Source organism: Mauremys mutica, chromosome 14 (genome assembly GCF_020497125.1).
Source record: "Mauremys mutica isolate MM-2020 ecotype Southern chromosome 14, ASM2049712v1, whole genome shotgun sequence".
NCBI lineage: Eukaryota > Metazoa > Chordata > Testudines > Geoemydidae > Mauremys > Mauremys mutica.
In genome coordinates this window covers 24,187,258-24,331,436 of record NC_059085.1, presented here as the reverse complement: position 1 = coordinate 24,331,436, position 144,179 = coordinate 24,187,258, and the positions used below count along the sequence as shown (strand labels likewise).

At 42.5% G+C, this 144,179-nt stretch overlaps 1 protein-coding gene, 1 long non-coding RNA gene and 1 pseudogene across 2 annotated transcripts; all 3 read right to left on the bottom strand.

Annotated features, from left to right (window-relative positions):
• Window positions 1-24,325: 24,325 nt before the first annotated feature.
• Window positions 24,326-58,457, bottom strand: VSTM2B (V-set and transmembrane domain containing 2B). Its single transcript, XM_044987121.1, has 6 exons — window positions 58,233-58,457; window positions 56,907-57,616; window positions 55,913-56,097; window positions 54,239-54,268; window positions 48,797-49,193; window positions 24,326-24,984 (listed from the first exon to the last, which is right to left on the bottom strand). Exons 2-6 carry the CDS (start codon window positions 56,977-56,979, stop codon window positions 24,896-24,898), a joined length of 774 nt encoding a protein of 257 aa, XP_044843056.1. The 5' UTR covers window positions 56,980-57,616; window positions 58,233-58,457; the 3' UTR covers window positions 24,326-24,895.
• Window positions 58,458-60,944: 2,487 nt separating this feature from the next.
• On the bottom strand, window positions 60,945-115,529 carry LOC123349531 (annotated as a pseudogene).
• Window positions 115,530-123,884: 8,355 nt separating this feature from the next.
• Window positions 123,885-129,409, bottom strand: LOC123349229. The gene is made up of 3 exons (XR_006573423.1): window positions 129,307-129,409; window positions 127,253-127,465; window positions 123,885-124,635 (listed from the first exon to the last, which is right to left on the bottom strand). It is a non-coding gene; the product is annotated as an uncharacterized LOC123349229 (long non-coding RNA).
• Window positions 129,410-144,179: the final 14,770 nt, after the last annotated feature.

The following is a 144,179-nucleotide window of genomic DNA, read 5'->3' as shown; positions in this document are numbered from 1 at the left end:
ACAATAGCTATAATGTCATTTTTTTGTATAATTCACCGGTAGTGGGCCAGGCTCTGCCTTTGACCCTAATATCCTATTAGTATTTCTTACCAATTTGGTTTCAGATTGTCTCATTTTGCCTTTAAAGCACAGTCTATTAAACAGGAATACACATGGTTAAAAAAAACAACAATGTTGCTATCTCACCCCATTTAGTGTGACACTTACAATTTGATTGGTTTCTTAAAACCCCAAGTCCTGGAATCCTGTGAATACATCAGAATCTAAACTTTCATTCAAAAGAAAAAGTAAGTTACTGGCCCTCATGGTTTTGGAGAAAAGTTTGAACACATGACTCAAGTGCAACCTAGAGGAAGAAAAGATAAGGCAAATAAGGCAAATACCCAAAGTGCATTTTTTTAAAAAAATTGCTAGATTTTAAAGCCAATATGATTATTTGCAGGGTCTGACTCATGAGATTTGAAAGCTTGTGGTTGGAAATACTGAAAAAATAAACTCAGCATGAGCCAAATGCACAGTGTAACGAGTACCTTTTTCACTAGATGGCAGCCTAAGATAAGAATTAAAATGAAAAAGTCTCAGATACCAATTACTGTGGGTCTACCAAAGAGCGTCTTTTTATCATGTCTTGCAGGCACCTTTGTTCAAGTCTTGCAGCAGTACCTGCCAGCTATTTGAAACATATAGTGAACCTCATTAAAAGGATTTTGCATATTACACATTTTCAGCTTCTCTCAACACAGAGGAGCCAGATTCTCATTTACACTAAGGCCCCTTTGCACCACTCCAGCTGTGTAAAGGGACAGTAATGAATAACTCACCCAGAGCAGTGTAAAGATGCCTTAGTATAAATGGAAATTGAGCCCATAAAAAGCATTTAATTAGTAACAGCTAAGGACCAATAAAATTCCCATCAAATATCTTAAAGTAGGTTTTAATAAAATATAGACAGAAAAAAAAAATCAGATGTTTATCATATTTACAGTGTTGACAATTGTTTGTGTGGAGACGTGTGCTGGACATTCATCTTTGGGCAAAAGGGGTTTTGGAGGGAGATACCTTTGCCTATTTTTCAAGGAAACCAATCATGAGAGCAGTGTTGCGATTGTGAACCCCAATATCCTGTCCCAATTCCAGTGTGAATAATTGGATTTCGCCCACTTGAATTCTTCCTGCACTTTCATTCAGAAAAGATCATCTTCATTTTCTGTGCCAAACTGTTGTGTAGCATTTCTGTTTGCTGTTAAACAGTCATTCGTGGAGAGCGGATTAGGTTTTGAGATCATCTTTACTATATACAAGAACATCACTGCCACACTAGTTTGGTTTTTCACTCAGCGTTTGATGCTATAGAATGGCAACTTCTCAGCTGCCTCCTTTGCTATCAGTGGTGATTTGTTCTGTACATGGCTATTTCCATTCGTTCTCTTGATGAATAACCTGACATGCTGTGACTGCTATAGACTGGTAGTCTAAGAACCAATAATTAGGGTGGTGGTTACCTGCAGGCACACGAAGAATCAGAATTGTGGTCACCTCTGTGTCTTTTGGGGCATTCTCTGTTGATATTACAGGTTTACAAAGATGGTGTACAATCAATGCTGCTCTGTAGAATCTCATTCTACACAGCTCACTTCCAACCAGGAGTTAATGTTATTTGGCCACCTTTTGTTCTAGCATTACAGGTTTCCTATAGATCTTGATAGTGATCATTAACCTAAGCCTAACAGCAGCACAGTACCTTCCACATGAATAGCAGAAATTGGGACAAGAAAAGGAGAATTAAAAGCAGTTCTGTGTTACTAGGATGACCTAATTCCAAAGTGAGAAATAGGGCCATGTGTTGTAGGTGATGGTGGTAGGGGTGGAGTTCATGGAATAGTTTTGGTCAGGGTTGAGATGTGTGTACAGAAGGGCCCTGATAGGTGAGGGAGGAAGGAAAAAGCACGTCCAGGTCTCCCTATCCCACTCTTCAGTTAAGATAAACACCCTTCCCCTTCTCCCTTTTTGGAATAAAACCCTAGACATGCCATAGTAAAGGGCAGAATAGGGGCAAATAGTATTTACACTTGTGTTCCCTTTCCTCTGAGGTCCAGCCCCTTTACTCTATTTTACCTTGTGTCTGCAGGCACAATCTTTCCCCCTTCCCCAATTTCTCTTTCTCTTGTTATCTCTTTATTCTTCTGCTCCTCCTGGCTTTTTCCCCTCTGCTCATTCCTTTTTTCTTCCTCCCTTCCCATGTTTTAATCTACTCCCCTTTATTCTTTCCTCCCTATCTCTCTGCTGAACTCCTCCTGTTTCCTTTTCTCTTTCTCTCCCAGATTCATTTTGTCAGTCTATTGTCTTCTTTCTATTACTCCCTAGAATCAGATACCTTTATCACTTCGTACCCTGCCACAATCCAGGGCAGGGCTGATGAATAGGAGGGCAGATATCAACCAGGCTGTATCAGTAGCCACTTGTAATTGGTGGTTGCATGCCTGAGTTCCCTGGAGCCTTGTTAGTTCCAAAGTTGCCCAGTCACAGTGAGTCTGACTCTCAAGGACTCATGAAAAGTGAAGACTTACCAAGAGGTCTGTTGTGTGGGGGGTGCCAGGGCAGCAACAAGAAACAAGCCTGGTGGGTCCTGTTGGTCCTTGAGCACACATGCTGTCAATGAGCATGCTGTCAGTTTAACCAGCTCAGCTGGCCCCTTGCTTCTGAGGTTACAAAAAATGGAACCAGGTGCCAGTTTTATAAACTCATAGATACTAGGAGAGTTCCTGAAAACAGGGAAAGTCCCATTTGCCAGACACACATGGTCACTTGTGTGTCAGTGTATTTAGATAAGTGAGCATAAATAGTCCCTCTGTAGGAAGTGTATCTCTCCATGTAATTCTCTGTGTAGGCAACTCTGCACAGTCATTGTAACAAGTTTGAGGTATTCCCATAAAGATAGGTTACAGAGGGATTTTATGTTTGGGATGGATGCATCTTTCCCTGCTAGACAATGTAGACTGCTTTCAGAGACCAAGGGCCAGATTTTTAAAGGGCTCAAAGCATCTAAATACCTTTCAAAATCTGGCCCCTAGTCTCTAAGCACTGTGCCTCTAACAAACAAACTCACCTGCAGCCTTCCAAGGTAGCAAGACATGGCAGTTTGGCACAGATCTTCAAAAGGTCTTCAGGTTCCTAACGTCGATTGATTTCAATGAAAGGTAGGAACCTAAATACCTTTGAGAATTTGGGCCTTGGTGCTTGGGTTAGAGAGAGAGAGCAGGGCTGAGGCACATCCATTTACCTTCTGCTGAGTTTCCCTGAAACTGCCTTCCAGTTAACAGAATCCAGTGAGAAAAACCTCCAGCCTAGAGCTGATCACCACAAGCTCCCATGCCTTCCTCTTGAGACCAAGTGCAGTGTACCTGGATAGAGGTAGTCTCAGTCATTCTCATACCTCACAGGTCTTCTGGAAAGGGAAATGGGAGAGGTGAGGAGCTGTCTGGCTTTTGGAGATGAGGGGAATGGCAGATTTGGGTTTTATTTTTTTTTAGATGGATGCTCATTATCTACCTCAAAAAAAGTCTGCATTGGCTACATCCATAAAATTCAGAATGACTGTGAAACAGATTTTTATTTTAATGGATCAGTGTGTGTTACCAACATCATTTAAAGGGCATTCATAAGTTTATATATAATGTTGCTACACAGATATCATTATTGTTCAGTGATCAAATGATACGTGACAAGGCACATTTTGTACAAAAATTATTACAATAGTGTGTAGTGTGTGAAGACAGAGATGTATTCGGTCACAAACCCCTTTACAGTTTTGTGCAACAATAGTATGTACAATATCCCTTGTATTCTCACAGCATTTTTCCAGGGCCCAAAAGAAGAAGAGGTTTCCCGTTCCAGAGACCTTTCTGACTCAGCTAGGCCTGCTCCTCAATCTTGCATGTCCTCTTCCTGTGCCTTTCTTATAATTCTGGAGCCAATGGGCTAATTTGCTCTTTAGCTCACCCAGCTCACCCCCCCACCCACCTGATTAGATAATTAACTCATTACCCCAGTCAGCCTTGTCTGGGGAACGAATTGATGTGAGAGTGATCAGAGTGCAGGATTATCTGTTAACTCCCTGCACTTTGTCACAGGTTAATAAATTATTAGTAGATGGCATAATTAATTGTTATAGATCTCTAGAGAGCCCAATAGATTGCTTATAACCATCTGCAATACTTTCTACTGATGGGAGTATAATAACTATGTTACACTCATACTCATGTCTGCAACATGTTTGTAGCAGCAATTAATCATGTATTAACCCTTTATAAATGGACCCTTAATAACATGAAGTGCGACATAAAACTTCAAGAGAAGTCCAGGTAGACTCCAATAATAGAAATTAAAATGGGCCCACTTGTCCATGCACTGAAGGACTCTATTGCACTGAGATTTTCCCATGAGATTGTCATACATAAGGAAAGGAAAACAACTGAGAAGATCTAAGTTTTGATTCCTGCACTGTAGTCAATGGGAGCTGAGAGTGCTCATCTCATCATTTTATCAGAGGTGCTCAGGTAAAGACATGTAACCGATTAAAGGCATTTGATTAGACTATACACAATATAGTTTCTCATGAGCTGCAGACTTCTGGCTGAGGTCAATGCTATTTTATTGCATTTTAAATAAAAACTCCGTTGTAATACATTTAAAAAAACCTGCCCAAGATATTCCTTCAATCTCTGCAACAAAAAGGTGATAAAATATAAAGAGACTCATGTCTAAAGAGATCAAAAGTAATAAGTAGAGCTGCAGCTCTGGAGTGAGCTAGCTTGTCAGGTTGTTAATTAAATGAACCCTAATCTCGAGAAATGCCGGAAGCTGATAGATGAATGTGGCGACGCTAGTTCATTTGCCTCATCACTATGTTAATTTTATCATGAGATTAATTTATACATTTTGTAATGGAACAAGGAGAGAAAACCTTTCAGCCTGCCAAGGATTACTCCAGGAGAGAGTGACATTTCAGTTCTTTACACTTGTTAAAATAAAAGTGTAGCAGATTTTGGGCTCCTGTAATTGTGCACATCTTAAAATACTTAATTTGAACAATCCTGCAAACAGAGTTAACCATTCACTGACTTGTGGCTGGAGCTGAACTGTGTTTGCAGACAGCTGCCTAGGGACCACGTTGCTCTTCTGCAGGGGAGTAAGCATAGAGCTCTATTTAACAAACATCTTGAATTGGCTTTGTTGCCTGATTTAGGAGGTTAATATTATTAATTTGGATAGTATGGGTTATAGGCTCACCAGTTGATCTGATCAGAAGATAAGGTTCTTGCCCCAGAATCAGGCTAAACAGAATGTGCACGGGACCCTGGGAGGTATGACAGGACGCTCACACTGAGACCAAAATAGTCTTAAAGACTTTTAATGAGATAAAAAGAAATTATAATCAAATGGTAAAATAATCAGAGTTACAAATGAAATACTATTATTTTAAAGATACAGATGATATTATATACTATAAAGCTTTTGATTAATAGACTCACACTCTTCCTTGATGACCTAGTTATAAGAGACCAAGGACCAGCCTCGCCTCGGTTTCCTTAATTCTCGAGTAGGAGGTGCAGAGCTTAGAAGAAGCTAGAGCTAAGAGCTATTGAAGCTGACTTAGAATTTCACTTAACTGACTTAAAACTTAAAATTAAACTAACAGTAACAAACTAAGAAAGATGCTTGGAGCACAGCTGCTTAGATTAGATTTCTTGGCATGGTGGGTCACCTCTCTTATAGGGCATGGGTGCTTCAGCCCTCCTTCTCTGTCTAGACGTAGTTTCCTCACTCACCAGACTGTTAGGGCACACTTACTCCATAAGCTTGTATGTTTGTACGTATGGATGACATTTACATACATATTAATGACATTAGATCATTCACACATTTATTATTTTTGTTCTCCCGGTTATTTTGGTTCTTTTCTTGTGGTGTACCTGTTTACAGAGGGCATGAACTTTGGAAAGCCTCTATGCCCCCTGCTTCAATGCAGCCTTTATCTATCTAAGTTAAAGGTCGCTGCCATATATGGACCTTATGCTTTTAACTTATGACTAGCTAGCTAGGTAAAAGGTCCCAGACATATGTATGCTAACTTTGCCTTAGCTAAACATACAGAATGTGGCCTGTAGGTCTCTTGCGTTACAGCCAAACTATTTTAATATAAATTTATAAACCTATTATAATAAAACAAACAATCAAAACCATAAAAAATAAGTTTCAGAGTAGCAGCCGTGTTAGTCTGTATCCACAAAAAGAACAGGCGTACTTGTGGCACCTTAGAGACTAACAAATTTATTTGGGCATAAGCTTTTGTGGGCTACAACCCACTTCATCAGATGCATAGAATGGAACATATAGTAAGAAGATATCTATACATACAGGGAACATGAAAAGGTGGAAGTTGCCATATCAACTCTAAGAGGCTAATTAATTAAGATGAGCTATTATCAGCAGGAGAAAAAAACCTTTTGTAGTGATAATCAAGATGGCCCATTCCTCTTGATTATCACGACAAAAGTTTTTAGAATTCATTTGAAAACTAGATACAATTAACTTGGGCTTAAATAGAGACTGGAAGTGGCTGGGTCATTACACAAATTGAATCTACTTCCCCATGTTAAGTATCCTCACACCTTCTTGTCAACTGAAGGAATGGGCCATCTTGATTATCACTACAAAAGTTTTTTTTCTCCTGCTGATAATAGCTCATCTTAATTAATTAGCCTCTTAGAGTTGGTATGGCAACTTCCACCTTTTCATGTTCTCTGTATGTATATATATCTCCTCACTATATGTTCCATTCTATGCATCTGATGAAGTGGGCTGTAGCCCACGAAAGCTTATGCTCAAATAAATTTGTTAGTCTCTAAGGTGCCATAAAAATAAGAAACCTATAAGAAAAAATATATAGGCAAGCAAGCAAGCTAGCCTTATAGGCTACAGATTCACCACTGTTACACTCCAGTTTTATGAGGTTCTATGGGTGTTACATCAGCATACAGTTGGGAATACCCCACTGGTGAATCAGGGCCACTATTACTAGAAAGACAGCTATTATTAGAGACATAGTATCTGTGAGATTAATGATCCTCTGATCAATCTCTATCACAACCATCTGTTCATAAGAGCTATCACAAAGAATTTACTTGTACTTCAAATGATACTTTTAAGCAATAATCAGGTAGATATAATTTCATGTACTATACGTTCCCTCATGAGGACTGCTTGATGTTCATATTTTGGGAGCATGTCTGTTTTAGCAATTTGCCATTTATTTTATGGAGCTGTCATGCTTTTGGTTTGGGTGTGTTCCATTTTGGAAAATAATTTGTTATTGAAAATTTTCAAAGTCAAACTCAGGCCAAGATTTTTTTTAAATGGGTGCCTATTGCTAGGGTCCTCAGTCCATGGTTCATCCCCTAAATAGGGAGTCCAGTTTTCAACAGTGCAGAGAACCAAGCAGTTGCAGCGATGCCAAGGGATGCTGCCAGCTGCTCAGCTCTCTTGAAAATTAGGCCTCTTATTTAGGTGTCTAAATATGAATATGCAAGCCTAATTATAGGTACTTAAAATAAAAACACTGGCAATTACACTTCAGTATGGCAGGTTTCTTTTAAAAAAAGGCCACTGATCTGTGAAAGTAGCGGTGGTAAGGCAGCAGAAGAAAAAGCAGTTGTTTCATTTTTATTTTTTCCACCTTTGAGGTAGAATATTCACTTGTCCTTCAGCTTGATTACATCCATTTGCTAATACTTCTTTTTGAATTTCTGACCTAGATTTGCTACAGCCGTGGCAAGAAGTGTTTTTTCTTAGTGCCTGGAGCAGTCAGTTCAAAAATAAACTTTATTTAATAAAACAATTAGTTCCAGCTGAATTCACTTTGTAGAATAATGGATCCATTTGAAGCAAAATGGAAATGGTGGCAGGTTAAGGTCAAGAAAGAAGATAATGACGTCTGTTTCAAAGTGCATCCAACAAAACATCTTAAAAATTTAATGTTTCCACAAGGGCATTTTCCTTTTTTTAGTATAATTTCTCCCCACCATGTTACACAAATGAATAAAGCCAAAACAATGTACCATAATAAAGGTAAGCTTGAGGCTTACTTAGGCATAGTATATATGTATAGTCAAAGGAAAAATACTACAGTATCTATCCTGAAATGTAATTGGTTTCACAATTATTGCTGAATTTAGCTACCCATTCAGCTGAGGTCAAGGTTATGGGCCCCCATCCTTCTTTCAGAATTATTGTGGAATCTATTCTGTCTATGGCATGAGGAGGTTTACTTTTGTAACTCCCATTAGTGTTTCTCATTGCACTGATGGTCAAAGAGTCCCTCCCCCTATGAGTCATCCTTTGCCCCCACCCAGTACACTGCAGGATCAGGACTTTAGCCAATAGAAATTGTTTTAAACACATTTTCTGTCAACCTGTAAATTAGCATAATATGTGGGCCTAACAGCAAACAATGCTGCTCTTGGTTTCTCATCAATGCACCTTGAATACAATTTGTTATCTCAAATCTGCCTGAAGAGGCTTCTTTCCCCGCACCCCCACTCCTGTCCCCACCACCTCAGTGTTTTTATTATCCATGTATACTGGAAGAAGCAAACCACATTAATGTTCAGGCTCATTGTTGCTGCTGCATAGTTTAATCCCACCTAACAGGAGCTGGGGTATGGTGTAAGTACAGCCATATGGGGAACTTTTCTAGGAACTCCTGAAAACTTTTCTTGGTTTTAATCAGTATTATTATACCAGTACAGCCATGAGGATTAAACAACGATACTCAACCTCTACTAAAAATGCCTTTCCCACAAACTAGAGAGCAGCTTCTACTTCCAGTTACACCAGCGCCCATCTGTCATAACTCCATTGATGCAAGGTTGTATCAGGGCTAATTCCATTGATGCCAAGGGCAAACGATTCCAGATGGGCACTGGTGCAACGAGAACAGAATCTGACCTTACATTTTCATGGAGGCCCTACATGTGAACAAGCATTTTAACTACAGCTGCACTGACTTCCATAAACTACCCTCAGGAGAAGGAAATACAGCTCAAGTGCTAGCTCTTGTAGGTGCCAATATGTGAGACTTAAGAATATCTGAGCCTTTCACAGTGCAATACGATTTACTAAACCACCAAGGCACTGGGACAAGCTTATAAATCATTTTAATTATTTCACTTAAATAGACTGTGGTAACAGATCAATAGAAATTACAGCATTTAGTCTCACAATACTGTGCATTCACTATGGGAAAGAAATATTAACTGATTTAGGAGCTGCTAATAAATGAAAACAACAATTTAATGGACTCTTTCCAATTCTGAAGTTTCCTTGTGAGAAAAGAAAGGCTACAGGTGTACAAAGCCAATTTTTGACCTTAAAAGAAAGTAACATCTAGGTAAGACACTTATGACTTAAAAACTTTCAGCATTCCATACATTACATTTTTAAAAAGCCCAACAACCCATCCCTAAATAAATTAAGGGTAAGGTCATTATCAGGGCCCCATTGTAAATCAGCTGATATTACTGAATTGAGCTACCCTTATACAAATGTTAATTTTAGTAAGAAAACACATAATAGCACTGTATATAATACAGTCAGGTAAGAATAATATTTCTAAGAACAGCCTCCTAATTTGTGACTGCAATTTTGCAAGTTTAAATGTACCTGTGTGACAAATGTGTGTGCAAATGGGGCCACTATCTACTTTGCACAAGCAATTTCCATGAGAAAATTCTGGGGTTTGTGCTGGCAAATTTGGAAGCTGTTCAGAACCCCTTCAAAAAATTGGCCCTCTGGTCTCAAATTCATGTAATTAAAAAAAAAATCAGTGTAAGTTAAACAGAGAGAGTGAAAATCTGATCTCATTTAAACTGTAAGTGTAAACTGAGGGTGAGGACACTGAATGCATGAATTCAATATCATTGTTGCAAAGGAAAATTTAGCTCAGTGTCCTGCGTTTTTCGCATGTGTTATGTTAATCCATATTATTAAAAGTATTATCCCCTGACCTAAGCTGTTATGTTTTAAATACTTAATGTATTGATAAAATAATACTGTACATTTGACTACTGTGAGTGTCACAGGTATAACTGGGCAAGAATTTGCCCGCAATATAAACCATCATGTATGACACCAATGCTGTACCTATGCTATGTACTCTTTTAAGAACCTGAAATTCTATTGATAGCTAGTGTGACAACTGCCTGCTAGCTCAGTTAAACCTCTCTTTAGGCCCTCAAGCTCCATGGCATTTGAATTACGCACTTCATTACACCCCAATTAGGTAGAGCTGCACAGTGAAAATGATTATCAGTGAGATTCATTTATGAAAACGCCACATTATTATATATGGTTCAGTGCATATGAAAATATAAATATTTGTAACATTTTTATTATTGAAGTATCTGTTTCAGAGCAGGTGAGATGTTCAGACTCCTCAAGCCTGCCAAGTTTCAAGCTCAATTTTTCAGATACACCTCTACCTCGATATAACGCTGTCCTCGGGAGCCAAAAAATCTTACCAGGTTATAGGTGAAACCGCGTTATATTGAACTTGATTTGATCCGCCAGAGTGCACAGCCCCCACCCCCTGAGTGCTGCTTTACCGCGTTATATCCGAACTTGTGCTATATCGGGTGGCGTTATATTGGTGTAGAGGTGTAGCTCCTTGACCTTTCAGATACTGTACTTTGGAATTATTGTTCAAATGAAAATAAATGGATTGAATTTAATCACATAACTAATTTCAAGTGCAGAATTATATATATTATTGGTTTCTTCCAATTTATAAAAACACCAGCTAGCAAATTTTAGGTAAACACCATCCTGAAGCTTTCAAACTCCCCTTTCCATAAATTTATTGGACTTTCAGTTATAGGCAATAAATCAGACTAATGTTTTCCTCCAATCCTTTATATACCAACAGCAATAGATGAACACTGAATCAAGTGAAATACGTAGTGTTAAACACATGGTGTTTTCATGGGCAATGAACATGAGCAGTGCTTTTTCTGGCACTGCTCTCCTAGAAAAGGCTGCAGTGGCAGGGTTTAAATTACCACTGGGTAATGATCCTAACCTTGGTTGACTTTTTCCATGTACACTTATGACCATGTTGACAGATACTTTCCTGTGACTGGGAAAACTCTAGATATTCTCTTCATAGATGCTTTGCTTTCTGAAATAGAGTAGTCTGGCTCTAACACAAGATGTCCTACCAAAATAGGGCTCATAATAAAATCATTAATTTCTTGCATGCATGAAATCACAGATAAATTTTAGTTCCCCGCTCTTGTATTTTGTAGCAACTTGGAATTTTTTTCATTTATGCAGTCATACATTTTGTTTGTTATTTTAATGTGGTAATAAATGCAGACTTTGACACATACTCATCATGCATTTTTATATTACTGCCTGATTTTGACAGGTGCTGAGCACACAAAATTCCAGAAGCAAAAAGATGGCTCATTGTTCTCTGATTCCATGCCTTTCTGAGAAATATGACCAGGCAAAACCAATGAAACTGAAAAACTCCATTTTGGCTTATGCCTTATGTACCAACGTATACCAGATTTTATTTTTCTGTCTTGCGTATCCCTACCCATTACCCCGTAGATTGCAGTACTGTGTATTATTATTATTGCTATAAACCATTTAAGAGATTCTACTGTACAAGGAGTTTTGGCATTGACTTCAATGGCACTGGAATCTGGCTCAGAATGAAATTGTTCAACCAGCAACTTAACTGAGAGTCACTAAAACTAGAGTTGTAATTAGCACCTTGTAGACCATTTAACCAACTGAAGACTTTCAGTTCACTACTATAAGTTTAACTTGTACCCAAGTCACTATAAATGGATTACACTGTATGCAGCATTATTTGTATACCAAATTATTATTTTTTTACTATATTATATCGAACTGCATAAATGCCTTGCAGATGTGAAATTTGGTAAAGATTGCAGAGTATTTGATGTTTCCTTAATCAAATTATAAATTTTCATTGTCTTATTTGATTTTGTTGTCTTTAACTTGCATTGCGCATTTTCTTGAGAGCTGCAGTTCCAAGCTAGTGATAAATATCACCGACAGACACAGCTCAATCTGGATCATCACTCAGTACAGTTATTCCTCTGCCTGACTCAGATTTAGACATGCACACTATGTCGCAATCCTTATCCAATGATTTATCAGCATTCCCAAGGGAACACAACTCCCATGTGCACACACTGTTCGGCTCATTCACAGCATGACACATTGACTATATATTTCTAGCTCTCCAAACCTCGGAGCAATATATGTTGATGTGCAATAAAATGACAATTTGGAATGTTTCAGTTTACAGCCTATTATGGACAAAGTCCTAATACTTGTCAGAGATACAAAATTACTTACAGTGTAACTGGAAAGCAGTATTTTAAGTTGTGAACAACTTATGGAACTCTTCAAAAACACTGAAGGATGTAACTTTTCTTTGAGTTCCCTAGATCCAATCCAGCTGGCCTTGCTCAGGCAAAACTCTCATTAAAGCCACTGACATCTCTACATGAGTAAAGATTGCAAGATTGGGCTCTGTATAGGGTATGCTGTAGAATACTACTGATTTCCTGTTCAATTTCATAAACTCATCTCTGGGGTGATTTCACACACTCACCACTGAATCTAATTTACCCTACAGCTGTGTGCACACAATTAAGAAAGGTTCCAGCTTGTCTCCTTCCAGCCTGTCCCCATCAGTGCAACTGCATATATTCAGTGTGTTTAAGCACCTTTCATAAGGCTGAGCCTGTGAATCCCTTGCAGTGGTGAGCAGTTACTTACAGGACTAACCTATGAGTGACTAAAGAGTTAATTATCTGGCCCTTCATGTGGCTTTAATTTTAGTGCCACGGTATCAGAGAAAGCAGAGAAGAGAATAAACCCCTACTAGTCCATTCCCTGGAGGCCGCAGTAGGATTGCTCCTCACAGAGTTTTTTCCTAATGCTTCATTGAGTCTATTGTAGCCTTAAATATCTTGGGTGATAGGGCTTCCACCAATAGCTTTGGAAGGCTATTCCACACTCTAATGGGGTATCCCCATGAGGATCTGTTCCCTGATAGCCTAAATTTACTTTTTTCATAATTTTATCCACTTACTCTTTATTCTGCACCCTGAATCAAAAATCATCACTTTGGGGCTTGGTTTGGACTTTCAGCACAGCCCTGAAAAAAGGGTGGTGCATAAGCTACATCACCCCAGAAGCAAGCCCAGGAACGTCCATGACACACCCATGAGTCACAAAGCTCACTCTTGCTCCCTCATTGCTTAGGGCAATGGTAATTTGCTGTAGGTCTACACAGGTATAAATTACAAGCCCAGTGCTGACAAGTGAGTAAGGGGTTAAGCTGGTTCCCCACTGCTCTCCACCCAGGGAAAGAGTAAGCAGTCATATAGCTCTGCTTACACCTGTACACTGGGGGCGGGGGGGGGAAGGGATTCATATTCCCCCTCTTACTTTGTTGTGTTGGTGCACAATCCAAGTAATAATCTAGCCCAGAGAATTTCCATCATGTTGAGTGCCTCCCCTTAGCCTTAGCCAAGATATTCATGTTTGGTGCATCATTTACCTGAGGGGGAGGTCAAAGGGAGTACATATAAGAGTAACAAAACAATTACAGATAGTACAACCAAATGGAAGTACAAATTACCTTTCTGCAGAGCAGATGACACATATTTAAAGATGCAAAAGCTGCTTGGTTAATGGCACACTGACAGATATCCATCACTCAGAGCAATTCTGACAACCCAGGAAGTACTGAAATGGAACTATCCAGTGCAAACCAAAAGTGAATGAATACATTACATACATTAAGAAATTCAAAATGCAACTCTACATCCAGCACTTTATACACACTGTGTAAATATAAGTTCTCTGTGGCTTATAATATTCTCTTTGAATAAGAACATTTACAAAAAGATATTGAGTGTATGGAACTCAGAATTAGGATTTTGCCAAAGCAGCTGTGGATTTAGTTGAGAGATCCAACATCAGCAGTCAGCTCCAGACACAATGCATATGGCCCCTGAAGACCCAGAAGTGGAAATTAGTGACCATACTCCCACTGACTGTCAGAACTACTATAACCCTTATGAAATTGAATAAGAAATATATATGATGTTTTTAAAAAAACAATAAAGTTTAATTTCATTTGAAATGACACGGATTCAAAGATTTTAGGGCCAGAAAGGAGCATGTTCTATGGTCATCTAGTCTGACTTGTATAACTCAGGCCTTAAAATTTCACCAGTGATTCCTGCATCAAGCCCATTCACATGAAGTTAAACTAAAGCATCTTCCTTTAGAAAGACCTGGCTATAAAACTGAAGATAATAGTTAACAAAAAAATCCTCTATACATGCATCTATATATTATTATACATTTTGAGTAATTTCCATATAACCCTATTAGTTTCACCCCTATTCAATTGTAGGGGACTTTTCCATTAGCGATGTAGGAAAATAATTTAAGGGAGACACATTTACAACATTACACAGAGATCTATTAATTAATCTGCTGCACGTTCCTTTTCAATTTTATTCTTAATTTTCATTTGGAGGTTTAGAACTCTCACAAATTGCTATAATGTAAGGGCTGGATGTCACTGAGGTTAGGATACTAGCTTCCTGCCATTAAAGAACAGATTAAATGTGCTCTTTTAAAGCATATTTTTTTAAATATTGTATGTTTGATTCTCTATGGTCCAGATCTGATAGAAAGGTAATTTTTTTTTCAGCTTTACTTATTTTAAAATTGGTCTCAATGATCTCAAAGTGTCAGTGGTGGCCCTTCAAACTATGTCACCTATAAACCACATGGGACTCAACATCACAAGCACAGCCTCTGTTCACAGCACCATCCCTGATCCTGTCCCTCTGTGACACTGGTGTCAGAGGGCCATGGCAAAATGCAAATTCCTTAAATGCTTCTTTCACTTTCTACTTGGCTTAGCAGGTGGTGTCACGTGAAGCTGCAGAGACCCTCACAGTTGAGGGAGAAATCAGGGGATAGCAACATGAATACCAATTTGGTCATTGAGTTCATTCCAGGTCTAGTCTATTCCAAGAAGAGAAGGGAGTTGAACTGGAATCCCAACAACCTACCTTCCATAAAAGACCCTTAAACCCAGAGCCAACTCTGTAAAGTGTATTAGTAAGCATCTTAACAAGAATAAACCATTTTAATCAAATAGGCCAACAAAGGAATTTCTGTTCCAAAGTTGCACCCATGAGAACAATGCTAGCAAAGAGAACAAAGATTGACTCAGCAGAGAGAGTAGACCATCTTCTCACTTCTGGATCAGATGTGCAGCACACTGATGGGCCGGTGTGGGGAAGCTGGTGCCACTGCAGTAGTATGGTTAAATTGAGAAGACTTTGGATTGGAGGGCTGTCACTTCACAAATAAATCATTTAAAAAATAGACCATCAAAAGTTTTTGACCAAAAGCGTTTTGATTATTACATTGCTCTAGATGTAAGTACAATTCTGCTTTTATGATTATTCACAAAGACAATGGTCAACTCTATCTAAATAATTAACAATTTTTGGGGAGTTTGGTTTCTTTTTGCTCATTATTACATGCACTTTTTTTTGTTTCCAAAACTTGTACTTCTTCAGATACAAAAGAATACTAATTGAAAAAGGATACTCCTATACTGTCCCGTACATCAAGTGTTGAAAACTTGAGCAGGATTTGCTCTCATCTCAGACTCCTGTTGTGCCCTGTCAATAACTGTAGGATTTTTCATGCTCTATGATTCTATGATCACATGTATGGTTTAGCTGACAACCAGTATGTCTGCATATGGATTCATTGCAACTTCATGCTGTCTGAACTAAACATGGACTTATTACATCTCAGTAGACGGCTCAAAAGCTGCTTGCCTGCTGTTTCCTTTTCTCAGGGTGCCCAGGAATGTGAGTCACTTTGTTGCCCCCCGATTCAGCGAGCGAGCGAGATTTGTTTGTGCTTAACTGGATGTCAGCTCCCTGACACACCAGTCTATTAGCCATCCATACAATCTCCACAGGGCTCTGCCAGCCTTCACTTTGCCTTGCAGATAACAGTAGGTATGCGCCAAGCTCTGAGCCCCTCTGAAAGCATCCCCCCGTAGTATCCAGCCCATCACTGAACCCTCGCAGAAATTACTAGGTTTGTTGTTCCCGAGGGAACAATATACACACAACTTGACTGGTACAACTCAGGATCAGGTCCTTTATAACAATCACCTCACTGAGGTACAGTTATAGTGAAAGTTTATTATCAAAGATAAAAGTTTTAAGAGAAACAGAAATGGTTGCTTTCATAGGCTAAAATCCTTGTCTAAAGTAGTTTTTCCACTAAAGCAACCACCAGCCAACATGACTGGGATCCAGTTTTCATGAATGCAAAAAGCACTGGCCTTTTTTGCTTCCTCAGGGAAAGATCAAATGGTGTTTTTTGCCTTTTACTTATATCCCCAAAGTTCATTATCTTTGCACCCCAGAGACAAGACAGCCACCTGTTGTTTAGTTTCTGGTATCTTCTCATCTCCCTGTTTATTCCATGTGCAGATTTGGTTTTCATTGTGTTGGCTTACAATGTTTAAATTACATAGCCAACAGAGACAGATGAATCAACAACATTTGTCTGATGCAAAATCTGTTAGTGAACTCTGACTTGGACACAGATTTCAGCACCCATACACAACTCTTGAAATGTCATCTGTACATACATCTCCCATCGATTATGAGACTCAATATGACACAAGCTTTTTTTGGATACCTTACATGATGTTCTTTATGGATAAATACTATACAAACACTGTGCTAAGTGTACTGACTGTCAGGAGTTGCTGACACTCTTTGTCATCTGGCACCAATGGGCCTCTGTGGTACACGTACACCAGTAGCAGCCCCATTCATGTCATCAGGACAAGTCACACCCATAAAGCAAGCAGGATATGGCCCTACCTAATCGATGATTAACCTCTTGAATTAATTGAGTTCCGTGATTTACAGTACTAGGAGCTTACTAGAAAAAAATCATCGTCCTTTCTCTGATAAAATTGAATGTCACCCCATCTAAATGCTCTTTATCTCAATTTGAATTAATTTGCATTCATTTGGTATATCAGTGCTCTCCCAGGATTTGTAATGCTCACCATGTAATGCTCTTAAATGCTTTTATCCTGATGTGCAGAAACCCGGGTCTCAGAGGCAGTTGGTATATTCCAGGGATAATAAATCAACCAAATTATGGACCAAAACTTGTAGTTCTCATTCAGGCAAAACTCACCCTGAAGGAGCAGGCCCTGTATTACTTTGCACTGATAAGGAGAACATTCTATTCAAAACCAATGTTACAAATTAATATTCTCAGAAAAGCACCCCTCCAATCTGTCTGCTAAAAGCATTAAGACTAACATTTTTGATCCCATCACTGTTCTGTCCTTTATTAAATAGAAGTACTGAGGGAGTTTGAATAATAACTGCCCAAAGATTCGGGATAATGAATAATGAACTTAGCCAGCCTCTGGCTAAGTACAAAATTTATTGTTTAGTAAAAGATGCTATGGAAGCAGCACTTACATTACCAACTTGTTTTTGGCATACAAGTTCTCCACAATGTAGCAGTTTATTTATTTTCTAAATTTCAACTAAAATAAATCTCACAACCTGATTTCATGTTAGAAATGAAAAATGAAGATGTTCTCAAATGTCCTTTTTACATTCTTAACGGAAGGCTTAAACCTGCTATCCTTCCTTATTGAGTGGAATCCTGGCTCTACTAAAGTCCATGAGTTTTTTGCCATTGACGTCAATAGAGGGATATCTTCCACTGCCGCCTTTGGTAGTTTTGCCTGACATAGGCTTGGAAGACATTAAAAAATGTAAGTGCATCAGATAGATACTCTGTAACACTATACTAACAGCTTGTAGGATATATTTCTTTCATCTTTAAAGATTACATATATAAGGGTCTACCAAATTCATGGCTGTGAAAATTGCATCATGGACTGTGAAGTCTGGTCTCCCTCATAAAATATGTTTTCCGTGTGAAATCTGCTCTCCGGCTGCCCAGCTCTGAAGACAAAGTGGACAGTGGCAGCTGCTGTCTGGGCGCCCAGCTCTGAAGGCAGCACCACCACCAACAGAAGTGGAGAAGTGAGGGTGGCAATACCACAACCCCTTAATAGGCTTGCGACCCCCGTTTGAGAAATGCGGCGGAGAAACCACACATTTTTCACATGTTGGTCACGGCATAAATACCAAATTTTGCAGATGTGTAACATGATTTAAATAGATCCCTACACATATGTATTGCAAAGGCTAATTTGTCCTGTGCATTTTGAGTACACACAGGGCCAGATTTGATCTGTAACACTGGTGTAAATCTGGAGTTAACGCCGTTTATGTCAGTGGATTGACACTAGTGACGATGCAGCCTGGAGCCATTATGATGAAAAGTGCAAAGTTCCATTAATTTTTCAGTGAAACTGTGGACTGGGTTATGAGCCTTGGTACATAAAAATCATTGCTTACGCTTAGTGCACAGTGGCGCTGCAGTAGCCCAGGAGTTGTGCTACAGTCTCATGATATTAGAAGTAATGTTCAAAAAATGCCCACAGCACTTGGATTTGATATATCATGTCAAAGATTCAATTAACCTAGTTTTGGGTTCTGAAGGTCCTTCTGACTTATTATGGTAGGCAATTGGAAGAAACAAACCCCTCTGAAAGCTGGCTAGTACACAGTACTTATTCCTAATGGACACGGACAGCACACACCATCAGGATTACTGAATCTTATGAAAGAGCAAAAATTTGCTGCAAGGCTTTGGCCATTAAAACTAAAGCAGAAACTGTGGAGGTATGTTGCCCTTTGTGAATATGATCAGGAGAAGCGAAGCCATTTCCCTTTTCAGGGAAGTGGCACCCTCAAAGGAAAGAGGTTTTAGTAAAAATCCCCAACACATTCAGAAGCAATAAAGCTGTAAACCCTCCTCCCAACGTACATACGTTTTAAGGTTGTCAGGTATTAGTGCCATTTTCCTTCTGAATATTTATCATTACATTTAGTTTTAAGACTTCAACTGTATTATAAGCAGTGCTGCCTCCATGTTTTTCAGCCAACGTACGACTCTCAAAATACTGGGCCAACTCCACGTTGCTTCTTCTATGTATGTGTATTTGGGGAAAGAGTTGGCCAAGTGAGGCCTGGTCTACACTAAGAAGGGGATTCGAATTAGGGTACGCAAATGCAGCTACGTGAATAGCGTAGCTGAATTCGAAGTACCCTAATTCGAACAACTCACCCGTCCAGACGCGGCGGGGTCGAACTCCGCGGCTCCCCCGTCGACTCCGCCAACTCCTTCTGCCGAGGTGGAGTACCGGAGTCGACCGTGGCGCTGCCGGAGTTCGAACTATCGCGTCTAGATCAGACGCGATAGTTCGAACTCCAAAAAGTCGAACTCTCCGCATCGAACCAGCAGGTAAGTGTAGACGTACCCTGAGACAGAACTGCTGCACTTTTCTCGAGGAGTAAGGTGACCATATGTTCCATTTTGGCTGGGGTAGTCCCTTTTTTAAGCCCTGTTCCGACTTATTCTGGCAAAACTATGCATTTGTCCCATTTGCTCTTGCCAACGGAGGAACGTGCAGGGAGGGGGCTGGGTGAGCAGCAATGCCAGCCCTGCATGGGAGGGAGGCTCGGGCTAGTCAGGTCAGAATCCAAGTACTGAAGATGCTGTGGTAGAGTACAGTCATGTCTCTTAGAATGGAAAAAGTCCTGAATTTGGCCCAATAGATTTAACTGTATTTAAGATTCATATTTTTCTAATAAAACCTTTTCACCCAATCCTCTGGTTACTGTTTCACTTTTCAAATTGCGGTCTGAAACTTTTCTGATTTCCTACATTAGTCTAATTTAATTCTCATCTCAGTAATGATAAAGAGGTGATTAAAGTCAGAAACATTAACAATCTTGGTAATTTCATTTTTCCCCACAAAGCTTTTAATTGATGTCAAAGTCCTCTGCAGGTACACGTTCTGTGACCAAAATATAAAGTCAAGGGCAATTGTTATGAGATGTATTGCATTCCTATCTCCTGCAAATCATGTTATATGATCAGATACTATGCTGATGAGTGTAGTCTAAGAATTGGACTAGAACATTCCACCACTTTATGCTTCAACTATTTACCCTTTTCTTGCCCCCTTCTTCTACTTCCTCCTGTGAGAAGTTTTTTGCCACTCTCACCAGAATATTGTTGAGCTCATCTAAGGAACTCAGTTAAAATCCAGAGGTGGGCAAACTACAGCCCGCGGGCCACATCTGGCCCATGGGACTGTCCTGCCTGGCCCTTGAGCTCCTGGTGGGGGAGGCTAACCCCCGGCTCCTCCCCCGCAGCCTCGGCTTGCCATGCCGCCAGCGCTCTGGGCGGCGGGGCTATGAGAGCCACCAGGAGTAGTGTATTAAATTGCTTCTCATAGGAATGTGCTGTTTACGGAGTACCAGGACTGGCAACTGTAAGTAGCACATTCCTATGGGGAACAATTTAATACACTACACCCAGGTAGGGAAGCCTGTAACACCCCAAACTGCCTGGCTCCCGCCCCTGATCAGCTTCCTCCCACTTCCTGCCCCCTGACTGCCCCCCTCAGAATCCCCGACCCATCCAACCACCCGCTCCTTGACCCTTGACTGCCCCCTCCTGGGACCCCCTGCCTCTAACTGCCCCCCAGGACCCCATCCCCTATCCAATCCCCCCTGCTCCCTGTCCCCTGACTGCCCCAACCCCTATCCACACCCACACCCCAATAGGCCCCCCGGGACTCCCACGCCTATCCCATCCCCCGTTCCCTGTCCCCTGACCGCCCCTGGGATCCTCTGCCCTTATCCAACCCCCCTGCTCTCCACCCCCTTACCATGCCACTCAGAGCACCAGGACTGGCAGCTGTAAGTAGTACACTGGAAGTAGCACATTCCTACGGGGAGCAACTTAGATAATGTTTTCACCCCTCTAGCCCTCCATATAGTTTTGGAACCCCGATGTGGCCCTCAGGCCAAAAAGTTTGCCCACCCCGCCTTAATCAGTAGATTATCAAAGCTCTTGTTAACATTAGCATGCCCACAAAGTACTTTCAGATGGAATAACTGTCCGTAACAATTTTCTGGTCATTAATTAAATGCTAGTATTATTTAGGCAGCATCTAGCATCACCTCTTTTCTTTTCACCCCTCCTTTTCTTCCCCACTGTAAAGGAGAATCCCACTCACCTTCATTTTCTGAAAGCAGGAGTATCCCTTTTCCACCATCTTAGAACAGTAATGATGTATAGGCTGTTCCAGGCTCCAGAACCTCAGAGTGACTGTTTCCACCACATTGTCTTCCAAAGTTCTGCTTTTTGTATAGATGTATTTACTGCATACCCATGAAAGACTGAATGGACTTAAGGAAATTAGTACTGTGATATGGACTCACCAGCCTGAGTTTAGCACAACGAGGTAGTGACTCAAAGTTACCACCACATGGTGGTATATAGGAAATGAGCTGGTGTTTCAATCCAATGGCCAGTTGAGAAGTTTTCATTACAAATCCAACACTATGATTGGCAGCCTCATCAGAGAAGGCAGAGTCTTAATATGCAGTGAGACCGAACTCTCTCTGGTAATCCCTCCAGAAGAGGATTCACGTAGATAGTCTGAGGAAGCTTGCACAAATTACTGCCTTTGCCGTACCTGTTCTGTTGACAGAAGCTTGTTGTCTCCATCGTGGTAAATACAGCACCTGTCATGAGCACTAGATTCATTTATTTTTAAATATATAAACTAAAGCAAGCAATAAAACCATAGCCAGTCCCCACGAACTCTCAGAAGCACTCCGCCAGATTCTGCCAGGTAAGAGAGTGTGTGTTTATTTACCAGTTTAACACATTAGGAAGAGTCCATTAAACATTTGCATTTTAGCATACAACAAATATTTGAATGAGTATATGCACTGGTCAGCAGCAAAGAGTGGAGCACAGAATTGTTCCAAAGGAAGAGATTCTGGAATAAGATTCACATCTAAGTGTTTAGGTATAGTAAATACTCCAATTTCCACTCTAATGTTAAAACACTAAAGCTGACTGAGCTAGAGTTATATAGAATCCTTCATTGTTTGAATCAAACATCAAGAGCTGCATCTCCAATACTGCATGTACATGGTTGGCAGAGGACTGCATGGTCACTAAAGAACTTTAAAAACCTCATTTGTTTCCTGCTAATCAAAAACACCTAAAAAGTCAATTGCAAGGAACTGAACATCCTCAACACCTGCTGAAGCCAATGAACCTACCACCATTTTTGCCCGCTGCCACCTGGATATTTCTTTTTTAGGATTCCGTCTTGTAGCAACAACCATCTTCTCTTTGTAAGAGATATCCAGACATGGTGCAACAGCAACCTTAACTGGACCTTAATGAAGTACTTTAAGTGAATATTGTACATCTGCTTCCTCAGGCAAATCTTTCTGGAAAAAAACCACATCTGTAGGACACGTAGCTCTTGAAATATCAACTCAGGGTGTTTCTTTTGCAAGCAGAGGTCACTCCAACAATATCCCTTTCTCAGAAAAATGAAACAGAAATAGATTTTGCTGTTTCACTATCCAGCCCTTCTGGTCCCCTAGATAACAATAATAGCTAACTCTTTAATCTGACATTAGCACAGTGCAGTATTGAATGAACTATTTAAAAAATCATATATCCTTCAGGTCAGGTTCACTTTATCGCCAAAAAACAAGATTACATTTACAACTATTTATTATTGATTGATTTGAATGAAATCTGAAACAGATTAATGTATGGACAAAATATGAGCCATGTGTACTGGCATTTAGCAGGCAACTCCTTATTTATGTTATGGGCTGGTTTTCTTTATATTGGTAAGATTATTTTCCTCTTTTTAAAAATCAAACTCCATTTGACCATTAGTGAAGCCTATTGAAATTCATCACACTAGGGCTTTGAGATAAATGAATACGTTATTCAAATGTAAAAAGATTAACCTACTATTTTGTTTCTAAATATTTGCCCCAAAAATTCCATAACTGTAAGCATATTAAATATAAATTCCCTACTCTTTGACAGAAATTCAGACATATAAGTGGAAATATTGCATAATGATGTAAACATAAACTATATCAGTTACAAACACCAGAGAATTAAGCAGTAACAGTTTTTTAAAATGGAGGAATTACAATACATATTTTGGGGCGTTGTCTAAACCCCCACTATAGCTGCACTGCTCCGATGTAAAGCAAGGCTTGCACAGGCAAACCTTACCCCAGTTTCAAACCAATCTCAGTGTTTGAAGTTGACCTCTCCCCCACATAACTATTTTTCAGGAAAGATGAAGTTTCAATAACCATTCTCTCTCTTTTTTTGTTGTTTTTGTTTTAAAGAGATGATGTTTTTGTTAATGAAATTTTTTTCAAATCATTGTTTAGTAAAAAAAATTGTTTGTTTCAAAGAGTCCTTTTTTTTGCGGGGGGTGGGGGGGGGGAACCTTTTCATTCAAAAAAAGTCAACCAGCTCTATTTGGTATTTGTCAACAGAAATCTAAGAGCCTGATCCAGAACCCATTGCAATCAATGCATGTTGGTTCAGGCCCTATTTATATCACAGAATGATAGGACTGGAAGGGACCTTCAGAGGTCATCTAGTCCAGTCTTCTGCACTCCTGGCAGGACTAAGTATTATCTATGCCATACAATACATTATTAGTTTTTATTGTACTAATATTGCACATTTGAGAATGTAATTTTTTTTCCATTCCACTGTTTTTGCAAGGATATTGTAGAAACGGATACACCCAAAATTTAACCTATCTTCAACATTCCAAATTGTTTAATAGTCCTTCTGACTTTGCACAATGTAGCAACTTCCCCAAACTGAGGTTATCAGCAAAGTGAAACACACTTGGCACAAGATTCCTTTTTGATATAGAATTAATATAAAGTTATATGTTGCACCATCATTCCTTTGCCCTGCTTGTTGTGAACAGGCAGGAGATAGCAAGATTCTTGGATGTTCTGAGTGCTTCATAAAATAGGCAAACAGCCATGAATTGTGACTGAAGGAGGAACACACAATCCATGTAGCAATTCAGTGCTGTCTATGTATAAAGGCATTAAAACTCATACACAGCTGTAGAAACATTATTTCAAAATCTTTTTATTCAACTGTTATTCAGCAATATACAATACAGTTTATAAACAAATGTCTTACCTTGCTTCCAATCTTTATTTAAAAATAAATATTATTGACAGTGAATATTAATTATGGTAAGATGTGCCTTTTTTAATCAAAATGTCTCAAAAAGAAATAATTTACTTTAATTAAAAAACAGAAAAAGGAAATCCAAAAAACCTAAACACAATAATCTACTAAAAATATTGCCCTTCTTTAGAAGGGCTTTGACTCAACATCTTTACATTTTATCATAAAGATAACTGCTCAACAGTTCGTGCAAAATGAATAGTCAGAAGGAAGGTTTAGAAAAGAAAAAATATTACATTAAAATAGAGGAATCATAGGTGCCATGCACAGAGCATGGCTTTACACATATAATCTGGAAACTAGATGCATTATTTTAGGTGGTTTATTTTGTGTAACGTCCCCAAAAATATGTTTCCCCCTCCCCATGTACAATTTATCATGCTTCTTTCAGTCTCTCTCTGTCCATCTTTAAAACTACAGTTCTTATCAAGGGTTTGTTTTGTTTTTAAATAGGTTCCTTTTTGTTTGGCTTAGGAATATTGGATAAAATAGTCCATCAGTGGTTTACTAGTAAGTGTACAAGCTTATGCAATATTAACAGGAACATATATAGGAGTGGGTCTGTAGCATAAATAGGTCCTGTACCTAGAAAAGAAAAAGACAAGAGGAGAGGGAGAGATTAATATTCTGTCTTTAAAAACATACATAGCTCCTTAATATAGAAGAATATAGAGGATTTATTTTCATCATTTCAGTCAGAGGCCAGAAGCTTAATTTTAATAGTAAGATCACATACTAGAACTATCTAGCTCAAATGCCTTTATTCCCCGAAGCCTGCCTCTCTCACTTAGGTCATTTCATTATGCATCACTAATGGTATGGCCTAAACTTGGCATCTGGTATAGCAGCAATTGAGACTGCTATAAATATACCTTAATCCATTATACCATTTCCTGACAGATGACAGGTATCAACCACCCATCACTTTAAAAGAAAATGACAAATGCTGTGGCTGTACTCTGCAACATTCCTTGATCAACAAGGCATGTACCAGTTTTGTTTGGAACTGAGACAGCAAGACCTTGCATTTTGTTTACCTTCTACACATAAAGAGCAATATCTAGAAAAGTCAGCTGTGGCAGAGACCTATTAAAGTCATCTAGTCCAAACCCTGGGAAGGGCAAGATTGTTTTATTCAGTATTGTCTCAAAGGCTTTATCCCAATTAGTTTTAAATGCCACAAGTGATGGGATTTTCATCCTGACTCTTGGGACTTCTCCACAGTCTAGTAGATCTCATAGTTTAGAAGAATTTTCTCACAAATTTCTTATATCTATTACCTTGTGCTACCTTAAATAATTCTTCTCTCTGCGATGTTTACAAATACTCAAAGGGTGTAATCAGTTATGTTCCAAGGAAACTGTCCCTTAGCCAAGTATATTTAATTCTTTTAAATCATTCCTTGCAAGTCAGTTTCTAATCTCTGACTCTTTTCTATTGCTCTTCTCTAAATTCCCCGCCCAATTTGTCTTAATCATTCCAGTAACAAAGTGCCCAGAGCTCAAAATGGCAGGGATTCTCAAATTGGAGCCTGTGAACCACTTGCTGGTGGCCTGTGGAAAGCTGGCTGGTTGCATGGTGCTGGCTTCCCTCCTGGTTTCCATTTGCTCAGTCACATTAAGATAGAGATAAAAATGCATTAAATATTTTCCTATATTTACTTTTCCATGTAAGACATTGCTTTAGATGCCACAAGGATGTTAGACAGACGGCAAGTGATCTGTGACAGTGAATGGGAGGGGAGGTGTTCCTGCAATTAGCACCAAGGCTCTTGCACTAGAGAGAACCCATACAGAGGCAGATTCTGCTGCCCCTATGTGAAGTAGTGCCTCTTTCCACCAGTGTTCTCACTGATGTGAGCAAGACTGAACCAGGGGCTATCACTGTAAGGGTGTAGGAATCTGGTCCACAGAGAGGATAAAACCCTGGAATGAGTACGCAAGGGGTTTTCTCACCAGAGTCAGAAAGAGAGCACTGGAGCACTGAATTCAAGATATTGTCAGCTGAGGTTGCCAACTTTCTGACTGCAGAAAACCAAACCCCCTGCCCCCGTTCACTCCAACCCCCTCCCTCTGTCGCTCACTCGCTCATTCTCACTGGGCTGGGACTGGGGGTTGGGGTGCAGGAGGCGGTGAAGGCTCTGGCTGAGGGTACGGGCTCTGGGGTGGGGTCAAGGATGAGGGGTTTAGGGTGCAGGAGGGAACTCTGGGCTGAGAGGGTGGGGCCGAAGGGTTCAGAGTGTGGGAGGGGGCTCCGGGCTGGGGCAGGAGTACGGGAAGGGGTACGGGCTCTGGCCTGGGGGCGGTGGGCTCCGGGCTAAGGCCAGAAATGAGGGGTTCAGGGTGCGGGAGGGGGCTCTGGGCTAGGGCCAAGGGGTTTGAAGTGCAGGAGGGAGCTCAGGGATGGAGCAGGGGGTGCAGGCTCTGGGAGGGAGTTTGGGTGAGGGAGAGGGCTCAGGGCTGGGGCAAGGGGTTGGCATGTGAGAAGGGGTTCAGGGTGTGGGCTCTGGCCGGCACTTACCTCAGGCGGCTCCAGGAAGCAGCTGGCATGTCCCTCTAGCTCCTAGGCAGAGGGGTGGCCAGGGGGTTCTGCATGCTGCCCCCATCTGCAGGCGCTGCCCCTGCAGCTCCCATTGGCTGTGGTTCCCAGCCAATGGTAGCTGCAGAGCTGGCGCTCAGGGCACCTGTGACGCGGACAGGGCAGTGCGTGGAGCCCCCCGGCCACCTCTGTGCCTGGGAGATGGAGGGACATGCCGGCCACTTCTTGGAGCTGCATAGAGCCGGCCACTGCGGCCAACCGGACTTTTAGTGGCCCAGTCATTCTGGTCGAAAACCTGACACCTGGCAACCCTATTGTCAGCAGAGGCACCCTGCTACAGGTTGTTATGTTGTAGATCAAAACTGGGTCCTCCCTGCTATTTTATTATATTCCCAACTCATATCTAGTTTGTTGTCCACTATCACCTTTAGGCATTACTGCTTCTTAAGTGTGTCCCTCTGCCTTAATAGCTGCTGGATGCACTAGTAAGTGCTGGAGCTTTTAATATAGGGAGTCTACAAGTTAAATGTTTAACTTTATAGCCAGGGGCGTCTCTAGGTATTTTGCCGCCTCAAGCACCGCAGGCAGGCGGCCTTCGGCCGCTTGCCTGCGGGAGGTCCCCGGTCCCCCGAATTCGGTGGCAGCCTGTGGGAGGTCCGCCGAAGCCGCGGGATCAGCGGACCCTCCGCAGGCATGCCGCTGAAGGCAACCTGCCTGTTGCCCTCGCGGCGACCGGCAGAGCGCCCCCCGTGGCTTGCCGCCCCAGGCACGCGCTTGGCGTGCTGGTGCCTGGAGCCGCCCCTGTTTATAACAATGCAGAGAGGTTGCAAATGATTCTTCCCATAGCCAACCCCTTTCCATGAATCATAACAGGCAAAGAGTTTGCACAGAAATATTTCAAAAAATGTGATAAAATACTTGTTTATTTTCTATTCATTAGCTACCTGCATTAAAAAGAAAGAAATTTACACTGTGCCACAAGACCCAATCCCCTATTAAGGGTAGTGTAGAGGTGCCCTGCTCTAGAAGAAGCTCCTGGACACACTGTGACTAGGGACCAATACCTACTAGAGCTGTGTGGGGATCATGGTTGTTTCTACACCCTTTACAGCTCAGTTCTTCTCAGAGAAGTGAATGTGAAAAATGGCACCTTCTTACTCAGCAGATCTGCTTCTTTTGTTAATTCACAATCCTATCTGCAGGGTGAGTTATTACTGCTTCAGAGCCAACACAACTGAGATTATATGAGCTGGATTTGTCTGCATCATCAATTGATTGGCAGCTAGTACACAATCAGTTACAGCTATGCAAGCCTACTGAAGGCAATGGACTTGGAGGCCATAACTGGAAGGCAATGGGGGTTGCCTAAGTGTAGCTGAAGACCTAGTTTGCTCTGTGGAATCTTAATTACTGGAGATAATGCAAAAGACAGAAAGAGCCCAGCTTGACCCTCAGATCCCAGGTTGAGTTTGCAGGGTTGGCAGAAGAAACAGCTTTACCCTTGTAAACTACCAAGCGCATTAGTTATGGAGTCACTGAGAGCCACACAGGGAACCACCCAGTGCTGTATTTACAATCACTTTTCAGAGAGGAAGCCTTCAAGTGGGACCTGTAGACAGTATCTCTGAAAAAAATCAGTCCACTTTTAATTTGGGAGCCAAGCTTTATATAACCTATTATGAAAATGTTAGTCTGGGGTTATTACACAGGTTTGCATGCATTGTGAGTCTCTCCAGGTGCGTTCTGTGGTTCAGTCAAAGGGAATACTTGGAAATGCTCTTCTGTAAACATGGCACCACCGCTCAAATTAACTCCTGGCCTACATTTGCCTCACCAGCACAGATACATTACTATTCAATAGCAAAATATTCAAATCACAGATCTGCCAGGATGCTATTAAGAACTAATTTTCACACCATCTAGTTTCCAGACTCCAATGAGTTTATGAGAAGCCACCTTGCATGAATGCTGCTTGCCTTCAGTTACTGGCATTTTAATTTAAGTCTTTCCATGTACATTTGTACATGGGACCATCAAGTAATAGCTGAGCATGAAAAGAAATTTTTACAGAAAATCATTAACAAATGCAATTAAGTAAGGCAGCAAAAGAAGCAATTCATAAAGTTGTTTTTCAAGGGCATTAGAGCTGTGTGTGAAAGGAGGGAAGACAGCAAGCACGGCATAGCTGTATAAACTCAGGAGTTAAAAGGTACTTCCTGGTCATCTTCTGTCCTATAATTGTGTGTTGCTGCGAGGGAGGCGGAAGGTACAAGCTCCCAAAGAGAAAGGGTCACACTTTGTGCATCTAAACCAACCAAACTTCATGAAGCAGCGAATGAGCCTAATATAGGAAACGCGTAACTCAGTTCTCCAAGGGTCAGCATGTGACAGTCCTGTGGAAGCACAAAGGGCTAGGTAATGGTCAGGTGCAAGGAGCCTGTGTCTTTCTGTCCCTTTGGAGGGGCTGGGTACATCCCCAGTCCTTGCACTCAGAAAGCACAAGGACTCTGGCAAGATTTGCATTGACACCACTGTAAGACTCCCCTAAAATGGGCAAGGAGGAGGTGGGATGATACCCACCCCCAAATCCTTGCATGAGCCAGCAGAGCTACCTCCATGCAGGGGAGAGTACATAGTTAACACTTTTGAAGGATGTCTCAGCAGACATACTCCCTTTGTACTGCCCCAAGGAGCTCCTGTTGAGGCAGTGGGCCTCCTCATCCCCCCGTCGGAATCCTGCCCCGAGTGTCTGGTCAATGAAGGCCTGCGACAAGCCAGCCAGAGTAACAGTACCTGGGATGAATGGAACCTGTATACAGGAATGGCTTTGGACACCAGACCTGTCCCCATGACAGACTCCAAAGGCTGCTCTGTCAGTTGGGACAGGGGTTACTGGTGTAAGAGCCTCTCTTCTTCCCTCCCCCCTTTGGAGTGACCTCTCTCATGCTTGTTTGCCCAAAGAAAAAATTTTTTGGGGGGGGCGAGGTGGAGAAGTCATTCAAAAGAGGGGCAAATGTAAGGAACTTTTCATATCAACATGTTTTCCAGATTTGTGTCTATGCTTATATAACTCACAAATATTCTGTTTAGGGAAACCTGGGGCAGGTCTAGGGACAAGGCATGTAGAAAGAACTATAGTTCAGAAATAACTTCGGGGGAGAGTCCCCTTTCCAGGCATTCTTTTCACGTCGGGTTGTCTGGAGCTCTGTGCATTACATAAACAGGGCTGTTTACTTCTACGTATGATCCCGTACACATACAGGAGCAATGAATTCAACAGAGGGACCAAATACAGTTAAAACTCAGTCAAATAAATGCAGAATATCATACTGCAGTTGCTGGCATTAATACATTGTGCACATTAAAATAAAGGCACAGTGAGCCCAATCCTCTGAGGTGCTGAAAGGCTCCTATAACTTCCAAGTGTCTTTGAAACACACTGATCCAAATGGGAACCGAGGGAGTTCAGCACTTGGCAGGTCTTGGTGCTAAGGGCCCAAGCCTGCATATTACACACATTCTAAACGCTTGCTTATAGCAACAGGAGATTTGAATGTCAGTGGTTATAGGATCAGCCCCATGTATAATGTGTTTACTGATATACACGATCAACAGCCATTCTCCTAATTTTTCCTTAAAAAAGAGTCTGTGCACAAATATGTATATGCTGATACATAGTGATGTCTGAAAACATAAATGCATCAACAGAAAATGCAAAGTTAAAATGACCAGAGAAGCTGTCACATCCTTTACTGCCACTCTCTTTGCTATGTTTATGTTCTGATTGCTATCATACCAACAGATGTAACTAAATAGTTAAATGTTTGATGTTTTAAAAAATCTGTTTAATTATGTGTTTTAAAGAGAAAGTATAATACAGCAAATGCAAAATGTAAAAACGTGACCACTTCAACATCCCACTTTAAGCCTAATGTTTAATGATAAATAAAAATAAACAGTATCTCTACACTTACTGTATGCATCTAAATCACTGGTACCATGGGTTCCAACCGACACCACCATTTCCAAACTGCCAGCAGCCTCGTCTCATGCCTGGACCATTCTAACAGCTTTGGAGGGGCCAGCCCTTGAACTAGGGCATATGGGATTCATCATCTCCCACAGAAGTGCCACAGTTACTGTATATGGCCATCTGCAGTGAAGCCTAAGACTCTGCCTCGGAGGCAAGTGGCAGCTCTTGATGGCTATGTAAAGCTTGCCAGGGCACAGGCGGTCAGCCAGCTCCACACCTGCATAGCACTAAGGTGAGGATGTGGCCTGGTATATTTAGTATGTTATTAAAATCTAAGCTTGGGTAAAGGAGCACTGCTGCCGCTGGCATCAAACCTGTTCAGTGAATAAATAGGACTTTGATTTCTACGGTTGCTACAGTTCATTTAAGGAAAAAGAAAAAGGAGAATTTTAATAAATGGGAAAATCCCCTTGAAACAGCAGCTAAGAACTGATTGTCTATAAATTTGGTCTTTTAACAGGTATTCTGAAGTGGGGCCAACAGCACCTGGTTAGGATTTCTCTTCTTATGCCAAACAACCATCATCTGTAACTATGTATAACAACTGTAAATTTACAAGATCTGCCGTGGCAAATTTTAAATTCTAAATACTCCTAATCTGGTTTAAATCTCAATTTAAACCTCTAAATTAAAACCAATATTTAGCACTTTATGTGCGAGTGAAGAACTTGAAATCTCATGTTTTTACACATATTCCCCTGTCTGATTTTTGAAGGAGAACAATTCATAACCCTTTTAAGATCATCTGAGCATGCTTATTTCACAATTAATTTTAACAGTTAGAGTTAAAGAAACTTTTTTTTGGTTGATTGTTTTTGATGAAAGGCAGATCTCTCTATTTAAACCCCAAGACCAAATTTTCCTTTCATACCAGTGTAAGCAAACCCACTGAAATCAATGAAGTTATATATGTAAAACTGTTCTGAAAGGAGATTCAGGTGGCATTAACTTTGGAAGAAGCAAGACTGGGTCAAATGCACAACTCTCATTAGCTTGCCTCTTGTTCAGCTTGGCCAATACTCCTTACTGCTTTTAACAATTATTACAGGTTATTTAAATTCAGTGACCTATACTCTGCTTTCAGTTGCATCAGTGTAAGTCTAAGTATTTCCCTTGAAGTCAGTGGGATGACCCTTAATTTACTTCAGCAAGTTACTTGAGAAGCCCAGGTGTAATTGAGCAGTACCTGGACCCAGATTTTCAGGATTTTGTCATGAGAAAGAACTGTGGGATTGGATCCAGATTTGAAAGTAGCAAACTACTGCACCAAAGATCCCGACCAGGGGTATCTGTCTCTATGCAGTTACTTCTGTAGTGCAGACACTTGGCAGGTGAAATTTCAATTATTTTTAGATATATATTTGCTGTTTTTATGTTTTTATTGCTATCATACAAACATATGTAACTAAATATTTAAAAGTTTGATTTAAAAAAATCTATTTAATTACTTGTGGTTTAAAGAGAAGGCATAATATAGAAAATGTACATGTAAAAACATGACATATGTACTACAACTACTGAAGTGTCATGAAATAATGTAAAAATAAAAAGATCAAACATTTTACTTAAATGAAATAGTTTAAAAAAATTAAATTTCATTTTAAAACAAGCTTTCAAAACATTTTTTCTTCTTCATAATTTCTATTTTGCTGGAAATTTTGAAAATACTCCAATTTGGAATGAAAAATTTCAAAATGTCAAAATTTCCTGCAAAACAGAAATGTGAAATTTCAGAGCAGTACTAAGTAACAATCCCAGCAAAATTAAGAGTTGACGTTGTGAGACGAAGACACACTTCGCACTTGGGTACGGAGGTAGACCTGAGATGAGCCAAGCAGAGTTTCTACTGGCCAGACATGAACGCCCATTTGAGAAAGCACATGGAAGCAGAGCAAGGTGTGCAAAAAAAGCGTAGCGATCAACAACTGCAGGGGGCTCTACAATTAAATGAAATCTCAGCCCGAGGCTGGGGAAAGGTCAGAATATACCTGTCCACTTTTAATGAAAGGAACAAGGTCACAGTAGGTCACTCCAATTTTTGTGTGTTGGACTATCTGGAGAACTGTGATCAGGCAACTGAAAATGCATTTTGCAACATCTGGCATTCCTGCCATGCTAAGCTCAGCCAAATAGACCACAGTACACAGCAGCAGGATTCAAATGATTCAGCACAAGATGTCTTCCCCTGGGTGCCCACAAAGCAATGGGAAGGCAGAGTGGGCAGTAAAGGCAGCAAAGAGACCAATGGTAAAAGCAAAACAGATCAGAAAGGGTCGTTACCTGGCAATATTGGACCATCCCAATGCATTGTCCCAGGGACTAGATAGTTGCCTAGCACAGGGACTGGTGGATCAGAAGAGCAAAACTGGGCTTCCAGTGAGGGGCAGCCCAGCAGAGGAACAACTGCCAGGACAAGAAGCTGTTAAGAGAATGCCAAGCTAACCAGCAGCCTGCTACAACAAAAGAGCCAAGGATCTGAGGCCATTACACACAGATGAGCAGGGCTGGGTCCAACCATCAAAGAGCCACACAAGGCAACAGCAAAAGATAACAGTGGGATATGCATTATATGAGGTAGCTACAGACTCAGTACAGCCGTGGAGATGAAACCCAAGACAACTGCACAGTAGCAGCAGACAGCTGGCATGCCCAGACAGGGCCAAGACCAAGACCAGGAGGATTTATAACAAGCCTCAGCCATGAGCTGGCATGACAGAAATACAGAGGAGCAACAGAATGAAAGCAGCAACGGGGTAGAAACGAGTCCCCCACCAACAGCGATAACAAAAACAAGACGACTGGTTCAAAGACCTCTATACTGGAAGAACTATGAGGCCTAACAGGCCACAATGGGCTGCCAGTAAAGGCTATTTCCCATGGGTGGGCTACATACTGGAAACCTCTGGCCCCCGCAAGTCAGCAAATGCTTGCACAGAAGATGCAACAAACATTACTGAAAAGAAAGATGCAGCAAACTGCATGGGATTTGCAGGGAGGAGCACAGATTGCAGGAGGCACCAGGAAGTTAGTCTAGGTGCACATTTTGAATGCTAGCTGCAGTTGCAGCATCTCTGTAAAAAGTTCTCTCTAATTTTACAAGCATGGAGTCCTCTCAGGTTATTACCCTGCACACAGTACATGAAAACAGCACGCAGTTTTGAAGAGGCCAGAGACTGCATTATTCTTTCACCCCAGAAGCAGCCACTTCAGGCCATGATTGAGACACATTAGTGGGGAAGTTTGCACCTCAGTCACTTATGTCCCCCCCATCTGCCTACACCTCAAACTCCTCAAAGAAATGGAAGTTCATTTTATTTGCCAACAGATCTGGTAGATCTTGCATCATCATGTCAAATCTCTTCAATCACACCCAGTTCCACTCCTCAACTTACTCCAAAGCTATTTGCATCTCAGCATAGCCTTACTGTACTTATTAATCATGTCCATCCTTTAGTTAAATTAAATTAATGGAGGTATCTTCTATCCTAGAACTGGAAGGGACCTTGAAAAGTCATTGAGTCCAGCCCCCTGCCTTCACTAGCAGGACCAAATACTGATTTTGCCCCAGATCCCTAAGTGGCCCCCTCAAGGACTGAACTCACACCCCTGGGTTTAGCAGGCCAATGCTCAAACCACTGAGCTAGTCCTCCCTCTAAGTTATAGTAGAAAAATACAAAAAGGACAAAAATAGCCTAAGAAAAATTATTCTAGTGATATTTCCAGCTCAACTGCACAGACTCAAAGATTCTGACAGTTCAGATAAGGTTTGAAATAGCATCTGGACAACTCAGCATTTATCTGAAAAAGCATTTTGAGGTTCACCCATCACAGTACTATGGTGCTGGGTTGGGGAAAAACATGGGGGGTGAGGTTGATTAGAGAGGATACAGACGGTTTTGCAGAGATTATGTATAGGACTGCACAAGGTATACGCTCAACACTGGTGAAAAATCATTTGTGTGAAAAAAATTAGATCTGTGAAACAGTTGCATTTTTATTTTGTTTGCTCCTTCAGCAGGTGGAAGATGTTGGTGTCTTAGTGGATGCTCTGCTTTTATATTTTTATTACAAATATTTGCACTGTAAAAATGATAAACAAAAGAAATAGCATTTTTCAATTCACCTCATATGAGTACTATAGTACAATCTCTTTATCATGAAAGTGCAACTTACAAATGTAGGGTTTTTTGTTACATAACTGCACTCAAAAACGAAACAATGTAAACTTTAGACCCTACAAGTCCACACTGTCCTACTTCTTGTTCAGCCCATCGCTAAGAGAAATAAGTTTGTTTACATTTATAGGAGATAATGCTGCCCACTTCTTAATTACACTGTAACCTGAAAGTGAAAAGAGGCATTTGCATGGCACTGTTGTAGCTGGCATCACAAGATACTGATGTGCTAGATGCACTAAAGATTCATATGCCTCACATGCTTCGGCCATCGTTCCAGAGAACATGCTTCCATGCTGATGATGCTTGTTAAAAAAACAAAAATAAATTAATTAAATTTATGACTGAACTCCTTGTGGGAGAATTGTATGTCTCCTGCTCAGTTTTACCCACATTCTGCTATAACATGAAATATATGGGAGTCTCAGATGATGACTTTTTAAGATCATTTTAAGAACACTTTCACTGAAAATCTGACAAAATGAAAAGAAGATACCAATGTGAAATTTCAGCACTCGACCCAAGGTTTAAGAATCTGAAGTGCCTTCCAAAAATCTGAGAGGGATGAGGTGTGGAGCATGCTTTCAGAAGTCTTAAAAGAGCAACACTCTGATGCAGAAACTACAGAACCCAAACCATCAAAAAAGAAAATCAACCTCTGCTGGTGGCATCTGACTCATGATGATGAAAATGAACATGCATCGGTCTACACTGCTTTGGATGGTTATCAAGCAGAACCCGTCATCAGCATGGACGCATGTCCCCTGTAATGGTGGTTGAAGCATGAAGGAACATATGAATTTTTAGTACATCTGGTATGTAAATATCTTGCAACACTAGCTACAAGAGTGCCATGCCAACGCCTGTTCTCACTTTCAGGTGACATTGTAAACAAGAAGCAGGCAGCATTATCTTCTGCAAATGTAAACAAACTTGTTTGTCTGAGCAATTGACTGAACAAGAAGTAGGACTGATTGACTTGTAGGCTGTAAAGTTTTACATCATTTTATTTTTGAATTTAGGTTGTCTTTGTACATAGTTCTACATTTGTAAGTTCAACTTTCATGATAAAGAGATTGCACTGCAGTACTTGTATTAGGCGTATTTTAAAATACTATTTCTTTTGTTTTTTTCTAGTTCAAATATTTGTAATAAAAAATAAAGTGAGACTGTACACTTTGTATTCTGTGTTGTAACTGAAATCAATATATTTGAAAATGTAGAAAATACCCAAAAATATTTAAATAAATGGTATTCTATTATTAACAGTGTGATTAATCATGATCATTTTTTTAAATCGCTTGACAACCCTAACTTTTAGTAAAAGTCATGGACAGGTCATGGGCTGTAAACAAAAATTCAGGCCAGTAACCAGTCCATGGCTTTTACTAAAAATATCCACCATGACTAAAAATTGGGCGGCGGGGCTTGGGGGGGGAAGGGTTCAAGAGCGCTGTGGGATGGGGAGGACCGGGCCGCAGCACAGGGCCTGGGATCTCCACTGGTACTGGGAGAGGGAGGGTTGGCAGGGCTCCCTACCCAGGTCTGAGTCCCTGCAGCTCCTAGGTGGCTAAGGCAGGGGCCAGGGCAGGGGCTCCTCTGCTGCTCCTGCCACAAGTGTTGGCTGCCGTAGTTCCCATTGGCCGGGAATCACAGCCAATGGGAGGTGCGGGGGTGGGGCCTGCGGGAGCCAGCAGCACATGGCACGGAGATCCCCCGAGCCCATCCGCCACCTAGGAGCTGCAGGGGGACCCCCAACTCCAGGTAAGCGCCCCCCGCCAATCCCCTAAGCCCCTTCCCACACACCCAAACACCAGCCGCTAAAGAAGTCACGGAGATCAGGGAAGATCATGGACTCCATGATCTCTGTGACAGACTTGCAGCCTTAAATATGGGGCATCACTATGAGCTAAATACTACTGTTATGGATGCATGAGAAGTCTATAAACAGATTATGCAGGGACGAGAGGATAGGGACAATGGGGGAAATCTGTGAGCTTGTGCCATGAAGCAATGTTAGGCTCCTCCTTCAATGTTTATTTTCTAAAGCATTACAATGTTTTGCTGGCAGCGAATTTGTATGCACGCCTGTGGGGCTATATAGGACAGATCAAGGAACTGATGGAGAAATAAAGTACAATGTATCTTCCGTAAGTCACCACAATTATCAAAAGTGGATGGATCTCTGATTACAGTAGAGCTCATTACAACTGAAGTTTATTAGGGCCAAATACAATATGCTATTCCCAAAACTTTAGGACTGACAATTCCTTCCAAACATATATATGGTACAGAGGCCCATCAATCATCCTTTTAGGAGGTTTTTACAGTTTCCACTGGATCAACTGGTTTTGGATATCTAGTAGGACAACTGCTATGTTCCTATGTAGCACATTGTTTCTACTGTTTGATTACTGTTTGTTAATGGTTATATTTAATAGAGGCAAGTTACTCTAATGAGCTTGGTAAATTTGCTGGAATGCACATAAGGAAGAGAACAGGAAATCGAGACAGCATCTCTGTTCTTCCATGGTAGGATGGATATATGTAAATCATGTGTTAATAAACTTGGTAGAGCCGAGCTCCCAGGAAAAGTCTCAAGGAGGATCAGAAGAGCATGTTTAAAGGAATCAGTGTGCTCTCATTCCCAAACAACCACTTGCTAGTTGCGCCACTTAGGATAGGAATTGCTACACAGAGTAGTCTTAAGGAAAGTCTAATTCTGCCTCTCATAAATACCAGCATTTGATTATGGAAACCGTTGAATCAGGTCTGAGCTCTGCATCCACAAAGCCTAGCAGAGAAATGTCTCTCTACACATAAACTATGGTAATTTGTCCTTTCTAGCTTATACAGCCAGAATACTATTATACCAGTCTGAATTTAAAAAAACTAATATAGTTCATCTTCTGGGATCTGCAGTCAGGTTCTTCTTCATGGTAAATTAATACAATAGATTTCTGCTTTGGTGTCCGTGAGCAAGTCTCCATGATGTGGAACTAAGACACCAAAAATCAGATAAGAATATATTGCTGTGGATGTGCGCCAGTTATAGAATTTCCTATAGCAGTATGGCTAGGATGCTAACATAACAACAATAAGTGTCATTAAGTTTTTCCCTGGAGCTTTGATAATGTGGGATAAAATAGGCTATTCTTTTTAAAAGGAAAGACTAGTGAGATTGGTGAAAGATTGATCTTCAACTAATAAACTTTAAAAGATATAATAAGAGAATAAATTACCACATTAGTAGCTGTTAAAATGTTAATAAATTAGGACCCAGTCTGCAAACACTTTACTATTAGGCTTAGTGCTTCCTTCTGTGAATAATCACGTTGCCATGTGCCAACTCCAAACATCCAAAAATAATGAGCCAGAACCCAAATTAAGAGATTGACTTAAAAACGAGATTTTGTATAAACAGTAAATTTGGGGTTTTTTTTACCTGCCTTCTGGTTTTTAGAGTGCACTTGGGCCACATTTTCAAACTTTCCTCTGCAACCATGACAGCTAGAAACTATTTTTTAAAGTGAAAGCTGGGATATTTATGTATTTTGATGACTCCAGGAGCTGGACTTCAAGAGAAACACCATTACTGCAAGGCTCACAATAAAATTGCAAAAGATGGCAATGTATCTTCACTGTAGTAAGCTAGCAGTAAACACTATGCCCTGTATTCAGTGTTCACAGGAGTGGGGCCTTAGGTAGCAAACAAAGTTTTACCATTCAAGGGTCCAACGCTTGTCAGTGAAGTAGCTTTGACTTCACAGGAGACGTCCCTATATATTGTTAATTAGCATTTAGAACATAAGAACGGCTATACTGGGTCAGACCAAAGATCCATCTAGCCCAGTATCCTGTCTTCCAACAGTGGCCAACGCCAGGTGCTCAGAGGGAAGGAACAGAACAGGTAATCATCAAGTGATCCATTCTCTGTCTCCCATTCCCAGCATCTGGCAAACAGAGGTTGGGAACACCATCCCTGCCCACCCTGGCTAATTGCCATTGATAAACCTATCCTCCATCTGGAAATTTAAATCTGGAACTTTCTGAATTACTGAAGTCAATGTACTTTTACTTTGGAATTTTCCAGACAATAACTCTCTCCCTTCCGTAGGTCAAAGAATAAGTACTAGAGTGAGGTTCAGGAGCAGTCTTGAAATCTCAGGCCTCAGTCTATGTGAGAAAAGTAAATATTTTAAGAGCTGCAAACCTCAATCTCTATGAAGAAGAGATCATTCTTTCTCTGTCTATATATACAAACATTAATAAAAGTTTGTGTGTGCACATGTGCACATGCACACACACTTTCCACTGGTGAATCTATGTAGGGCACTCACTCTGACAAAAAGGACGGCCACCATCCTCTTCTGGATTAAAAGAAAGTAGCTGTAACACTTTCTATTGAGAGCTATGAAATATAATCTTTATAGAAACAGCCAACAATACACTTGCTAGGGAAAAAGTGTGGACAGAGGGATAACAGTGAATGCCATCTTTTTATGTAAAATGGAAAAAAGTAATAAGGATTCAGATTAGTAACACTTGGAAGCACAATGATTTTTTATATCTACAAGGCTAGTAAAATGTGTTTTAGTTAAACTAAGCTAGAGTATGTTTTACAATTGACTAACATGATAGACATAAAATAGCATCAAATTAATTGTTAATCCTGTTTAGATTAGTTTTGAGGTTAACACCTGTCATTAGCACATAAAAAGAAGACTCTGCTTCGTACCACTAATCTATGCAAATACAGGAGCAGGCCTCAGCAAGTTATTGTAACCACTTGACATCATAACTAAATTTCTTTTCTCCGACTGTGTCACAATAAGCTCTGTATTGCAAACACACCAGCTTCTCCACAGAACACTGGCAGAACAGCAACTAACTGCTCTACTTTCCTGCTAACACAATTGCCTCCCAACTGATGATAGCCTAGCAATACAAAATACTTGGTTGTTAACTGCTGTTGTGACAAATAATACTATTTTGCTGACACCCCCATTTTATTATTGACACATGGAATTGCTTTGCCATTATCTAATTTTAACAACACATAGTAAATAGCAATTGTGAACCTGTCACAGTACTCACTGCTTTAGCAGAGCTAAATTAAAACCTATAATGAAGCCATCTTATTACTAACACAGTCCTGTCAGACTCTGGCAAGTAAAGACAAACTACTGTCTTTATAGGACTATTATCAGACTCATTTTCTAGCAGATGCTGTCATACTTTCGCTTTTCAACTACAAACCCCACTGTAATAATCCTCTTTATAACTAGGTTTGCTTATTACATTCTTGGCTCCCAGTGCTGGTGTTATAAAGTAGTTTAAGTGTACTACTACTTTAAAGATTAGGGGAATACAATATTAAATATTACAATACAATTCCCCCCCACAAAAAAATACATCATTAACTCTATATCAATATACTGGAGTCCTCGACTATCTATTACCAGCTTCTCTTGCCAGAATGTGAACAAGTACTACACATTAGAGACTGATTTTGCAAAACCACCACTGGAAACGTACCTTCAAAATTTGCAAAGCATACGTGTTTGCATGCACAGAAACCATGCAATTTATATGCTTGGGTACAGACAGACATTTAGGCACATCGTTTTCCACCCGCAAATGACCATTTTTCACTCATAAAGGGATACATGGGCAAGTATTGTTGATGCAAATACAATTTAAGAAAGCTCTTTGAAAATGTATACAACTTGTAGTCCACAATCGATAAGGCACTCCAAACATTTAAAAAGAAACTGCAGCCCACTTTCCATTATTTTCCAATACTTTTTCTTTATTACAATTTACACATATTTTAAAATAAATCAGTCATGTCTAGATTTCTTTGTTCTAGTCTAGCATAGGCTAGTATACTTTTGCATTACATGTGAGAGCTAATCAAATAAATCAGATTTTTCACAATAATTATCCTGACCTAACTCGTTTGTGCTGAAGACATTGCAACAGAGTTCTTACTTTTGTCCAGTCTATGAACTAATCAATATCACATTACAAAAACAGCACTTGACCTCACTTGTCCCTACTGGAAACCAAGAGTATCCTTAATATGCCTAGCTTTTAAAACATGAGTGATGTGTATTTAATGAGAAATTCCTTTTGCACTTTTATTACTCAGTGACATTTAGGAGCTTATTCTGATTTCATTTATCCCCAGTGTGTCTTGGTATTGTACTTAATGTATATGAAAAAGGTGATAGGACCAAGATTTCATTGACATTGTGCAATGGCAATAGCCAGCCTCTCGGAATGTGGTGTGTGATCTCACTGAAAGCACCAGGTGCAGACGCTGGAGAGCTGGGAGAGCGGGGAAACAGAGCCATATAAGAAGTTACAAGGTTTCGCCTTTCCAAGTTACTGTATGAAAAACTGATGCATACAGATAAATTAGCTCCACTGAAAACGCTTTTGACTGACATGCATCAGACCAGCCTGAGTCTGACTAAATTCAGCAGCGCTTTAGACCCAAACTGTAGTTTTTGTCCCCAATTCCAGTCTCAAACTGAACCCAAATGCAATCTGAACAAAGGGCTTCCACAACAAATCTAAGTGCTTATAGCACCCTAGCTTCCCTGCTCTGACAACAGGCCTTCTGCTTCCCAGTCCCCACAGCAGGCCCAATATCCTCTCACGTCGTCTTCCTCATCTCAGTGGATTCTCTGATCCAAACTGTGTGGCTCCATGGCCCATCCCAGCTCAAGGCCCATCCCAGCTCAAGGCCTCCCTCCAATGGAACCGAGAGTTGTGCATGCACAAGGACTACAGAATTAGGCTCTTTCATTGGCCATATTATCTCAGAACATATGCTCCAACAGATGAGGCACAAACAGGGATTTCTTTCGCATCGGCCAGAAAAGGCTTTTTTTTTTTGCACTCATTTGCTTCCCTACGATGAACAATCCATCTCTGCATTCAGGCTTGAGTTTTGCAGTGTACTTCCGAGCATTTCAAGCATAATGAAGAATAGCTTCTTGTTCCACGTTCTTATCTTTGTTTATTTTATTTCAAGGCTTCTGCTTCAGAATTCTGTGACTAGAGATCAAGCAAATAAAAGGGAATTCTGAAGCTCCTATTTGTAATCTACATTCAAAGCACAGGTTCGTCTAAAATCTGCCCCAAAGCCACTACATAGGCACATATTTGGGGCAATCCATAAATTATGGGACACATTTTTTGGTGATTACTCCCTAGTAACACTGAAACATGCAAAATTAAGGACTCACCCATCCCATAACATTTTACATAGCTTACGGGCAGCCCCTTTTGGACATTCTTTACAAGACTGTTGTGCAGACAATGCAGCCAACTTGTATTTCGGGAGATAAATATGTAGATTATATGTGCCTGTCACTTAGTCAGAGAGTAAGGTTTGTCTTGTTAAGGCAGTGGACTGAAATTCAGGAGTCATGGGTTCAATGTCTAGCTAGGCCACAGCTTGGGCAAATCCCTAGAATAAGGGGGCCCTGATACACTAAATGCTATTTCAGTACAATAAAGTCAAACACAGATGCACTTCTTAAAACATTCATACTCTGTATGTTGTTATACTTGCTCAGCCTGATTTTATTTTACAGTTCTAATTTAACTTTTATTTTTTAAATTGAGCTGAATTTTGGTCTTCTTTGCATTTTGGGGCCCACGCAGATAACCCCCAGTATTACAACATGACTAGTATCAAAGATAATCTTAGTAGTATTGCTTGCCTTACTTACAGCCTAAGTAACAATTTCCACATTGATTTAAATACTTTAGATAATCCACCTTTATGGCAGGCAAGCAATAATCTCTCTAAATCTCATTAGATCACAGCTCTGTTGTTTTATATACTAGTTTAAATATTACAGATAATCTTCTATTTGACCAGCTAATATATGACATATTATGCAACAGTTTTACAACAACATTGGATTTGTTCTCTTCTATATTTACAAAGCTGATCAGAAGTTTGCACTACATGCTATTTTTAACTACATGCCAGCGATGCTGGAACTAGGGAAGGTCGGGGTGCTGCCGCACCCCTCTTGCTTGAAGTAGTAATGCCAAATACATGGTTTCCATCATCAGCACCCCCATTCTAAACATTGTTCCAGCACCCCTGCTACAGGCCCCACATTATGGATTTCCCATTTAGATCTGGGTCTGTCAAATGGAACTACGTACCCTTTAGAAAATGGCTAGAACAGCCACATTTAATCCACTTTAAAATCAATTAGAAGATAAAAAAGACCACATTTTTGTCCTTGAATGCGTGAGTGGGACTCCCCCTGAAGTCAACAAGAGCCCCACAGGCACATCTGAGGGCAGCAATTTACCCTATAATTACAACTGTTGGAGTACAGTACACAGGGAGCCCTATACAGTACCACTACACTGAAACTATTGGGAAAACTAGTTTTGCACTGGGAACAGGCGGCATCCCAACTTATCCAGCATACAGTAGCTCATATCATGTCATCAACTTTTACACTGAACAGCCCATTGAAACAAACAGCAGCTCTTCTTAAAAAATGATGGTAACTATATACCTGTGCTTGGGACCATTTCTGCTTTTATTCAATGGCAAAACCCCACATAATATATTAGGAGTAGGATTAGGTCTTTTATAATGACAAAATATTTTTGGGCTTATGGCATTACAAACATTCTAGTAATAATGGTGTGCATATTTTTAAAGTGCAAATAACTGGACATACATTATTTATATAGTGCCATCAATGTGTTTTACAAAACCCAGAACAACATAAGAAGATGTGTGTAATTTTGCTAAATGGAATAGATATGCAAGACAGATAGTTAATGCTACAGTGGAAAGATTAACTTCTGCCATTCAACTGTCACACTTTGCATTTCCTTTAATAAAGGACAATATTTCCACAGAACCAACAGAGAACACGCATGTTTTTCTTGTTTTAAAATATTTTCTACAACAGGTACTGTATTATTTATGGTAAATGGACTACTTTCCATCAAAATCCATTCAGTATGTTAGGTCAATAACATTTTATTTAAGCAGCACATACTGATAATTAATTATTGCTTTACAGGTTATTAATACGGGCCCAGTAATGGGAACCCTTACTTAGATGAGTAGTTGCATTAAAGCCCATGGATCCACTCAGGCAATAGGGTTTGCAAGGCAGTGACCTATATTACCACTTTTAACAGATGTCTTATTGAGTTCATATTTAGTGGGATTTGCTCCCTTCCTTCCCTGTGCAGTTTCCTTTTATTCAGTTCACACCTTTCTTGATGGTCTGTAAACTTCCTCTACTGCCTGTTGATGTTTCTACCATGTTATGCCATGTCCTCACTTGCTGTTTTACCCATTAAGGGTCCTGATCCTGCATTTTCCAATAAATTGGGATTACTACTATGCTAACAAGATATCCCAGAGCACATCGAGAGCTGAACAGACTGAAGAGCCAGAAAGGCAAGTGTGTACTTGGAGCAGAAGATAGTATGGACACAATGAGAAGGCTTCCCAAACAAAAAGATATGCACACCCTTTCTGGATGCTTTGCCTATTGCATCACTCACCAGCTTCAGACCTAGAGCTGTGTAGTAATGAGGTGGCACGTGCATAGTGTAAAACTGTACATCCCCTCTCGCTAACTTTGGTTTTAGCTCTTCATTTTGGAATTTAGCTCAGGCAGGAATGCAGGCAAATAGATCTCCAGTTACTGCTGCTCAGCTCCTACACCAAACACCAGTGGTACACGGAGCATCTGTGCTTCTGCATATGGAATAGACCTTCTCTGTGGGAGGCATCCTCACTTTCCTCTTCTAGTTTCCCTTGTGGAAAGCTCCCACACACCCTAGGACAAATCTGCAGCATCCATGGGGAGTTAGAGCCCAGCAATGTGAGTTGTCAGACGCTTTTCCCACTGGTGCCAAAGATACCCTGTATTTCCACAGCTATTGACTCTCCTGAGCCTCTGTAAGCCAGCACAGGATTTAGTGTTTTGTGAGCTCATTCACCTCTGATCGTAGAGTTTTGACTTGGACTGTCAGCCCTATTCAGTGAAGAGCTAAACAAGAAACTGCCATGAGTGGGTCAACTCAAAATAAGGCTTCTTTTTTGAGAGCAAGACAAAAAAAGAGAAGCCATTATTTATGAAAAAAGCCTAATTACCTCAGTCAAAATATCTGCTAAACACCAGCCATGAAAATATTAATTAGAAACCTTGCAGTGTGATGCTGACTGTTTCTTTAAATACATTTTAAGAGATGTTAGTGTTTGTGCAGCACATGTCCAAGTAAGGGCCCTGGAGTGCAAACTTTTCTATTTTTCCACAAAAACAGGCAAAACACTAGTACTGGTAATGCCACCTTCCCCCAAAGTACCTTGCCCCTGTGCCTTAGGTCTGAGCAGGAGGGACCGCTCCATCCAAATCTGTCTCTCCCTACAGCAAAGATGGCATCAGCTGCAACTGTGATTTTTAGGAGGCGGACACCAGTTCACTACAATCTGGAGAGCAACCACCAGTTTGTTTCACAAAGGCCACCAAATAGCCATCAAATGGCAATAACGTTCAGTCACTATCAATCTGGAATGCATTAGAAAGAGCAACTTGGAGGTCCAAGTCTTCATGTTACTAATCCCTTGAGCGATATCATGGATCTCCTTCCCACACAGACATTTTATCATCAGAATAATTCTAGGCTGATCCAACCTGTGCAAAACTTTGGAAACTGTAACAGACCAAAGTAAAATTTTGTCATTTGGTGACTCTTGAGTCAAGTGGAAGAAAAGCACTTTTATCTTCACAAGCCACAAGCACAGAATATAAAACACAATGTATTCTCTGCAGGTAGACACAAGCAATGGCTCCTACACACTTTATTAAATAAGCCCCATGACAACTAACAACTACCCAAGCTCAACAGAACCACCTCAACTTTCTTCCTGAAAGGTAACCAGCTTGTATGCCATTGCGTGGCAGTGTTCATTGGCACTAGCCTGTGCAAAGAGGATGTCACAACAGCAAATCTTGGTTTAGCCTATTTTGTAGGGGTGTCCAGATGGAGACTCCCCCTGACAAGACTACAAGATGCTTTTCTGCATTCCACCATCTTTCACTTGATTTAAATGAGCCCAGTATCTCCATATCTGGCTGCAACAGTTGTGTTTTATTTTTGGAAATGAGTCCAGTCTAGGAATGATGTAACAGTGACACATCCCCTAACAACAGGCATGTAAAAATCAGGCTAGACAGCAATTTGGATAATCTAGGCAGAAGATCTTGCCCTAACAGACACAGCTAACATGCTCTCTTGGCTGCACATACTCATGCACATCTGTTAAGGTGGCACTGTGCCAATTACAATTTGATCAGACTGTTTTATCAGGGCATATGCACTATGCAAGTGTTGACTTAGATGGGCAGGTTGCATAACAGTACATATCCTAAATGAGATCTCTTTTATATAGCAAGACCCTTCCATGTGTCAGCAATGAAACACTGGCATCACAAGACTTTTTAATCCTCCACATATCTGTTAAACTTAGATCAGCAGGGGAAAGGGGAAGACGTGAAAATAACATGCAAAGCCAATTCTGGCTGCTAAAGACTGGCTCACAGGCATTCTGTTGTTCTAGTTTAATTCCCTGGTGTCACTGTCAGCCATGGGAGTGTCTACAACCAATAGTGCACACAGAAAGGTTTAAGACAGAACTTTTTCATTTGTCTTGAAAAGTCACTATTAGACACATGACATGCCATCCTCACTAGCCCAAGTGACTAGTCAACAAAACAGTACACAGTACTCTTTCATATGGTACAAAACAAAACAAAAAGATTTCACAGCATGACATTTGACTGTACGAAGAACAGAGGCAGGTAAAAATCACAGAAGACAGTTCATCTGTGAGCTACATACAGTTCCTGGATAGTAATAACTGACCTGGTTGGTTTCAATTATCTGATCCAAAGCCTGTAAATGTTTGATGCAAGATTGTAAATGGGAATAAATAAAGGTGTATATTTCCATTTAAAGATGAGTCTCACTCCAAGAGCACTCTCCTGTGAGATGACCTCAATTCTTTTTCTGAGCATACTCAACTATCCATATGCCAGGTTCCATATATACAGGCATGATTACTTGCTCTACATTAAGTAAAAGGTAGTGGCTAACACATGAATCAAACACAGGCAGAATAATGCTGAATATCTTGACAGTCTTCACAATGCAGAACAAAAAGGGCCAGATCCTGCTACCACTAAAGTAAATGGAATTTTACAACTGACCTCAATGGGAGCAGGATTGAGCCATAATATAAGTAATAATTACTCTGCTGAAATAAATTAACTTAGCTTAGAAAGGCTTCCCAGTGTTTGCTTAATGTTTGCATTTGCAAGTTTTATTAAAAGAAATGGTAATATAATCACTTTGAATTTTAAAAGCTAAAATGTAGAATTCTTTGTAAGCAGTTGACGTTTAGCTTTCTTCTGTCCGAATTCTGCATACAGATCTATGTGGGATCAATGGCTCTCCCACACAGGTCAACTTGTAGCATTGAAGCTTTAAGACCTCTATAGAAAAACTGTAACATTTTACTTTATGAATGTTGTTACTACTCAAAACCAAAACAAAAAGCACAGATGTAGAAAATGACTTTGAAAACGTAACACTGTGTAGTTTATACCTACATAAAAAGCTCTGGTTTCTATCTTACTCCCAGTGGAGTTCGCCACAAAACTCTCATTGACTTTAAAATAGTGCAGGACTGAGTCTTAAAACTTGATTCTTTCAGCACTTAAATATATAAATAAATTTACTCAGATACTTAACTATTTGCAGAATTGGACCTTTAGTTTTTACTACCTTAATTACATTTCTTTCTCCAGCTGGTCTGCACTACTATATTTTAATAAAGATAATAATTTAAAACTATTTATAATGTTGCCTTGACAGAGACTCTGAAGTTGCCACTTGGTCCATTCCACCACTCCCACATGTAAAGGTTTTATTACGATTTAAAATTGTCTGTCCTTTAATTCAAACACAATTGCAACCCTCATTTTAATCCATTACTTTCAATACAATTTAGGTCTACTTTTATCTATGGAAAGATACATTCATGATAAGCCTTTAAAGACAACTGGAACATCCATTGAAGTAAAAGGTATATGTTTATTACAGGTGCAATTGAAAACAAACACCCATAGTAGAGGCCAGGAAACTCTCTCTGGTAGCTACAATGACTAGGCCAGACGAATCTGCAATACTGGGGGCCAGTAATGGAGTTTTCCCCTTTACTAGCAGATATAATTTGCCGATGCTGATGTACTCCACAAACCAACCAACCCTGATCCTCAAAATCCCCCATTTGAAACCCATTCGACTAGGGCTCCCCACTTGGCTCCCAAATCCCTTTTGCTTCGAGGATTTTGACTGCGTGCCACGCTGAATAAAAGCGGGAGCAGAGCCCGAAGAGCCTCCCAATATTACTAGCACCCCGGGGCTCACTTTATGGAAGGGCCAGTTTTATGGCCCTTTATTTCTCCCTGTAGAACACGGAGCCGGCTCGGCTCCTTGCGCTTCCCCCCGCGCCCCGCTGGGTGTCGCTGCGCTCCCGCCGCGCTCCCCGCGCCCGCGCCCGCGGGGCACCCACCTGATCCGTGCTGCTGGCGGAGGATGGCGGCCTGGCCCGGCGGGGGCGAGGCCGAGGAGGACGCCGCGGTGGCGGAGGCGGCGGATGAGGCGGCGGCCCCGGCCCCGGCCCCCTGGGGCGGCAGCAGGCGCTTCTCCAGGCCGGGCTCGGCGGTGGCCCTGCTGGCCGGGCTGTACCTGCGCGGGCCGCTGCTCTGGATGTGCGAGACCGCCTCGGCCGCCTGCATGTCGGGCGGGGAGAAGCGCGACAGGACCCGCAGCAGCGCCTGGGCTTTGTGCTCCTGGGTCTCGTCGTCGCTGTAGTCCGACACCCGGCACTCGTACACGCCCTCGTCCTGCCGCCGCACGCCCGACAGCCGCAGCCGGTGCGAGATGTCATTGCCCTGGACCCGCACCGTCTGCAAGAGACCACAGCCCGCGGGCCGGTCACTGCCCCGCGCAGCCCCGCCGGCGGTCAGCGCCCCCGCCCCGTCCCAGTGCACCTCCCCCGCTTCTCCTCCCGGGCCCGTCCCAGTGCACCTCCCCCGCTTCTCCTCCCGGGCCCGTCCCAGTGCACCTCCCCCGCATCTCCTCCCGGGCCCGTCCCAATGCACCTCCCCCGCTTCTCCTCCCGGGCCCGTCCCAGTGCACCTCCCCCTGGCCCAGTGCGGGTAGCCCCGTCCCAGTGCACCTCCCCCGCTTCTCCTCCCGGGCCCGTCCCAGTGCACCTCCCCCGCTTCTCCTCCCGGGCCCGTCCCAGTGCACCTCCCCCGCTTCTCCTCCCGGGCCCGTCCCAGTGCACCTCCCCCGCTTCTCCTCCCGGGCCCGTCCCAGTGCACCTCCCCTGCTTGGACTCGCGTGCCCGTCCCTGTTCACCTCCCCCCGCTTCTCCTCCCGGGCCCGTCCCAATGCACCTCCCCCGCTTCTCCTCCCGGGCCCGTCCCAATGCACCTCCCCCGCTTCTCCTCCCGGGCCCGTCCCTTTGCACCTCCCCCTGGCCCAGTGCGGGTAGCCCCGTCCCAATGCACCTCCCCCGCTTCTCCTCCCGGGCCCGTCCCAGTGCACCTCCCCCTGGCCCAGTGCGGGTACCCCCGTCCCTTTGCACCTCCCCCTGGCCCAGTGCGGGTACCCCCGTCCCAATGCACCTCCCCCGCATCTCCTCCCCCTGGCCCAGCGCGGATACCCCCGTCCCAATGCACCTTCCCTGCATCTTCTCCCCGGGCCTATCCCAGTGCACCTCCCCGTCCCAGCGCGGGTACCCCCGTCCCAATGCACCTCCCCCGCTTCTCCTCCCGGGCCCGTCCCAGTGCACCTCCCCCGCATCTCCTCCCGGGCCCGTCCCAGTGCACCTCCCCCCGCTTCTCCTCCCGGGCCCGTCCCAATGCACCTCCCCCGCTTCTCCTCCCGGGCCCGTCCCAGTGCACCTCCCCCCGCTTCTCCTCCCGGCCCGTCCCAATGCACCTCCCCCGCATCTCCTCCCGGGCCCGTCCCAGTGCACCTCCCCCTGGCCCAGCGCGGGTACCCCCGTCCCTTTGCACCTCCCCCTGGCCCAGTGCGGGTAGCCCCGTCCCAATGCACCTCCCCCGCTTCTCCTCCAGGGCCCGTCCCAATGCACCTCCCCCGCTTCTCCTCCAGGGCCCGTCCCAATGCACCTCCCCCGCTTCTCCTCCCGGGCCCGTCCCAATGCACCTCCCCCTGGCCCAGCGCGGGTACCCCCGTCCCAGTGCACCTCCCCCGCATCTCCTCCCGGGCCCGTCCCAGTGCACCTCCCCTGCTTCTCCTCCCGGGCCCGTCCCAGTGCACCTCCCCCTGGCCCAGCGCGGGTACCCCCGTCCCAATGCACCTCCCCTGCATCTCCTCCCCCTGGCCCAGCGCGGGTACCCCCGTCCCAATGCACCTCCCCCGGTCCCAGCGCGGGTACCCCCGTCCCAATGCACCTTCCCTGCATCTTCTCCCCGGGCCTATCCCAGTGCACCTCCCCGTCCCAGTGCGGGTACCCCCGTCCCAATGCACCTTCCCCGCTTCTCCTCCCGGGCCCGTCCCAGTGCACCTCCCCCTGGCCCAGCGCGGGTACCCCCGTCCCAATGCACCTCCCCTGCATCTCCTCCCCCTGGCCCAGCGCGGGTACCCCCGTCCCAATGCACCTCCCCCGCATCTCCTCCTGGGCCCGTCCCAATGCACCTCCCTCGCTCCCAGTGCGGGTACCCCCGTCCCAATGCACCTCCCTCGCTCCCAGTGCGGGTACCCCCGTCCCAATGCACCTCCCCTGCATCTCCTCCCCCTGGCCCAGTGTGGGTACCCCCGTCCCAATGCACCTCCCCCGCATCTCCTCCCGGGCCCGTCCCAATGCACCTCCCCCTGCCCCAGTGCGGGTACCCCCGTCCCAATGCACCTCCCCCGCATCTCCTCCCCAGGCCTGTCCCAATGCGCCTCCCCATCCCAGTGCGGGTACCCCCATCCCAGTGCACCTCCCCCTGGCCCAGTGCGCCTCCCCATGCCAGTGCAGGTACCCCCATCCCAATGCACCTCCCCCTGGCCCAGTGCGCCTCCCCATCCCAGTGCGGGTACCCCCATCCCAATGCACCTCCCCCTGCCCCAGTGCGGGTACCCCCGTCCCAACGCACCTCCCCCACATCTCCCGGGGCCCGTCCCAATGCACCTCCCCCCTGCCCCAGTGCGGGTACCCCCATCCCAATGCACCTGCCCCCCTTCCCAATGCACCTCCCCTCTGATCTCCTCCCCAGCCTGTCCCAGTGCATGTCCCCTGTCTCAGTGCATCTCCCCTCTGATCTCCTCCCCGGGCTCATCCCAGTGCACCTCCCCGGGCCTGCCCCCATGCACCTCCTCAGGCAGCCCCAGTGCGCGTCCCCCCATCCCGATGCACCTCCCCCGCATCTCCTACAAGCCTGCCCCAGTGCACCTCCCCTCTGATCTCCTCCCCAGGCCTGTCCCAGTGCACCTCCCCGAGCCTGCCCCAATGTACCTCCCCCGCATCTCCTCCCCAGACCCGTCCCAGTGCACCTCCCCAGGCCTGCCCCAGTGCGCATCCCCCCATCCTAATGCACCTCCCCAGGCCTGCCCCAATGTACCTCCCCCGTCCCAGTGCACCTCCCCTCTGATTTCCTCCCTGGGCCTGCCCCAATGCACCTCCCTGAGTCTGCCCAACGCACCTCCCTCTGCCCCCAAGCCTGCCCCAATGCACCTTCCCCTGCCCCAGTGCACCTGACCTTTCCCTCCTGCCCCAGCCTCGAGCCTGCTCCTCTCAGAAATTAATACACCTCCCCTCCCACCTGCTTCACCATCTCTAAGAAATTGGAGGATCTCCCCCCCCCAATAATGAAACATGTAGCAAAGAATTCCACCCTCTACCTCGTCCCAGGCAGAGACTATATTTGTCCCCACCTCCTCTCTGTAGTGCTGTGGGTTGTATAATTATCTGAGACCACCCCAGCTCCTCTCCATAATCAAATCTCTCTCGTTCTATAACCCAACCATCCAGCTCCTCCTCAAAATAAATGACCCCCCGCAAAATTACCAAGTCACTGAACCTATCCCAGCCCTTCCAAAATTAAATGCAGTAAGTGATGCATACTCTAGTCAAACACCAAGCTACCGAATCCACCACTTCCAATGTACTCAACAGTGCACCCATGGCCTCATCCACCCTCAGCTCCAGAAGTAAATGCATCTCTTTCCCTCCTACCCCCCTGGAAATCAAACAGAAAAACACACAACCATTGCTCCTACTCCATTATATTCTATAAATAAATACTTTAAGCACTGCATCTCCCCATCTAAGTCAAAAACCCAGCCACCAATTCCAGTTCTTCCCTTCCAAACTAAATGCACCTCTCCACAGCACTCAAATAACCAGCCACTAATTCTGTCCCTCCCTCTTCCCAAAGTTAATACATTAAACATGCCATCTTTTTTCTAAATTTATTTTTAAAAAGCCACTAATCCTGCCCTCATCCCCTTCCAATACTAAAGGCATAGAATCGCAGAATATCAGGGTTGGAAGGGACCTCAGGAGGTCATCTAGTCCAACCTCCTGCTCAAAGCAGGACCAAACCCAACTAAATCTTCCCAGCCAGGGCTTTGTCAAGCCTGACCTTAAAAACTTCTAAGGAAGGAGATTCCACCACCTCCCTAGCTAACCCATTCCAGTGCTTCACCACCCTCCTAGTGAAAAAGTTTTTCCTAATATCCACCCTAAACCTCCCCCACTGCAACTTGAGACCATTACTCCTTGTTCTCTCATCAGGTACCACTGAGAACAGTCTAGATCCATCCTCTTTGGAACCCCCTTTCAGGTAGTTGAAAGCAGCTATCAAATCCCTCTCATTCTTCTCTTCTGCAGACTAAACAATCCCAGTTCCCTCAGCCTCTCCTCATAAGTCATGTGCTCCAGCCCCCTAATCATTTTTGTTGCCCTCCGCTGGACTCTTTCCAATTTTTCCACATCTCCCATCTAAAACCAACGGTCAGCCACTAATCTTCCAATTGCCTTTCTAAAAATAAATCCGAGTAGTAATCTTTCCCCAAAATGAAACACAGCCCCTCCCAACTCCAACACCTAGCCTGCTAAAAATAATGCATTTCCTCTCTCTTACCCCCTACAAACCACCCAGCCAACCTTTCCCCTCCCTTCTAAAAATACACGCCTTAACTAATACATCTCTCCCTATCCCCAATCCAACACAAAATACCCAAATACCTTCATATGTAATGGCCAGACTGCACACACCATCCCTCTAGCTATTACCTAGTGCCTTCTACCCTCAGATATCCCCATTATAAACACAGGATGAAGGGTCAAATTCTGCTGACTTTACTGATTGCCTTTAATTTCAGTGGGACTATTAGCCAGAGTGAATTAAAAGATCTCATCTATCTTTACTCCCAACTGCAGTGTTTAATCTCTGCAAGATTCTCCCTACCTTCCCTAGCACCCTTTTCTTACTCCCACTGATGGAAACAGAAGAGTGACAGTGATGGGATTAAAGCCAAACAAATAAACGGGCCTGCTCATGCTCCCAGTGAAATCAGTGACTGGATCGGGCCTGAAATCAACAGAAATTGGATATAATGTGCTATAAAGAAATTTGACATTGCTGGGGGGAGTGGTGGGTTTTCAGTAGCGGAAGCAGCCAAATGAAAAGCAGAATTATCACTTGACCTGACCTCCAGTACTTTCCAGGTGAGATCAAAGAAGGGGAGAAAAAACAAATACCTCTTGCCTGGATTTGCAAGTAATAAAACTTGACAGTTAAAATAGCAACAGATGGCAACATTTTGATGGCGATATGGCACACCAAGGAGAGGAAAAGATGTACATGCCCACTGTGCTCCACCATTTCCCTTGCTCTAGAGGGTTAAACTGCCTGAAATCATGTTTTGGGGTGTTACAAAACCAGCATGTACATATAGAAACTGTGCACCACTCAGTTTGATCTGCACTTACGCTGATTTTAGTTGCATCCTTATTTGTTACCTAAAAAAGCAGAGAAGGAAACATGTTAGACTAGACTCCTAAAGCATATTAACATTATTATAAGCACCCACGTCCCCAGCTAAACAGATGGTAGGACAGACAGATCTTCAGCGCAACTTTCATAACTTGTTTCAAACTGATTGTGCGTGACTATTGGGAGAATTTGGATTTGATTTAATCAATTAGTGCTTAAGGAACAGGATTGCTTTGGTAAAATGTAACTGGGCTTATTAGATGCCTGTAGTGAAAGTTTTGCCTTGCTAAGGGATATATATCTGCAGAAGAATGTTTGGTCGTTGCATAAACAGAGCGACGGTAATTGTAAAAAGCCCAATTAAATTTGAAATAGCCATTGTAGGTAGGGGTGGTTGTTTTCTATGGCAGTGCAGAGCTGCGCATGGAAATGACTTGGGAAAGCCAGATCCTGAGTTGCTTTAGTGCAGGGATGAGATCCCTAAACAGCACAAGATCAGATGCAGCTCGTCAGTTTTTTAATCTGATTTATTTCCTTGTTACAATCAACTTTATTGTAAAAAGAAATGATGCCTCTGATCTCTCTGATGTGCTTCCCAAGGAGAGAGTCATTTTCTGGGCATCCCCTGTCACCATTTATTGTAAAAGCAGCTCACAGTTGTATATAAGGTTAAAGAAGACATTTAAATCCAAGCGATTTATTTCCCTCTCTGACAACAGACGTACATTTTCCCCAGCTAGACAGGCATCACATTAGTTCGAAGTCTATATGCTTTGCATCTATATTTGAGCCTTGCAGGAAAACAAGCCTGCCATATAGCTAGGACCTGGTGTAAACATTAGAGGCTCCTCAGGGAGTATCATCAGGCTTAATGGCTCTGTGGTAGGAAAAGGTCAGAAGCTGTATATACTTTAGAAAGACACATCGTGGAACTCCTGCTCAAAACTTCTCCTCTGATGTTTAACCTTGTTTATATAGTGGGCAGCAAAGCGTGTTGCGCCAAGATCTAGGCTGCAGAATAAACTGGGTGTCAGGGAAATGCAGCCTAGACATTAAGACTGGGGCCAATATTGGAGCCAAGAGGCCTTCAGCGGATTGAGAAAGAAGACACAAGATTTAACCTGCTTCCCTTAAGGCATGTTAATCACTTCATTTGAGTATGTAAATAAATCATCCCACTGCAGAATTGTCCTGCAGGATCTCCAGCCAGGAGCATATCCCGCTCTCCTCCATCTGCTCTTATTAATCATCTACATAGAGGAGCTCATCTTGTTTAATCAACCTCTCCCACGTTTGTTCGTGGTGATTTCCAGCTCGGTTCAGACTAGCACAGTTGCCTCCTGTTTATCCCCGCTTTGTAATGTAATACAATAAACCGGGTTAAAGCTGCTCTCTGCGATGGGGTTTGCAGTGAGACCGATATTTACCATTCTCTAAGAACATGCTTACAATCCCCAACGTGCTGTCAGATTTTCTGGGGCGCATGATCACCAAATTCTAGTCTCTCCCCCATTCCACGGGCGAGTTTAGGACACCCGGGGATTCCCACCTACTTCACGGTATGTAACAGGGGAAGCGCCTTTCCCCGGCAGTGTCTGTTCGCGTTATTTAACCACTCTCTGCGCATGTTGCACTAAATGAACAGGTACGTTTCCGTGGCATTTTGTTACCTTGCTTCTGCTGCCAGGGGCACTGATGGCTAATTCATGAGCAAGTTCTCTGGCTGGTTCTTTAAGGTACCACCACTGGATTTCCAAGGAGTAAGAGGTGGATCCGCTGGCCCGAAAAGCACAAGGCATCTCAATATCATCTCCCTCCCTAACAGTCACATCTTTGGGAACTTCAGTAAATGTAGCTGGGAGGAGAAGATAGAATTACAAGGGCTGGTTAACAGGAGAGATTAAGAGACAAAATCAGTCCGGTTCGTCGTAATCTGATCTGCTTTAACTCGAGGGCTAAGCGCTGTCGGGTAAATGAGCGTCTCGCGTCTCAGCGGCTAAAGCCCGAGCTCGGCAGCCTGGCTCAGTGAGAACACAGGCGAGCTCGGTTCTCCTTCACCCCGCTGCCTGGGCACCGACTGGTGCACCCGCGCCAGTGGCAACGGAGACGAGTCTGGGGAGTGCTGGACAGAAAAGCTCCTCTCCGAATATGAGGAGACGCATGTTTCTGTCACACAAATCGCCAGCCAACACCTGCAGGTTTCAAATCGTTCTCCGCCAGCCAGCCCGCAGCCGAGCGCAGGCAGGCTGCAGTCCCGCAGATCCTGGTGCGTGCCCTGTGCCTCCGGGCGTCAGAGAACTAACCCCCCAGCGACCACCTGCGATAGCCATAGCGTCACCCTGTTCTCCTCCTCTGTATAACCCCCCCACCCCCCAACACACACTACACAAACAGTAAAGTTCTCGCACCGCAAAGGTGCAAACCAGTTACGTCTATTGCGCGCAATAGCGACCGGGTGACAGGAACATCGGAGCTGATACCAGAACACTGATTGTTATCCGAAGGAGAATGAGGTTTTGCCGAGTCAAACACACGGTTCCCCTGGCCACTAGCCCTTCCCAGCCCCCTTAGATTTCTCCCCGCACGGTTCTGCTGGCTTCCTTTCTAGCGAGCTGCATGTGGGGTGGCGATTTGCTAGAGGAAGAAGCAAAGTTTCCTACTTACCGTTTACGATGAACAGCAGGGGTGCATTGAACATCAGGTAACCAAGGGCGCCGAACAGCCCTCGATTTTCCATTTCATATATGGAAACTTCAGGGTGGAGGGCAAGTCGGGAATCTAGCGTGACCACAACACAGCTAAGAAATCTGCAATCCCATTGCAAAGAGAAGCCGCGTCTCCGACACTAGTCCAGGGGCAAGACTCTTCCCAAAAACCAAAAAGCCAACAGCCACCCAGCTAACTTTACAAAAATAAACACATTTGGAAGGGAGTATAAAATCCACAGCCGGCTGATCGCATGTGCTGTCGGGAGGACGTGTAGCTCCTGAGGATGAAATTATAAATCTTGTCCCCGGTATTTCCCCCCCACCGGATTCTCCCCGACACTAAACGGGATTCAACTTCCTTGTGTTGAATAGGATGTTTTGCCGTCCAGAAGCAGGGGCCGGATCCCGAGCTCCCCTCCAAGACCCATCACAATGGCCAGTCTGGGCTCGATTTTCAAGGACGGTCCGAGGCGGCGGCGGCGGCGGCTTCACTCTCAATCTGGGGAGCAATCGAGCCTTTCCTGTTTGTGGCCCGGGGTGTCTCTTGCGGCGGTGGGGATGGCAGGTCCAAACCCGCCGCTTGCTGCTGCTGCGCTCTGCAGCCCGGCCCGGGCACGAAACCACAGGCTTCCCCCCCGCCACTCTCACACCGACACGCGGTTCGACCTATGAGAGGGAATTTCAGGATCTGACGTCCCCGCGTAATGCAGCCCCGAACACACAAAGGGAGTCAGACCGCTTGGGTTGTGCTCCCGTCCCTGCCGCCAAGCAGCGCAGCAAAAAGCGCCCGCAGTTCGTGTTGACAATCCCCCAACCAAGGCAGGACAAAACCAGGATCCCTGCCCGCCCGCCCTCCCCCCCCCCCGCGCCTTCGGGTCTCGTTACACGTTTGCTAGCGCGGGTGCCGGGCTCGGGCTGGGGGATGTTCCCTCTGCTCCAGGATTCAGCCCGTTCCCCCCTCTACCCCCACAGCGGCGCGTCCCCGATCGGCACTGGGAGCCCAGCCGAGCCGAGCCGATCGCCTGTGAATCCCGGGCGCCGCCCGCTGGGCCCCCGGAACAGCTGGACTTCAAGTGAACAACATCTGGGCGGCGGTTCGCCAGGCCGGGCAAGCTCCCGGCCCGGCCCGGCCGCCGCTGAACGCCCACTCCCCTGGGCAGCGTAGTGGGCAGAAATAACGCCCCGGCCCGGCGCCTGGTCGGTCTCTCTCTCCGCCCACCCCCGGGCGGTGCCGCCGGGCAGCCGCCCGCAGCCTCCGCCACCCCCGTCTCCCCCGCCTTACCTGGGGCTCCCGCCGCCTCGCCCGCTGCCAGCCCGGCGCGGCTGCTGCCCCATGCTGGGCAAAGCTCGGCGGGGCGAACACGCAGCCCAAGTGCCCGGCGGTGACCCGGGGCGCACAGACCGAGCGAGCGGTGCCCGAGGGTCCCGGCCGCTGCCCTGCCCAGGTGCCGCGCTCGGAGCCGGGGGCTGGGGACACACGGACTAGTTGATTCGGAGCAAGCCAGATTTCCGGTTGGGCCCCCGGGCGGGAGGGGGTGTTTCCTGCCCTCATCTAGGGAGACAGCCCGGCCCCGCGCCCCTCCCGCCGTCCGCCCCCTCCGGCGGCTGGCCCGGCACACTCGGGTCCCCGGCGGCGCAGAGCCGCCCCTCGCCCCCAGCTGCGGCCGGGTGGGCGCTTGGACAGCGGCCAAGAGCCCAACAGACTCGCCCGAGCGAGCCTCGCCTGCCCGGCCAGGGGCAGAGAAACCCCCCCTGGGAAGGGAAATAACGCGGGCGGTGCCAGGGACTGACCCGGGCTCCCTGATCTCTGCGGGCGCTTCGTTCACTCCGGGGCTGGCCGGGCAGCTCCCAGGGAACGAGCTGCTCTTTCCCGGCATGTCACAGCGTGCAAGGCTACCGAGCCCCGTGCCAGCCAGCGCGGGATTTCACCTGCCTGCCGGAGGGGAACGAAGGGATCCGAGTCCCTGGCTCTACACAACGCCTGATACTCAGCATAAAGTGCCGGGCCAGAGTCTCGCTGGAATTACTCGTGTTCTGGTTCATGCGAGTCCCTGAGGAAGGAGGAGCGGGGATGTGTTTGGGGGGAGGTGATGGAAGACAAGGAATTCCACCCTCTACCTCGCCCCAGGCAGAGAATATAGTTGTCCCCTCCTCCTCCTCTCTGTAGTACTGTGGACAGTATAATTATTTTGCTACATAAATTACAACACACACCACTTACCTCAATCTGCAGCATTTTCCAGTGCTGGTCAACGTTATATGGTCATCCATACAAGTGCTATCACGCCGTCTTCATTAGAAAACGCACTTCCAGGGAGCTTTTCAATTGGCACTGAAAATTTGCTACAAACTGAAAAGTGAAATAGAAGGTGTTGGCAAAGCAGTCACAGGAAAGGTTATTTCTTAGAGACATTAAGCTTAAAAAATAAAGGATTAAACAATTTATTAACTGAAAAGATGGCTGTCCATCTACTGAGTTAATAAAATTTACCTTAAATATTTTTATTGTGCATTTGCAGCCTCAGAAGATTTTCTGCATTGGTACTAATCAATAAACTTCCATTTTCATAAAATGTTGGAGACTACCTGGCAAATAGCCTCAGAGTGCTCTCTCAACTCGGTCATAAACATATCTTTGGCTAACACACAGCCGGGGCCTGGAGTTTTTTACTTGAGGAGCCAGTTATGATTACGGAATTAATGGGAACATCTCCATGTTAATATTATACTGCTATTTCTGATTAAATATTTGTCAGCCAAAAGTTTTTCCCCAGCTACCTGCATGATAAGAGAAGGTGAGGTGGTTATGGCTGCTGTATGTGTGTGAGTGGTGAGTTGTGAGGGCAGTAGTCAACCAGTGCAAGGAATGATATAGAGGACACACTACTAACTCATAACTAACAGTAGGGTGTTTTTAAGCATGAAGCATCTTTGTATCTCTGTCATTGGCAAAGACCATGGTGGTTTGAATACAGTTTAGTACGGCTCACTCTCTAATCTTTCATGGTGGGTTTGGTCAGAATGGGAGACTCCCAAGTAACTGCAGAAAGCTGCTTTGGGAATTCAGCAGGTGGCACTCTTCCTTCTGTGTTAGTGATTAATCAATATTCAATAGTGGCTTGGTGTACTCTGCTGCTGAAGGTGTTGTCTTTCATATGAGAGGTGAAACTGATGATCTGGGCACATGTACTCATTAAATTTGCCATGACTTTAAAAAAAAAAAGAGGAAGGACCCACTCAAACTGTACCTCAGTAATTGCATTGTGTACTCAAATTTGCCCTGCATTTCCAGCTGGAAAGAATAGTTTAAAAGCTGTGGGAAGTGACCACAAAAGGAACTAAAGAAACAACTGGTCATCACTTTTAATAAAGGTGGAACAAGTTCTTTCAATATATAGGCTCTTTTCAGACAGAAGTTGAAAAGCCTTGTGTACATCATCTTTTTCAGACAGAAGTTTGTCTGAAAAAGGTGATGTACACAAGGCTTTTTTTGCCAAAAAATTCCCACTGGTGCTACAGCTAGTTAATCTTCAACTTTGGTAGCATGAGTGGGAGAGCTGCTATAGACAGGACTCCAGTGGCTGGAAGGGTTTCAACCATGGTGTCATCTAACCCTGCTCAGAGCAGATCTTGAAGACACAGTAGCTGATACCAGCAGTGGCAGCCACCAGAGCTCTGTATACAGTAGCTTCTACATTGTTGATACAACTGAATCAATCATAGGAACGCTGAGAAAGTTGTTAGTACAAAAGCTTAGTGTATAGCAGCATTTCCCAAACTTTTTTGGCCACAGAACACTTTTTAGCCTATTACAGAACACTTATAATATTATTTTGTAGTCTTTTTTTGGTTTTCAAATAAAAAAATTGCATTATTTATGCTCAAATATATTTTATTTTATAAAACAAAGCAAAAATACAAATTTAAAATAACTTGAACTAACAATTTCTAACTGGAAAGCGCGTATAAAGTAGTACAAAAATCAAGTGCAAGAGTCAAAATTAAAAACAGTGTTCTACTTAAAAAAATGTTTTTTATATATACACAAACACCAAACAAATTAGATTTTTACTAGGAAAATCTATTTTTATAAACAAATACAAATTTGGATTTAATGGGATTGGTGTTTCTGCGTTTTTCTATCACAAATTCGCTTAATATTAGGAATAATGCTGGAAAGTTGAATCCTCATGTCAGGCGCAGCATCAAGTCTATTCCTATATTTGTTTTTTGTTGCAGTATAATACGAAAATCCTGTCTCACACAAATAAGTTGTAGCAAAAGGAAGGAGCACTCAAACTGCACATTTAGCCATATTAGGGTACTGTTCTATTAGGCAGCTCCAAAAATTATTCAGCAGAAGATCCTTAAACTTTTGTTTCAAATCAGAGTCAGAAATTAAGTCAATTAGGCTTTCATAATCATGCGCAGAAAAAGTCGACTGGTTTGGCTGTAATTACAAAGGGATTTCGAACCCAAGCATTATCATCAGTAGTTGTAGGAAAATATTCCAATAAAGAGGCCTGCAAGTCACGTAAGGGCTGTAAAATGGTGCTGGAAACTTCTTCATGGACTGTAGAATTTATTTCAGTCAGAAATTCATGTACTGTAGGGAAGCAGTCAAAGTTATTCTGTTCTACAGAATATGCCCAGAATTCCGGTTTCTTTTTTAATGATGAAATGATATCCATTGTAGTAAAAATGGTCACATTCTTTCCTTGCAGTGACACATTAATTACATTTAATTTCGCAAAAATATCTGCAAGATACACAAGTCTCATTAGCCACAAGGAATTTGTCAGACAGTCATTAAATTTTCGTCCTGAATTATCTGAAGTGAAGAATACCAGTAGTTCACTACGAAGCTCAAAAAGCCTCACAAGCACTTTCCCTCTGGATAGCCACCTCACTTCCATATGTAAAAGAAGCGTTTTGTGCTGACTACCCATTTCCTCACACAAAATTTTAAATAACCTTGATTGAAGTGGTCGAGATTTGACAAAATTGATAATTTGTACTGCTTCATCGAGCACAGTTTTCAGATATGCTGGTATTTTTTTTTAACTGCAAGTGCTTGTCTGTGTAGAACACAATGGCTCTTAGTGCTTTCTGGTGCCATACTTATGATTTGCGTTACAGCCCCCTTCATCTTCCCGATCATTGCCCGAGCACTGTCAGTACATACATCAATACATTTTCCCCAACTAATTTCATGCTTTCTGATAAGCAGAGATTCACATAAGAGCAGGTCCTCTTCAATAATACTATAAAATCTATATCGGACAAATACTAGTAGCACAGCAAGTCCTGAAATGTCAGTGGACATATCTAGCTGCAATGAATACTCATGGCAAATTTTCAGTCAGCAAACTAGCTCTTTTACTATGTCATCGGCAAGATCTTTAATATGGCGTGCAACAGTATTTGACAACTGCACAGCATCAATTTTTTTTTACCAGACTGCTCACTCAACATGCACGTTACAATATCTTTCATGCAAGGCTTGATAAATGTTCCTCCAATATTGTGAGCTTCTCCGGCAAGCGCTATATGGTTTCTGAGCTGGCTGGTCAGTCAGTTTCCTGGCTGGTATCAGCAAATCGGCTGGGTGGCTGGTGAACAGGTAGCCTACCTGGCCACTGGATGGACAGCCCTGGGAACTGGATTGCCCATCACTCTGCTTTTCCTTCAGCTGGCTGGCTGGTGGGCAGGATGGCAGGAAATCAAACCTGCCTGTCTGGTTTGTGCTGAAAGATTTGATGGACTCAACATGATCCCACAGACTGTTTAGATTCATTGGAAATTTTTTAACCTGCTCAATTAATCACATACCAATGTAAATCTTAGCTATTTACAAAGTTTGTAAAACACCTCTAACAGCTGGCAGCATCTAAGACCCTGTATATAATAGTAATACATGGCCCCTCTTTGTAGTCATCCTGTTCATCAGGTGCTTGAACCATTCCTGTAAGTACAGTGAATTATACTAGCAGGTGGAGTCAGTTAGCTCCAACCATGATATAAGAGCCCATCTAATAAATAATAATACAATAATCTTGCACAACACTTTGCTTCCATTGATCTCCAAGATCTTTGTGAAGGAGGTAAGCATTATTCCCCAGATTAAAGATGGATCAGGGAAGTGAAATGACTTGTTCAAAGTCACCCAGCAATCCAGTGGCACTGCTGGGAATAGATCCCTCCCCTGCTCTTGGGAGTCCTAGTCTGGTCCCAGGATCCACTAAGCCATGTTGCTTCCCTTAGGAAAAAAGATAACCATGGTTTAGGACACACAGATCCTGCAAAGAAAATCTAGGACAAAGTAAGTTTGGAGAGAAAGTTTGTGTTGTTGTTGTTACTCAAGTTACTAATAAAACCAAATCCTGGGAAGGGGGTAGGTTGGACTTTATAGTATATGCATCAAATCCTCAGCAGGAATAGATTGGTATAACTCCATGACTTGCTTTATCGCTTACCAACAAGTGTGGTGATTAGAAAACACCTAGCAAGATAACAGTGTGTCACGTCAGATTATAATTCAGATTCATAATAAATATCTTCCATAACGTGGAAGAAGTTACTTACTTGAATTCCTTGCAGAACTGAGAAAGCTGCAGCATTTTGTAGCTGATGACCTTGACTTTACAATCAACTTCTCCTGCTTTCTTGTCCTCAGTACTTAGCCAAGGAAGCTCCAGTGGCTTGCAGATCCAGATGTCTTCAGATTTTATCTGTATTTTTACATATCAGACTGCCAAGTGCATTAATGAAAACATGGCAAACATTTCATATTTATAAGGGACATTTATAAAGTAGTTTTACCCCAAATGTAGATTTTTATTGAAATATATATTTAAAGTATTCCTCAAAATATTTACAGTTCAAACACTGCAGCATTAAATTAACTCTAAACAGGCTATATTAATTTAGTTTCACTCCTTAGACAGACAAAAAATAAGAATATGAAAAGCGAAAAGGCAATGTAAATTTTAAAAGAACCTTTTATTTGCAATAAATCTAACGTTATTAGTAACAGACACAATTTGCAATGTCTTTTTGTATTGGCAGTGTCCCTTGGATTAAAAACAGTCCTCCAGGGATATCCTGTTTGTATCACACCCAGCCAATCTGATTTTATATGTAACAACTGAGTGCTCTAGTTACATTATCATTCCATACAATTAGAACAGGAAACGTGGACTCAAGTATCATTGTTCACAATTACTAATCTAGGAAAAGGCTAAATCTCTTCATGCTTTGGTCTAATACTAAACAATACTATTATATATTAATCTGAGGAGCCAACATTTTATTGCACATCACTGTGCTTCTATGGTGTCAACAAGTTTTGGAGTTAGCTATTGATTAGGCCCTGCCACTAAATAGGTTTGCCAGAGCCTGGACTCCATCATTTACCTGCTTATGTCTGCACCACGCAGGTGATGAAAGCCAAGAATGCCATTGCTTGGAACAAGAAGCTGTGACCATATACTGCACATTTAGTCACGGATCCTTCAGTGGGATCCACTTAAACAAATCCCAGTGAAACCCTTTCACATGCTTAAACTGAAGCATGTGTTTAGGTACCTTAGTACCACAGTACTTTCCAGGCAAGGAATCACTTCGTAATTATTAGTTGAACCTCACAGCACTCTTGTGTGGTAGGTGAATATTAATATAAACTTGACTATAATCACACTATTTTACTGCTGGGTAAATGGAAATGACTTGCTTTTATAGAAACGTCCTATAGCTTTTCCATAGGATTTTTTTTCTGAATCAATGATTAGATTTTAATAGAGGATTACATCCCTGCTGTATAATTCTACAAGTGGTTCAAAAATAATAGAAAACAGTTTTTAGAATAATTTCTATAGGACCATATTAGACTTCATTTGGACCCTGTGCTTTCATCCTTATTCTGTGCTGATTAACACAAGCTGAGTATCTGGCTCTTTAAATGTGAATTATTTGGCTTTGCTGGTGCTGGACCATGTTTTATAGAAACATATGAAATCCCATAAAAAGACACCAGTAATCTGTAGCTGATGACATTTAAGGCCATTTCTCCTCTCCCCCACCCCAAATTTTTAATAGCCAACAACTCAATTATTTAAATATTCAAAATACTTTCAAATAACTGGCTCAGGAGCCTTTTGGTTTAACAGATCAGTCTGCTGTTTGGGGTTAACTCATTAAAGAAAAAAAGCATGTAGGCCACCCTGTAAAAGGGGTAAAACTGCAAAGTTTTTCCCAGTTATTGCTCATGCCCAGACCATATACAGTGAGTCACTTTTTTTTGTCTTCATGTGAAATCCCAGATCTGTATGTCTCTGACTTTGCCCATCCCTGTAGTATCTCATCGAATCTGCCCTCACCCATCACTCTCCCAAAGTCAGAAATAGGTCCTGTTCCTTAGAGCCCCTTTCCTTTCTTAGATTTGTATTATGACTTTTTCTCATTACAGACTCAAGTTTTTCCCCCGCACAATCACAAGGGACCTATTTTGCTATTGCTAGAGAGGTTAGTTTTCCAGGTGATTCCAAATACTGGTAATGGCAGCCCTGTTCATATATAGCCCCTGCCCCCGATGTGAGAAAGACACTTGCAGACTACTCAGTCTAGCACCACTGTAGCATAGACACAGGTTTCATAGGAACCTTTAGTACTTGATGTTTGTCCCCAAGAATATGAATACTCCAGTAGTGTATTTTAACAAGTTTCTGCAGGCTATTATCTTTAGAAAATAGGTGAGGAGCAAAAAAAAAGTATTGGATACAAACACCACCGCCAAAAAAAGTGATGCTAAAATGTTCACATCTTTGCTTCCAGCACTGTGACCTTCACTGTGGAGTTTCTGCTTCACTGTAGCTCATAACAATAGACTGGCAACTGCCAGCATGGTTCTTTTTAAAATGTCAGTGGTTTAACATCAATTCAGGAGACTTTATTGCATTCCCCCCCACCAATGAGATTTCAATTCCAATCAAGCCAAAACCAAAGTGACAGGATATTTGTATTCCCATAAGAAGTTTGTAAAAGGTCATAAATGCAGCAAGTTCAAAGGGTCCACATTGTTTTCAATATACACGAGTACTTTCTTATTTCCCATTAGCAAACAGTGGGCCGCATTGTCTTGAAGCAATTCCAGGATTTAGAAAATAGGTAGAAATCTAAAATTCTCCTAGCTGCAATTGATTAGTCCTGTTTTGGCACAATGGAGTTAAAACAATGAGAAAACCATGCGTTTCTTAGTGGGCTTATTTATGAAGCATCTTCTCACTTTAGACAAATCAAATGTTCAGTGCTAGGTTTTGTTTTACTTTCAACACAAGGTGCTTAAGATAGAGCTTTCCTGCAGTTGGGTGAGCTACATTTTTGCTTTATACAGTAAATGTATTTTTTACTGGCGTTCATTTCCATCTCATTCAGCTTTCCTCGTCTGCTTTTTGTTAATAAATGTAAGATCTAAAGTTATAAGACAAGATGTACACTTTAAGAGCTTGTGGAAGAAGGAGGCAACGTATGCTTATCATGAGGCAATAGTAATGTGTCTTATAGTGCACCGTGCTTTGCAAAAATATGCTAAATACATAGAGGCAGCCAGATTTTAATGCCACTGTGGGAAGCATTGCCTGCAAGAGGTACTGTAACCCATATAACTAATAGGGAGATATCTCTTTAAGAGATCTGTTGGTGGGGGAGTGGTAGGAATGAGTTGTGGCTAGGTCAGTGTTGCTAGGCAGATGCACGATTAGCACTCATAGCCAGAAGTTTCTGGAATTGGGTGTGGTAGTTTTGCATATACTGAACAAGTTCCCTGATGCTGGACTCAGAAACCAGGGGGGCAAGTAGTCAGTGCAGCTGCTTTACTAATAGCCATGTGCCCTGTGTGGGTTGGGAGACGATGAGAAAAAGCGGGCTGTTTCCCCAAACTCTGAAGCATTTTGCAGGAGTTTTTTTAATCTATATACTTAAACTGAGTGGTTGGTTAATTAGTTAGCTGACTAGCTAACTAAGCGATTTCAGGAGAGGAGGAGGAATAGTCTGCATGGATTCCAGATGAAGGTTTCTACAAGCAAGAGGAGAGAAGTATAGTTGCAGTGCTTTTAACTCAACAAACTCTATAGATTTTGGGGATCAAAGACTGTAATGGAGATTCAGATGAACTCAACCTAAGCTGTTAGGAATTCTGATTTGCTTCTCACTGTTTCTGCGGAGACTGACCTATTTAGATTTAATTTGTCTTTGTTTATGTATGTGTAACTGTGACTATAATGTATGTGGATTATAAAGTAGCCATGTTATGCTGTAGAAAGTAAGTTATTTATTATGTTTCTTTATCATTATAATATCTTATAAAGTTGGTACTTAAGGATTAAGTTAATTCCTTTTGTTCTTTTGGACTTGATTGTGAGGATGTTGACCCTGGACAATCCTTCCTGAAAATCCTTAATGACTGAATTCTTGGTCTCCATGTGTACTCCCACTGAACACTAAGCTAGAGAAAAATACTGCTAAAATTGCAGAGCTTGAGAGGAACATCTCTACAGGATTTTAAAAGTCACCTGCAATAGAAAACAAATTTCTTTTGTGCCCCTTGTGTGTGTTTCCTGTGATGTATGAAGATGCACGAAAGTACGTTTTGTTTTGTTTTTTAAAAACTAATGTTTGGCTTATTTTATTACTATTAATATTGTTGCGACCCCTTTGTGCTAGGTGCTGTACCAACCGTTCCTGCTCCAAATGCATTAGAAATTCAGGTTACGCCTTCTCTTTTGGCCAGGAAGACATTCTGGATGATGGGAGAACTAGTGTAATTACTGGAACACCGCACATACCATGCAAATGTACCCTCCCCTACCCTTGGAGTTTCCTCCTGTATTCTGGACTGAGCCTCTAGGGCATCCTACCCTATGGACAACAGCAATGGTGGCTACAAGAGCCCTCTGACACCATTTCCCAGCATGCTCGGAGTCAGTTGTGGTGACAGAATGGACTAGAGACTCCAGCTGAGGCCAATAGGGAGGCTTCTCAATAGGATGATGTGGTCAGGCAGTTTACTGGGCCAGTGATGAGCCAGGGCTGCTCAGCCCCCCAATGGAGGGGAGAGCTTGACTCAGAGACAAAGAGACTAGTTGAGTAGCTTTGAGTGTGGGAACGGAGGGAGAAGCAGAACAGCGCAGGGAATCTGATTAACTTCCCCTCCCCACAAAAGGAGGCTTTGAACTGCTGTGGGATCTAGTGCAAGGGTCAGACAGTTCCTTCCAGCCCTGCGGATCCAACCTGGCACCAATCATCCAACCTGGCACCAGCTACCAAGGGCCAGCTGAGACCCCTACAAGACATGAAGAGGATCCCTTTGTTTGTTTAGCTGGCCAGCATTCACAGCTCTGCATCACTTGCTTCCGGCCCCATGCTCTGTGTACCATCGAGCTGGGAAGGTGCCAGGGAGGGTGCTGGGGGTTGGGAAGAGTTGAGAACGGTGGGAGATAGTAATTACCTTTAACCTGTTCCCCAGAGCCTATTTTTCTGCGCCCAGTAAAGTCCCTGTGTGCTCTATTCTTATTTTTGGGTGTGTCATTTCTGTGCTGGGGTTTATGTTGATGGACTATATTGTTTCCTGTGTACTGGGTTTTATTGTCCTTGCCAGCAGTGGTAACATTATTCATTTTCCCAAAGGCCAGCACCCCTTCTGGGCTAGGCCCAGTGAGGAGTCACATTGTGGGGAGGCACCAGGCATCACAAACAACTCAGGACCCAACCCATGTGAGGAGAGGGGAGAAGCCACCAAGTAGAAAGAACCAGGGAGGCGGCTTAAGCCACACTGTGCGGAGGAGCTGTACAAAACCCCTCCAATTCATTGGGGGTAGAGAGGCGATTTTTATTCATTACTTAAAATTCAGTGTTTGTTTTTGTTAACTCAAAATGCCCTATAAACTATTAGAAGACAACATGTCACTATTAAAGACTCACCATCCATCTCGCTTCATTCAAGTGAGGATGCAGCTTCCAATCTATATTTCTGAGTCTTCCAAGAACACCTGCAGCAAAACCAGGGAGAACAGATTGGATATTTCTAAGGTTAAAAAAAACAAGCAACCCCCTTTTAAAACAGTCTCCCCCCCAGCCTTCTTTATACATCACTAAAAACAGACAATGGTCACAAACTCAAACATCCCACCACATACATGCTGCTTCATGCTAAGGGCTCTAGCATCAGAGAGTTACAGGGAGTTCAGAATAGATGACAATGCCTTGATTATAAAACTAGAGACCTGGAAGATAGGTCTCCATGTTCAAACTTGAGAATAACAAGTATCTGAAGGGCAAAGACATGCTTGTGGTATGCAGAAGATATCCTGATCTGGGGCACGAGGCCTGATCTGTCCCTCAGATACAATGTTCATAATTACAGGTTTCAGAGTAGCAGCCGTGTTAGTCTGTCTTCACAAAAAGAACAGGAGTACTTGTGGCACAAGGGTGCTGTTTGAGGGGATAAAATGGAAGTGGTTTGCCCAAAATCCTGTTAGTCTCCATGTTGCTATCTAGCCAATGCAAACTGGCCCCATAGCAGTGAGACCATTGCTCCTGCAGAAAGGAGTGGTGAAAAATGAGCTGAGCCAGCATGATGTCTTGTCCTGTGACAGCAGGATTTCTTGTTTACTGGTTATCCAAGTACGTACCACTATCCCTGCTACCATGGCTTGTGGTCACGTTGCCAGGATCTGTCAGTTTTGTGATATTGCAACCCATATTCTTCATAGTAATATTATATTATTAGAGCATAATTATGATGCATTTTATGCAAGATGGGTCACATAAGGTGTCATCAGAAAAGTTATGATTTGCAGAATATGATTATTCTATTTGTATGCATGTATCATTTTTGTATCTCAAGTTATGAATATTGACTATGTATCTGTATTTCAAATGTAGTGACATCTAGGCGACACCCACTAGGCAAGATGTTTTCAGGCTAGATAGTGGGTGGGGAAGGGCCTATTCAGGGTAATGAGCCATTAGGGAAAACAATAGGTCTTAGGAGAAGCTTATCCATCACCTGGTGAGCCTTCTTGTAAAGGTTCCAGACAGCCTGTAAGTAATGGCTGCTATGACTCAGCAAGGTATGCCAGGGCCTGTGACCAGGCCACATGACACTGGACTCCATCTTGGGATGTCTGTTTTTCCACAAACTGAGTTTGGGACAAAAGGGTTCCCACCATATGCTAAAGCTATATAAGGCAAGGAGTGACATCAGTCATCTGTTGTTCTTCACTCCCCACATAAGAAGACTCCTGGAAACACCTGAGGAACAAAGACTGAACTGGGGGAAGTGCTAGACCGAGGCTAAAGGGATTTCTAGCCTGTGTATGAAAGATCTGGGGATTCCAAGCTGTAAAGCAAGTGCAGCTTGTCCCTTAAGAATCTGCAGCCTGCTTGTATCATCGGCCAGGGTGAGAAACTTAATTCAAATCCTATCTTTCTAGTATGTTTAGCTTAGTTTGCATTTTTGTTTATTTACTAGGTAATCTGCCTTGATCTGTTTGCTATCACCTAGTCACTTAAAATCTATCTTTTTCTAATTAATAAACTTATTTTATGTTTTAATCTAAACCAGTAAGTTTGGAGTGAAGTTCTTGGGAACTTCAGCTCGGGGGGCTGTTACAGTTCCTCTCCACATTGAAGGAGAGGCAAACTCTATGAGCTGATGCTGTACAGTTCCCTGTGCAGTGCAAGATGGTATCATTTTGGGTTTATACTCCAAGGGGAGGGGCCTAGGCTGGGAAGCTGGGGGTTATTTTGGCTGTAGTCTGTCTATTGTTGGCTCATGCAGCGGCTGATCAGAGAGCCTGCATGTAACTGCAGCTGGGTATGTCCCTACCTGTGTGTATGCTGGTGGAAGTGTAAGACTGGGAATGGGTCTGCAGCTTGTCACAGCAGCACAGTCTGAGAGGGATCTCAGGCTGGTGGGTCAGAGGGCTCAGTGGTACCCCAGTTCCAGGTGGGACCCGGGGGGAAACCTGTCACATGTTTGTCTTCATTTTCCAAACCACAAGTGACGTGTTTTGTTTTAAATTTTTCAGTGTTAAAGCAGAGTAGCTCTCTGCCATGGCCTGGTTGTTGTTTATTGTTCTTTAAATGTTTGGTTAGATTCTATGTTGTAAATACCTTCAGAAATGCAATTTGAGTGGTGCAGAGGAGGGGGAGTTACTAATGTGAAGGAGTGCAGCTTATTGCAACCACTGGCTACATTGGGATTTGATTGTGCAACAAATCTCACTGCTGAGCATTTGGTTCATGATGTGTTAATTAGAGATGTTGCTCTTGTAATATCTCACGGGAGTGAGCGAGATAGCAGGAGAAGAAGCCTCTGTTAAGGCTGGAGGGAGTTTGATTAACTGATATAGCTCAAGTCGTGGCTGGCTTCCTTAGAGCAGTGCAGTAAGAAAACATGCAGTAGTCCCACTTCTCAGTATGAGTGTTAATTGGTAAAGGAAAGGAGCGAGACTAAGGGAAAAAAGTTTCAGGCATAACCAGTAAGTTACGCAGATTTTACATGTGCTCCTAATGTCATTTATGGTATAAGGACTGTTAGTCCAACCACATATGAGCTGGCCCATATTTGAGACTTTTTTTTTTTTTTTTTTTTAAGTTTCCAGTTTATATTTTGTGTTATCTTTTGATAGGAACTGACTTCACCAATTCTCTATATTAAACCACATAATAAAAGAGCTCTTGGTAAAAGAAGGGTTTCTCTGTCTCTGACCTGGAACTGTGGCAGGAGACACAAGGACCCCAGACACAAGGTAGGAGAGGGCAGCAGGACCTGCTCGTTGAACGGGTAATGTTCTCTCTTCCTTTTTGTAACTAAGCTGACAATGCCTTATCTTAAATCTAGTCATGAAAAGCAAACTCTCTTTTATTTTAAATCAGGTTTTTATGTTTTTAATAAACCTCATTTGAAGGAATTCTTTGGTTGGGTAGATGTGTAATTGCTCTTTCCAAAGGAGAAAAGACCCCTGCAACCTCAAAGGAGAGATGCTGAAGGATAAAGGCTTCATGGGACTTAAACCACTCAGTCAGTCTTGGTCAAAGGGCTTTAGTAGAGATATCCTCTCCCAGTGAGGTGTTTTGCCGTGAGGCTAGGCCAGGTGAACAGGAACAAAGAAGAGACGTAAATTGAGGAGTGGATCACACTCATGTGTCCCCATTTGGGGAAATGGCAGTTTCCTCCCCCACCAGCATTAATATGAAAACAAGACGGAAAAAAAAAATCAGATGGTGACCTTCTGACAAATGTTTTCTGGCCTGACTTCCTTGATGCTTTCATCATACAAAAATTGGAATCACCAAAACGTCAACTACAACCAATACGTGTAGATTAGGAGATTTGTGCTACAACAGTTGACTAGTTATTACAGTATAAAGGGGAGCTTTCAGATTAGAAAGATAGTGGGTAGAAAATACTGATCACAGACAAACCTGGATACTCCAGTTAAGTGCAGGAAACTTCTTGAACATATGGAAAGAAGAATTAATTGAAAACCAGACAATACATAGGCTGTTGATGCCTTGCTAGAAATTCAATATAAAATATTGACACACTTTCCTATCATCCTTGTTACACTAGTGGGGTTTAGCTGTTGATTCTCAAAACAGTGTTGGAAAAGATGCTCTAAGAAAGGATCCAATGAATTATTAGAGATGAGCAATAATTCACAACACACCATTGGTCAGAAAAAAACCCTATTCGGTTTGCAAATTTTCAGTAAATTGCATCATGTAAGTCTCATTTAAACCTCTGCACAGGGGGTGAATTTCACCCATAGTGATCAATACTTCATCTACAGATTAGTCACAAAAAGCTCATTGTGTTCATTCATGTGAATTTAAAGTGCAGGGATCCAAATGAATTTAAACTGACAAGTTTCACATGGTCCTAGGAATTAATTTGTGTTACTGTGTGTCAAATCCCAGGGACATTTGTCATGTAGTTTACTTGGTAGGAAGGTTATCCACTGATTACAGGTATTCAGAAGTAGTGTGTGGTATTTTGAGTCCAACTCAGATGTACCAATAGGAATTGTACTTTGATTCCACCAGCCTCTAGCAATCTTGAACGCTACACATGTTCATACATATCACAACTAACAAAGTAGGGAATCAAAAAAGCACCAGTCAAGGTATAAATTGTAATGATAAACAGTGACATGCAGGAAACAATCCTACAGAAGAAAAATGTTATAATTTAAAATCTACATCATAAATATTAAGGCAAAACCCTTTACATAATAACCAACAGAGATTAATCAACCATACAAAACCGATATTTATTATTTGTAAATTGTATATTCTGACATTGCTAACTGGAGACAGATTTCCACTCTTCAAAAGGAGTAAGTTTTATTTTGATCTGTTATAGGAGTTAAGCCTCATCATTTTGTGTAGGGTAGACTGCAATAAGTTTTCTCCCTTAGAGTACTTTGCACATAGAAATGATCTGACTAGCACTCAGCAGTGGTTGCTGCAGTTACAGAGTTTTTGGTCTTCAGGGGTCATGGGAAGAGGAGAAAACCAGAAGGTAGTGATGAAGACATTGAGAGATGTGGTAACCAGAATTAACCCAGTCAATGTTATTCAGCAGGTGAACTCTACAAGAAGAAATCAAAATAGAATATTGATCAAAGCTTTCTGACTAAAATGAATATTTGTGTTACAGCTGCGGATGCATTCGGGTTCTGTACTCAGCACATTGAACTACCAGTTTCTGTGGAAGATCAGCATATTATGCCTTAGAATATTTCTATTTGTGAAAGACTTGCAGCCTTACACAGAGTCTGTCACGGAGGTCATGGATTCCGTGACTCTCCATGACCTCTGTGACTTCTGTAGCCTGCCAGGGCGCCTGACCGCAGGGGCGCCTGAGCAGCTCACGTGGCTCCGGGGCCAGCTACACTGGTTCCCCAGCAGCAGTGGTGGACCTGGACCACCCCCCACCAGCAGCAACGGTGGCAGTGGATTCATGCAGTTCCAGACCGCCCCCTCTCCCCTGAGCACCAGCAGGTGCCCCGGAGCGGTGCCCCTCTCCTGAGCACCAGTGGGCACCCCGTTGCTCCCCAGAACACCCAATATTTAGTAAGTGGTAGATAGTACAAGTCATGGATAGGTCACAGGGCCGTGAATTTTTGTTTATTGCCCATGACCTGTCCATGAATTTTACTAAAAATACCCATGACTAAATCTGAGCCTTAACTATGTGGCACATTTCTGCCTAACGATCTGTATTGCATAGTAGTAACAAGGCTCCTTTTCACTGGGCTTTAGGCCTCGGACTAGTCAGATGTGGCGGTTGCAAATGGGGTGAGGCATCACAAGGGTCTTTGCTTGCCTGCACAGGGAGCAGCAACAGCACCATTCCTTGTACTTCAAAGGATGGGCACAGTTGGGGCCATCAGTAGCTCACAGGGCCAGGGTGTTGCATGGCCTTTTCTCTTTCAGCACTGGGTGGTGGACTGTTAAATAAAGGTGCTACATCGCCAGCATGAAGGTGGAATCACTGGAGAGCACTTCATCCAGCCCGACTTGAGGCAGTCTGCTAGGCTGTGCCTCCAGGAACTGCCCTCTAAATTCCCCTTCCATCCCAACCTGTGCTCTGGTCAAAGCATGATAGGACTTGTCACAGGGTGGTCCCGAGAGTCCTTTCAGGCCTTAATCACAGACCACAACCGCTCCAGGTGTTCTCAACCACCACTAGGCTTTATTATATATGATAGTCAATAGCTGGCTACTCCCCTTACTGCTAGGGAAGGGTACAATCACAACAGCTAGTCCAGCTTACTTTTGCCTTGCTTCAGGCTCCCAACTCTCCTCCCAGCACTTCCTTCCTGGCAATAGTGCAGGAACTCGGAGTACTGGGGGTGCTACCGCCCATCCCCACCCCAGCTTGAAGTAATAACAAACCCCAAATCCATGGGTTCCATCATCAGCACCCCCTACTATAACACTGTTCCAGCACCACTGCTTCCTGATTGCTGGCAACACTTCAACCCGATTAAGCCCTCAGCTGTATCTCCACTCCGTTAATTGGCCTCCTCTGCCAACTGCCTGTCTTTCAGTCACTGCCCAATTGATATAAATTGGTGGGGATTTGAGTGACAGGGTGCTGAGTTAGCTCCTGAGTGCATACACCCTGTTACAGGGCTCTAGACTATTTTCTTGATGAACTGTACACTGTGCTATTGATGTTAACTGTGGTAGAGATTTCAAAGCCAGCTAGGGGTTTTAGTCACTCTGAAATGAATGGGAGTTGTGTGGCTAAATCCCCTAGCTGATTTGAAAATCTCAGCCTTGCCAGGCATAGCCCTCCCTGTCTTAACTACAGTGGTTTTTGTTTGCTTGTTTAAATCTAATAAGGGGAGAACAGCAGCGGGGAGAAAAAGGGACGTGTCAGAGTCATCTGTGGTTTTGCATATGCACAGAGAACAGAGCTGGGAACACAACTATAAGTACTCAGAGCTACCCAGAAGAGAGAATGGTGGTAAAGCAGGTTGTTAATAAAATAATCACAATTTTGAACTTGTTTTCATTTTGCAGGATGCAGTGGGGGTGTTCTTGGTGGGGGTGGGGACGTAAATGTTTCACCATTCTTTTCCAAATTGAACCCGACTTTTTTTTTTTGGTTTATCCCAATGTGGGTTTTTTAGCAAACAAAAGATGGTGATAAAACTTTTCAATAAAAAATTAGTATAATTTTTTATTTAAAAAACATTGCAAGAAACAATGAGAAATGATGAAAAAAGCAAGTTTTATATGAAATGTGTTCATTTTAGAAAAAAGGCAATTTCCCAAGAAGAAAAATTGTCTGGAAAATTTCAACCAGCTGTAGGTGTTGCTAGTTACCAAGCAGGCTCAGCAACTGCCTGGAACCAGTGTGGCCTTAGCTGCCCCACTGGTGGTCATGGGGGAAGAACAATATCCCATTGAGTGGGACTCCAACAGCAGTTCACTTTTGGGCAAATTCTGGCGCTGCTAGGGGTAGTTTAAAACATCCTGGGCAACAATCGGAAGACAGCGATCCAAAGGCGGCAGTGCATGTAATGGTGCAGTATAAAAGACCCAAAGTAGTAGCCTGTGGTTCAGTTCAGCTAGTTTTCCTGTTGTGAGGATGTGGAATTGTACCCCTACAATTGTGATTCTCGTACTGTGAGGTATCCCTGGAGGGTGTGATCCACCTCTTAGTTTTAATGAGAGCAGAATCCAGTCCACAGAGTATTATCAAAGTGGATGGATTTCCCCCCACACCTCCAAATATCTCTACCTTAAGAAAAAAAATACTACTTATTTCTTTTTTCCCCAAAGCTTTTTTTTTGTTTTTAGCTGCACTTGGATTGACCTTCATATTCAGCAACAAGGACTTCAAGCTCTTTTGGCAGCGTTTATTCTTGACCTTTTCTTACGTAACAGCGGATGATTTTCCAAACTGTTGTCTCATGGCTGAAATTAAGATGAGACCAAAATGTTCACCTGCCTGCACTTAGCTGGTGGTTTCAGTGGGTAAAAGAAGAGCTGCACTTTTGATACTGATCCACTTATAAACACATGGAACAAGTGCTGGGATTATAATTTCATATGATATTAAGTTGTACTGTGAAAAAAGTTTTTCCTCAGTGCTCCACATAAACAGAAAATTGCCTTTGGTATTAATATTTCATCAATCACATATCATGAATTTATGTAAATACATAATTAGAAATTATAGCCTGGGAAAAATTCACTCATTTATAAAATTAGACTTGTTAAATTAAAATTGCAGCTAATGACTTGTATTTTACTCTTTAAACATGTCAGATCTCTGTGTTTTTACAAATACAGCAATGTAATTGATGGGTTTTAGTATATTACTGATAATATGCAAAAGCACATTACATGAGTGAATGTTTTTGGATGTAATGAGTCCAACTGTTAATTATAGAAAGGCCTTCTTACAAATCTAGGATACCATCTGTCCTAAAGCTATCTTTTAGATAGCATTATGCTTGCATTCTGTGCATCTGTACTTTGCCATTATGCTAAAAAATAAGTAAAGGGAATGTTACAGTATAAGTTAATGAATAAATGACAAATTACTAAAACTGTCTAACCAGATTATTCACTATTGCTTCACTGTGAGTTAGAAATTCAACTTATTTTTCTTCATCTGCGTTTGTGCATGCTCACTCAAATCATGCATTTTTACTATTGTTATTACACATTTTAATGATTAGTTAGATTCATCAGACTTCTGTAAATTCAGTTAAATACCAGACAGTGAAAATGAACCAAAAGCAGGCCTGATTTCAGTCATGAATTATCATCATTTCAATATCTGACTTGTGCCAGTGTTGAGAAATGGGTAAAGAATGTGTTTGCCCTGCGACTGCAGTACATTACCATAGGGAACAGCTGACAATTGAATGGAAGTATGTATGATTTTTTTCCTGAAATGAGAGATCCATTTTGAAGGGGCTTATGTTTTTCAAAACAACAGTATGTGATTTGTCTCACTCTCCTACTAGGTGACAATATTGTTATTAACCAACTGATTACTACAATATTTATTGAGTCAACACTTTTGATATAAAAAGATGGAGCCATTTAGATAAATTCCCAGTTAAATCAAAACCACAATTTCTATCTGATAACTGAACTGCACAATATTTTCATAAATTCAGACCCACATTTTATCTTCCCAACTATAGAAAGTATAATCCAAACATCCCCTGGTGACTCCATATGTGTCTATATAATTATGGTTTTTTAATAATTCCATAGCACCCTCTCTTCCTATTACTGTTAAAATTTGATGGGGGATTGAAATTGGTAGTGTAATGATGCCGGATTGTTTCTATGTACAATATTAATTTTACACAGATTTGTGTTCTAAAGCCTATCTGACATTTGCTGATATTGGATGTGAAACAGCCTCCCAGCCAACACTGTATTAGATGGTGTGCAGCATAATACAATAGGACAGTAGTTCTCAAAATTTAGCAACCTGAGGAACCCCATTTTTCTTTAAAAAAATTTCAGGGACCCCCAAGGCCCCCTGCTCAGCTCTTGCTCCGCCCTCTTCCCCAGGGGATGCCCCTGCCCCTTCTCCAAAGCCCCATCCCCGCTCACTCCATCCCCCAGGGCTGGCCATATGATGAGGCGAACTGAGACGGCTGTCTCAGGTACCAGACTGGGGGGCGGAGAGGGAGGTGCCAATAGGACCCAGAGTGTAGAAAATTGTGTCTGCTGCTGGTGCATAAGTATTCTCTCTGCGCTAGATGCACAGAGATGGTGGAGTCTGTGCTGGAGGAAAGAGGGCACAAGAGACATAACAGGCGGGTGGGAGAAAAGGTGAAAGGGAATAACAGAAAGCAGCAGGAGCTGCAGGGAGAGAGAGGAGGAGGAGCCTCTTATGTACCTCTCTAGAACCCACAGGAGCCTGGACTGATTAACACCAGCTTCTTAGGGAGCTTCCTGTTTCCTGCTGCTTCCCTGAACCCACTTCAGGAGAACAGGCCGTCAATTGAAATAGTAGGAGCCAGTTAGGCACTTAAGACGCTGATATCTTCCCTCACTCAGGCCCTGCTACCAGCCTGCTTATTTGTCCCCTTCAACTGAGTGTTGAGAGCCACTATAGCTGGCACAGAACAGCAGTCATGAGCAAAAGAAGAAAACGCCCCTCTGGGGCAGCATTCAGAAAAAGAAAGAAAGCAAAGGAAGCTTTTCTATCTAAGCAGGAAGGAGCTCTCCTGAGATACATAGACACAAATGTTCATGGTGAGCCTTCCGGCCCCAGTAAGGATGTGAGTGGTGAGGAGAAGCCTGATCTTCCAGTTAGTCAGAGTGCAGGTGACCTGACAGTTACTGCAGCATCCGTATCTCCATCTCAAATGGATGTAACCATGCACATTCCTGAAGAAAAGTGTAGATCAGAGAAGAGTGTGGTGGAGGCACAAGAAACAGCTGCTGCTGAGTTTAGTTCCTTAAGTCTAGATGATCCAGGACTGTGGACCCACTTGAGGGACTTCCTTGTACTGCATGGGCCACAGCAAGTGAAAAACTTCATGTTCCTCAAAGACAATGAAAATAGACGTTTCCATCCAACACATTATTGGTGTGAAATCCCCAATGGAGACAAAGTGGAGAGGCCATGGCTTATGTACTCAAAAAACACAGAATGCTGCATACTGTTTTTGTTGCAAACTCTTCCAGTCTAATGTTCCAGCCACATTGGGTTCTACAGGAACAAAGGACTGGAAAAATCTGGTTGGAAATTCTCGCATGCCATGAGCAGGCAGCAAATCACCAGAGAGCATTCCATAGGTAGAAAAAGCTTGAGATGAGACTAAGGTTAAAGGCCACCATAGATTACTAGCATCAAGAGAAGATTGCATCAGAGTCTCTTTACTGGAAAAATGTTCTGAAAAGGCTCATTGCCATTGTGAGAATGTTTGCTACCCCACATCTAGCACTGCGTGGCACTTCAGATCAGCTGTATGTGCCAAACAATGGAAACTTCCTTAAAATTGTGGAGCTGATGGCAGAATTTGACATTGTACTCCAGGAGCATCTAAGAAGAGTCACCACCCAAGAAATTCACACACACCACTACCTTGGAAAAACAATTCAAAAGAAGACCATACGGTTACTGGCAACAAAAGCCAAACAGAAGATTGTGGCAGATCTGAAATCAGCAAGATATTACTCTGTTATTCTGGACTGCACACCTGACAGCAGCCATATGGAACAAATGACTTTAATGGTATGTTTTGTAACAACAACAGAACCTAGTGAAAATGTCCCTGCAATGGTGACTGTCAGAGAGCATTTTCTAGAATTTATTGACACTGATGATACTACAGGAGCTGATGTGACAAATGTGCTTCTTAAAAAGCTGGAAGATACAGGAATTGCGATAGCTGACATGAGAGGTCAGGGCGATGATAATGGTGTCAACATGAGAGGAAAGAACAGAGGAGTGCAGACATGGATCCGAGAGTTAAACTCTTGAGCTTTTTTTGTCCCATGCAGTTTTCATTCATTGAACTTGGTGGTCAGTGATGCAGCATCAGCTTCTAGTGAGGCTGCTGAATTTAATGGAATTCAAAGCATCTATGTATTTTTCTCTGCATCAACCCATCTATGGCAAATTTTGAAGCAACATCTGGGAACATCCTCTCTGACACTGAAACCACTGAGTTCCACACGATGGAAAAGTTGAGTGGAGGCGATAAAGCCTATCAAACACCAAATTGGGAAGATAGATGATGCCATAGTTACCGTTATGGAGGATAATGCTATGACAGGAAGTGTTCGTGGGAGAACAGTGGCAGAGGGAAATGGAATCACCAGAAACATACGTAACTTCAAATTACTGTGTGGCTTAGTGTTGTGGCATGACATACTGTTTGAAATAAAAGTTGTAAGCAAGAGATTCCAAGGTGTTGACCTTAGTATATCCAGAGCAATGGAACAACTGGACAAAGCAAAGTCATAGCTACAGTCTTACTGGTCAGATGAGGGATTTCAAAACGTTCTGCAGAGTGCAACAGAAGATAGCACAGGAACTTCACACTGAAGCTATTTTCCCACCCATTCAAGAATACAAGAATCAGCGAAGACGACGACATTTTGATTATGAGGCATGGGATAATCCCATAAGAGACCTCAAACAACAATTCAGAGTTGAATTCTGTAACCAGGTGCTAGATTGTGAAATACAGTCAAAGAACATTTCATGCAGCTCAAGGAATGCAGCAGTATATTTGGGATGTTGTATGATATTCCAAAACTCCTCACTATATCTGAAGAAGACCTCCACTAGTTTCTTCTCTATCCCCATTGACAACTCCATGTCTCTTAATAAACTGCATCTCTCTCTCTAAACCCCAAACCCACCCTTCCTAACTAGCTCCTTAGCTAAAGCCCCTGTACATGCTATGGCCATTTCTTGTTTTGACTATTGTAACCTTTTCCTCCATGTCCTTCTTACTCCTTCCCTTCTCCATTATATGAAAAAACACTACTGCTAAAACCTTTCAGGCATTCCAACCACGTAACGTCTCCTTGGATCCCCTCCTTTACTAGTCTGCTACTGTGTAAAATTCAAGCTCCTTGTCCCCAGTTTTATGGCTATACAAAACCTTATCTCCTCCTAGTCCATTTCACATCCTCTACCCATCCCCTCTCCTTACTGTTCCCTTCACCTCCCTTCTTGGCTTCACACCTTCATTCATGCCACCCCCTGTGGATGAAACAGTCTCCCACTTTCTCTCTATATCTGTCTCCTCTGAACGCAACCTTAAGATCCTCTTCTTCCATATCACTTTATACTCAGCAACGATTTCTCTGTTCCTTCCTTTGAACTGATGTCTCATTTCTTATCTTTATGTACCCTTGGCTGTAAATTCTTTGGAGCAGGGACAGTGTCTTAGTGTACATGGGTAAAGTACCATGTACATCTCTAGCACTGTACAAACTATTAAACATGATGGTTGGAAATTTAAACCAAGCCAGATTGGGTACTTAAGACTTTACAACAAGGGTTCTCAAACTAGGGGTTGGGACCCCTCAGGGGGTTGTGAGGTTATTATATGGGGGGAGATCGCGAGCTGTCAACTTCCACCCAAAACCCCTCTTTGCCTCCAGCATTTATGATGGTGTTAAATATATTAAAGAGTGTTTTTAATTTATAAGGGGGGATTGCACTCAGAGGCTTGCTATGTGAAAGGGGTCACCAGGAAAAACGTTTGAGAGCCACTGCTTTACAGAGAGGAAAGAAAATCCGCACTGTGAGAGCAGCATGAAGAGCAACAAGTCTGTTTACCCAGCTGGTCATCACTGTGAATCATCCCTTATGCACCAGTTGGTTATGGCTTGGCACACCTTAAAGGGATGCTAGCATGTCAGCTTAAAAAATATTGTGTCTTGCTTTGTATTCTTTGGTAACACTCTCTAGGACGTAGAGAACAATTTTCCCCACAGTCTATTTCCTCATTATCCATGTAGCTAACGCTGATTTTTTTTAAATTCTTTTTTAAAGATTAGGTCAATGATTAAGGCCCCACTCCTGCAAAGGAAACTGCACTTCATTCCCTTTGCAGGGAGAGGCCTTTAGAGCCCCAGCCTGCTCCTGTTCAAGTCCACAGGAATTTTGTTATTGATTTGCAGCGGGATCAAGTGGGGGCCTTGAATCACAGAGATATTTAGGAATTCTGAAACCATGGACTGCAGCAAGGCTCTGAGGCGAACCAATGTGGCCTGTCTGACTGGAACTCCTGATATCTGGATGCTGGGGCAGAGGGGGTTGGGGTTGCTCAGGTCACGTAGCTGAAAACATTGGGTGATTATTTCTAAATTTCCCTATAGAAGAACAATGGATTATTTATTTATAATATACACCTCTACCTCGATATAGCACTGTCCTTGGGAGCCAAAAAATCTTACCGTGTTATTGGTGAAACCCTGTTATGTTGAACTTGCTTTGATCCACTGGAGTGTGTAGCCCCCCCCCCGGAGCACTGCTTTACCACATTATATCCAAATGCGTGTTATATCGAGGTAGCGGTGTACATTTAGATTCTGTCAGAATATCTACAACCCTAACATTACTGGCAAGTCAAGTTTTGGACCCAAACTACTCAGCAGTGTCTTTAACAAACTGACATCTATTTATCTATCTTAGGTACTTATGTAGTCCTCATTGCTGTAGTTCTGAGCATGTCACAATTTTAATGTGTTTATTCTCACAGCCCGTAGGACAGTGCTATTATCTCCCTCAAAGAGATGGGGAACCAAGACCCCAAGAGACTAGCTGACTTGCCCAAGGTCACACATGAAGTCTGTGGCAGAACAGGGAACTGAACCCAGATCGTCAGCGGCCCAAGCTCAACTGTCTCAATCCCTTCATCTCATATCCAACCCATGTTCCACCTGAAGAACTCGTGTCACTGCCTATGTGGATCAAGGGCTCTATGTGCCCCTTGACTGTAGCTCACCTGTCACTAAGTCTGTGCTCAGGATCATCATAGTCTATATTCTTTGACCCTTCGTAGATCAATAAGGCAGCCACAATTTGCCGGAGGACGACTGAAATGAATTAAAGTAATATTGTTACAAACACGCAGCAAAACATTCACTGTACTATAATCATATACTTTTTTTTTTTATTTCCATGGCCATCAGCTGAGTGCATTTTTATTCCTGATTGAAATGCATAAAAATATACTGTCTAATTTCACAGAACTTCTAAGTAATTATAAAGGACTTTTTTCAATTTCCCACGTAATATCCTTTCAAAGTTATCCTGTTTTCTTTCCCTCTGAATGCATATTGAGAGCATGCAGATTTGTAGGCACACAATAAGGAGCTGATTTTGAAAAGAGGTAAATAAATTGCACTGGCTGGAAAAGGGCTTCTTGCTGTCCTTTTATTATGATGTGCACATAACTTGCTACAAATTTGTGACTTTGCATTTCTATCACAAAGACAAATGATATTGTCAATCCTGTTCACATTTCCTTTTGGCGGTTATATAAAAGGAATAGTCAGGGTGCCCCAAAAGCAGCTTTAATTAATTTTTCTATTTATTAAGGTGAAAGGAGGCTTTTTTTTTTGCACAAACAGAAAGAGATAAACTGAGTAAAATGTGTGCTCTTGTCCATAAAAATGTATCTGATGCTGCTTTCTGACTTTAGGGTGCCTACCACCAGCTCCTCAGAAAGATGAAAAAACTGGATTTCTGAGATATGTAAATGTACAGGATCTTATCAGTCCTCTCAAAAACTGAAGAGGACAAGTGAGGCCAGTGTGCAGTAATGCTGGAGCACAAACCATGGAGTCTGTACTACTCAAAAAGTGAGAGAGTAAAAACATATGATGTATGATGGACTCATTGGTGATGTGTGGCGCATAAAACTGTCTACTTCGCTTATGTGTATCTGATTAGACAAGGGAGTCATTTCCCTGGCATTGCAAAGCTGACTGGGGCAGAGAAGCCCCTTCTGCAAATAGTTCATATCTGGGAGTAGTTTGGAGATGGACAGGCCCTGAGCATAGTCAAGTGCCGAACACAGAATCTGTTGAGGCCTGTTCGTCCTCAGCTCTTCATGGCACCAAAATGAAATGAGTTATGGCTGAGAGAAGGACATCACACATCTCATGCTGCCAGTAAGACTGGGAAGGAGAATGGTAGGTGGGTGTCTGCCATCGTAACTACTGCTATGCAGAAAAGGTGAAGAGATTATTCGGGACAGAGAAACATTCCTGCCCTAGAACACAGTAATGGGTAGTAAAATTCACGATTCTCTGAATTTGTGTTCTTTGTCAGTGCTGAGGACTGTGGCGCAGTGCCTTACTTGGCAGTACTCCTGCTTTAGACTTTTCATAGGGCAGGTAGCTACCAGCAGTAGCTTCAACTCAGCTCTCCTCAGGAGGAAGGTGAGTGAACTCCATACCAAGGCGGAAGAGGATGAGAACACCCCTGTGGGGCAAAGGGAAAGAGGCAAAGGATGGGGAAACCCTTACAATGAGGGTGGGAGCAAGGAAGACCCATCAAAAGCGGTAGAAGGGGAAGTGGATGAAGACATCACAGGGAGGAAGTGGAAGGGGGGAAGCTTAGAACTAGAGTAGAAAAGAGGGGCAATGTGCACCATGAAGGAATGAGCAGGCCACTCAGTCTGTAGTGGATGGAGTAGCAAGCCACTGGGCTTATCCCCCAAGATGGCACCAAGTGGGGAGAGAGTCAGGGCCCTCAAGGGAGAGGTAGTTTTAAGAGGAGGAGTCAGAGTGCGGCTTTATGGGGGAGAGTTCTGGAGCCTTTCCAGGTTTGAATAAGGATTGACATATTTTAGGATGTTTATCCAGATGTCATACTTTTTGGGTTTTCCCCCCTCACCAGTTTTCACATGTCATTTTACTGCATTGATGGAAAGCTTGGTTGCCCTTGTATACTTTTACAGGGTTTATCTAGTTAGCTGTAGCAGAAAACAAGTCACTGACTTAAAATTAATTGAAAATAATAATACTATATTTTCATTTGTCAGATTCATGGACCAAAGGCAGTGCTGCCTGGATTTAACCGCTTCCATATTGCCATTAAAAATCATACAGGGTACTGGGCGCAAACTGCACTACTCGTGCTGCCCCCTGCATTCAGCGCATCACTACAGAAGTGCCAATACCCTCATAGAAAGGTTGCACTTAATTAAGAGAAGGCTGCTGCGGAGGAATAGAGCAGTGAAAGATTAAAAAAAAACGGAATTAGAAACGTCTTTCTGAATCTCAGACAGTTCACAATGGCCTGCAGCATACTGTACTTGTGTGTATTTCAAACACAGAGCAAGTTAAAAGTTTGGAGCTTTGCTTCACTTTGTACTACTAAATAGGAGGTCAGGTTGAATGACTAAAGAAGTGCTCGTTCTTTTCTAGGTAGATGCAAGGAATTCCAATGTGCCGGATAACCATTATATCTTCATGAAAAGGGGTTGGAAGAAAAAATAAAAGCTAAATTCTATCAGATCTTTCCTTAAAGTATGTGATAGATGATTAAGGCACATAGAAAACTTTAGTAGTATCTAAATGGAATTTCTCTCTGCAAGAGTTCATTATAAAACGAATCTACTGCTTTAATGATAATAGGATGGTATTATTTATGTAGACAGCTCCAGCAGTTCCTGAAGAGGAGTCAATGTTGTAATCATAGTCAAAAAGCCCTGCCTGCTTGCTTGCACATTATTTGGTATTAATTTTAGTGCAGAATAATCACCAAAGGAATATTTGGATTTCTCATTTGCAAAGGCATTTTTACATGAGGTCTGAATCCAATAAGTATCCTTCTCTTATCAACATGAACCCAAAATAGGGTAGACTTCTTTCTCCAGATAAACCAGTGATCTCTCTGGGAATTTTGAAGGTATAACACCAAGCTGCTGTTCTCAAGAATCAGAAAATGACAAATATTTACAACAGCCATGCATGACAGCTACTCCCATGCATATGATCAGAAGGAGCAGAAGATTTAAGGATGGATTCCTAAGGCCAACAATGTAGCATAGCCCGCATCTCTCTATTGAATTCTAGTTTAATTTTTAAAGAAGTAAAATTACTGTTCTAAAATGGAAAACTGTTTAGTTTATTGCTCAGTGTAATATTGACCTAAGTGACCTAGGATTTTTTTTTTTAAATTCCAATGCTGAAATTTTTCAGTCTTTGAGCTCAGTTACATACATCTGCAGTGTGTATTTTTGTGCACTTGGGGTATCAGTGGACTTTGCCCTGCTCCTGACAGTTTATGAAACCAGCGTGTGCTTTGTGTCTGTCATACATCATGCATCACAAACACACAACCACCTTAGCGGTTCTTGATGCTGCCTGGAAGGTGCTGTGACTCATTCTCCAAGCTAGATATAAGGGAAGTGGAATGTGTTTCTGAGGGCACAAGATGTGGGCTGAACAGTCCTCAGGGAAGAATTCTAGGAGCAACCAGCCTGGGAAGAAAGTCAGGGTAAGCTTTGTTGTTTGTTGTTTTTCTTTTGTTGATGAAATCCCTGTAAATGGGTCAAGTTTGGACTATACATCCCATTTGGAATATATTAACAAACAGGTCCATCACTGATCATGGGCAAAACCTCACCCACTCAAAAGTCAGAGGTCCATCCTTTTACTAGGATGAAAGAAATACCCTAATTTGTTTTGTAGAGGTTGTGGGCCAGTGGTTTGAACATGGGACTGGGAGTCAGGAATCTGTTTTTTGCTACTCTTTACTAGCTACTTTGGAGCAGTTTGTGCCTAAATTTACCTGTCTGTAAAATGTGCATTAATGTCGATGTACCTCATAAAGGTGCTTTGAGACTCAACATTTTTAAAGTGTGTGATTTTCAGGTGAAGGGAAATAGAGAAGCATCAAGGATACTTGTGCACTGGTAAGATAAGCAACAAATCGAGGATCCACTTTAAGGCTGTGCACTTCCTGGCTGCAAGTGAGGGCCAGGGCCCATAAATGTATTGGCCCCACTCCTGATGTAAGCAAAGTGCTTCTGAAAGGTGATACTACAAGTCTTGAGATCCCCAATTTATTCTATCCCTGAAATCCATTTGCTTCCCTACACGCAGAAGGAAAGAGTTGTCTAAAATGTATTAAACCAGGCCATAGTTTTTTTTGTGCCACGTCTAGCAGTGTCTTCATGGCCAGACAAGCAATGAGAGGCCTCCCAAACAGTCATCTTCTCTTCTTCGGCACTTAGCTGAACGGTCGGCCATAGCAATTGTTTGCCATTTGGTCCATTCCTGTGTGGCTGCAAGGGCTTGACGAGCCAAAAGTCCAACATCAGAACAGACTTGATGCACCGAGTAATCTGCAGCTAAGTTATTTCACCACTTTCTTCCTGCTATGGCATTCAAACACCTTTCATAATTCAGCTGCCTCTTAGTCCTCTAGATGTCATAGGACAACATTTATTACCAAACTCTGCTTCCCCAACATCATGAGCCTGCAGCAAGCTGGGAAGAACAATTCTTGCGTTGACCTGCCTCTTCTCTCTTAATATCAACCAAAGAGACACCTGCTGTTTGCAGTTTATGCCATTGCACCCCTCCCATGTACAATCTCTCCCCACCCCCATTCTTCTTCGGATGGTTGTGTGGGATATGGCCAGCCAGTCCCAGGGTGATCAACTGATCAAGCATTGTGTGTCACCCAGCAGATGCCAGAAGTCCCTGGCGTATTCTTCCAATAACAAGATGGAGGAAGAGCCTCCTGCCCAGGTACTTTGAGGATAATGCCCCAAACCAGCTTCACTTTAAATCACCCCAGAGAAGGGCTTTGTGCAAAGGCAGGTGGAGCTTGCTCTGATGTTATACCAAGAAAGAAGAACTCTTCTTTCCAGTTGTGTACATTCTGGTGCCTTTTTTCCCTAAGAACTTAATCCAGCATATTAAATTAAGTCAAATAATCCTCTTGTCTGTATAATAACAATTAGCTTAGCTTCTTAAAAGGAACACATTAAGAAAAAGAATAGTTTAAAAAATAACAGAGCTTTCCCTTCCCACTATTCTGTTTAATGAGCTGAATGGTGTTGGATTTAAAATTCCAATTAATAGGCAAGGGTACAGAAATGACCAATTTTAATTTTAGACCATATCTACTGTTATTAATGCTGTTTAATAAGCCTCCATGGCCATTAATATTAATTGGCCTAAAAGCAGACAAAAATTAGATGTTTTAATCAAACCATAAAAATAAAGAAAATTTATATGAACAATTTATAAGTTCCTTTCTCTCAGGCTACCAGACCTGCAAAAGGAGATAAATCAAACCTGAGTTTTAGGGGCCAATCTCTCTAGCTGATGCTCTCTCCCTGGATCTGCATGCAGAATTCTTGTCAATAGGCCAAGTTCTCTGCTGATCCATCCAAGTGCATCCCTACTGAGCTCACCAAGGGCAGAAATTGACCCAATGGGAGATGGAACAACTGGAGACAGTGACCTTTAGTCAATAATATCCCTGTGTATCTGCTAGAAGATCTTACACACAGTTATTACTTACAAAGAAAACTACTAGCTGACTAAGAAGCAATTAGCTATATTACTGTCCCCTTAGGCAAGAATGCATCAGCCAAGTGTTTGAATGTGAAAATAAATATTACTAAATATAAACTAAATAACATGAAAATGCTATTGATGAGTGAAATGTACAGGGTTGGAGTTGATGTCCTGTGAGTCAAATCCTGCTCCTTTTATGCATAAGCCTTGTCTACACTGGGGATTTCAGCAGACAGACCAAGCTGCGGTAAACAACCCCAGGCACCAGTGCTGCTTACCCCTGCTGTAAACAGGGAAGTTCCCCAGATTAGATAAAGCCTGAATGTTTGCTTGAGTATGGACAGCAGGAATGGTGGTTGTGCACCTTCCCCACCTTCGGCAAACAACTTTCTTTTTTCACCTGGTAAACAATGTTTTGTTTATTGCATTGTTACTAATCATTTATATTATGATAGCTCCCAAAGGTGCCCTATTCTGGATGGGAGGTCTTATTGTGCCATGTATCAGCACAGCCCCTGCCTTCTTGCCTTTTTGAAAGGGCATGATATGAACAAGGCTGATTTTAACAATGCATACATTGCTTTACTATGTTAGAACACCCTAGCTTATCCTCTAGCAATAGCTAAAGTTGGCACAATTTGCAAATATACTCATTGCATTTATATAGATGAAACTACTATATAGATAGATATATCAGTTCCTTAATGTCCATTACTTAATGTAACAATTGCCTATCTGATCTGGGACCACTCCATGGACAAAGGACAGTATCTGTGGTATGTTGATCTGGATAGTGCTATAGTACTGAATGTATCTAGTGTATATTGGCAGATATGTAATCTAATCTCCTCTTGGGGAAGGAATGTAGCTTCCAACAAAGGTAAAATAGCTCTTAAATGTAAAATTTCCTTGTTTAAAGAGATGATTCCACCCCTCACTGTCACCAGTCTGGATTACACCCCAGAATGTGATGGCCTCCTTTTACCAGAAAAATAAAATCTTCCTCCAAAATGCCTGTGAAACCAAAAGAACCCACTCCACCTTCCCCTGTAACACTGGAAACAGCTTAACCAATTTAAATAATTCTGTGTAAAATATTCCTATCCGAGCCAGTAATTTGTATGCTGGATTTCCACTCAATGCAATATGAACTAGCTGAGATACCTTATCAGAGCCTGAAAGCTGACATTATAAGGAACTACTAAAAATATTACACAGACTTTGCACAGCAAAGAGCATTCAAAAAGTAGCTGGTGAGCATCATCTGTCACCATTTTTAAACGCAGACATCTCAGTTGTTTCATAATATTACAAAAGGGTGGCGGAGAATCTGGTCTAGCTGTATGAATCATGGTTTTTATGTGCAGCCCCCCACCCTTTTTTTTTTAAACAACTTGGGGACAAGGGGAAGCATCTTAAATTGCCAAAAAAAAGGTGAGGGCAAAGGGGGGAAGCTAATTTTGCATGCTTCAGAGGCTGATTTCTCACTTGCAGGCATTTTCACCAGGGGAACCTTTTGCCAAAATGCAGGCACAGGAAGGTATCATGTAGTGGTCTACCGCCAGTGAGCTCCTACTGTAGGCATGGCAGAGGCATCCACAGGCCCACCAATCCTGTTGCATTGGGGAAACTGATATGTCAGAAGTGGATGGCTCAGCAGCAGAGTATGGTTGCTGGTCTTGCAGGGCAGAAGAACCTGTCCTTTTCTATCTATTCTTTATTTGTATTGTGGTAACACCTAAAGACCCCGGTCAGGGTGAGGTTCTTATTGCTTAAGGGCTAAACAATCACCTAGAAGATGGTCTCTGATCAGAGAGTTTAACCCTCTGCTGGCCAATGTATTTTTTCACATCTGATAACTCTGTTGATTGTCACTAGTGGGGACTCCGGGAATCTCGGTTTCCACAGAGCACTAATTTGGCCTAGTGTCTACATTACCACATCAAACCAATGGTGCAAAAGTACCACAGAGAGTAACTTTTACTTTACAGACAGCTGCCCTGACACACAATGCCCAGTAGTTTTTTTGGGGGGGAGGGGGGAAGTTTGGGGTGGTGGTTGGTTTTTTTATTCTTGCATTTATCTGCTCCAGATAAAGTTGGAATGTGAAGTGTGGCATTATTAAGGAAATTGACACTTTAAAATGTCTTTCCTTTTCAAACAAAAACTCAAGCTTCCCTTCCTGGCATGCTTTCCCCAAAGACTTTGTCCGGAATTGGATCTAGATGTCACATAGAAGCAGAAATAATTTATAGATAGGACTAAAAAATTAGTTTTAAAAACATCTCTCGCTCATAATTGTTAAATCCTTTGCTGGTTGAGAAGGGTACACATTTTTTGCCAGTGATGGATTGGTGTTTTTCATGGATTTGTAGATCTGAGCTTTTATTTTTCTACCAAATTATGCTTCCATCCAGAGATTTTAAAATGGGCTATTAATTGATTGCAGCAGCAGACACTGCATTCTTTGTCACCCATCACTGATGTTTGTATTGCAGCTGATGGGGGATTTTTCCAGCAATTGTTGCAGACAAGTGGGTGGCATTCTTCACTGATAAAGAGAATTATTCCTTTAAAGTAGAGTAGAAAAATATCTTGGGACTTTGGCTTTGAATAACACACCACACCACTGCACCAGTGGTAGATTCAGCAATCTGACTTGTGGACCAACGTGGGGCTAAATACGAATGGCTTGTGAACATGTTTAAATGAGTGTGAACCAAATCTAAATTGACAAAGAAAATTTGCACTCTGAAAGCTCAGACCTTTTGAGAATCTCTTATTTATTCCATGCTAATAAGAGCTGCTGTAAAAATGACTCTGAAGATATGAAAAAGGCAGAAGTATTTTTAGGTACGAATGCAAGAAAAAAGGAAAATCAGAGCAGCGTTGGCCAAAGCTAGCTAGGAAAATAAAATAAAGTACCGTATTACTATTCTGCCAAACACAGAGCATTGCCTCTCATTTTTAATTGTCACCTGAACAATGAGCGCACAACTAAGTATTTGGATGAAAGTCTAAGGGTTTTAAACTTCACAGTGAAGCCATGTTAGGCACAGAACTAACTGTTCCAAGAGTTCCTGCATCCCTGGAGGATAACAAATTAGGAGGATCTCGGTCTGGTACCTTAAACTCAATCCTGCACTCATGGAGTTCCGTGGCAAATTGCCCACTCATTTCTCTGGGTAGAGAATCACACTCACAATGACCTGTGGTACACCCACCTCTCCTTCAAAAGGTTAGGCTTTTCCCCCACCCACGCACATAATTACCAACACTTGAGAATTGCTGGCAGGGACAATTTTCCAAATGAGCCAGGAGCCTGGGGACCACCACAGCCACTTGCTATTCTGGTAAATTTTAGGGGATTTAAAAATATTTTTAATCTCAATTATCAGAGTCCCCAAACTGACACTCTGCTCAGGTCTGCTTTCCTGTTAGGCCCCAAATCCACTAAATCTTTATCCTCTGCCTCATGTATTGCCTTCACCTTTGTGTCCCTACCTGATGTTTCATCACAATGATACAACGTTGTAAAGGTATACAAGGGCAACCAAGCTTTCCATCAATGCAGTAAAACGACATGTAAAAACCGGTGAGGGGGAAAACCAAAAGGTATGACGTTTGGTTAAACCTCCTAAAATGTCAGTCCTTATTCAAACCTGGAAATGCTCCAGAACTCTCCCACATAAAGCCGCACTCTGACTCCTGCTTAAAACTACCTCTCCCTTGAGGGCCCTGACTCTCCTCCTACCAGGTACCAACTTGGGGGATAAGCCGAGTAGAGACTTGATGGAGACTGCAGGAACTGTGGGATAGCTACCCACAGTGCAATGCTCCAGAAGTCGACACTAGCCTCGGTACTGTGGATGCACTCCGCCGAGTTAATGGTCTTAAGTGGGGACACACACAATCGACTGTATAAAATTGATTTCTAAAAAAAATCGACTTCTATAATTTGACCTAATTTCGTAGTACAGACATACCCTTAGAATTATTAAACTGTTCATACCAGAGCAGTGATTCTCAAACTTTTGTACTGGTGACCCCTTTCACACAGCAAGTCTTTGAGTGCGACCCCCCTTATAAATATATAAAAAAGTGTTTTAATGTAACACCATTATAAATGCTGGATGCAAAGCGGGGTTTGGGGTAGAGGCTGACAGCTCATGACCCCCAACATAATAACCTCATGATTCCCCCGAGGGGTCCCAACCCCCAGTTTAAGAACCCCTGTATCACAGCTTGGCAGTAGAAAGCCAAAAATAGAGATGTAGGGGCGAGGGACGAAGACAGTTTTGTTGAAGACCGAACTGAGTAGTAATTATACTGTTAACAAGAACCCTTAAAAAGAAATAAAGGTAACAATACACAGGCCTTTTACCATCAACTGAAATGACACTAGACCTTTTCCTATTCACTTAACTGCGATGCTGCTAAAGTGAGCTCTTGTGGAGTGGAATCCCAAGTGCTGCCTTCCATTACAGTCTTTAACTACAGCACTTCCAACCATAGCTGGATGTACAGTTCACACCAAGCAAAAGGCCAGGTGATGAATTATGAAACAAGGACTCCAGGAACCAGATGACATACTGAATGGAATTACATCTCTTGGCCCTTTCTCCCAGGCACAGTTAAGTCAACATTTTCAGACAGTCTTACTTACAATTACTCTGTTTTCACTACTACACCCTTTGTTAGGGAAGAGGATCCTCATCAGCTGACGTATTGCTATCTTCATCTCGTATATTACTGTGCATATTTCTTTGAAACACGGAGCCAATTTCTGTCTGGCAAACGAAAACTAAGATTCAGAAAGTAGGAGATCTGCAAAAGAAGATTTTAGAAAAATCAAACCAAACATTGACATGAAGACATTAATTACATTGTTCAGGCAGAGTAATTTGGTTAGGACTAAACAAACATATAGAATAGTTTCCAGTTTCTCCATCTGAGCTCAAGCTCCATGCACTGGAAGTGACTTGGCATGTCATTGCTTCCAGTGGATTGCTTTGACTCTGCAGATATTTAGCTTCTAGCATTATCTATCTATATTTTAGAGGGCACTCTATTCATAGCACTACGGGCTGGAGTGGTGACTCATAATAGCCCTTACAGTGTTGGCAGCTGTGTGGGACTATTTTTGTTTTCATAGCTTTACCGTGAAGTTTCTCTCAACGACCACAGCAGGCCCATAACAGAGACGTCCCTCTATCTTAACCTGCATGACAGAGTTTTTTTAAACTAATCTTAAAACAAAACCAACCCATCTAGTCAACCTTTTCATTTAATTGACTTGACCCGACCTCCTTGATCTAGTCCCCAACCTTTGTAGCTGCTCCTTGGCACTCTTGGAGGCTAAATGAACCCAGCACACGTCAACATCCCTGAACTGTAAGGAAGTTCAGATTTGGATCAGAACTTTGTGGCCTGGGTGCATTTTTAAATATACCCCCCGTCCCCTGAATGGTCAGTATCCACTTGGTCTATAACCTCATTAATTCCACATCTTCCAGATATATAGTCAGTTAAGGTACAAGGGTATCACCAAACACTGTCACCATGATCAATGGGGAAAATTCCATTCCCATTTACACCAATGCACACCCAGTGTGACTGCATGGGCACAGATGAGAACAGCATTTGCCCTCTGCATATTTCTGCAATAACGTTAATTCTCTCCAACCTACTTCTCCCATCCACAATTTGAACCATTTTTGATTGATTTTTGCCTGGAAACTTAAGACTTGAGTTCTCCTTTTCTTACCCCCAATGTAAAAATTAGGGCCAGTTGAAAATTCTCCATCAAAGCTGTTTTTCTATGACAAATTGGGCTTTTGACTAAATAAATGTTTTGCAAAAAGTGTTTGCTTTTCCCAGAAAATTTTGACTTTTTGTTGAAAAATCAACCCCCTGAAAATTGAAATGGATGATGTAGTGCAGATAGGCTGCCCGGCTCCTGGAGGAGAACGGAGGCACAAGGCACCTGAACTCCAATTCCCATGAGACTGCGGTGGCATTTCTGAATTGGAAATGTCAGTTTCTGACATTTTTCAGATTTTGTTTTTTCAACAAAAATCAAAATTTTCCAGGGAGAAACACCCCCTCCCATTTTCTGATCAGCCCTAGTAAAAATATAATGATCAAACAATCTAATATGTAATATACCCTTTGTGTGTTCTGTTGACCAGCCAAAGAGCTTTTAGTGCCTTGGAAGGTTGCAAAGCATATGGAGTATAAGTTTATCTAAACAAGGGTGCAGCGTCTGTCCCTCATCGTGATCATCAAGTGGTCTTCTCATCTTCTTATTAGCTGGATGGCTTTGTTCATCTCACTGGTAAATGTGCATGCATTGGCCTCTGTCTGTGATCAACCTGGTCAGACAAGTAAATACACATTCCTTTGTCTGGGGTGGGGTGGGGGGGGAGAACCATTTTGCCTCTGTTTACAGACTCCAGAACTTGATATCAGAAAGTACCCATAATTTCCAGTGTTGTTATATACCTTTCACAGTGACATCAATGACCAACATGTTATTAATTGTCAAAACTTCTATTGCAAGACACCTTTTAAATAAACATCATGACCACAATGTGTGAAGTGTATTGAGCTAGTCAGGCCGACAGAAATTTACTGCGACGTACCATGGAACCCTTTACTGGGATGCTCTGAGGGTCACATCCTGAACACTGTGGCATAATGGTTTCACATTATCACAGGGCAGTGTAGAAGGGTGGCTCAGATATGGGTGAGAATAGAGCTGAATGGAAAAACCCTACCAGCCTGGGTAACAGGAGGCCCTTGTCCACCTAGTGATATTTTTAAAAACATCAATCTGAGTCATGTTCATGTTTTACCATCTTTCACTTCAATTATCTTCTTTCTTTATCTCTAATAACTGCTTTTTTTAAAGACAAGTCACCAATTCCAGTTCAGGTTATGTTGGAGATAATCACTGCTGGGGGTTCCCATTGGAAAGAAACCAGCTCTTGCCTTCAAGGAAGGAAGAACGAACAAAGTAGAAGCAGCAATATGAGCATTCCCAAGAAGCATGGGAACTGCTGAGCCCATCTGCCAGGCTGCTGGCTATGGTCAGATTGAACCTGCAAGACGCCTAAAGACCTGGATCAGGCTAGAGCATGCTTATAGCCAAAGCAAAGGGACAAGGCCTTGGAAGAGAGCTCAAAAACAAAAAACAAAAAAAAACCCACTCAAAGTAGACAGTGCTCCTAGGAAACATCTCTGATGAAAATGCTGCCCATGAGAAACAAGGACAGTCTCTGGGCAGTGAGGAAGAAACAAACAGGAACTCACTAAAAAGAAACAGCATTTTGTTACCAAAACTACAGACTCCAAATCCAAGCTACTCTGCGGAGCCTGAAGGAAATGGACAATGACTGCACAGACTCAATCCAATTAGGAAAAAAGATTTAATTTAATTACTTTTCACAGATCTCAGCCTGCGAGAACCAGTCAAATGCAGAGATAAAGAAGATAAAGGAGTGCTTTAGGCACGAACATGCTCAGCAAAAGACAGCTAAAGAAACAATACGATTGAACAATTTAGGAAAATCTATGCAGAGGCAGATATATCTCTCGTCCAAGTTTACTTACTCTTAAGTAGAGTGCTCTGCCAACTTTGTTCAATTAGTTTTCTCAGCTGAAAGAACCCTGAATATGTAAAAGCCTTACAAAGACACATGAATAAACTGACCGAGACAGGTGAGGTTTGGAGCTGGGCAAAAAGGCAGACAATTTAAACTGACAGGGATCACAAAAGACATCCTGACTAGTCTAATATCCCCCCACCCCCTTTCCCATGAGAAGAGCCATGGACCTGCAGGGGACTGATCATCGTGGAGGTTGTTAAGGAAATGCATTTAACAAAGAAAAAAAACATTTCTGGCTGTTCTGTGCACAGGACCACAGAGCCCATGTCCAGCTGTCACCTGGAGCTGTTTGTGTGCTGGAGCACTGGGCACTCCTTTCTGCCCTGCTGTTCTTTAACCTACTTTAGTCTAGCTAAAATACAGTAAATACCCCCCTCCCCCATTTTTGTTCTCCTCTGAAACTGGCGACTTTCAAACGGATGATCATCATTCCAATAGAGATGCCGAAAGAGGAACCGTGTGGAAATAAAATTCAAGAGGGCTCTTGAAACATTTTAAAGAAATTTGGACTCAATTCTTCCAGCTTCACATTGACTAATAGTGCCTTACTCCTCAGAACCTTAATTAGTGCCACTGGTTAGATAATGTTGCCCTCAGTGTGGGTAAGGGTTGGAAAAAGTGGGCCCTTTGAATTTTCATAAAGAGATTGCAAATTTGACATTCCAAACTTTATATAAAATGGATGGAGAGACTCCCTCCTCTGTCCTCTATCAGGAAGGGTGGAGGAGAGGAAGTAATGGGTGGGTTTCAAATTGGCTGAATGACTTCTGGTGTCTTTAGGGGGGAAAAAAACACAAAGCTCCCTCTGGCAGCAAATGGAACCCAGGAGAGAGAAGGGCAACTCTACGAGCACTGGATATTCTACAGTGAGAGCTCTGGCACTGGGTTCCACGGGGGATCAGGGTGAACTGGTGACTCTCAACAGGATGAGCTTGACTTCTCTGCTGATCTGCATTCCAGTGTCTGGCCCAATCATATATGGCTGAGGCCATCATAGGCCATTCCAGTTCCAGATCTGGTTCCAGAGCTGACACAGAAAACTGGAGAAAAAGTGTTTGGTGAGGCATGATGCTCTCACTTTCACCCCACTCAGACTAGAGAAGAAATTATCTGTCTTTGATGAAGGAGTGGGCTAGATGACCTAATAGTTCTTTCCATCTCTAACATCCTGATTTTAGGCTGCAGAGTCCCAGAAAATACAAGATGACACATGGGCTGGAACCATCTTTACCTAGTTAGACTGCAGTTTTCGTTAGACACTTATTTCCATCTAAATAATATATTTTCCCACTCTGAACCCTGAAGTGGCAACCTAAATGTGCTTTCAAAGGATGAGTCAGACTAAACTCCTTGGAGCACTAAATTGCAGAGGGATTTTTCACTACACACTTTGGGTCTAGCAGTACGGAAGGTCAGCACACACATATCTTTAGGTGCGAGTATGAGATGAGGCAATGCTTAAGCTTTTAGCTTGTTGCAGAATGCTTTCAGGTTAAGCCTTACAGCAGCTGAGAACTTGACTAGCTTTCATCTGCTGAATGATACTGTTAAATCACGACCTGACCATACTGATAATCCTGCATGCCATCTTTCACCCTGACCTCGTGCAAAAAGAAAATAATGAGGTAATAGGATTGAAAGAGGGCTGCTCTGCACTTCTGGTCGGCGAGACTGTACACACATGCTCAGAAGTTTTTTCTTAAAGATTTTATGGCATTTTGAGTTTCTCTAGGAAAGAGGGCGACAGACTGGCAGGAGTCATAATATGAGCACAGAGGAAGGGAGAGAAAAAATGTCAGAAAATGAAAGATGACATTAAATGCTGAGAAAGAGGCAAACAAAAAGGCCACCAGGAGAAGTGCTGAAGGTGAGTGATGTGATCATGAACGTGACAGAGTTAGAATTTTTAAGATTCTTTGGCCATAACAGACTAGGAGAAATGTATGTTAAAGATTCCTCAATTTTGCGTGAGCTAGTTCATTGTTACTATGCAGTCCAGTTTGGATCAGTATATTTGTTCACTATTAACATGAATGATTAGGGCTCATCAATGTCTCTGTTGCAGAGGTAACGGAGGGCTCACTCTCTCTGCGTAGCATAACAAAATCAGGCAGCACTAAATCAGCCAGCTGCCCCTTGAGATCATAAAATCAGTGACTGAGCTTCTTGATGTCCACAGGCAGAATGAAGCTGATATATTTATAGTTTATTTCAGCACTGCTGCTTCAGGTCTCAGTCAAAATCAGACACAGGTTTAAAGCAATAGGGGAAAAGAGCGAGGTGAACTTTTCTGAAACTTCTGGAAAGGCTCAGTATGAATGAAAAATCAGGGGAGTTCTTATTGTCTCTCATTTTGTGTTGCCCACCTCTATCTAAGATGGGGGCTTCCAAAATTCTGATATTTCTCCATTGGCAGTGCTCATTTTCATAGGTTATTCTTGCTTTTGTGCTATTGGTGCTGCTGGCTTTCTTCCTGTATCTTTAAATTTTGGTTCCAGATAATGCTATTGGAACGGTCAAAAATTCTCATCCTCTTTGTCCGTGAAACAAACAAATCCCCAAACACTTCTTTATGTGCATAGATGGTCTATAAATATTTTAAGTTTCACCTTGAAAATTGATACTTGGGGCCTGGTTTTGATCTTACTCACACTAGTTTTGTACAGTATTGGAGTCATTCCTGACTAACCCCAGTCGGAGCTAAAGCTAGAGACATTTGTTTTTTAAAATGTGTGTAGCTTTCACTATCTCATTAAAAGCTGGTGAAATATTACTACTATTTATATTATGGTAGCCCAAGGAATTATATTTTCAAGACACAAAGAAATAGGTGCTTAGAAATCCCTTTCTAAATTAGATAGAATTAATGCATGCGGAATTTACAGATTCAATTTAGTCCTTTATCAGTTGTGGTTTAAGAAGGGACAAAGGGGGGAGATATTTTTGTTATGCCACAATTTGATTCCATGCTGTTTTTAATCACTGGAGGAATCTGACAACCACCACAGTTTACTGGTTGGTACGTACAGCCATTAAAAATAAAATCAAACTCACAGTAGCCCATCTAGCAACATTATCCCTTACTTTGACCAGAATAATACAAGTTCAAAATAGTTTAAGGTCAGATCAAACAGAATCCTTGATACAGAAGTAGGTGAAAGACTTCAGGATGTACTTTGCTACATACAGGCAATACACAGCTGCTCACACACTGCAGGGATGAACCTTGTATAAATGCGTACAGAGAGATAGTAACAGATACAAAAAGGGCAGTTTGAAGCAAACTTTTTTTTTTTTAATCAGAGACTTTAAAAGCTTTACTGACATATTTCAATCACTTATTGGCCTATATCTATAGCTTTTCATGCCAAGGACAGGGTTTCTCTCCCTCCCCCCAGACCAATACTAATTAGATTTGAGAACACCTGTCATATTTTTGGGTGTAGATTAATTACTTGATTACCCACAAGTGTTTTAGTGGAACCCAATACACAAACAAATATATCATTGGCAAACAAGTACATTTTAAATCCGGACCAATACATTTCCAATTTTATTTCATTGGATTTACGTCTACTCTACTTGGAACAACACACAAACAAATGTATTTCACATGGAGACCAACAGAGTTGCCATGCAAACCATTGTATTCTACACAAAAAGATAACAGACTTCATGTTTCATTGGCAAATCAGAAGAGATACAAACCATTCTTTTTTGCAAGTAAATAAATATACCCCCAAAACACAAACTCTGTAAAGGAAAAAAAGGCTCAAGAGATATTTTTGTTTAGGGCTAATGCCTCAAACATACGTAAATCTGTACAAATTTTATGAGGCTTTTGCTGTATAATGGTTTCCTCAGTCATTCCAGTTTCATGTGTATGTATTCACTAACACTTTACATTTATTTACAAACACCCAGGAACAATAAATTAAAATGAACTTCAGGATATCCCTGAAAAATGCCATCAAGACATTTCTGATTTAGCAAATTCAGCTTAAAATGCACTTTGGTCTCAGTAACACCAGTGGAAATCCAGAGTAATTCCATTGATTTCAATTATCTTGGATTTACACTGGTGTAATTGAGAGCAGAATCTGGCCTATCATGTAGGAATGGAACTGGACAAGGACAGAAGGTGACTTGCAATAGCAGAGGTGAATAACAAGCGAAGAAGGAAGATAACAAGCAGAGCACAGGTATTGGGCTGGTACATATCACTTGAAACAGAAATGATGTCGTAACATCACTGACCCGTGCACATTTGTGGAAGACACCCATCATTTAATTGTCAGCTGCCCAGATGAGGGATGCAAGGAAGCGGGTGCAAGGAATCTTCTTGTCCTCTTGTCCATGAGCTGGGCACAAACATGGGCCGTAGGTGCAAAGACTATGCAAGTCTAGGGATTGGGGAGGAGTGGAACCCTGGCCCTGGACACCCACTCCCTACTCTCCTGCACTGGCAAGCAAAGCTGCGTCACACAAGGAGAGGGGGAGAGTGCACACTGCACTCTCAGAGGGTGGTGCAGCGGTGAGTGCACCCTGCGCTCCTGTTGGCATCACAGCTATCTGGGAATCAATAATTTCAGGAGCTCCTGCTGAGGTTGTGGGCTTTGAAGCTGCCTACACCACTAGATGGACTTTAAGGGCATAATTTAGTTCCAAACTGGATGAATGATTACAGGAATAGTGTAGGATCCAGAGAACCACAGGCTACAAGGGATGAGAAGGACAAAGAGTTCATCAAGCTCTCCACTGCTAGGAGATAGACTGCCCCCGTGCAGGTCCATAGGTGGAATGGTTTCTAGCAAAAACTGAGTGGTATACAGTCTTCCTGAAGCATGTAAAGATGTAAAATGTAAAATACTGTAACAGAAGAAAGATTGTTTGGATTATTGCAGAGTCTCCTTTTCTCCCAACCTGTTACTCTGTTTCAAAATGACATGTGAAATATTCCACAGGCCTTTTCCTGTGATAATGGGGATGCAGCATATTCCAGCCATGTTCCTTTTCCTTTGGCCACACTCCTATACTCAGGGAGGTGGCATAGAGATGCTACATCAGCAATATCACACCTGGAGAGTCCCCTTATGCTGGGGGGAATTCCCAGGGAGCTGGTTAAGTTGGAACAAACCACTCAGAATATAGGAGAGAACTGGGCCCACCATCTGATACGAGTTAATGTAGTGATCTGTGGTTAATTAATTAGAAAGTATTAACTATAAAAATGCAGACCCCATCATTCACCCACTTGGGAAGAAAGATGGTAAAACTCAAATAATTTGAAACTATTTCCTACAACTGATTTATCCAACAAAGAAGAATTAGGGGTGGAGGATGTGAATACAACATGAGTGAGTGACTGTGTACTTCATACTTCATCTAGATTCCAAAGCCTGGCTTAGACATCCCAGTTGATGTATTACAAGTCATGTTCTTTGTTTAAAGGAGACAAGGGTGAATTTAAAATGTACTCCAATGATCTGGCCAAAAGTTGTGTCTGTAGAAACACCATTCCTTCACAGTTCAGCCCTTAAACCAGTTAAGCATAATTAAGGCATTTGCACATGGTCTGAACTCACTTCTCTGTTTACACAAGAGACTGAATAAATGTCCCTGTGAGAGGCAGAAAATTCATTACAGCTACAGTTTAGGCCCTTGTATTTCTAGGCTGTCTTTGATAGAGGGAAAGGTGTCTTAACACAAATCTATCCATTTAGTAAGCTCAATGTAAAAGCACTGTAAAAATAATGTCAGCAATCTCATGATGAATAATAAATAGACTAATGTTCATGCAACTGCCTATAGTAACCCTAAGAGGTCCTAGTGCCCTCATAAACTACAAGAACAGGTATCACTGATAGCCGGAGATTGGAATTGAAGTTTTATACATACACACATTTTATTTAAAAAAAATATTAAAACTATCTGCTGTAGTCTGCTGCTCTATTTATCTGCTCCCTTCAGTGTTTCTAATATCAGTACGATCACCCAGCATGGCTTTCAGTGCCCCCTTTCTGCTCCTGGGCTGCCTTTCAGTATTCACCTCTTCGCTACAACAAAAGCTGGAGCTTATATTTTGCAAATGTAGCTTTTTCTTTACATTTTGAAGTGAATTTTTAATACTTAATGTTTGCAAAAAGTCCAGAATTGACAGTGCCAGCAACATGAGGGTCTCTGCTTATCCACAAAATAAGGCTGAGAGAGGAAGGATGCTCCAGTGTTTAGGGCACTAGCTTAGGACTCAGGAAAGCTGGGTTCAAGTCCCTGCTCCACTACAGACTTTCTGCGCAACCTTGGGCAAGTAGTTTCTTTGTACCTCAGTTCCCCATGTGTAAACTGGGGCTAATAGCACAACCGTGGGACCTTAAGGGGAGTTGTGAGGATAAATACACTAAAGATTGAGAGGTGCTCAATCTTCGATAGAACATGAGCACGTCAGTCCCTAACCTGCTCTACCAATGCTTCAGGCATTATTTAGGAGTCACTCCGTCTCTGTGGCCAGTCAATCTTTCACACGCTGAGACCACTAACAGGTTTGATGACTGAAATTGTTGTTAATTATTATTTTGGTTGGTTGGTTATATGGGCAACTTCTACTAAAAAACTACAGTGACAGCACAAACTCTTCACTGAGCAACTGTCAAATGCCAACAGTGTTTCAACGCTTTCTACTTGATTCAAGCCAGTTATCTCAGGCTCTGTCAACATGACAAATACAACCGTGTCAAAGAAGCTAGTTACAACTCAGTAGCCCTCCAACCTTGTTTCAAACCTGGTTCTCATATGTCGTGCTCCCTGAAACGTAATCACATTCTGTAACCAGACAGAAATGTCAGGCCTGTCTAAGGCTTTAGTGTGGTTACAAAATACAGCTGAAGTCCAGTGCATGCTACAGATTGTGTGCAACTGGGTTAGGGGAGAACTGAGTGACCAGATACCCTGATATGGCTGTGTTCGTAAGGCTGACAGGTCCTAATGGTGAAAGACAGTCTTCCAATATCAGTCCTCTGAGTCATCCAGTCCACACCAATTTAACAACAAGTGGACATTTAAATTCAGCACAGCTGCAGATTAGGGAATTATAAGATGCAACTAACTGTCAGTTTCAATTTTTTAAATGACTGGTATTTTTTCCTGTAAGTACCTGCTTGTAAATTGATTACACTACAGTCCAGATGTTTGGATGGGGAAATGGTCTCAAGTTCTTTTTCCTTTACAAGTTTCTTTTAGATATTAATAAATCTGTGTCAATTCCAATCTCCCTTGCAAAATGAAGGTTGTGCTCACCTATTTTAGTAATGATTTCCCCCTTCCTGTTCCCCTTTACTATTTAAAAAAAACCCAAAAAACTAATAAATAAAAGCTGTATCAGTTGCTGAACAGCAATGAACTCTCAACTATTGTGTCATTTTTTTCCTGAGTGTCTACCTTACAAATTATAGGAATACAGCAGCCATGTTAAAGTGGAATAGTCATCCTGCAAAAGTCTGTGTGCGAAGTCGCACAGAACTCCAAAATGTAACTGACTTTGAAGTGAACTGGTTCACCGCTGATTTATTCCAGATTCACACTGAAGTAACTCCCCTGAAAGCAGTGAAGTCACAGCATTGTTAAATTGGAGTAACACCTGGTGAAAGAAGCCTCACAAGTTCTATTCACCTGGCTGACATCTAAATTATTTCTCATGTTGAGATGATGGTGCTCATCTGAGGAAGCTGCTCATAGCCCATCAAAAGATCTAACCTCAGACCCCACCATTTCTCCATTTGGGAAGGTAGACAGTAACACTTATTTGGAATAGTTTTCTCCAACTGATTTATGTCCAGGTATGAGGAACGATGGTTCAGCAGTTAGGACACTAGTCTGAGACTGTGGAGACTTGAATTCATTTCCCTGTTCTGCCACAGAATTCCTGTGTTTTCTTAAGGAAGATTCTCTATGCCTCAGTTCCCCATCTGTAAAATGGGGGTAATAGCACTGCCCTACCTCACAGAAGTGTTGTGAGGATAAATACATTAAAGATTGTGACTTGTGAGGCACTCAGATACTATGGTAATGCAGGCCATATAAGTAAGATAGCTACAGATCAATTGCTCTAGAGAGAAAAAGAAAAAAAGAATTCACGTAGAAGAGAAAACAGGTAGGTTACAAGGCATGCTTTGACTCTGCTTATCGCCAGCCAGATATATTTGAAATATACATAGTTTGGACGCCATGGCGGCCACTAGAGAAATTAGGGAACAATCACAGTGTTATGAGCTTGTCAGAAAATAGCATACCAAACACTGCTAAATCATACTAAATGATCAAAGATCCAATCCTGAACCCATTATCTTCATAACTCCCACTGATGTAAATGGGAATGGGATCTGACCCTGAATCAGCATCGGCCTATGAGAATTTGATGGCATGATACAGTTTCACTTGTCCCTAACTGTTCTGACATCTCTAGATGCTTCCGGAGTTCCTGTGGCCATAGATATTGTTGCTTGTGGTGCTACCACATGACTGAGCTATAGCAAAGCTTCCTGTCAGGTAGCTACACCAGCCTCCCTTTCTGCCACCGGTCGTGGACCCACTGTGCTCAGACAGGCTTCTTTCCAACAACTCCTCAATATGTTGTTTAGGTCATGCCCCTTGTTCTTTCTTGCAAGTTGATATGTGCAATTATACAAGGGGAGCTCACCTTACAAAGAATGTGGCCATTGTGTCACATCCTCTCTCTTGCTTCTCATGCTCTTCTATTCCTGTTGATTCAGGAGGGTATTGTAAGGTCCCAGGTGATAAATGCTGCTGCTTTCAGGTTTATTTGTGTGTGTTCTGATACACTAATCCATAACCTCATAGAGCGGTTAGAGTCATAAACTAGAAAGCGAATACAGCAAACTCCTAGCTATTAGATCCCGTCCTTTTTTTGTAATCTGCTGGATGGTAGATACATCTGATGGATGGTAGATCACGCAGGGCAGCTCCAAAATTCACTTCGTTCTTTGGTTTGTATACATCAAATCACAAATGGCAGAGATAAGTAATGGAGAAAAGAAAACATCCCTCAGTCCTTGCAGTCTAAAATGTCCCCCATGCAGCTCTTTATCTGTTTAAATCCATATGTCAATTCATCACAGGGATCCTGGAGAATTTTAAGCTGCTCTTGCTAATATATTAGAAGAGATACCCTGATTACGTTGCTTTCATTAGGCCAGTATGAGCTACCCAGATATAACTGGAGTGCTCAGTGAAGTAGTTGCCTTTCCCAGGTAGCAAATACTGAAACTTCTCATTAGTTTACCTTATATTGACCCCTGTCTGCCTAATCAGAGTTCTGCCATCTCAAAGTACAGTGGATGAACTGCTAATAATACAAGCCAGCATATTGCTTTTGATTTCTGATGCTTTGCTCCAATGTGCCATGCTAAGCAAGTTTTCCTGTATTGTATGTGGAAGACAAGGCACTGTGAGCCGGGAAACTGATGTTAAAAAATGATGTGACCTGATAACATGTCAGCAATGTAAAGATTAGAAATGGTCTTTGCAAACCATAGGAAAAAAAAATCATTCATCACAACTGCTCTGCTTCATATTTTCACATTTCATTATTTCAGCCGGAAAAGCAGTAAGATGAGGTTGTCATGCAATGGCTTTGAAGCACTGCGTCAGGCTTATGACTATGAGACATACTAATACAATACTTGAGTATTCTATAGTAACAGCTCCAAACAATGAACTAACAATATGCCAGTTGTAGTACAGGGTGTCCAGACCAATACTGTAGTGTATTTCTTTAAGGGTGACAAAACTGCCACTGTTGTACCAGAAAGAAAGAAACACATACTTTTTTTTTGTGGCTAGAAATGTTGTTAATATATATTCTAACAGGGTCACCTACACAAATGAAGTGAAATGGCAGAGCTGACATAGGGTCCATAACAAACTATCCCATGAAGAATGGGGATGTATTTCGGGACATTTTATCAACACCATTTAGTCAACTGTCCGGTGTACCTTTGAAATAAATACTAGGGACAGATCACCAGCTTGTGTAAACCATAGCACCACAGATTTCCATGGAGATATTCCATTTTACACCATCTACACATCTGACCCTAGATATTGAGGGCTAAACATCTAATGTGGATATAGCAAGTAATTTATTCTGGTGTATAGCTTCTGATGGCGGAAACAATTAATTAGATGTTGGGTAAGCGATGTAACCACTATCATGGCTGCATCATCCAGTGATGTCAAGTGCGTCCATCCAACCACCATCAAGATAATAAAGAGGGGCAGCCCGTAACTAGATGGCACACGGTTTGTTCTTGAGCTCCACAGAGGTGGAGCGGGAAGCTCACACGCCCCAACAATGAAGACGTAAGTTAAACTGGCCAGGACCACAACTTATCCTGTTGTACCAAAGAAGAATCTTTTGGTTCATTGACACTCTAGCAAGTAACTGGTTCTAAATTAAATTAGATGTCTGAATTTTTTTTTAAAAGATCTTTACTAGCTAGGATTACCACAGACTTTTCTGGCACAGAGAAAGGAGTGTCACTGTTTAATTTAAAAATTTTCAAACTGGTTTGTGACAATTGCTCTATAATACTTTGAAAAAAAATCCCACCACTACTTTAAAATACCATGTAGTTTCATGGCACTATTTAGTTCTAAATGATTATATAATTACATTTGTGAATGTAATCCTGTGGGGTATTATTCTAATTATAGACCACAATCCTCCTTAGCAGCTTTCAGAGAAATAATTTGCGTAATGAAATGAAGGTTTCCAGTTGCATGAAAGAAACGTGTCTGTAAATGACAGAAGCTCCTTAATGGTATGTTCAGACTTTGGATCCACTGACAGAATTCCTCTTGTGTGTGAATTTTGGGGGTTCCCTGATAAAGACCAAGAGACATATTTGTTCTGTTGGGTCAAAGGGAAATCTCCCCAAAAGAAGCACCTTGACCATAAATACTAAGTTGTGACTTGAAACAATGAAAAGGGATTTTAAAAGCAAACACTATAACACTAGGTGAAGCACCACCGTGGCCTTCAGCATAGGCAGACAACTAAACTGTGATCTTCACAGCCACAGAACTGCCGCAGGAGCGGCGGCTCATGGAATCAGTCTGCTACCTGTGCCTTTGGCTGAGCACTATTCACTCTACTGCAACCATCATCTTGCCATCGCACCAAGTATCTAGGACTCAGCAGTATTATCTGATGTACCTTTTGAGAACACAAGCCATCCCTTTGTGTGATCTAGCTGCCAACAAGATTGCTTATTTTGTAGGGGGCATGCAGAAGTGTCCACAAATTCTGTAATGTCTTTGAGACACAAATGGTGCCATGTAATGGTCCTCACTCAGGATCTGGTTGGGGAACATGGCCTAGTGGTCACGACCACAACTCCTGACTATCAAGGTGGTTCTGGGGAAGGAAGCTCCTGTGGGCCCTCCCACTCCACCGGGCTCTGACCCAGGGCCCTTTGGGTTACCAGTAGTCTGGCAACCCAGGCTGCTTAAGGCTGTCCTCCCTGGGCCTCTTCCTCTCCCCACACCCCCTCTCAGGGTCAGCTTAGTCCAAAGCCTTCCCCTGGCGGGGAAATCCAAACCAAAAGAAGGAATAGGGAGTTACCAATATCCCAGGTCCACAGGATACTTCCCTCACTGGTTGTCTCTGGGGTGGGTCCTCCCTTCTCTCAGAGAGGGCCCCTTTGGGCAGCTGTGTCAGAGCCTTCAGGTTTCCCTCTGCTCTGCGCTGCTGGAGCTGCAGATTGCAGGTCTGCTCACCTCCAGCTCTGCCACCCAAATGGGCTAATTCCCTGCAGATTCCTCCAGCAGATGGAGCATTTGCTGCAGGTGTGGTGGGGTGGGGATGGCTGAGCCCAAATAATCCTTAACCCCTTGTGGCCCAGTGTGGGGTTTGTACACCCCATCACATGCCAACAGTCACCGCCATGGAATGCTTAAATGCCAGCACTGCTGAATAGATGGACTTACAGCAGCTAGAGATGGAAAGACCTGTGAGACCATCAAGTCCATCCTCCTGCATGTATATGATATAGTCCCCTGGCTAAGGACACATCAGATGGTCTACTTGCTCTATAACCAAAAGAAAAGAAGAATTTAAAAAAAAAAAGCCTCCTTCACTTATTATGTTGGCTGCTCAATGAAACCCTGATTCCAAGAAACACAATCTTGCCAGCTTGAGCAAAGCTACAGTGCTATTCTAACATGCAACATGTGCATCAAAGCAGGCAGCCAAAAGAGCAAACATTTGCTGAGGGCAAGTTTCCATCCAAATGGCTGCTCCTCCTGTTCTTAACTGCCAGTAGTTAAGGTAATGAGCTTCTGAGTTGGAATAACTTCCAAAATGAACTCTCCACACACAGGCAGGTACATAAAAAGGAGTTTGTTTTCTCTCTCTCTATAGGCCATATCATCCTTTTTCCTGTGCAAAGGTGGTATTTGAAATAATTGATGTAATGAAAGCCAACCATTATTATTTCAGGCAATAAAATGTCCATTTTGGGACTACAAGCTTTACGGAGGCGATGCTTCCGGCAATAAGGCTTTTGTGCATTGCAGACATAGCATCGTCTCCCACATGTCACACTGGAAAATATATTTGTTACTAACAAGTTGGCTGGCAACCCATGACTGGAGGCATGGCATTAGGCCCATCTTCATAAGAATTACATTATTTTAATACATCACATATTAAAATAAAAACAAACCAAAAACTTGAAGAGGTTTTTGGCCACCTCGTAAGCATACATTATGCACATATATATATATATGTGCATAATGTGTATATATATATTACATATGCATGTGCATACACACACAAAGCTTAGAACTGCACCTGCGATTTCCTTCATTAAGATAAAAAAAGGACATATCCTGTACAGATTAGAGTCAAAATTCACCCTAGTGTAAGTGGGCATAATCTTCCTGAAGCCAATGGAGTTAAACCAGGGCTGAATTTGGTCCTCATGCTTCAAAGCAGCTGGGACCCAGTGCACACCTCTCCTGATCTATCTCAGCATGTACGGCCAGTTAATCAGTGTTTGCCAAGTTCCTCTGCATCTGTGAGGGAAGCTCAAAAGAGCAACCACACTGAGACAGTAAGATAAATCCTGCATTTTTAAACTTTTAAATGCAAAAATCACTCCTCTCTCTTTTTGAAATCCAAAATTGTTTTGCCGTGTACATTTAAGAATTTAAATAATAGAATCATAGACTTTAAGGTCAGAAGGGACCATTATGATCATCTAGTCTGACTTCCTGCACAATACATACATATTCCCCTTCAATGGCGGCTCTAGCTTTTGTGCCACCCGAAGCACGGCAGGCAGGCTGCCTTCGGTGGCTTGCCTGCGGGAGGTCCCCAGTCCCATGGATTTGTGCGGGAGGTCCGCCAGTCCCGTGGCTTCGGCGTACCTGCCGCCGAATTGCCGCTGAAGCTGGGACCGGCGGACCTCCCGCAGACAAACCACCGAAGGCTGCCTGACTGCTGCCCTCACAGGGACCGGCAGAGTGCCCCCCGTGGCTTGCCGCCCCAGGCACATGCTTGGAGCACTGGTGCCTGGAGCCGCCGCTGTTCCCCTTAGCCTCCCACCACTCCTAAACGTCAGAATGCATAAGTTCTAGGAAATATTGTTTTCAAATTAGATTTAATGCCATTTATGTGTTCATGTACTATATTGCCTGATTGTACTTGGAAACAGATTGCAACCTATCATGGAAACAGCAATTTGTAAGTGGGATATTATTGCAAGCAAACAACCACAGATGGCTAATACAAATAATAGCAGTCCCACAGTTTGCATTCCAGTGTGCTACATATGAATATGGTCTTTGTACATACCTTGGTGATTCTCATTATCTTCCATAAGAACATCACTGTTTAGGTATCCATATTGCTGCCTTTACTTCCTACAGAGATAACAGCTTGCAGTTACTGGAAAAAAAGGGACATAGTGAGCTAAATTATGTGCTACATTGTGCTGCCTGAGAAGATTATGCATATCCCACTGTACATACATCCTTTGTGCAGGCAAATGTATGTGTTGTCATTTAATTTGCTGCTGATTACTCATGTTTGGAGATGCTTATTCTAAACTGGTGTTGAGGAATCTTTTTTCCAAGGTAGGGAAGTAGAGAATGTTGGAAAGCAGCAGTAAGCGTAAAAGGAATCTAGTGAGAAGGTCTGTCTATGCTGCAGTTGGAGGTGTGACTGCAGCACCTGTACAAGCCCACCCAGGACCGGAGTATGTATTTGAGAGATTAGCTGCTTGCCACGCTGCCGCGGCTTCACTGCTATTGTTATTCAAGATAGCTAGATCAAAGCTATATGTCTGTCTATAAGTGCTGCAGTTTCACATCTGATTGCAATGTAAGCACACCCTTACATGCTGAGGGCCCAGAAGTTATACATTAAAGTTAGTAGCCAGCTACCTTAACTTAATGATTATTTTCTTTCCTTAGTGTATCCATCCCTATTGTTGCCTCTATGTACAAGTTAGACTTACTTATCCCCACTTACATCACCATAGAGGACACATCTGATTTTGGTCTAATATCATTTAACTGACAGTCTACATATATTTACTATCTGCATAACACATACTGTTGTTTGCATATTCATTGCTTATGACTGCATATGGTTTACAGCAGAGCTGTAGATACAGAAATTCATACTGAAGCTTATATGTAAACTGATCACGTAGGAGCAGACCCTAGATGTAAACACATACTACACAAGAGCAGCTGGGACAGTGTCTCGTGTTTGTTTTAGAATCTATAGTCAAGCAAGACAAGGGGAAGGGAACCGGCCTGTCTATTTTATGTTGCGCCTCTTTTACAATAATAACGCTCTTAGAACCCATAGTCAATTTGAATTGTGTTCTGTACATCGCATTATATATGCAAATTAATTCCTATTAATCTTTATAATGTTAAGCTACTGCTCAAAATGTTCATTTAAGAACTTCCTTTGTTCTTCTGTCTCCTTAATTTAAATTCCCTTCAGTCTCCTCTTTCTGTATATTAAAGTACTTTATTAATTGTGTCACATTAATCTGATCAACACTAAACACACACTAGCATTTCTAAAGACTTAAAATATGAAGCTCAGTTATGGTGACATGGCAAACAAAGGGCCGATGTGCAACAGGCTGAGCAGTCCCCATTGTTCCTGGCGCACAATCAGGTGTAGGGCCTTGCCCTAGTTTTAGCATGAGACTTGACAACATGTACGCCACTCCATGAAAAACTCAAGTGAAATGATACGCTAAGACACATGCTCATGGAAAATGAAACACATACATCTAAAAACTCATTAAAATAATGAAGGCGTTCAGTTTGACAGCTGAGAGAGAGAGAGAAAAAACCAACCCCAAACCAAAACCGCATCCCTGCACCATTCAGAGTATTACTGCATATCAGGCCTAAAGCAAAGAGGATTACCCATGACTGTTGATTACCCAGACATTGTATGTCAGCAGATAGTACTTAGGTTTATGTGGGAACCAGGATTAAATTTTGAAATAGATAGGATTAAAACAGAGAAATAACTAACAAATGGAATTGTCATTTCGTTTACTAGATGGACACATTTTTAGTAGATTGAGGCTGTATTTTGAGGTCAGATGACATGTTAAAGGAGCTGCTGGGAAAACAATATGCAAATTTATATGGCTCTATTTATATATAGAAAGACCTATTTTCTTCTGACAGACTTGGTGTTCTAATAACTGTTTATTTAGATACTTTAATCCTTAATTAAAGAGATTACTTTGTTTTCCTCTTGCAATTATATTTGCTAACTCATGGTAAAATTTTAACATATCCAAGGTTTGAAGTTACTAACCTGCCAAGAAACTCAGAGAGAGTTCAAATAATACTGAGAAGCCATTACATTATAAAACTTTGCCATGCACTAAAGATGGAATGAATCACAGACCCTAGTAGATTTCTCTGGTTGAACATCTTTTTTTCTTATCATGATAGCTGGATAAGTCTTCACTGTGTGTGGCAAGTAGAATCTGGTTGAATACTAAGAAAAGTATGTTTTTTTTATGAACATTAGGGCATGCCATTATATCATAGCCCTTTTATAGTCAGAAATGTTTAAACTGGACAACCTGATTCACTTGAGTAAATGTATCAAATACTAAATATGTCTGTCTGATCCGTTAGGAACGTGGGTGACCAATTTCAAAGTCTGAGTTCTAAATGTCAACACTGGATACTTCACAAATAATCCATAGCTTATCAGCTGTTTGTTTACATTAACTGAATAGTTTGGACTACTGAATAGATTTGGAAATAATGGGACTGGTTCATAAGTGTTTCATTAATCCAAAAAAGGACAAAATTTGTGAAATTTTATATTTGGCAAATGCAATTTGACCAGCTTAAAAATATTATGAGAACTAGATATAGAATATAAAAGACGATCAATATACTGTACAAATTAGGAGAATTTTGCCCTAAAATTGCTATCTGATCCTCAGTGGTAATCTCTTAATCACAGTGACGGGACCAAATTCTACTCTAAAATTCATGCAGCTCTCTCAGGAGATAGTTAAAACTTTTCTTGCTGCAGTCCAGGTTCCTGATGTAAGGCTTTATGAACCAGGAAGCAATGGGTAGGCCAGGTTCTCCAGAATCACTATTGGCAACCACCAATGTGAATATGCTGGTAAGAGAAAACATCCTTGCTTATAGCTTTTCAAGTCCAGTATTCCTGGCAAGCAGTATTTCTGAAGCAAGCGTCATAGACCTTCCCTTACCAGCCAATATTAATGTCAGTGAAACATCCTTGATGATCCACCAACACTTGCAAAGGCATGGAAAATTACCCGTTTCTGTTTAGATACTCTGAAGCAAGATGGTGGTGGTGAGGCAGAAGTAAGATATGCATTCCATTTATCATCCCACCACAGCTACATAAACATTCTGGTTATCATCCCACCACAGTTAGGGAAGTCCATTTAGCTGAATCCATCTTACATCCTGCACATTGCCCAGGGTCAAAATCCTGTGCAGCAGGACATATACACTTAATGGTCTTGCCCATCTGGATGATGAACACCCCCACCGTAGGTTTTCCAGTACAAGCTGGTTGCCTACCGACCAATATCAATCCGGACCTGCAGGCTTCTAGAGAGCAATTGCCATCTATCTATTTCTCCACCATCAGAGAAGCTCTCATTTTGTGTCTGTCCATTGTAGTGCTGGGGTGAGCTCTGTACGCAACTCCAGGAATACAGCCTTCCACATCTAAAAGTTCTACAGCTGTGTTGGCACAGGGAGCACTGGGATGCCTACCCACAGTGAACACTTGTGTTTTGCCAATACAATTTGAGGCTGTTGCCAATACAACACTGCTCTACCAAAGGCAGCCAGATATGAACGCTCTCTGCCAAAATAGCAATTTTGGTAGCAGTAGGCCAGCAGAATTTTGTTGGTAAAACTTTCTAGCGTAGACAAGCCTTTACTGAATATGAGTTGGCTAAGTTCTGTTTCTATAAGAAGAAAGCCTGTCTAATCCAGCATGTAGTGAAATATAAGATTGGATGAGACTACATATGCATAAAGCTGTGTGCAGTTTTTAAATTCTTTTTTCTTTGATTTTTTCCAAATTCTTTTAGCCCTAGTCCCATCTAGACAAGGTCAGCTCTTGAGTCCTGCTACTCCATTACAGTCTGTCTTGAAGCAGTTCCTCGGAAATGCTGCAGCTAACTAAATCCTTTTGTATGATATCCATTTATCTGGTTCTGGCTCTTCCAACCCTTCTCTTACCTCCCACGTCTAAATTTTACACCCCGTTTCTTATATATTCTTTCTATCTTCTTTTTACATACCACAATCATCTAAGGCAGGATTCCCTCTGATTCCTATAATTGGTACCACCTTCACACTTCCCCTAGTTTGGTCATGGCCCATCCTTGAAACTCCGAGCATCCATCTTAATATTTTCCATTTCCCCTGTATTCAAGATCTGCTCCCGTCTCTTCCTCAATACTCAGCATTCAAAGTGTAGGCCTAATTACCATCTTGTAGATATTACTTTTCAATTTGGTGGGCATTCTCCTAATGCAGATCACTCTGCTTGCTTCTTTCCATTTAATCCATGCCTTTTCTGTTCTGCTTTTAAGTTGGTTATTGAGTTCACCATTATTCTGTGCTATCAAACATAGGTACTTGAACTTCTGTACCTTTGGCTCCCCAGACATAGTTTCATTGTCTTCCTGCAAGGTAGTTGAATCTATAGACCATACACTTTTGTTTTATTTGATTATTTTCATGGCATTTCTTTCAAATATGTCCCCCCCCATCTCTCCAAGTCTTCTTCCACTTCCTCTTTGCTCTCACCTATAAGCACATCTACAAAAAACACTCATAAGCAGCAAAGAATCCTGTGACACCTTATAGACTAACAGACGTTTTGCAGCATGAGCTTTCGTGGGTGAATACCCACTTCTTCGGATGCTTCGGAGGCATCCGAAGAGTGGGTATTCACCCACGAAAGCTCATGCTGCAAAACGTCTGTTAGTCTATAAGGTGCCACAGGATTCTTTGCTGCTTCTACAGAACCAGACTAACACGGCTACCCCTCTGATAAAAAACACTCAGCGAGGTGCCACTCTGGATATTTTCTGTAAGTGCATCAAGCATCAACATAAACAAAGAGGGGCTTAGTACCGAGCCTTGATGTACTCTGACTGTTATTAGAAACTGTTAAGCTTCTCCACATTCTAACTATGCTAACAGTATCCTTGAGTCTGATACAATCTTCAGGTATCTGTTTCCTTGTCATACTCCACCAGATGACTTCTAATATGGTCATCGTAAGCTTTCTTCAGATTGATGAATATAAAGGATTTTCCTCTTGTATCTATATTTTTCCATAAGAAATCTTTATGCAAAAATAGCATTCATTGTTGACTTGCCACAGACTTTAACTTCTCTTTGCAGTCTCTTATCAATATCTTTCTCTCAGATTGTCTTCATGTGTCTCATGCGCTTAATGCTGCAGGAGTTACCACCAGTCTTGTATGTCTCCTTTTCTTGTAAATATTGGTACTAATGTGCTCTTTCTCCAAGCATCAGGCATCTTCTCAGTGTTCAGGCTGAAATTTAACCATTAGGTCAACATCTTCATGGCTACTTGCTCCAGGCACTTCCATGCCATCAAGGCTGAGAGCTTTCTTCTTTTTCCCATTGCTCAATGTTTGTGCAACAACTTCTTCTAATACTGGTGCCACCAGACACTGGTTTGGTTTTATCATATGATATGGTTCTCTTGGATTCTCTTCATTCATAGGACTTTCAAAGAAATTCTCCACCGTTCCTTAATCTGGTTCGCACTGATTAATGTATTTCCACTTTCATCTTCAATGACTTTGATCTCACCAGTGTCTTTAGTTCTCTTTTTGCAGTCTTTGTCTATATATTTCTTTTTTTCATCCTCCCTCATTTCAACGTTTTCTAACTGCTAAATGAAAATACTGTGTTTTAAAAGGCTGTTGGTCAATACCACTGATCTCAAGTTCCCAAAGGGAGGAAACTCAGGTGACTTATTTAAAGCCTGACTTGAACTGGTTCTTTTCACATGGTACTGGATACATATGAACCATATAAGAAAATACATGTTCATTGAAATGGAGTGCAAATTATGCCAGCAGTGATCATGCCATTATAACTATAGGAAGGGTTTTTTTTTTCCTAATCCTGTGGCTGTTAAAAAAAAAAAAAGACTAGGAAACTAAAATGAAAAACACTATTTGACTCCAAACAGCTAAAATAAGGTCCATCGTTGCTATTCCAACCTTAGTTTCCTCATTGTACTTATGCATAATGTAGGATTTCTAAGACCATTGACAGTTCTGAAACCTCTTTCAGTACCTGGACACAGAGCAGAATCAAGGGTGGAGTGGCAGCCTAAAATTCACTAGATTATTTTTCAAAGGTGCTGAGCATCAACAACTCCAGTGGATTTCAGGAATGCTCAGTCCCTCTGAAAATTAAGCAATAGATTTCCTGGCTTATGTCAATTTAAGTCAGATCAGTGACATTTTACTGCAGCTTGAGCTGTTTAGTTCAGACAAACACGTTTCATATGTTTTTTAACCTGTTGAGCTGTTTAAAATAATTGCCATTGGGAGCCTTTACTGTAAAGCCATAAACATACAAACATATTCAGGGCTAATTAGTGATACAGTAATGCTAATAATAATGATTAATTATCTTCAGTTATTCCACCGGGAAACTGGAATATTGGACACCAAGGTTCAACAGCTTTTGGATACAACAACATATTTACAATCAATACTAATTATCTAACTGATTAATTGATGTGGATCTGTCTGAGAGAAGTAGCTTCCTTATTCTACAGCAGAGTTGATTGAAAGTCTGCCCAACTCCTCACATATTTGATTGTTTTTGTTTCCTGTAAGCCCTTCATTTTAGATGGTTTTCTAGCTTATCTTTCTTGTGCACACTAACTTGTTTACTGATTTACTAAGCAACTTTATATTAGCTCCCACCCAAAGGGCCACTGAAACTCTTCTAAGTATATACTTTCAATTAGACAGTATTTTTGTTTCATTTGTTTTCTTGACATTATCTGTATGTACATGAGAAAACAGCAGTTACCAACAGGGCACTCCTATCACAGCAACTACACATTTTAATCAGAAGGGAGGCCAGAAACAAGGACTTCAGAAAATGTGATGTAAATGGGCTGCTTGGATTGTGCAACTTTGCACAACTCTCTCAGAGCCTTATGTCAAGGAAACTGCAGTTAGTGAAATTTTCATAAATAATGCAAAATTGGAGAAATGGGCTTCTATGGCTGTTCTTTCACAGGCAGTGATTACCGGATTCATTTACAGAATGAACGTCTCCTAAAGTCCAACAACATCCCATCTACAGCAGGGGTGTCCAGCTCACCTTTGGAGAGGGCTGAATTCCATTTACAACTGTAATCTACAGTCCAGGTTATAAATTGAGGACTATATACTTCCCCCAGTCCATAACAGATCTGCCACTGCTGTCAATGAGAGGCCTGCAAACAGATCTGGGGAGAACATGGCTTCTCTAGTAACTCAGCTTTTACTTATTATAATTATTATATCTTAATCCACGTCAGTTCCATTTGGCGGAAAAATAAAGCCCAGCTTTACGACCACTACTGTTTCCGCCTTTCGTTCTTTACCTTCCCTGTCCTCCTTTCACCCTATCTTCCCTGTCTTTGTCTCTCTCCTTTCTCCCCACTGCATTTCCTTCCCTTCAGCATCAACTAAATCCCTTGTGAGTTTTATTCATTCCCTATCCATTCTGGTAAAACGATGAGCCCTGAAATAATAATATGTAAGGTGTTATCATTAGGATTTAATCCCCAAATGAGATGAATGGGGTAGGAGAGATCGCACCTCCCAGAGCATTGTTTCAGACTCAAGAAGACAGCATTGAATCAGTTACATTTGCTTTGCATCTGGAAGGTTTTCTTCACAATCCTGAGAAACTTTTTTTAAGTAAATGAAAATGTAGATTCTGCAGAATCCATATCTGCCAGGTGGGCCATATAAATACAGCAAATGGCCAGGATCCGGCCTCTGCTGGACACTTCTGAGGTGAACGCATAGACCAGACTTACACTATAGCAATGATAACTCTTACTCAGCCCCCTGCCCCAAAACTACTATCAGGACTAACATTTGATACCCCTCACTTAACTCAGCGGCACCTTTTTAATTGACCTCTCTCTCAGAAGACTGGGAGAATGGATAAGCCTTACAAAGTAATCTCAAGGTCAAGTCAAAATGACAATCAATAGCAGCAGTTTTTTAGTGTTGCAAAAATTATTTGCTTTTTTTGTTTTTAAACCTGCCAAAATATGCGCGCTCTCGCTCTCTCAAAATGGATTTTTTGTCATAGCTTTACAACCAGAACTTAAAAACTGCCCCTATCCCAATAGTTGGATCAGGTTTCAAAAAAGAAAAAGAAAAAAGTTGTCTCCTGGTGACCCATGTTGCAGAATCCTGCACGATATGGCAGGATCCTTTTCTGGGGAGTAGTTGTCAGTAGACCTACACCATTGCTCTCCCCATTGCAATTTTGTGAGTGGGTTTGAAAAATTCTACCTGACGGAACCACTAAATAATAAAAGACAAACTTGAAGCGTAAAGTCAGTACCAAATAATCAGCCATAGACTTAACAGCAGCATTCACTACCACTAGATTGTGTAGCTGCAGTAGACTAACCACCTATTAGATGGCATGCATAAATAGACTAGATAGTCAGACTGAAATCCTGGCCCCACTGAAATTAATGGTAAAAAACGCTCAAATTCATACCACCAGAAAACAGAGGCAAACCTCAGGAGCAGTTAAACTTTGACTCCTTCGATCATAAAAATCAAAACACTTCCCATATTCTAGAATGTTTGTAGCTAACCTGCTGTGACATTGTTCATCGTGACAGTACATTCAGGAAACAGGATACAACCGGGCAACAAATTTGCACTGAAAAATGTTCCTGTGAACTTTCCCAGTCAGGCTGCAAAGAATTTGCTAAGCAAAAAAACCAAAAGGTTTTTCCTCAGCTCAGCTTCCAGTTACTTTGATACATGATGTTTCCACTAGCCTTAAAAAATGGACCCTGCATGAGTTTTGTATTAGTTTGTAAGGTTCAGGCCATCTTTCAAGCAGCCTTGCAATTGCTCACCACTAGACCTGAAAATGGAATGCGAGTTTTTGTAATACTAAGCCACCATTATTACTCTTCTTCTGTAGAGCCAAGTTTCCCAAAGCCGCTTCTCAATTTGTGCCAGCAATTTAGCTTGCCCCTACAAGAGACAGAACTTGTGTGTGCATACAATGGCATCACGTATGCCTGCAAAAATTGAATGAAATCCTGGTCCCATTGAAGTCAAGGGGATTTTTGCCATTGGGGTCATGACGTCACCTATTCAGTTTTCATATGGCACAAATGACTAGTCTCACTGGTCTAGTTCATCAAGCTGCTGTGCTACCTTAACCTGTCTCTCTACAGGCCTTGTAATCACCATTCTGTCATGAGGATGTCTATTATACGTCTCTAACCATGGTGCCTACTGAGGCCTGTCACTGAACATGAAAGTGGAGGCTTTAGCAAGCTGTGAAAGAACTGGAGTGAATGATGCCCTAGAAACATTCAAAACACACTATATAGCTAGACTGGATAAAGGAGATGGAGAGAATAAATATTGGTATTTTCTAGGGTATAGACCACTAAACAGGAGATGATAAAGGCTCTTCTGTGTCTGTATGTTGTGGGGAGATGAAGAGGAATGCTATGCCTCACTTTCCCCTTTGTAACAAGAATTCAGGAGGTGATTAGCCAACTGGGCTTCTACTCCTTGTGCCCCAGTAAGCCTTGTAAGCCTCTCTGACTTTTTGATTAATTAGTGCCTCCATCAAACCCCCCAGGCGTACTATTTTATTTTAAGTACTTCAGCCTCTTAGCTGTTACTGCAGATATCTGAGATCAACAGCAAGACTCCAGCCTCAGTGTTCTTTCAAGACATACGCTGCAAGATGCAGTCTCATATCCCTGACTCTAAACACCCTCCTTCCCACATGCAGAGGTCTAGAGGTTAATAGCATCACTGGATCAGGATAGCTTCTGGAAGGGAAGTGGCGAGGGCAGAAACATGCAAGAACAGTCTTTTCTCATGGTGGGGTTTGCTTTCCCAGCAGGAACCAGCAAGTGTAAAGATAAGGGAAATTAAAAGAGCAACCGTACATATGTACAAATGTACAAAAAGGAGGTTTGGATTCTCTAGCCATCACATTCAGGGTACCCAAACTGCACTGCAGTAAGTCACCACCACATCAGAATATCTGCTCTGAAGATCCCACCTTCCAGAACATATCCCTGGACTGCAGGAGGTACAAGGGTCACATAACCACACCAGGGAGCAGCTCTCCCAGCTCCTTCCAGGACACAGGTGCTAAGCAAAGCACTTAAGCACATACTTAACTTTAAGCACACGCTTAAGTGCTTTGCTGAACTGGGGCCTGAGTTACCTCAAGACACACACAGCACACTGCAATGCCAAGGCTGCTGAGCCAATTCTTGCAAAACCTTTTGTTCCCTTGGCAGACTGAGACAGGACTGGGTTAGTGTCTGAGTCACTTTTCCATTGTCAGCAATTAAACCACCAACATTATGGGTGGCAAGTATCAGGCCTACTGGTACAGTTCATTTGTATGTGTGTGCAGGGGGGAGACCAGGCATGTACCGTATATGAAATGCCAGAGGGAGGACATGTGAGCACAGAAGTTTTAGGCAGACTTTAAAATCACAATATTTCTTTGACGAGAGGATTCTTTTAAAAAGATAAAAGATTAAACCTCTGCTCTCAGCCTGGAGATTGAGGGAGATTGGCACTTGTGCACCTAAATCCCTGAGGTGCTTTGGACAAGCTCCACGTTAGGCTTGAGTGAAATACTGAGTTAGCCTAAATGGGAGCAGAGGGAGCTCAGTGCCACCTAGCATTGGGCCTTTTAGGGTGCATATACAATAGCTAAACCTTTGAGCAGGGACTATAAAGAGCAAATAGGCTAGGAAATACCTTCCCTGAAGGCGGCAGGTACCTCATGATTAGAGTGACCTGAATTTGGAGAATATTCATAGAAGCATAACATTTAGAGACGGAAGAGACCTGAGCTCACAAAAGATTCTGGGCTCACAAGTCCTCCCTTCTCTACCTTGCTCATTCCCTAGCCAGTGCAATATTGTTCCTTATATTCTTGATTACTTGGTCCAGTCTCACCTTTAAATGATGTGCGCAATGGTGCTTGCATCACTTCTCTTTCCACAGTAGAGCAGGCCTTGCTTTTAGGACTTTTTTTGTTCATAACCTAAATTTTCCTTTGCTGAATTCCAACCCAATTTAATCTTAGTCACACACTGGCTGGACTGGGTGTGTAGCTAAGAGTATGTTCAGCTTTAACAACAATTTGTGAATAACCCGCTGGGCATTTAGAGCCTTTGTTTTGGGGCACTGCTCTTTCTTCAGTGTTTTAAAAAAATTGGGAGCGTTCCTCCAGCACCTCTTGTACACCCCTCCTCCCCCAATCCTCCAGAGTCTAAGAAATAATACATTTTAATAAAAATTGCCTACAGACTTCCCACAAGACTACACAGATGGCCAAAAAAAGTCATAATTGGAAGCATTCATACATATTTCAGAGTGATAAACTGGAAAACTTGGTATATTGCAAGATGAGAAAATAGCAAAGAAAACACACCTTCAGTAAACAGCCAGACTGAGTCCAGGTCAGTGTCTCACTTTAAATGCATGGTGCTCTCCGTCACAGTTACTGGGCCCACTGCACTTCATCTACTCTCGGGTTTCTCCAAGCACACCCCCTCTAGGTCTCAGGCCACCACCTCTTTCTTGGAATGGAAACGTGTATTTCTCCCACTCTCAGACTGGGCGCTGGGCGGCAGTCCGCTGTGTCTCAACTGTGATCACCTTAGCAGATCTGATTTGGACTCAGACCCTGCAGTTCATTCTCTGACAGTGGTAATTAGTGACCACTCCACTGCCTTAAAGCAAAGGGTCATTTGTTTAGAACAAAAACATTTAAAAATAAAGCACATCTCATTCTTCCCTAAGGCTTACCATTCCCTAGATCTGATAGCCCCAATTCTTTCAGACTCATCCACAGAGTTCCCCCGAACCACCCCGTGTTAGCCTGTCTCCCTAGAGAGCAGCTGACAGGTGATCTTTAGATCTTTCTTGATCTTTAATTCCCAGCCTGGCTGAATTAGGTCTACAGTGTGCTGGAGACAAGGTACATGATCTTTGATGCTAACAGTGAGCCCCCATTGTCTTTCAAGTGGTATGCTGATCTGGGAAGCCATTGTGTTGCCTTCCTGTATGATTCCCACTGAATTCAAGCATTGTAAACATTCTACTAACCCCAACAGAAGGCTTTCTTGTGTAAAGGCATCAATCTAACCCAATACAGAACAACTTCCCATCATTGACTTGTCACATGCTTAGTGTTCACACCATTATTACATATCAGTAGTCAGATTAATGCACAACATTTCCTACAGTATTCATAATCTTCATACATACCCACTCTATTTCTGTCACACTACCTTACTGGAATTGTCTCACCAAGTGAGCAACAGAGACACAGAGGCACAGCTCAGCAGGAGGCATCGGAAGAATCCTTTTGTACGACTGCTACTGACGCATTATATAAGTTGCTTAGACCCAGATGATTAAATATACAAACCATGGACCCAATCCTGTTAAACAATTATTACCAAGCACAAGGTTCACTGACATGATCAAGCAGAATATTCACTTGACATGAGCAGGGCCAACGAAGTCAAGCAGCTACTCTGGAGATTGGGCCCAAAGATTCTGGTTGAGATTATATGTACACAAAATGAAGTAATTCAGTGTTATGGCTCCTGCACCAACCAGGTATGTAGTGTTGTGTATTACTGTGTTAGAGTTAATATTAATGTTTATACATAATGTGATGGCAACGTTTTATAGATATGAAAAGAGAAAGGGTGAGAAAGATAGACAATCCATGATGGTGTGGGATCATGAACACTAAATATAATTATTGTCACAATAAAGATTTTTTTGGCACTCTTTTGGGACGATTTGCTTAACTCACTCAGAGCTTTGTCACATGAGTACTGTGTCCATCCAAAAGTCACATCAGTAAAACTTTTACATCACACCAGTATGTGTTCTCTCTGAATTCATGTATGTATGTGTGTGTGTTAAACACATGCTCCATCCCCCACCCTGCCCCCTCTCTTGCGATGTAGATAAGGAAATCACAACTTTGATTTCCCTGATTTACATGCAAGTGAACTTTCAATCATTATGCTCAGCTAATGTTGAAGGAGCATGGCCTGCGAGTCAAGAATTCTGGGTTCTATTTCCAATTCTCTCACAAATTCACTATATGCCTGGGTAAGTCATTTGCCCCATAAGTAAAATGGGTTTAATAGAAAAGTACAGGTGTGTTCACCAGTTTTTCTCTCTGCCAGACCACCCATACTACCATCTATTCGGCAGGGTTCAAAACACTCGGAGGCATCACATTTTGGAGACCACAACGTTGGCACTGAACGTACAGTACAGTCACTGCAAATCTGAATCAAACCAGCAGGAGGGGATTCAGGGGATGGGTTGCCTGGCGAGTGTATGGGAAGATCTGGAATGCTCAAGATTTCACTGAATTCAATATGCATATAAAGTAGTGTCTGCTGAGACCTGGAGCATAATTCTTTGGTGCATGCTAAGCAGCATGGAGTAAACACATACTGCACATGCACAGGGAGTGCTTTTTTAAACACTGAACACTTGTTATAGTAAACCTATTTTCTTCAAATCATGTCAAAGAAATACGTGCATGGAAACCCTGATTTTTACAAGAGGCAGGTTTGCATTATCTGAGCATCAAAAAAACAATCAGCAAACAAAAATTCTTAACATGTCCTAACACTTTCCCCAGACTTGTCAAAGAGATTCAGCATTGGGCTAAAAAGAAACATGAGAAATTGCATCCCAAAGGGTAATCTGGGGGAGAAAAAGTTATAAACAAATCAGCTAATACATGCCTTCTCATCCATAGCCCTAGTGTCATGCCGTCGGTTTCAATAGGAACGTCACTGCTTTTCCACAACAGTTCATCATTTCAGATGTAGGTCCCAGACTTCAAAGCTTCTTAGGAGTCTCCAGTCCTGCAACGAGCTTGACGCAGGCTGTCCATGAGCTTGCACAGAGACTCAGTGGGTCTCCATGTGGGTGCAATGCTCACAGGGGGATTGGGTTTATACCCTGAAGAGACATTTGGGGCCTGATTCTTACACCTATTTTACCTGTATGGACATCATTAGAATAACCCCTGGTTCACATCAGTGTAAGAGGAAATGGGAATGAGGTCCTTCATATTAATACAAGAGGTTTCAGGTGGTTTCTTTGTATGCACGGAATCATGATAATGCTGTTATACACAGAAAAGAGTTCTGCTAACTTTATTTAAAATGTTCAAATCTGATGTTTAACAAAAGCATATTCACTTTTATTAACTATTCATGAATAGCCCACTGGGTATTTGGGGTCTTTGTTTCTTGCGTGTACTGAATTCAGGTCCTTTCCTCTTTCACAGTGCGTTTAGAACCTGAGAGCATTTCTAGTGCACGGAGCTGAAGAGGATTCTCTGAATCATTTCCCTGATCTGCTGTACACTTCGTGTTCTCCATGTCTCTGTGAAGCTGCTTACTCTAACACTTTAAGCGGTGTCCACTGCTGAGAGCTGAATGCACAACTTATTTTTAAATTTTTTTATACCTGCTGCTGATAAAATGTAACTGTTCCACAGCTAGAAGGCAATCTAGAAAGCAGAGAAAATATAATTAAGAAAAATTAAAATTGATTGATACAACAAAATGTAGCAAATTACTCCATACACATTAATTTAGTGCTTTCTGAGTAACTTAAACATCTAATTCATTTAAATTACCTGTAACTGTCTGATGATTAAACCAACATAAGGACATAAATTCTCTTTAATTTGCCTTTGTTTCTATTCTCGGCAAGTCAGACTGTATTGTACTGTACAAAATGCACAAAAATCAATTCTACTGTTGACCTGTACAAATAAGGTGTCAGCTGGTGATCAAGTTCACTGACATCAGATAAAGATAACTGCCAAATGAAGTACTTAGATAGGTCCCACATTTTCAGGGTACTCAGCCCCCCGATCTCCCTTTGACTTGAGGTGTGTGTGTGTGACTGCGTAGCATCTCACAGCATAGGGACCATGATTACAACCTGTGAAGGTTCAAAGTCTTAGATGAACAGCAGTAGTCACCCACGGTGAATTCACAGAAAAGAAACAAAATGCTACAGGAGAACTTTCACTCTAGTGTCCTACTGTCCCTTTCACCCACAATTTCTCCCCTTTCCAATACTGGGCCTGATTCACAAATGCGTTAAGCCATTTGAGTTCCTTCTGAAATCACAGGACTCAATGGAGATACACTAGGGCAAAACTGAGAGAATGCAGAGGCAATCAGGCTAATTTTTCTGCCTGTTGAAATAAAAATGTGCAAAAGGATGATCCAGCACACCCCATGTATGTTTGTTCAGGGCCTGGCACAGCCAGGCCCAGGCCTCAGTTGTGCCTCAGGGGCTACAGTAACAGCAAAAGTAAATAATGATGTTAATACTCTTTATTTAAAGGCTCAGTTCTGTCACCTGTACTCAGACAGAGTAGAAAGTAGCCCCATTAGCAGCTGGGAGGCCAGTGAGGTACCAGATCTGACCTGCTGTTGCCAATGTAGGTCTAGGAAGCGGGACAAAGTTATCTAGTGTGAGGCTAGGAGGCAGGACTAGATTGTGCTACCTAGAGTAGTAAATCCTCCTGTCCGTTATACTGCTCCTGTCTACTCAGAGCTCCAGCTGACATGTACTGTTGTCCAGGTTCTTAAAAGAGAGGCAGTTTGACCCAGGAGCACTGGGCTGGGACTTGGGAAATTTGGGTTCTATTCTAGGGTTGCCAACTCTGTAATATTTAAAAACTGGACACTCCAGCAGGAGTGCTAGAGCGTACCCCACTCTGCCCCACCTCTTTCTCTGAGGCCCATCCATGCCCTACCACTGCCCCACTTCTTCCTCAGAGCCCCTTCCCCCCATCCACTCCTTTCTCCCTCCCTCTGCAGCTCGCTGCTCTCCCCTCTGCCCAGGTCAGGAGGGTCTCGCTTGTGGAGCCAGGGCTGGGAGCTTCAGTTGCCCGATACAGGTAAGGAGGTGGCCCCGGCTGAGTAGGGACTGGCATGGGTTAATGACCTGGAGTCTCCCTGCCTCCCCCACCCTCAGGAACAGGGGTGGCTCTAGGTTTTTGGCCGCCCCAAGCAGTCATGCCCGGGAGGCGCCCCCGAGCCGCGGGAGCAGCGGACCTCCCGCGGGCATGACTGCAGAGGGTCCACTGGTCGCGCGGCTCGGCTGGACCTCCCGCAGCTGCGGGCGGTTCGCAGGTCCGGCGGCTCCGGTTGAGCTGCCGCAGTCATGCCTGCGGGAGGTCCACTGGAGCCGCCGGCCGAGCGTCCCCTCCGCAGTCATGCCTGCGGCAGGTCCGCTGCTCCCGGGGCTCCGGTGGACCTCCCGCAGGCATGACTGCGGCAGGTCCGCCGGCCCAGCCTGCCGCCCCCCCGAGAAAGGGCCGCCCCAGGCAGGTGCTTGCCCCGCTGGGCTCTGGAGCCGGCCCTGCTCAGGAACCTGACTTTTGATGTTCGATCAGTAGAGCTGACCAGACACCATCTGGTCCCCTTTTCGACTGGACTTTCCAGCTGAAAACTAGACACCTGGCCACTCTGTTCTATTCCCAGCTCTGCCATTAGCCCGCTGGGTGACCTTGGGCAAGTCACTTCACATCTCTGTGCCTCAATTTCCCATTGGTAAAAGGGAGAGTAGTGATACTGACTTCCTTTGTGAAATCCTTTGAGGTTTACTGATGAAAAGCACTACACAGGAGGTAGGTATTATTATTACTATTACGACACATCAACAGTACATTTCCTGTGGAGCTCTACAAGCAGAGGTCAGCAACATGTAATTTGGAGGCCTACGGTGTTGGTCTCACATCTGTTCCTCCAGAAATTCCCGTCCACCATAGAAGCAGCGTAATCCAGGTAAGCTACACAATAACTGACCTCTCTGGATTTTCTAGTGCTTATCACCCTTCTGCCCAGTGGAAGGCACTGCAGCATTTCCAGTACACTCATCAGCTTCCACTGAGGGAGTTGGATGCTGAACATTTTTGAAAATCTGGCCATTATTTAATATGGGAAAACAGACAGATGTATTTATAAACGCATATAAAACAGATGTTATGGATTTTAATTAGAACTGAAATAACTGCAAATTGGAACTGCACCGCTTCATATGGGTCCTGAGCCCTCTTTTCCTAAACTCCATCCCCCCATTAGGCCTGGGCTTCTTGAACTCACCTGGTGCCATCTTCTGGGAAGGGGATGAGTGAACTTGTCCCTAGTTAGCTATCCAGGGTCTCTGAGTACAGTGCATCAGAGCATCAGGAGTACCCAATGTCTCTCTCCAAAGGGCAGGGTGGAGGAGTGAGACAGTCCGGTATCAGACAGAGATGAAACTGAGGCAGGAGCAGGCAATGTGAAGAGCTGGGCCCTGCTGGAGGAACGGTAGTTCTGGAAGGAAGAGAAGTGGTGAAACTCAGCAGTGTTATTACAAAACGGGCACATTTTTCAGGGTGCACTTGGAGTTCAGGCTACCCAGTGAGAATCCAGGCAAAACACACCCATAGGATTCAAAACAGGCAGGTTCTCGGTTTTTAATACCTTCATCTTTGTGAGAAAGGGCTCCAACTCAAAGTCTGAGCCAAATTCACCCCTGGGGATCACTTTAGTAAAGTCAGAGTTACACCAGGCAATGATTTTGGCCTCTTGTGTCTAGTCAAATATATGATATTACAATTGCTACAATAAGTAGTCACTGAGTTGCGTAAAGATTGCTGTAGGTCAGGGAAAGTCATCTCTTTTTTTTTTGTACAGAACTAGCTCTAAAGCCATAAGTTATTATCCCTTTCTGATTTGTCCCAAAGTTCATTTTCTAAATGAAACACACAAAGTGTGATTCTCTGTGTACTGAACTAGGCCATGTCTCTTCTGCTGATTTCTCTGCTTCCATTTGGGGCTACACTGTCCTACCTTGAGTTTATAATGGGGACGATATTAATTACATTCAGGGAAAATTGAGTTTAATGATTCCCAGAGGAACACACTATAGTCTCCCTGAAACAAGTTCTTTCCATCTTTTTATGTAAAGTACAAAAGCCTCTGCATAAATGGTGCAAGACATTTTTATGAGTTACATCATGAGTGGAAAAGAACAGCAATCGTATCAAACTGCCAGGATGCATTAACCTTGTTTCTTATTAGCAGAATTGGTTTTTGGAAGTAAAGTTAAGTAGACTCCTGAACAAAGGAGATGCTGCTGCTTCCAGCTGCTGCTTCTTTATAGTGTTAAAAAAAATGTATCAAGTCTATTATATAGAGATGTCCAGGAAGAAAGCCTCTGTTCTACACACACACACAGGCCCTGGTACTCTGCTACAGCATTGCCACGTTGTGCTTCATCACCAGCAGATTTTGCCCCTAGAGCCAGTGTAACCAACAGAGGCAGGATCACCCCACTTTAGGGGAATCCTTCAGCACGCTACCCCCTTAGGGCCTCCCCGTCCTTCTACTTGAAAGTCACAGAGGGCTGTAACTGTTGGGTAATGTTTGCAAACCCCGCTATGGATTCTTCACTTCAACACTGACATTGAAGGACTTACGAAATAGAACCACAGAGAAAACCCAAGATGGTCTGCACTGACCATGCTGAAGACTAGCTTCAGCAATCAGGTCACGTGAGGAGATGTCTTTGTTTCAGCAGTAAAGACTAAACTTCAAAGCCTATGTTTACTCCTTCAGCGCCTGCAATAGAAGCACCTTTGCTTCTCTCGCCCTTGTACTGGCCTGGCTCATCGTAAGTGTCCTGGGGAGGGTTGTGTCATCTCCCACAAATAGGTGGATTATTGTACAGTCGTTAAGTGTTACAATAAAAGCAGCTCTTCTTTGCTTCACCTTGAGTCCCGGTACGGATTGACTAGTCATTCACATGCATGCTCCTAAATTATTTTCCTCCCCACTTGTTCAGATATGGTTTAGTAATGTGTCCATTTCAAACAGGCTATTTGAAGCACAGTTTGAGATGTGTTTGTTTATACCAGCAGCGTGATATGGAGGAACTAGTGTAAGATTGGGAGGAAACAGACACTGAGTTATCATCCTGGCTCTGCCACAGACATAGTGTGTGACAAGTCACTTCACATCTCTGTCGCCATTTCTCCACCTTTAAAAAGGGGATAATGCTGCTTACTCAGCTACCTCACAACAATGGAGTGGGGATTAACTAGTTTATGTATATACACTGCTTCAAACATGGTGAAATACTAGAAACATGCCAAGTCTGATTTACACATTACCTGGGCTCTCCAGAAGTGAAGAAATTCTTGAACTTCAGATATGCAGTCAAGTCTGATCTCCCCTCCAACCATTTCCCTCATCTTCTGGAATGCACAGGAACCTACATTTTTTAAGATTAGTGCTCTTTGTATGGCTGACGAGCCCATGCACTGTAGCACCGTCCTAGACAATGTTCTGTTAATCTGTAAATGAACAGTTCTTGTTGATCTGTAACTCTCAGCTCTAACTGCACGTGAAATGCGAAGAACAGACCTTAAAGTTTTGCACAGATTTAATGCACAATTAAAAGTCAGTTACAAAAAGCCCATCTGTCCCACTCTGCTTATAATGAAGCAGGATGAAAGTCAAAGTTGTTTCAGTGCATTGCAACTGCAGCCTCAGCTTTTAGGGAATGTGTTTTGGAGGAAGAAAACAGCTTGAGCTGGGCTGTGACTAGAATTGGGCAAAAGTCACAAAAAACTGTGTGAACATCGTTCAAATTTTAACAATGAATTTGCTTCAAGGATATTTCCCCCTTTTTATTCATTTCCTGTGACCATTCATATAAGCAATTTTTTGGGGGGGGAAAGAACAGTAGGAGAAAGTGAAAGTCTTATCAAAATGGGGCCTTGATCCATAAGTGATGTCCTTAGGTGCTACTCTACTACTACTAAATAATAGACAACCATCATTTGTGTGAAGGTTCCCCCAGGAAGCGTTGACATGGTCATCTTGAAATCTCTTCTCTCTTTTCTCCATGCAATAAAAGCTAATCTGGGAACAGAATCTATTCAGGCCCCGCTAAGCCCACAGTGCCCTATGCTACCAGTGAGGAAGAATAGCTCCCAGAGCTCCTGGATACGCAGAGGCTGCTTAGTTGCTCTCAACCCTTCCCTTAATGGGGGCAGCTGATCCCCTCTCCCAGCAGTCAGCATACCGTGTTGAATGGCGTGTGTAGCTAAGCCAAGATTGCTTGGCTTTGGGAAGGGATAACACGTAACCTGGGGACAGTAGTGGACTACATAAGGGAGCCAGGGAGGAAGTGCCTTCCACTGTCCTCCCATGCTGTGCATCCATAAAAGGGCCAGCCAGAATCTCTCCCTAAATACATTTGCTCTGAGTAGTTTGCCCATCTCTAGCAGTGGCTCCTTTTAGGCAGAAAGGATAGTGTTGTAGTAAAGACAAAGGGCTAGTCAAGATTCCCATATTTTTAAATGTTGTAAATAAATAAAAGGAAATAATAAAATAATTTTTATTCAACAAAAAGCAAAGCCACAACCATCCAAACAGAAGAGCGAGGCTAGATTTGTAAAAGCATGCTATTTTCCCATGCTATTTATAACATCTTTTACAGAAATAATTAAACCATTTATTAATATTAGCTGCAGGCTAATCTTTTGGTTCCAATTTAAAAACAGGGACAGCTTAATAGGTTCCTGAAAATGCTGGATCCCAGCTTTAGTTAAATCTTATTCTTGATTAAATGCTACATAACTGAAAAGTGGTGTGTGATTTCTCGTCATCATTACTAATCTGCTAAAATACCTATATGGGCTGTTGAACCACTGTCAAGTTGAAAGGCTGTTTCTTCTTTTTGTGCATTTGACCCTGCATTCCACAGTAGATTTCTTTGCTTTCTATGAGAAGACTTCTGAGCTCAAGATCACTCAGACTGTTTAACAATAAAAACATTGAAGCTGCAGTATGGACAGATGGGAATTTATCACATCAGGATTTGTTTTAAAATACAAGTCCCTCCTGATAAACTAATATTGTCATCTGGTCTAGTGGCAAACGCAACATGCTGCAAACAGCAATCTGCCCCCAGAGGAAAAGTGTCAGATTGTGATTTATGAACACGGAGCCACTAAAGAGTATGATTTCACCCTAAATTAGTAATTTATCCAGTAAAGGACCTCAAGCAAATAGTTGAATATTGGTGCCTCAAAGGGTCAATAGACTTCTAACTAACTTACATTTCAAGCACAAATAACCAAACAAAGACTACCCCAGGGGTAAGCTGTTTTTGAGGATGCCTTGCAAAATGAAAGTGTTTAGGTTTGAATGTTCAGGAATCCATTCCCAAAGGGGCACTTTAACATCCACGCGGGCAGCACAAGAGAATTTGTGAGCATTCAAACATTTTCAAAAGTTGGGTGCCCAGGACTGCTAACCCTAGTGAACCCATCAATCTGAGATGGCACAAATCAATGAGCAGATTGTAGGGCAAGGGTCGGGGTGATTGTCAGGGCCAACTGGTAAAGCATGTGAGAGCATTTTAAGCCTAATTAATTACCTAAAGTGAGCCAATTGATTTCCACATTTAATGAATTACGAAGGATTGGAAATCGCTGTGACTGAGATTGTCCATGGCTTAGAAAAACCCTACACAAAAGCCAGAAAACTCAGAGTTTCAGCTTACAGCTTTTCTACAGATCATCCATTTGAGGGAGTGGAGCATGCCCTGATTGCCCTGCAAAATGCAACTGGAGACATACCCCTTGATAACCATGGATGGCCTCAGATTTGCAGGGAAATCCCATGGCTCCTGAGCCATCCAGTGAGAGCTGGACATATGCAAGGAGGCTCAAATTCACTACTCCCTCAGCTCTCACCTAAAAGCTACAATGCTATGGGCTCCCCATTGCTGGCTGCCCTCAACCCCTGCAAGCATTTCAATGGGTCTTCAACTTTGCTGAGCATCAACTCAAAGAAAGGTGACTCTAAATCACCTTTCAGCTTTTCTGATCTTGCCCTGACCATCGCCAAAACGGCCCCAGTGTAACTTACAGCATCTCAGTGTTTACTCATAAGTTACACCAGCTGGACCAACTGCACTGACCAGGGATCAGACAGAACATCATGTGTTCTGCCCCTTCCTTCTCCATGCCTCCCTTTGCTGACGTGCCTTCTGTTTGATGGGAAGGGAAGAGCAGGTAAAAACCTCTCTTGCAGGGCAAATCCTTGGCTGCCCTGCGGTTACTTGGTGCTGGAGCCAGGGCTGAAGATCTGGCCCACCGTTTTCACCAAATCCCACTTAATTCCACAGGGCGGTAGAATTCCTAACTGACATCCCCCATGCACTTGGGGAGTACTTCTGCTACCAGCTTGCTCCTGCTGCATGCCAGACTCACAGGTCAAGCTAGAGTGGAGGGGAACCAGGACCATGGCATTGCCTTGTCTGGAGCACTACGCAGCCCCACGGTAGAGAGATAGAGTAGTGCCTGTGCCCTTATAATTGCTCTGCCTTTACACAGACTTCACAAATGTGGAAAGTCTCCTTCCTCCATCTCCCTTTATGTTGCTCCCATGTAAGAGAGACACACAGAATCTGGCACTTAACAGGCAAAAGAAATAGCATTTGCACTGAAGTGAGAACAGTACACATCAGTTCACACTGTTTCCAAGATTATATGATAAAGTGATAGTCTTGGTCCCAAGCAACCCACTTCAGACTTAGATGCCAAGATCTGGGGTCATTGTTTCCATAAAATTAAACAATTTAAGTTTTAATTGATTTTTTTTAAAACATCAATGGTATAATTTACACTTTTGTGCTCTTAAGGCTAGGTTGTTCAGAACTCTTCATGGAGCATCAGTCCAGGATTACTGTGGAAAATAGTTTTATTTTACTGCCACAATCCACTCTTAATACAGAATAGCTGGAGGACTGTAATGTATAATGTAATAATGGAGGACTTCCACTTCCTCAACTTGTGCAGGACAGATCTATTTCTTGTCTGTTCAAGATCTGATTCCTCTCACACTGATGTAACTGACTTCTCTTGAATTACACTGGTCTGAACAAGGATCGGGTCCTGTATTTTCTAGAGATAGGAATATAGTTACGCAGATGGCGGTTAAGTTATCACCACAGAGTTCTTAGTTCAGTTCCTAGAAAAGACAAGGACATACTGTATTAGAGACTTAATAAATGAAGATATTTCCAAGCAGGAGGTCATTCTGTAGCTCTTTGCTAAATCATGTGATGTTTATTCTCTCTCTGCTTTCAAGACAATGGCCCAAACCAATAAACTGGATAGCTACAAGTAACCATGAATGTTATGTTCACGATCTGGATCCAAATATGACAGATTGGTGGTCACGCTACTATTTTCATTATCTACCAAAAGGACACTAGCTTTACCACTGATGGACAAATTATCTTCTCAGGCACTTGAAATTATAGTACAACTGCATCGGGATGAGGCTGTGGGTTCTGCTCTTTCAGACTAGAGAAAGCTTAATGTAATAGTGACTGGGTACTGAGAAGGAAGAGTCATAGAGGAGGCAAAAAGTAGAAAAATGGTGGCTCCTGGTGAATTTACTGAGAAACAACCAGTCCTCTACTCCCCAAACCATTGTGAATGAAAAACTACTGCAATTTTGTTTCTGAAGGATATTTGCCAAGAAAACACAATATTCATTCTAACTAGCCTGAACTTTCAAAACTTGTTCTGTTTGGAATTGTCGTCTTCCAACTAAGAATAGGAAATAAGCCGAATGGCTTATTATCAGTAATAGAGTCTGTTATATGCGTTGCTGGGTGTTTCGGAAAGGCTTTTAGGATTATGGTAAGTATGTTTTGAAATAGGAAAAAAGTCATTTAAAAGTCAGTAAAACTATGCAGGCTTTAGATATTGCTTTTTCTTGAGTTTTTGGAAGGTCTCTCTGGAGTTAAAAAATACAACTAAGAGACTATGTTTACTGCTACACTTTGAGGTGCTGTATGTCAGATCAATAATTCCCAAACTATTCTTACAATCATACTAGTTTATCAAGCCAAAAAGTTCAAGTTTACCTGTCCGTTATGGCCCACTGAATTGCACATGCTCCAGTTTGTAATGGAGCTTCATCACAAGAATACAATTTGGAGCAACCTCAAAACCATTTCATGCCTACTCAGTGGGAATTGGCCAGAGGCAATATATGTGAGAAAGTGAGACCAGGATTCAGCCTTGGCATAAGAGGATGCAACTCAATGATTTCAACTGGAGTCACACCAGTGTATGCCAGGACCAACCAGAAAAGCCTGATGTACCATTACTGGTACATGTACCCATGGCTTGAAACCACTATAGTAGTGCAGCTTCACAGGAAACACCATCCATTAAATGCAAAGCTAGAAAATCCAACTAGTTAAGTGTATATACAAATCAAAGGAGGAAAGAAACGTAGTTGTTTCAGTTTGCTGTCTTTGTTGTTGCAGAGTACAGCAAAGCTACAGTTAAAGGGTTTGTAATGGATAACTTCTCAAAGATGTCCAAAGAATTTCACAGCAGTTGGGGACCAGTGGCATACTCCCTTTAGGTAATTCAAAAAAGCAGAAAGGGTCAGCCTTCAAGGCCAGAAAACTGGTTAACGTGAGATGTTCTCTCTCAATTGAGAATTTGGGTTGCACACAACTCAGTGACACCATATTTCAATCCAAGTATTACTACAGCTGAACTTAATAAGTGGCTAGCCTACAAAGTAGTGGATGTGGAGCAATTCCAAATCATCCAGAGAATTTAAAAAACAGCAAGACAGATTTCAGCGTTGTAGAGAATGACTTGTCTGTCAGATGCAGTTATTGTACTTGCTGTTGACACAAGCACTGAGATTTTTCCTTCTCCTTTACACATGGCCACCGCGGTGATGTTGTAAAATGGAAAGGGACATCTGTGATCACTGCCCTATACAAGCCAGCCAGAATCTGTCCCAAATGATCTCTTCTGCATTTTCCCAGACATGACATTTCATCACTTTTGAATGAAATAAGTTCCTTCGCATGAAATTGCATCTTTTTTATGCCAAGCTTTTTATGTCAGGTCAAGTTGTGTTCTTGAAGGAAAGCATTCCCCTCCTTTTCAGTCTAGTGTCTTTTGTAAACAGAACACAGACTGTGATTGTTGTCTTAGTTTTATTATGTGAATTTATATACTTGCCTATAACACCTTATTTCTTTCTCATGAGCATCTCGGATTCATATGGAAATCACTGAGCTATCCTCAACAGGATGACTTTTTAGAATCCCCAGGTTTTGAATCAGTACATATTGACACTGATTTGTACTGCCATACCATGCAGTTATTTTTGACACACACTGCACATCCTGAGAAAGGAACAACAATGATGGCTTATTTCCTGGAGAGTTCTGAAGTGCACATCCCTTGGTCTCACCTGAAATCAAGCAATTTAACATAGATTCAAGCTGCCAGAGCATGGAAAGCTAAATAAATATTAAAGTTCAAATTTAACACAACATTGACGCCACTCAGACACAGGAATTGATTTGCTACCCCAAGAATACCAGGAACTCTAACTTTTCGATCCTTGTCATTCTGTCCTTAGAGAGCCCTGATGAATATTGAGGCCACAATGTGACTAATGCAGCTTTCTCACTCCCCATGCATTAATATAGACTGTAGGCATTAGGTGGAGGCTATGCCAAAATAGTACCCAGGTAAGCTTATAGTACTTCTAACATCTATTTCCTTCTCGCTGCATCCCATAAAATAATAAGTCATTGAGGGATAAAGAACTCTTAGAAACTTAAGTCAAAATTTCTTTATGATTTGGGGATAAGCGGCAAGAAGTTTCTATACTGATGGTCTCAGAGATTTCTAAGCTTGTTTTCTGGAACTCACATGTCAGTTAAGATTTGTAAGATTAATAGAAATATCTCTGTGGTGACTGCTCTGGAAGGAGTTTTTTGCTTAGTCACAAAGGCCCTCAGAACAAATGCATTTGCTAGTGGAAAATGAAATAAATACAAATGTGGCCTAGCTGGCCTCATCCTCCCCCAGACCCACTATGAAATGGTCAGTAAGTGAGCTGGAGCCATGCAGACTGCAGCCATAGAAGGAAATGGGGGAAGCAATTCCTAAGCAGAATGGCCTCACAGTTTGTCTCTGAAAACACTTGTCTTTTTACATTGAGACAGCTATGTCCATGTATAAACTCAAAGACGACAAGACATGTAGTTTTTACTGAGGTAAACCCCAGATGTAGGGTATAGGGTTGACCTCAACTAACTACCGCAATGTAAAAACTACTGTGCCTTGTCTCCACTAGGATTGTACATTGAAAGAGCTATTTTGCTGTCAACACACAAAAATAATTTGTTGAAGTCCTACCCCTAGCAGCCTGCAAACTCCTGAAGTCACTTCTGCATTACTGGAAAGCTCAGTTCTTTTGTGACTAAAGGCTTGGGAAAAAAAGGTGCACTTTTCACAACAAGAGAGTCATCTCATAAAACCATAGTGTAGACCTCAATCAGCTCCACCGAGGTAAAGCTACCATGTGTCTTATCTGCACTAAGAGTTTATAACAGGAGAGCTCTCGAAACCCCCCCCCCCACTCCTTTACTTTCTAGTGTAGACATAGCTTATGCCTGTGTCTGCATTCCTCAGTGACAAGATTTTTTCCCCTTAAATTTCTAAGTAATTACTTTAGAGAGGTAATGTACAGATGTCAAATAAGGATATTACAGGAAAGAAAATCATGATGTAGAAACAATAAATGTTGGGAAGAAAAAAGAAATGGTAAGAATAACTGCATTACTTACAAGACAATATTTTATAATTGCCAGTGATGATCAAAGGATGATGACATATTTTGGTTTAGAGACCCATACATTAGATCTACAAATTGAGCATAAAATATAATTTCAAATTCAATATTTGGCATATACAAAATCTGTTTGGTTTACACCAGCACAGTGTTTTTTACTGGGTATTCTTTTGCCACACATTAAAGGAAATGCTTTCACATTCAGATTAAAAAACCCAATAGTATTGATTTTCTAGTGGTCATGAAATGTTAATGCTAATATTTTTGTAGAATTACTTGGTCTCTGAGGAGGGCCTCAGTCCAGTGTTATCATTCTCTCTACAAAAGTTACGTGCACTGGGATTTTCAAAGGAGCCTAGGTGAGTATGGTGCCTAATTCATTATCAATGTTACATCATCATTGCATTAACTGTTAATGGGATTTGGAAACAGAATTCCCCATGGAAGGTTTTTTTTTAAATTTACATGGGTCAGTGGGAAGATCCCTAACTGAGTGACAAGACTAGACTAGCTGATCTGGTCTATTGGCAGGGCCGGCTCAAGGTTTTTTTGCTGCCCCCCACCCCAACCCTGGGCTCCCCCCCGCACTCCCCTGCTGCCCCAGCACTGGGCTCCCTCCTCTCCCCACCACCAGTGCCCTCCCCCAACCCGCACTCCATTACCGCCCCAGCCCTGGGCTCTCCCCTCAACCCTGCACTCTCCTGCTGTCCCAGGGCGGGTCACTCAGCAGGAATTTTGGATGTGCACAGAACAGACAGGATTGGTTCCCATATGGTTACAAAACTGCAGTAAAGTGGAACAATTTTCAGCTTGTGTGATTGGAGGATATCTGGATGCATATTATAAGACTGTCCTCTATAAATGAGGAAAAGTTGAGATGCCTTTATTATTCTTTTGTTTCACTCTTTGTTTCTATGGGGAATTTGCCAATGCAATATTACTGTCTTCCTTTTAAACAAATAATTTTTTTTAAAGGGCAATAGCTGTTGAAAATAGCAATTCCAGTCCTAAAAACCACTGGGAAGCATTTCTTTCTTCTTCATTTCTTATTCTACTTTTTCTACAGCAAGTTACAGTGGATCAGTATATTTGATTTGGGAGAAATGAAGTAACAGCTGCCCAAATTGAGCTTGAGCACTCCTGAATTTTGAGGGTGTTCAAATCTGAAAGGCAGGTGCTAGATTCCCTTTCTGAATATTAGCTAAATCTGGAAAGGAAAAGTCAATTTCTGCTTCCATGGCTCAGAAGTGGAAATCCTCCTATGTGCCTGGTACTGTATCTAAAGCTGCCAAAGTCCCCTAGCAGAGCCTCCTCTCCCTTATTTTTCATTTTAAATTCTAGTGGGATCCACGTACCTCCCTTGCTAGGCTTCAGATGGAGAGGGGCACTGTCCATTTAGTCCACCCAATTCCTTCTTTGTGGGCTGCAAGGTGAGGTCACACCAGTATCCCTAATGCAGTCTGGGGAAGTCTTCTGAAGGGGACATCTGGGGCAAAGCCTTCTACTCCTTGGGCACACTTGTTCCCCATTCACAGTGCCACCCCTTTCGACTTGCAGCATGGCTCAGCTACCTCACTCCCTACCCCGCCCTTTCCTGTTGATAGCTGCCAAGGGATTGCTGGGAAATGTAGTTCTTTCCCTGCTCCAGGGCTGGCTCTATAGGCAGGGAGCTAGGCAAGGAATTACAGCTCCCAGGGTCCTGTGGGTTCTCAGCTCCCATCCTGGATCCCCAGCTGCTCCGTGGCTCTGCTTCTGCAGGGCTGTGAGAGGGGAGGAAGTGAGTTTAAAAAAAAAAAAAAAGGATGGCCAAAATGACGCCCCCTGGAAACGTGCTGCCCAAAGCACCTGCTTGTTTTGCTGGTGCCTAGAGCTGGTCCTGCCTATTGGCAATCAGAACTGGACTGTGCAGAGAACTGAAGTAAGTGAAGCAAAACCTAGACTTCCATGAGAAGAAGTGCTGCCATTGATCTTTGATTGGAAGATGTTAGGGGGAGCTAATGGCAGTAACACTGCCTATATAGTCTCATCCCTCAAAAAATAATTTAGATAATCAGTGTAAAATGGTATAACTATTATTCTTATTCATAATTATAACCATAAATGCACATATCATAATACTTGCTTGTAGATGGCACTGTACCATCAGATTTAAAACATACTGAACATTAAATGTATTTAGCTGTTTTCATAACATATGGTGAGGTATATGTAGGTGCAGGGAAAAAAAAAAGCAAAAGCCAAACGAACAATTTATAACAATGCAGCAAAATAAGTAAAGTAAGAGAAGTGGCAATTAAAAAAGCAGCAAAGAAAAGAAAGCCTGCTTTCACCAAGACCCTTTTGGCAAGGCTTGTTCCTTTATACTAGCGTATACCATCTAGCAAACTAGGCTATGTCTACACTACTGCGGTAAGTCGACCTACACTACTCAACTCCAGTTACGTGAATAATGTAGTTGGAGTCGACGTACCTTAGGTCCGTTACCACGGGCTCTACACCCACGTAAATCTCCCATTAACCGGGGCAGAGTACATGGGTTGACTGGACAGTGATCTGCTGTCGATCTGGTGGGTCTTCACTATACCCACTAAATCGACCGCCTGTGGATCGATCTCAGAACCTCGATCCCGGCTGTAGTGTAGACATAGCCTTAGATTCTACTGGAGCGGGAGAGGGAGTTGATTCACTGAGTATGCCCTACCTCCACAACTTGGAGTATTCATCTAGAGACTATGAACAAAAAGTTTCAGCCAACATGATGGTGAACACAAAGGAGGTGGTTTCTAAAGCAGCCATTTCCCAAATTATATTTGTATGTACAGATTACAATTGAATACCTTGAACTGTAACTGAAGCATATGGAAAACCAGTGCAATTCAGAGCACACAGGACTAATGGGCTCTCACTGACTCACTCTGAGAAGGAAGACTAGTACAACGTGTACCAGATGAAGTTCCTGAGTGGTCTTCAAGGGTAACCCTACGTAGAGAGTGCTGCAATTGTTCAGCATGGAGGTGCCAAAGGCAGGAATGAGAAAGGCACAGAATGGGGTTAAGGAGTAAATACAGAGTAAATATCATATTCCTTTGGCTGGAGCTCCAGTGATACAGCTCATACACTAAGTTAAACACAATAAACTAGTGCAAAACTAAACTACACAGGAGTGGTACTATCAGTGAAGGGATCTAATGTTTAAAGTGCTTTTTCAGATTGGGCTTGCAATTGAATTGTGTGATCCAGTTACTCTCCAGTGCTAGGGGAATAATTTCCATTTTCTTAGCATGCTGTATCACAGAAGTGATATTGAGCCCAACCTCTTCTTGTTTTTAAAATGATCTTCAGTATTAGAACAGAATTAACTCCACCTTTAGTATGAAAACATCCTTGCAAGTCAAATACTTTCAGCTAGTCCAACAAGTGTAACTGTATTTAAGTTTGAAACCAACGTAAGCTTGTATCAAATTCCCAGATATGAACAACCATAAAATTTGTTGAGGGGACACTACTTTCAAAATCCATTTCCAGTGCAGATGTTGTGCATTGCACTTACCCCTGATCTTAATGTATGGTCCAGTCCTGTAGCCACTAGGAAAAACTCCCAGTGGAGGTTTTAAGCAGCGTTATAACAAGGAGAACATTATGTAACCTTCAGGATGGAGTGTGCTTTTCAGATCATTATTTTTATTGGCTTTTTTCAAGTCAAAATAAAATGCTCTCTGCAGGAGCAGGAATAAGAAGGATAAGTGGTTTTACATTATTCAATACAAAAATATCTTCCTGTCCAATACAGCATCTCTAAAGATTCCAGCTTTGCCAGCAAACCCTACCACACAGGATGGATCAGATTTCTACCATCAGTAAATTTCCAGAGGTGGTAAATTATCTCCTCCCACAACCATTTATCAACAGGAAAATAATCTGTGGTGGAAATGGCATAATAATATCAGAAACATAAGTGCTTAATGGTCTTTACCAATTTTCTCACTAGATGCTCACCACAATGGCTAATTGGGACAATAACTTTTCCTGCCTAAACTTTTCAAGGATGAGCTTGCAGATGTAGTTATTCTGTTGCCTGTGTTCTCAACATGTTTACCTTGTTTGGTTTATCTTATCTAGATTCTTATTAGGAACAAAATAGAAGTGATCATGTTGATGCTTTACTCATGGCTAAAACGGTGAATTGTATACTGCAGTCTCATTCTGAGCTCTTGAAAGTCATGGTGCGGAAAGCTCACGTTACACGAAGAAGGGGATACTGATGCAGAGGAAAAGGTTGCATTGCCTTAAAGGGTGCTATACTATTATTTAGTATTCTAATAGATTATCTCATGTAATGATTGCCAGGGCCACTAGTTCTCGTGCATACATTTGCTACAATAAAACCTCACACGCACAAATTCATCCAGTTCCCTAAGGAAAACCATTTATTTTTAAATAGCTTATTACTAAAGGTGATCAGAAAAATGGAAATCTGTTCCATAGGAAATTCTGACATTTTGAAATTAGTTTTCATTCCAAATAAGAACCTAAAAGTTAAGTGCCAACATTTACCATCAAACAAACTTTCTGAAATGTTTTGTTTTGATGAAGTTGTTTCAACTTTTATAGATGAAATAAAACAACAGGAGTTGAAATTAAATGTTACCTTTTGATCCTATTGAAATTTCCCATACTAAATGTCAGCAATATGTTCCTGCATAACATTTTGATTTCTTGGAATCAGCTTTTTCTGATGGAAAGCTGTTCCACTGGTAAAATTTTGACAATCTCTACATGTTACATCTCTGAGTTTAATGTTATTTGTTCCATCATTGCACACACTATTTTCTTCTGGTTTTTTAATCAACTGGATTTTGTCTATAGGATTTCCAAAGTATTTTTCCTATAGTGTGTTTAATGAGTGAAAGCCAAATCCTCTACTGGTATAGACTGACAAAGCTCCAAAGAAGTCAATGGACTTTAGATGAGAATCTAGCCCTTTGTGAGCTTTCAAAGAGGATTTTTTATATACTGCAGGCATGCCAGATTACACAGAAAAGTCAGGAAACCATGGTGTGCCTCCAGTGTACTAAGATTATAGCTATTTTTGCAGTCATCAGAATACTTCATTTAAGGCTAATGGTGTACAGCTTGGGGTAAAGAGAAAGACTCAGTAGGCATTAGGTAGCACTGATTGCTCTATTTGACCATGCATTTTCTTTACTGCATTTTTAGCATGTGTTGCTCGGTGAGTTTTAGGAGGATGAAGGAGACAATATTCACTCAGGCACATAAGTGCATACCTGGAAATTGCTGAAAGTACCACATGCTGGTTCTTGAATTCTTCTCCCCCTCCCCCCCGCCATGATGTGATGCCCCTCGCATCTGGTGGGCCTGGAGGGATTAAAGGGCTAGGCAGGCCAATTACCTGCCCAGGCTGCACCTGAAAGAGGCAAGGAGCAGGCCGGAGATGGGCAGGCACAGGAGGCCTGTATAAAGCCCAGGAGCTGTGAGCAGCAAGGGGGCTGCAAGAAAGTAGTCCACAGTCACTCCCTGGGAGGAGGGAGCATGGGCTGGCAAACCCAGAAAGAGGGAAGCTGAATAAGTGAGAAGCAGCCCAGGAAAAACAGCAGCAAGGCGTAGGATTATACAGACCTTGGCTGCTTGTTATAGGGTCCCTGGGCTGGAACCCAGTATAGAGGGTGGGCCTGGGTTCCCCTACCAGCCACTGGGAAGTGGTGCAGGGCATGGAGATGCCAGCCGGACAGCTGGTCTGGAAGGACTGTGATTTCTGTGGAAAGGGTGGACCTTAGGGACGTGGTTGGAGGGCAAAGCCATGAACAGGAAGCTGCAGCTCCAGGACTGAGAGGGACTGTAGGATGAGGGGAGACACCACCAGAGGAGGGTGGTGCCTGGAAAGAGCTAATCTCCACAGCTGCCAGGAGGCGGCGCCATGTGCGGTGAGTCAAGCCGGTGACACTTGTGCCCCCTCTAGGTTCAGAGTAGTATGAAGAAAAGCGTCTACCCCAAGGCTCAAGTTACAATGTCCAGTGAAGAAAACTTACAGGAGGGGACAGTGGTGGTTGCTCCTCAGTTCCACCAATGCCTCACTCCAGTTCCACCAGTGCCCCAATTTTACATTCGTCCTGTGGGCTATGGAAGAGGATGCTTATCATGAGGGTTACTACTGCACTTTTATACGCCCCCTGCAAGAGGAAAGTAGCCTTCTACTCTCCTCCACCATTCTAAATAGGATGGAGCATCCAGAACAATATCTTTAATACTCCAGCTTGAAGTGATACAGGTTTCAAGTTTGGCTGCGTTCAGTTACTCTGCACTGATTCTGGTGCATTCGTTCGTCTTGTAAATTTGTACCAGGTCCTCTGAGGCCCTGTGGTCCTACCACAGCCTGCCCCAGAAAGGAGCAGCGGAAGTGGGTCCTCCAAGCCTGCCTAACAAGGCGGCACAGAAGTAACCAGTCAGAGCCCAGCAGGCTCAGATAAACGGAGATACAGGGCTTGAGCAGGGCCAGACAGGTGAAGACAAGTGCTCTGTTCTGGCCAAAGGGAACTCATTACCTACACCTGGAGCGAGAGGACCCGCGAGCTCTAGCCCTAACGTAATGGAGAGAGGTAAAGAGGCCAGGTGGGAAGTGCTCCAGGGAAAGAAGCAGCACATGGCTGCTATCTGTAGGGTCCCTGAGCTGGGATCTGGAGTAATGGGCAGGCCTGGGTCCCCCCCCAACAAGCTAGGGGTTGGGGGGGGGAAGTATCCTAAGTCTTGAAGAGGGTACAAGACTCTTAATAAAAGCCCAAGAAAGGGGCTGGAATTTAAACAGGCTCAGAGCCAGGACTGAAGACCCCGGTGAGGGCTAAGCATTTGGGGCAGTGAGAATCTGTGAGGATAAAATCTCCAGGGAAAAAACCCAGGGGGCAGTGTCCTACAACAGCGCAGGGAAGGACTTAAAAAGATAGCCTGGAAAGCCCTGAGAACTGAGCCCCAAAATCTGGCTGAAGAAGGAGCCAAGAGGAAGAGAAGAATCATTTGTCTGGATGTCTGTTTAGACTTTCAGCTGGACCCCACAAGGGGTCCGTCCATTTTAGACTGGAGGGCTGAGCCACTGAAGACCCACTTAGTGAGGCTGACAACCTACAGGAGACACCACTAACAGAACAGAAGATTGAAATATCACTCCCGGCTGACAGGAGGCACTCACAAGAGGCTAGTGTCCCCCATCACACTCTGACTCCTTCACTTTACTGCTCATCTACTAAAATCACTTGTACTGTCAATAAATCTTTTAATCTTTAATTAAAAAGACTGGCACTTAAAAATTAAAAAAAAAATTGTCAACACT

What these genes read in the sequence shown, in the direction of transcription:
- VSTM2B (XM_044987121.1), bottom strand. Translation starts at nt 56,979, where the DNA reads ATGGAAAATCGAGGGCTGTTCGGCGCCCTTGGTTACCTGATGTTCAAT. An exon ending in AGGATGCAACTAAAATCAGC is followed by an intron (nt 49,194 to 54,238) that starts GTAAGTGCAGAT and finishes GGTCTCTTGCAG; the next exon opens with ACGGTGCGGGTCCAGGGCAA. An exon ending in CCGCCAGCAGCACGGATCAG is followed by an intron (nt 24,985 to 48,796) that starts GTGGGTGCCCCG and finishes TTTCTTTTCTAG; the next exon opens with GTACAGGACCTATTTATGCT.